The sequence below is a fragment of the Oncorhynchus nerka genome, linkage group LG28 (genome assembly GCF_034236695.1).
Source record: "Oncorhynchus nerka isolate Pitt River linkage group LG28, Oner_Uvic_2.0, whole genome shotgun sequence".
Taxonomy (NCBI): domain Eukaryota; kingdom Metazoa; phylum Chordata; class Actinopteri; order Salmoniformes; family Salmonidae; genus Oncorhynchus; species Oncorhynchus nerka.
The window spans coordinates 51,141,948-51,259,298 of NC_088423.1; the positions used below are offsets into that span (position 1 = coordinate 51,141,948).

A 117,351-nucleotide genomic window follows, 5' to 3' on the forward strand; every position below is an offset into this window, starting at 1 on the left:
TACTGCCATGGATATGAACATTCATTTCCTAGACAAGCATTTTACACTGCACACTGTACATACTGTATGGTACAATATCAGCCACTTGGTGGCACTCTGTTCATGAGATACACTGTTTAGTTTGGTGACGTTTGACATGCTAGGCTATATTTTAAAAAAAAATGTAATTACTTCTATATTTTATAATATATACACTATGAAATATCATGTGTTTATTGTCTGTTGCTTTGATGTTTAGTGTCGTTGTCAACCTGCACAGCACAACGCATTATTGTTCGCTTACATTTAAGTGTATTTCATACAGCAAGTACCATATGTAGCTTTACTGACAAGCCCAAGACAGACCCAATAGGCTACTCTTATGGTTGATTAATTTCTGACATTTGCACCTGTTGCTGAGTCACTATGCACAGTGGTCAGAAATACAATTGAACTTCACCAAACGTACAACCACCTCATACGCTGCACTTAATCAAATGCATTCATTTAATCTTACATGAATTTCCTATTTGACAATAATGTATTTAATGAAATGATCCATCAACATTCTAAGGATCATACATGTGTAAGAAGCCTGTAATGTAAGAGTTTTGAAGATATGCCATTATATGACAATGAGTCCTGAAGCCACCTCCCTCCCTTTGCCTGTCCTCGAGGAGGGAAATACGCATGTAGCCTATGAGCAAGGAGTGAGGTACAGTGCGTTGTCGGGGTGATTGGTGGGTGCTGTGTAGCTCACTGTCCTGACTATACATTGTAGCACATATCTCTTTGTCGTGTGTGGGAGCGATATTTGATAAACAACACTGGATTGCAACAAAGGTAAACGTTTGCCATTTTATTGTCTCTTACTTTATTTGCACGTCAGATACTGTAAATAGCCTACAAAAGCCAATTTGCATCATGCCCATGTTGGATAATTTCGCCCCCTTGGCAACAAATGCCCTGACAAATTTGTGTTTGATTCTGTGGCACGAGGGACTTGCGGTAATGTCTCGAGTGTTTGATTGTAATTCTAATATTAGCCTATTACCTACATTGGTGGGCTTTTATTGGATTCCAAGTGGGACCAAAATCGCCTGGGACTTTGTCTTCAGACGGCAGTACAGTCGTTGTGTTGAAGCTATACTGCAGTAAAGACACATCCATTTGATATCTGCAACCATACACACGACCGCTGCTCATCCTTGTGTCGCACTAGACTAGACACTAGTCTATAGTTTTGTAAAATTAAGTATTCCAAATCATGGAACGAAATAACGTAACGTTTATTATTGTCATGGAACGCTCTTTGCATGTTTTATCTGGTTACAAAAAGAAAAGGCCTACTGCACATTGAACAGCATCACTTGAACTCTTTCTTAGTTTCCTCTTAAATGGTTCAGAATATTGTAGCGGTTTTCATTATAGTAGAAACAACATATGGCAACATAGTATGTAGGTAAATACATGAATACCATCAGTGGTATGTATGGGCATAATGTAATGCATATTATGCGGCACTGATAGGTAACCCCATTTAACTTGATTTGTGGCTACTGTACAAAAGGTACCGTACAGTATAATGACATGTGGGTGGATGGATGGTTGTCTAATTACAAACTAGCATTCATCTCAAAATGTGAGTGTGAATAGGCTGTGTGAGCGAAGGAAAAAATGAGTCCGAGCTCTGAAATTCCCATTCTTATTATAATCTCTTGCATGCCCAATGTCCATTCTAGTACATTGCATTCCTCTGTACACTATATGCCAACCCGGTTCTCTCTGTAATTAGTCTGTATGTGTAAAAATGACACAATGAATAAGATACTGCTGTCTCAACCTTCCGTACTGTGCTCTACAGTTGGACGCAAATATGATTACTGCATAACCAACTCACTGTATGAGCTAAATAAGAAACAAACAATAATAGACCCACCATGGTCAGAGAACGACAACCTCTGGACAAATGCTATGGATTATGCTATTATTGATTGTCTGCACAAACACTCATGTCACGTATAGACATGAAAGCAACTGAATGACCCATAGGGTCTGAATGTACAATAGTTATGACACACTGAATGGTTACCTCCATGTTCAGACAGTTGTTTGACAAATCGGCCTCAGGGCTGGCTTCCTGATTAAGTGCATGTGACCTGAATGTAATTTATAGATTGGCAGGTAAGGGTGCTCTCGAGCGGCTAGATGTTCTTTACCATTCGGCCATCAGATTTGCCAACAATCCACGATTATTGAGAATTTCAATAAGCATTTCTCTACGGCTGGCCTTGCTTTCCATCTGGCTACCCCAACCCTGGCCAACAGCTCTGCACCCCACGCAGCAACTGGCCCAAGCCCCCCCCACACACACTTCTCCTTCACCCAAATCTAGACAGCTGATGTTCTGAAAGAGCTGCAAAATGTGGATCCCTACAAATCAGCTGGGCTAAACAATCTGGACCCTCTCTTCCTAAAATTATCCGCCACCAAGTCTTCGAAAGCCAAGTGAACAAACAGATCACCGACCATTTCGAATCCCACTGTACCTTCTCTGCTATGCAATCTGGTTTCCGAGATGGTCATGGGTGCACTTCAGCCACGCTCACGGTCCTAAACAATATCATAACCGCCATCAATAAAAGACAGTACTGTGCAACCGTCTTCATCAACCTGGCCAAGGCTTTCGACTCTGTCAAACAACATATTCTTATCGGCAGACTCGACAACCTTGGTGTCTCTAATGACTGCCTTGCCTGGTTCACTAACTACTTATCAGACAGAGTTCAGTGTGTAAAATAGGAGAGCCTGTTGTCCGGACCTCTGACAGTCTCTATGGGGGTGCCACAGGGTTCAATTCTCGGGCCGACTCTTTTCTGGTGGTGTCGCTCTTGCTGCGGGTGATTCTTTGATCCTCCTCTATGCAGACGTTCTGTATACATCTGGCCCTTCTTTGGACACTGTGTTAACAAACCTCCAAACAAGCTTCAACGCCAAACAACACTCCTTCCGTGGCCTCCAACTGCTCTTAAATGCTAGTGAAACGAAATGACGGTTCTGACTTAGAATATGTGGACAACTATTAATACCTAGGTATCTGGCTAGACTGTAAACTTTCCTTCCAGACTCACATTAAGCATCTCCAATCTAAAGTTAACTCTAGAATCGGCTTCCTATTTCGCAACAAAGCATCCTTCACTCATGCTGCCAACATACCCTCGTAAAACTGACTATCCTACCGATCCTTGACTTCGGTGATGTCATTTACAAAATAGCCTTCGACACTCTACTCAGCAAATTGGAAGCACCCACTGGTTGATGCTTATTTACCTCTAAAACCCTCTTAGGCCTGACACCCCTCTATTTGAGATATCTATTACAGCCCTCATCCTCCACATACAACACCCGTTCTGCCGGTCACATTCTGTTAAAGGTCCCCAAAGCAAACACATCCCTGGGTCGCTCGTCTTTTCAGTTCGCTGCAGCTAGCAACTGGAACGAGCTGCAATAAACACTCAAAATGGACAGTTTTATCTCTCCATTCAGAGACTATCATGGACACTCTTACTGACAGTTGTGGCTGCTTTGCGTGGTGTATTGTTGTCTCTACCTTCTTGCCCTTTGTGCTGTTGTCTGTGCCCAATAATGTTTGTACCATGTTTTGTGCCGCTACCATGTTGTACTGCTGCCATGTTGTGTTGCTACCATGTTGTTGTCATGTTGTGTTGCTACCATGCTGTGTTGTCATGTGTTGTTGTCTTAGGTCTCTCTTTATGTAGTGTTGTCTCTCTTGTTGTCATGTATGTTTTGTCCAATATTTCTATTTTATTTTCAATCCCAGACCCCGTCCCCGCATGAGGCCTTTTGCCTTTTGGTAGGCCGTCACTGTAAATAAGAATTTGTTCTTAACTAACTTGCCCTGTTAAATAAAGGTTAAAAAAACTACAAAAAAACACTTCCACATAAACAGGGTTGCCAGGTCTAGCTAAACTTTCTATAACAATGACCACTGAAAACCTGGCCTGAAAATTTGCCCACATTTTTTTCCACAGCAAGAGAAGAGTTGCCAAATTTATACAATAAACTAACGACATTAGAAGCACAGTTCGGTTTTCATCAAGATTATTATTATTGCGAACTATGACATGATGTAGTAAACACATTTGAATATGTTGCAAGAGAAAATATAATTTGCCCTTATTAAACTCGCCAGATCATTTTCTATCAATGGATGTTGATTTAACTCGTCTGACTACTATGATTAAGCAATAAGGCATGAGGGGGTATGGTATATAGTCTAAGGGCTGTCTTTTAGCATTACACAACGCAGAGTGCCTGGATACACCAATTCGCCGTGGTATATTGGCAATATACCACAAACCCTGGGGTGCCTTATTGCTATTATAAACTGGTTACCAACATAATTAGAACAGTAAAACGTTTTTTTTGTCATACCCATGGTATACGGTATGATATACCACTGCTTTCAGCCAATCAGCGTTCAGGGCTCAAACCCGGTTCATAATTGTAAATAAATCCCTTTTGAACATGTGCATAACTATAGATAAATCCACCAGGAGAGTTTGAGTGATGAAAGTTGGACAGAGGATCTTGAAATCTCTGCGCAAGAAACACTTGGACAAAAAAACGAATGCTAGGCTATTTTCTGGCAATTGTGCTGTTATTATGTGCCAGATGTTGAGAACATTTGCAAGATTTAATGGTCATTTCAGTAGGCATAGGCTACAGAATAAAATCTGGGTTTATGATTGTAATTCAACTTTGAATTACATGTCTTGCTTAGATAGTGCATTCAGAAAGTATTCAGAACCCTTGACATTTTCCACATTTTGTTACATTACAGCCTTATTCTAAAATGTATTAAATAAATAAAAATCCTCATCAATCTACACACAATACCCCATAAAGACAAAGGGGAAACAGTTTTACTGTAGATGCAGGTAGCCTATAGCCCCTGATAGGCCTACATCTTATTTAAGATAGGCTACAGTAGCCTAGGCAAGATATAGGCAAGATGTAAACTGAACGATTTAGCAGCTTGCTTCGTTCAAATATACTTACAAATGATTTCAACATGAATAGCTTAGCTTAGCAATTTTGAGGTAAGAAGTGCTTGTGTTTTCAAAAATCCCGCTGGAATAGGCTACCGAGGACGGGGTCGCAATTTCAATCACTGAATTAAACATTAATAATATGTATATGAACTGAATATTCTTGTCAACAACAGCCAGTGTTTATAAAAATAAATAAATACCTGTAGCCTAATCTGACTGACTGTTACCGTCAATCTAATGCGTGCAACTGATTGGCAATTTAAATAACTAAACATGGCCATTAATAATGGCAGAATAACACAAGGCTAAAACAACAATACACTGAAGTTATAGGCTATTTATTAAATCTGTTTGCCAGCTACAGGTAGGTTACACAAGTGGCACAAATGTATTTTCAATGACTCCAGTAATATAGTAATTTCAACATATTTATTGTAGCCTACAATGGCATATACATTTGATGGCCAACAGATGCAAATGTATCATTCTCCACATTTAATGTCAGTTTCATTGAGGACTTTTCCCCATAACAGAAGCACACAACTTCCATTTTAAATTTCCACTCCTGCATAATTACAAGTTAAATAGCCTACCTACAACTGGTAAAAAGTTGTCACAGCGTGGTGCGCATGCTGCTCTGTCTCTGCTCACTCACATGACTCAGCCAATAGTGGACTGAGCTGCATGCTTCTCTCTGAACACACACACCCCTCCAGCTCTCCCCACAACTCACTCACTCAGCAACAGCCTGACTCACTTAAATCAAATCAAACTTTATTTGCCAAATGCGCCGAATACAACAAGTGTAGACTTTACCGTGAAATGCTTACTTGCAAGCCCTTAACCAACAGTGCAGTTCAAGAAGAAGAAAATATTTACCAAGTAGGCTAAAATAAAAAGTAATAATACAAAGTAATACAATAAGAATAACAATTACGAGGCTATATACACGGAGCACCGGTACCGAGACAGTTTGCAGGGGTACAGGCTAGTTGAGGTAATCTGTACATGTCCGATAGCAGAGAATACAGAGAATACAGTCTATAACTTGGGTGACTGGAGTTTTATTGACAATTTTATGGGCTTTCCTCACTGCCTATTACATAGGTCCTGGATGGCAGGAAGCTTGGCCCCAGTGATGTACTGGGCTGTTCGCACTACCCTCTGTAGCGCCTTACGGTCAGGCAGTGACGCAACCGGTCAGGATGCTCTCGATGGTGCAGCTGTAGAACCTTTTGAGGATCTGGGGGCCCATGCCAAATCTTTTCAGTCTCCTGAGGGAGAGAAGGCTTTGTCATGCCCTCTTCACAACTGTCTTGATATGTTTGGACCATAATAGTTCGTTGTAGATGTGGATACCAAGCAACTTGAAACTCTCGACCCACTCAACTACAGTCCCGTCGATGTTAATGAGGGCCTGTTCGGACCACCTTTTCCCGTAGTCCACGATCAGCTCCTTTGTCTTGCTCATATTTAGGGAGAGGTTGTTGTCCTGGCACCACACTGCCAGTTCTCTGACCTCCTCCCTATAGGCCGTCTCATCGTTGTCGGTGACCACTGTTGTGTCGTCAGCAAACTTAATGATGCTGTTGGAGTCTTGAATGGCCACGCAGTCGTGGGTGAACAGGTAATACAGGAGGGGACTAAGTACACACCCCTGAGGGGCCCCAGTGTTAAGGATCCTCGTGGCAGACGTGTTGTTGCCTACTTTTACCACCTAGGGGCGGCACGTCAGGAAGTCCAGGATCCAGTTGCAGAGGGAGGTGTTTAGTCCCAGAGTACTTAGTTTAGTGATGAGCTTTGTGGGCACTATGGTGTTGAACGCTGAGCTATAGCCAATGAACAACATTCTCACATAGGTGTTCCTTTTGTCCAGGTGTGAAAGGGAGTGCGATTGAGATTGCATCATCTGTGGATCTGTTGGGGGCAGTATGCGAATTGGAGTGGGTCTAGGGTGTCCGGGAGGATGCTGTTGATGTGAGCCATGACCAGCCTTTCAAAGCACTTCATGGCTACTGACGTAAGTGCTATGGGGCGGTAATCATTTAGGCAGGTTACCTTCACTTCCTTGGGCACAGGGACTATGGTGGTCTGCTTGAAACATGTAGGTGTTGCAGACTCGATCAAGGAGAGATTGAAAATGTCAGTGAAGACACTTGACAGTTGGTCCGCGCATGCTTTGAATACATGCCCTGATAATCCGTCTGGCTCAGCGGCTTTGTGAATGTTGACCTGTTTAAAGGTTTTGTTTACATCAGCTACCGAGAGCGTGATCACACAGTCGTCTGGAACGGCTGGTGCTCTCATGCATGTTTCAGTGTTACTTGTCGCGAAGTGAGCATATAAATAATTTAGCTCGTCTGGTAGGTTTGTGTCACTGGGCAGCTCGTGGCTGTGCATCCCTTTGTAGTCTGTAGTAGTTTCAAAGCCCAGCCACATCCGACGAGCATCGGTGCCGGTGTAGTACGATTCAATCTTAGTCCTGTATTGATGCTTTGCCTGTTTGATAGTTTGTCAGAGGCAATAGCTGGATTTCTTATAGGCTTCTGGGTTGGAGTCCTGCTTCTTGAGAGCGGCAGCTCCACCCTTTAGCTCAGTGAGGATGTTGCCTGTAAACCATGGCTTCTGGTTGGGGTATGTGGCCCCCCAATGGTGGAACAAACTCCCTCACGACGCCAGGACAGCGGAGTCAATCACCACCTTCCGGAGACACCTGAAACCCCACCTCTTTCAGGAATACCTAGGATAGGATAAAGTAATCCTTCTCACCCCCCCCCTTAAAAGATTTAGATGCACTATTGTAAAGTGGCTGTTCCACTGGATGTCTTAAGGTGAACGCACCAATTTGTAAGTCGCTCTGGATAAGAGCGTCTGCTAAATGACTTAAATGTAAATGTAAATGTATGTACGTACAGTCACTGTGGGGACGACGTCATCGATGCACTTATTGATGAAGCCAGTGACTGTTGTGGGGTACTCCTCAATGCCATCAGAAGAATCCCGGAACATATTCCAGTCTGTGTTAGCAAAACAGTCCTGTAGCTTAGCATCTGCTTCATCTAACCACTTTCTTATTGACCAAGTCACTGCTTCCTGCTTTAGTTTTTGCTTGTAAACAGGAATTAGGAGGATGCAATTATGGTCAGATTTGCCAAATGGAAGGAGAGGGAGAGTTTTGTATGCGCCTCTGTGTGAGGAGTAAAGGTGGTCTAGAGTTTTTTCCCTCTGGTTGCACATTTAACATGCTGATTAGGTAAAACTGATTTGAGTTTCCTGCATTAAAGTCCCCGGCCTCTAGGAGCGCCGCCTCTGGATGAGCGTTTTCCTGTTTGCTTATGGCCATATATAGCTCATTGAGTGCTTTCTTAATACCAGCATCAGTCTGCAGTAGTACATAGACAGCTATGAAAAATATAGATGTGAACTCTCTTGGTAAATAGTGTAGTCTACAGCTTATCATGATATACTCTACCTCAGGCAAGCAAAACCTTCCTTAGATTTTGTGCACCAGCTGTTGTTTACAAATATGCATAGGCCGCCTCCCCTTGTCTTATCAGAGGCCGCTGTTCTATCCTGCCGAAAAGCTTAAAACCATCCAGCTGTATGTTAATCATGTCATCGTTCAGCCACGACTTGGTGTAACATCATATATTACAGATTTTAATGTACCGAAAACCCTTGTAAGGGGTGCGTAACTGGTGGCAGGGAAGTCAGACGCAGGAGAGCAGAACTGGGTAATAACCGGAGCATTTTAATTATCAAAACCAACGGCATCCAGAATAACAAAATATGGGTACAAAACCCGTCTCGCATCAGTCAAAATGTGCACAAGCACTTACAACAAACAATTTCACACACAGACAGGAGGAACAGAGGAGGAACAGAGGGTTACATACACAACAAGTAATGAGGGAAATGTAAACCAGGTGTGTGGGAAAACAAGACAAAACAAATGGAAAATGAAAGTTGGATCGGCAATGGCTAGAAGACCGGTGACGTCGCCCGCCGAACGCTGCCCGAACAACGAGAAGTTGTGACAACCCTTTGGAATTTTGTATGACATCAGTAGCCTAGTCAAGGAAGCATCATGCAAAAATATATTGGCACAAAAATTCAACCAACCAATTGGATGGTTTGACAATCTACTTCTGGTGGCCAAATTGACCTGCTGCCCAAATGTGATTGGATGGTGGCTCTACAGTTTAAGGTCTCTGACAGGGGATTCATTATTTTGTTACCGGATATAATTACCCGCTCAGCTGGCCATCCTCAGCATCATGGCTAATTTGGCCAGGTTGGCCTATGAGAAAAGCTAGCAGCTAACCAATTTAGACCAGTGGTTTAACACCAACCTTCTCCCTCCCCCTTTTCTCCATCTGCTCCCATTGGCCAAAGTGGATCGTGCTGCTTGAAGCTTTATGCTTTTCAAGGTCGGTGTGCACAAAGAGAAGCCCACCAATGCAAGCGAGTAAACAAGAAAGTGAATAGACAATTTATTGTTTGGGGATTGATTTCTAGTCACCCTCTCGCTGGCTCTGCAAGTGGTGATGGAAAAACAAGGAAAACAAACCATTGGGAAAGGGGGATACCTAGTCAACAATGTGTCTACCACATTTAACCCAACCCCTCTGAATCAGAGAGGTGCCTTAATCAACATCCACATCTTCGGCACCCGGGGAATAGTGGGTTAACTGCTTTGCTCAGAACGACAGATTTTGACCTTGTCAGCTCGGGGATTTGATCCAGCAACTTTTCAATTACTGGCCCAACGCTCTATCCGCTAGGCTACCTGCATTGTTGGTTGTCGTTTTGACAAAAACATCCAGTTTTGCTATGTGCCCCACTCAGCTTCATCCAGGCATGATAGAATACCCAACAAAAATGTTAAGGCAAGCATGTGTAGTGTGCTGTAGTGATAAAGCTGAGTGCCTGCTTATCCAAATAAATAAAGTTATCATTCTTGGAGCTGCCAGTTAATAGGCTATTAGTGCCCTTTAGTGCTTGTGTCAGGGTAAAGGGATAGATAGACATAGGGGTGGCACCCTTAAAATAGGCAGACATTGATACATTTTTAGAGATGTTGTTTTCATATGGGCCTACCTTGTCAAAGCACTTGAAATTACTGGATTATGACATTGCTGTTTTTAGGTATGTGTAGCTACTGTATCCTATGACAAAATGATCAAGTAGTCTGGTCACACAGCCACTCAGGGAGTTAATATGCAACACACTGAAGAGTAAGCTTGTATTCCATGTCCAAGTCAAAACATCCCCCTGAAATAAGGTGACATTTTCAACACTCTCTCAAGAAATAAACTGAACAGTCATCAACAGTCCCACAAACATGTTAAGGTTCTCCAATGTTTAAGCCAATAGGAACCCACCTCCTACACTTAAGGTGAGTCTTGTCCTCTGGCAGTGATAGTGTAGATGAGGTCTTCCAGTTACAGAATTACCAAATGAAATACTCTTATGTGTCAGTCAAATGGTATCTAATCTGTATTATCATGTCGTTCATTGTAGTGTTTTCTATGTTTAAGATTGATAATGCATTTTTGAGAGATAAAAAAATCCCACTTTCATATTTGTATTGTTTTATACATTTTGCCAGGTGGCTCACATTGTCTCATTGTTTATCCTCTCTCTTTCTGTGCTTCTCTGTGTATTCTCTACCAAGTGATCTTGGAGGAAAGTCTAGAGTTCTTGTGAAACAACCGTATCGTCCTTGGTAAACTGTCAGTTTAGTGACATTCTTATTACACTGGCTCTAAAAACTGAGCTGTCAGGTTGTGCCCTCTCTAAAAATGGCCATGTGAGACATTGTGTCCATGTGGTATGCCAGTGCCTTCCCTGTCAGTCCTTTTCGCGGCCATGCTAGCTTGCCGCAGCACCAGCAACAACTACCCTCCTACCTCAGAAGCCATAACCTTTCACTGGCCAGACCAACTCACTGGGTGGGTGTTTATCCTCTCCGAAAAGGATGACACCTAGCCCCACCGCTCAAACATACTGTAAAGCTGCCCTATTTTTCCCTATTCATCACACACATTTTAGTGGGTGCTTATTATTTTCAAATAGAGATTTACTCTCCTTCAGTGCTTACGTGGATTTCAGTTATTTTCATTGCTATTGTGTTTAACTTTATCCATATTTTCTCGTGTAATATATTATGTAGGATTAAAAGACTACTCCAGTCCAGTAGGTATGTATTGGACATATTTTCCCTCTCGACAATTAGAAACCCAGAAACACTAGAATATGTACAAGTTGCATACATTTCCTTTTAGGTTGCAGTTGTTTAAAACTAGCCCTTGAACATCCAATGGCTGTGGTGTGGAATGTGTAGAAGCCTCGGCTCACCGCCTGTGTGGATGCTGTTTATGGAAGAGAGGGGGACCTCTCAATTAGAGGGCTAAGCAGCTGCTCTGGAGCGGGCCTTTCTAGCCATGTTTGGAGCTGTTTGGTGAGATCCACACTGAGCGCTGGACAGCTTCTCTCCTCTCTGCCGTTTGTTGACAAAGCAAAAGTCAACTATATTATGTAACAACTCTCTGTCTTTCTCTATGTAGTACACCAGATCTCTTGGTGAGAGCTTTTGGAAATGAACACTAATCACATTTAAGGAAAACTCAGAAATATAGTAGGGATCCAGGGCTGTGTGAGGTGTATCATAGTTCAACTTGGTAGCGTTGACCTTTTGTTTATTTTTTAAAAAGCAAACAGAGAGCAGTTCTCAAACATGTGGAGACTAAAAGATTGCTACAGCACACAACAGCTGTTCTCAGTCACTGGCAGTGACATTGAGTTTACAGGAGTTATTTCATTACATCATTTTACTGCAAAAATATATAGTGGCAAGAAAAAGTATGTGAACCCTTTTGGAATTACCTGAATTTCTGATCTTCATCTAAGTCACAACAGACAAACACAGTGTGCCTAAACTAATAACACACAAATGATTTTTCTTGTCTATATTGAGTAGATAATTTAAACATTCACAGTGTAGTTTGTAAAAAGTATGTGAACCCCAAGGCTAATGACTTCTCCAAAAGCTAATTGGAGGCAGGAGTCAGCTAACCTGGAGTCCAATCAATGGGACGAGATTGGAGATGTTGGTTAGAGCTGCCTTGCCCTATAAAAAACACTCACAAAATTTGAGTTTGCTGTTCACAAGAAGCATTGCCTGATGTAAACCATGCCTCGAACAAAAGAGATCCCAGAAGACCTCAGATTAAGAATTGTTGACTTGAATAAAGTTGGAAAGTGTTACAAAAATATCTCTAAAGGCCTTGATGTTCGTCAGTCCACGGTCAGACATATTGTCTATAAATGGGGAAAGTTCAGCACTGTAGCTACTCTCCCTAGGTGTAACGGTTTTCTAATGGTGAAGGAGAGTCGGACCAAACTGCAGCGTGTAGATTTTGATCCATGTTTTAATAAACAAACGTAACACGAATCTAAATACAAATACTACAAAACAATAAACGAAACGAAAACCGAAACAGCCTATACTTGTGTAACCTACATAGACAGGAACAAGGACACTAAGGACAATCACCCACAATACAACCAAAGAATATGGCTGCCTAAATATGGTTCCCAATCAGAGACAACGATAACCACCTACCTCTGATTGAGAACCACTCCAGACAGCCATAGACTTTCCTAGAACACCCTACTAAGCTACAATCCCACTAACATACACACCAAAACCCCCAGACAAAACACACCACAATACAAAAACTCCATGCCACACCCTGGCCTGACCCAATACATGAAGAAAAACACAAAATACTTAGACCAGGGCGTGACACTAGGAGTGGCCGTAAGGAAAAGATGACTGCAAGAGCACAGCGCAGAATGCTCAATGAGGTTAAGAAGAATCCTAGAGTGTCAGCTAAAGACTTACAGAAATCTCTGGAACATGTTAAGTTTCTGTTGACGAGTCTACGATACGTAAAACACTAAACAAGAATGGTGTTCATGGGAGGGCCCCACGGAAGAAGCCACTGCTGTCCAAGAAAAACAACATTTTTGCAAAAGTGCACCTGGATTTTCCACAGTGCTACTAGCAGAATATTCTGTGGACAGATGAAACTAGAGTTGAGTTGTTTGCAAGGAACACACAACACTATGTGTGGAGAAAAAAGGGCACAGCAGACCAACATGAAAAACCTATCCAAACTGTAAAGTATGGTGGAGGGAGCATCATGGTTTGGGGCTGCTTTGCTGCCTCAGGACCTAGACAGCTTGCTATCATTGTCGGAAAAACAAATTGCCAAGTTTATCAAGACATTTTGCCGGAGAATGTAAGGCTGTCTGCCAATTGAAGCTTAACAGAAGTTGGGTGATGCAACAGGACAATGACCCAAAACACAGAAGTAAATCAACAACAGAATGGATTCAACAGAAGAAAATACGCCTTCTGGAGTGGCCCAGTTAGAGTCCTGACCTCAACCCAATTGACATGCTGTGGCATGACCTCAAGAGAGCGGTCCTAAGAATATTGCTGAACTGAAACATTTTTGTAAAGAGGAATGGTCCAAAATTCTTCCTGACCGTTGTGCAGGTCTGATCTGCAACTACAGAAAATGTTTGATTGAGGTTATTGCTGCCAAGGGAGGGTCAACCAGTTATTAAATACAAGGGTTCACATACTTTCCCCACCCTGCACTGTGAATGTTTACACGGTGTGTTCAATAAAGACATTAAAACGTATAATTGTTTGTGTGTTATTAGTTTAAACAGACTGTGTTTGTCTATTGTTGTGACTTAGATGAAGATCAGATCAAATTTTATGACCAATTTATGCAGAAACCCAGCTAATTCCAAAGGGTTCACATACTTCTTCTTGCCACAGTACATACTGTACTAGTATCACATTCCTCTCGACTGTTAATCACCATACAGTTTTACAGTTTAATGAGACCATAGTTGTTGATAATGAACTTAGTGAAATGACACAGTATGACTGACCAGTGTATCAGTAAGGGAGCTTGTGAGTCAAGCCCAAGGGTTGTCCAGTATCTAATTCCAAACATCTTGTAATGTCCAGTCTATGTTGCATGGACTGGATTTAGATGTGGGGCCAAATGTTTTGAAATTATCTGTTGCAGCTGTTGAGTGGGTGCCACATTCCCAGGTGGCATGCGATGACGGGTCCATCTGGGTACGCCTTGTGCTGAAAGCAACCAGACCCCCTTGTTGGTCTGGTTCAAGGTCAGAACTGGGCACCTAAAGCAGAGGGTGCAGGGGCCAGTCCGTATCACCTCACCCAGTTAGTCTCAGAAGACTGAGGAGAGAGAGAGATCTTAAAGAGGGACTGTCTGGAGTCTTGTAGGCTGTTGTGACTGTCTGAGAGAGCTACCTACTCAAGGCTGGTTGATCTGGTTTGCAAAGAATCTTGTTGGTAAGCTGTGATCTTAATGTGATGTATTTGCAGAGTTTGGTGTCTTTTGGAAATGCCTATTTTTAGGAGAGGGTTTTAAGGGAAGTGTGTGTACTTAAAGTGAGTGTTGAAAACACTCTAGAACATATCTAGTGATGGAAAAATTGAAGTGATGCAGAAGATGTGTTTTTCCTGTATGTCTTTTATAACCATAAGTATATATACACAGTGGCATGTACTCCTTTGGCAAACAATGTCCTCTTCTTAAATGGGAAATTCACCACAAGCAGTTGTGTTGGGCTCCTTAAATATTATAATAGGGATGAGTTTGTCACATGACATCTTCCAAGCATCTTATCTATCTACACAACTTGCTCCGGCTTTGAGATGATTCTTGGTTTTGAAAAAGGTTCTGCTGAAGGGTAGCTCTCAGTGCTGTGGAACCTCTGCTGATAATATTTACTGTATAATGAATAAGACTTTCTCTGTTAGTCCTGAATCACACCTTATGGAGAGTAATCTATCTTTTAAAAAACTTTGTTATCTTTAAAAAAATCTTTAAAAATCTTTTCAAAAAGCAATGTTGTTTTCTCCTTTGTTTTGATGGGTTTTCTTATTTCTTGTGCCCCTTTTACTATACTTGGATGTGTAGTGTCAGCATTTGTTGCTGGCATGCAAGCTTGTGTGGCCTTCCACTTCACGGCTGAGCCGTTGTTGCTTCTAGATGTTTCCACTTCACAATAACAGCACTTACAGTTGCCCCGGGCAGCTCTAGCAGGGCAGAAATGTGACAAACTGACTTGTTGGAAAGGTGGCATCCTATGACTGTGCCACGTTGAAAGTCACCGAGCTCTTCAGTATGGGCCATTCTACAGGCAATGTTTGTCTATGGAGATTGCATGGCTGTGTGCTCGATGTCATACACCTGTCAGCAATGGGTGTGGCTGAAAAGTCGAATCCACTAATATGAAGGGGTGTCCACATACTTATAAATTATTTATTCTATACAGTCATTTTCCCACATATTTATCAAGGGTGTAATTAACTTTAGACCCCACTGTATAAACATATGGAATGTAAATGTCAATTTGCAGTCCCTCCAGGATCCTGCGATTGCATATGCGAGACCCATATGCAGACACAGGAGGCAGATGGTTGAGCGCCGATATTTATTATAACACAAGGTGTAGGCAAAAGGCAGGTCGGGTACAGGCGAGAGTTCATAAACCAGGTCCGAGTCCAAACAGTACAAGGCGTTAGGCAGGCTCGAGGTCAGGGCAGGAAGAATGGTCAGGCAGGTGGGTTCGGTGTCAGGACAGGCAAGGGTCAAAACCAGGAAGACTAGGAAAAACAGAGATTGGGAAAAATAGAAGCTGGGAGATAAACGCTGGTTGACTTGGCAAACAAGATGAACTGGCACAGAGAGACAGAAAACACAGGGATAAATACACCGGGGATGATGAGCGACATCTGGAACGGAGACAAGCACAAGGACAGGTGAAACAGATCAGGGCATGACACAATCAAGACCTACTTTAACAAACCTTTTCCCTCATCAGCGCATTTTTGGGACAAATTGGACAAAATCATCTGCATATTGCCACGCAAAATGACAGAATTGCCGCAAATATCACAACAAATTTCAGCAAAATCCTGTAGGGACTGAAATTGTTTAACACAAGTAATGTAATGTAAATATGTAATCTAAATGATTGTGGTGGAAAAAGTACCCAATTGTCTTACTTGAGTAAAAGTAAAGATACCTTAACAGAAAATTCTCAAGTAAAAGTGAAAGTCACCCAGTAAAATACTACTTGAGGAAGAATATGATACTTTTTTGTAAATTTTCTGACATGCGAGCACTTATATATGGTAATTTTCAAGTTTTCATAAATTCTTAGGATGTTTGTCAATGACGTATCTTAAGACATTTGTGAACATTTTATAGCACTATAGAGTGGGAAAGCGGCCGTGCGTACAGACAATTAATAGACACTGCAGCAAATAAAACCTAATAAGAACATATTTCTCGTCCAGTCTAGACAGACCGGTGCGCCATAGCCAATCAGAGCTACTGTAGGCCTTCATGCAAATAAGCCATTTGCCACATGGGCCTGCCATCATTCACGTTGAACTAGAATGTGTGTTTACAGGCAGTAGCAACTGTTTACATGTTCTCTTTCGTGACTAACTGTTACTTTTTTTTTTCTTTGACACCGGTCATATTCAGTGGGTGTTGTACACGTTAGTAAATTCATCAGTTATTCTGCGCTCTGGCACACTCAGATGAGAGTGCTCTGAAATCAGAGTAGATAGCCAGAGTCAATTTACAAATGCAAGAGATATGCTAATTGGATAATAGTCGTTCAGCTAGCTTGCAAACCGATTCCATTTTTTTGCTTAGTAACCAAATGACACCTGCATCTAGCTGTAGCCATACAAAAAAAAAACGATATGAGGGGGAAAAGTCAGTCACTCCCCCACTCCTCTAATGACATAACATCCTCCCAGCAGCTAGCTAGCTAATGGTAGGCTCTGTGTTTTTAGCTTTCTAAATAAGAGCTACAGAAATAGACATGCTAGCCTATTAGCCACGTTATGACTGACTTGTGATCATTGTCCTTTCTAGATTGATTGTATTGACATTCCCAGTCTTAGTTACATTCATCCGTTTGGCCAAAATATTGAGTCATTGAAACTGAAATAGTGCATCCCGAATGGGTGAAGGCAGCAAACAATGTACCAGGCCAGCTATGATTTACAACCTGGTAGCAATAATTTTTGGACTACCAAGAAATCTATTTGTGAATTATATTAATCATGCATTGAACTGCATCCATGTCTTCTGCCAACAATGCCTTACTCTACATCATGGAATTTTAAGTCAAATATAACCTATTTTTAAAACCTCAAAGTTGGTTTTGTAGTAGCATAAACTGGGAATTTGACATTTTTTTACTGATATTATGATTGTCTGTTTGTTTCATATTTGCAAAGTAGATCAAATGTTGTCAATTCCACTTTAAATATCAAAAGTAAATGTAATTGCAAAAATATACTTTAATATATTTTTATATCAAAAGTATAAATTATTTCAAAATCCTTATATTAAGCAAACCAAACAACACATTATTCTTGTTTTTTAAAGTTACGGATAGCCAGGGGCACACTCAAACACTCAGACATAATTTACAAACAAAGCATTTTAGTGAGTCCGCCAGATTAGAGGCAGTAGGGATGACCAGGGATGTTCTCTTGTTTATTGCGTGAATTGGAACATTTTCCGGTCCTGCTAAGCATTCAATATGTAACGAGTCATTTTGGGTGTCAGGGAAAATGTAGAATGTAATAGAGTAAAAGTAAAAGTTGTCCAAAATATAAATAGTAAAGTAAAGTACAGATACCCCAAAAACTACTTTACAGTACTTAACAGCACTGCTAAATTATAATAAGCCACAACCTTGTGACGGGGTCTACTCCTGCAATTTTGTTTCGATTTCCTTCATTTTAGGCAAAAATACCGTAGAATGCCTGTAGCTACAGTTAACAGTGCTGTCACAATGCATATGATGTATGCACTTGTAGGCCAATTTGGAAACAGTATAATGTCTACATTACCCATAATGCAATCAGTCAATCTGCTGCCATGACATTATGTGATGTCCTAATTGATGTTATAAAGCAAAGCGTTTCAGAGAAGGAGTGCATAATGAATAATAATAATAATAATAATGACTAAGATTCTATGGACTGCACTGCCATTGAGAGTCTGTGAATACAGCCCCAGATGTTTGTGTTGCATCAGATGGTCTGGCCTGCACAATCACCCTACCTCAACCCAATTGAGACGGTTTGGGATGAGTTGGACTGCAGAGTGAAGGAAAAGCAGCCAACAAGTGCTCAGCATATGTGGGAACCCCTTCAAGGCTGTTGAAAAAGCATTCCAGGTGAAGCTGGTTGAGAGAATGCCAAGAGTGTGCAAAGCTGTCATCAAGGCAAAGGGTGGCAACTTTGAAGAATCTCAAATGGAACACTTTTTTTGGTTACTACATGATTCCATATGTGTTATTTCATAATTGTAATGACTTCACTATTAAAAATTAAGAAAAACTCTTGAATGAGTAGGTATGTCCAAACTTTTGACTGCCCATATTTAGTGACTTACTAAATAGTTTTTTTTAATAAACAGAGCTCTATGTTCATTCTCTCTCAAGAGGAAAGGGAAAGAGGGATATCTAGTCTGGGGAACAGTGGGTTAACTGCCTTGCTCAGGGGCAGAACAATATATTTGAACCTTGTCAGCTTGGGAATTCGATCGCAACTTTTCGGTTACTGGCCCAACGCACCTACCCGCTAAGCTACCTGCAAGAGGCGGTAGGAGTTAGATAAAAATAAAAATAAACATTTTTAGTAATTGGTAATGAAGTCCCTTTGGTGCAGGGAATTACATACCGCAATGAAAGTTACCTCATTATAGAATGGAAGTGGATTCATCAGATCTTCAGCAGAAATATCCATGCACTCTCACTGTCATTCATTCTTGTCAATTCGTCTGTTGTCAGGTTTCAGCCTCTTTCTCCCAACTCAACCCCCTCCCCCTGTTTAGCTAATGAATGACCAATGTCCAGAGGTCTTACTGATGTCACAGTGTGGCGGGAAACAGTTGTCAGGAAGCCACCTCATGGCCTCTTTAAGCTAATGACCTATATCAGACTTCTCATTAGATATCTGAGTGCAGAGTACTATCATTTATCATCTAAACAGACTGCCAAAATTAATTTGATTGGAAATTGGGTTTTGAATTTCTCAATTTAGTACAATATCTATTTGTTCTTCAGTGTGCATGTCACTGAGGCAAATTGACCTGTATTTGTTGAAGTTAAATAGGCTCTAAAATCATTTCAAATTGTCAAGATCTAGAGAATGTGCATTTAGGTAGAGATTCTCAGTACTGGAGGTTTACTTGAATACAGCTTATCGCAGTCTCCTGTTGATCTTGGCCTGAGCACTGCTGGCTGTCCCTGCACAGATGTGCTTAGACCTGTCTCTGTATTTCTCTCTCTCAATTCAATTCAAGGGGCTTTATTGGGGCTTTATTTATCTCCCTCACTCTCTCTCTCTCTTGCTGTCTCTCTCTTAAATCTTTCTCTCTCAATTCAATTTAAGGGCTTTATTGGCATGGGAAACATGTGTTAACATTGCCAAAGCAAGTGAGGTAGATAATATATAAAGTGAATATATAAAGTGAAATAAACAATAAAAATTAACAGTAAACTTTACACATACAGAAGTTTCAAAACAATAAAGACATTACAAATGTCATATTATATATATACAGTGTTTTAACAATATACAAATGGTTAAGGTATACAAGGGAAAATAAATTAGCATAAATATGGGTTGTATTTACAATGGTGTTTGTTCTTCACTGGTTGCCCTTTTCTCGTGGCAACAGGTCACAAATCTTGCTGCTGTGATGGCACACTGCGGAATTTCACCCAGTAGATATGGGAGTTTATCAAAATTGGATTTGTTTTCGAATTCTTTGTGGATCTGTGTAATCTGAGGGAAATATGTCTCTCTAATATGGTCATACATTGGGCAGGAGGTTAGGAAGTGCAGCTCAGTTTCCACCTCATTTTGTGGGCAGTGAGCACATAGCCTGTCTTCTCTTGAGAGCCATGTCTGCCTACGGCGGCCTTTCTCAATAGCAAGGCTATGCTCACTGAGTCTGTACATAGTCAAAGCTTTCCTTAATTTTGGGTCAGTCACAGTGGTCAGGTATTCTGCCGCTGTGTACTCTCTGTGTAGGGCCAAATAGCATTCTAGTTTGCGCTGTTTTTTTGTAAATTCTTTGCAATGTGTCAAGTAATTATCTTTTTGTTTTCTCATGATTTGGTTGGGTCTAATTGTGCTGATGTCCTGGGGCTCTGTAGGGTGTGTTTGTGTTTGTGAACAGAGCCCCCCTCTCTCTCTCTCTCTCTCTCTTGCTCTGTCTCTCTCTGTCTCTCTCTCTCAAATCTTTCTCTCTCTCTCTCTCAAATCTTTCTCTCTCTCTCTTGCTGTGTCTCTCTCTCAAATCTTTCTCTCTCTCTCTCTCTCTCTCTCTCTCTCTCTCTCTCTCTTGCTTTGTCTCTCTCTCAAATCTTTCTCTCTCTCTCTCTTGCTGTCTCTCTCTCAAATCTTTCTCTCTCTCTCTCTCTCTCTCTCTCTCTCTGTCTCTCTCTCAAATCTTTCTCTCTCTCTCTCTTGCTTTGTCTCTCTCTCAAATCTTTCTCTCTCTCTCTCTTGCTGTCTCTCTCTCTCTCTCTCTCTTGCTGTGTCTCTCTCTCAAATCTTTTTTTCTCTCTCTCTCTCTCTCTCTCTCTCTCTCTCTCTCTCGCTGTGTCTCTCTCTCAAATCTTTCTCTCTATCTCTCAAATCTTTCTCTCTCTCTTTCTGTGTCTCTCTCTCAAATCTTTCTCTCTCTCTCTCTCTCTCTCTCTTGCTGTGTGTCTCTCTCTCTCTCTTGCTGTGTCTCTCTCTCTCTCTCTCTCTCTCTCTCTCTCTCTTGCTGTGTCTCTCTCAAATCTCTCTCTCTCTCTTGCTGTGTCTCCCTCTCAAATCTCAGGCATCCCTCTTCCTAATAAGGACTAAAACGATCTCTGCACTGATGTGTTTACCTAGCGTAGTGTACACTGTTAGCTCTCACGTCTTCTCTTTTGTCTGCAAGGGAGATTTATGATTCAGTGTTTTAAAAGACTTACCCTAATTTCAGGAGGATGTCATCGAACTCCAACTGTGTGTGTGTGGCGGTGTGTGTTTGTGTACAGTGCGCGTGGGTTCGCGTTAGACGTTGACCGATTATGATTTTTCAACGCCGATACCGATTATTGGAGGACCAAAAACCTGATACCGATTAATCGGACGATATTTATTTATTTATTTATTTGTAATAATGACAATTACAACAATACTGAATGAACACTTATTTTAACTTAATATAATACATCAATAAAAATCTATTTAGCCTCAAATAAATAATGAAATATGTTCAATTTGGTTTAAATAATGCAAAAACAAAGTGTTGGAGAAGAAAGTAAAAGTGCAATATGTGCCATGTAAGAAAGCTAACGTTTAAGTTCCTTGCTCAGAACATGAGAACGTATGAAAGCTGGTGGTTCCTTCTTACTGCATTCGCGCAACAGGCAGGCTCCTCGTGGAGTGCAATGTGCAACACATTCTTATTTTCAATGACTGCCTAGGAACGGTGGGTTAACTGCCTCGTTCAGGGGCAGAACGACAGATTTTTATCTTGTCAGCTCGGGGGATTCAATCTTGCAACCTTACAGTTAACTAGTCCAACGCTCTCACCACCTGATTATATTGCACTCCACAAGGAGACTGCCTGTTACGCGAATGCAGTAATCCAAGGTAAGTTGCTAGCTAGCATTAAACTTATCTTATAAAAAACAATCAATCAATCAATCATAATCACTAGTTAACTACACATGGTTGATGATATTACTAGTTTATCTAGCGTGTCCTGCGTTGCATATAATCGATGCGGTGCGTATCGTTGCTCCAATGTGTACCTAACCATAAACATCAATGCCTTTCTTAAAATCAATACACAGAAGTATATATTTTTAAACCTGCATATTTAGCTAAAATAATTCCAGGTTAGCAGGCAATATTAGCCAGGTGAAATTGTGTCACTTCTCTTGCGTTCATTGCACGCAGAGTCAGTGTATATGCAACAGTTTGGGCCGCCTAATTTGCCAGAATTTTACGTAATTATAACATAACATTGAAGGTTGTGCAATGTAACAGGAATATTTAGACTTATGGATGCAACCCCTTAGATAAAATACGGAACGGTTCCGTCTTTCACTGAAAGAATAAAACGTCTTGTTTTCGAGATGATAATTTCCTGATTCGGCTATATTAATGACCTACGGCTCGTATTTCTGTGTGTTATTATTTTATAACTAAGTCTATGATTTGATAGAGCAGTCTGACTGAGCGATGGTAGGCACCAGCAGGCTCGTAAGCATTCATTCAAACAGCACTTTCGTGCGTTTTTCCAGCAGCTGTTTATGACTTCAAGCCTATCAACTCCCGAGATTAGGCTGGTGTAACCGATGTGAAATGGCTAGCTAGTTAGCGGGGTGCGCGCTAATAGCGTTTCAAACGTCACTCGCTCTGAGACTTGGAGTGGTTGTTCACCTTGCTCTGCATTGGTAACGCTGCTTCGAGGGTGGCTGTTGTCGTTGTGTTCCTGGTTCGAGCCCAGGTAGGAGCGAGGAGAGGGATGGAAGCTATACTGTTACACTGGCAATACTAAAGTGCCTATAAGAACATCCAATAGTCAAAGGTTAATGAAATACAAATGGTACAGAGGGAAATAGTCCTATAATTATTATAATAACTACAACCTAAAACTTCTTACCTGGGAATATTGAATACTCATGTTAAAAGGAACCACCAGCTTTCATATGTTCCTATGTTCTGAGCAAGGAACGTTAGCTTTCTTACATGGCACATATTGCACATTTCTAAAAAACTGTTTTTGCTTTGTCATTATGGGGTATTATGTGTAGATTGATGAGGAAAACCTTTCATTTAATACATTTTAGAGTAAGGCTATAACGTAACAAAATGTGGAAAAAAGTGAAGTGGTATGAATACTTTACGAATGCGTTGTATGTGTAGCCCATGTATCTAATGCTGTCTGGCCAAAAAGAGTGGCATGTCATACTCTTTTTTTCCAGACAGCATCAGATACATGGGCTACATTTAGTTAAACAGAGGGGCGCTGTTTGGATGCTTTCTCTGTTGCGATAGTTTCAGCCACTTGTGAATTGAAGGAAAGTTGGCAGGTGCACAGTGGACTGTTCGAATGCTGGAATTTTTTGGATGAACGTGCAAAGGTAACCTATTTTTTGAAGGCTGGCCTCTGCCTGTGGCCTCCAAATTACTAAATCTGCAGGTAATGACAGAAGAGAAGATGCATGTAGGCCTATCTAATCATAGACAAGTTGGCTAACAAATAGCCTACCAAATGTTGGAAATTATATGCAGAAAAATATCAGGAATAGAGGTAACAGTAGCCTGAGTAGGCAAAGATGACTGGCAAGGACCGTGACGCATGCGGACATCAGTGGACACTGCGGACATCAGTGGACACGTCAATTATAATGCGCTTTCCTCTGCCCTTTGACGCATGCCAAGATACTTACAACACCTGGATAGGTAGTTTTACGTATCAGCTAACCACATCATACAGTATGTTATAGCGATCTGTCAGATGCATGCAACTTCTGAGCAGGGTAACATGACCATAGAGTAGCTCAAACGTGCACAGGTAGCCTATTTTTTTAAGTGATTCGTTTGACAATCAGATGAAAACATCATGCCTGGCTGTGTTCATACCATATTTAAAGGTAATACATTTACAGCTAAATTACATGCCTTTACTATTATGCTCATAAATAAATTGTTCGTGCGCAAACAAGAGGTCCCACATCCCCTCTCAAAACAAGTATTTTCCACCGTCCCTGATTACTGTCAGTTTCGACTAATATCCCAGCCTATTCCTGCCTAGAAACAAACTGCTGCTCAAACTTCCTGGTCTCCCATGATGGCCCATAACAAAACGGACTACTATGCTGTAAATTAATGTATTTTGCTCAAATCTTCTTTCCTCTACAATAACTCTCCCTCTGACTTTCTTTTGTTCCAGGGCTGACCAACAGAGGGCAGTGTGAGATTTGAACAATCCTACAGTAAGTTTCATCCCCTTATTTTTCTCATATCTCTCATTATACTGCATAGCTCAGTTCTGTGGTCCCAGAAGGCTTTAGTGATGTTTAGGGTCTTCAATCCTACCTTTGATCACAATGCCTGTTCATTTGGTTGAGTGTAATGATCAAGCTCATTTTGATAATTGAAGCAGCATAATCACACCCGAAATATGCTTATCGTATGTTACACCACTAACCATACATTCTAGTCAATCAACTAAGCATTGAGAAACAAGCAAAAGCAATGAACAACAACAAAAGTGCTATTTTATGAGGGAGGGCTAACATACATATGTTCGAGTGGGCGGAGTTAGAGATGGCATGCATTTATGGCATTGACAGTTTTAGCGGAAGGGGACACACAAATGCTGTCTACTCATCTGAGGGAAAGTTACATGGTAAGATGCAAGATTTCATCACCATTCTGTATGTGATGTAGCCTACACATCATTTTATATAGTTAAACAACAATTGTCCGTAACATCTGCTACTGTACACTTGTAGCTCTGTTCTCTGTAGTCAAAAGTACAGTGGTCCACTGTCCTTTATGTTTCCAAAGGTCATTGTTACAGCGATCTGCCACTATCAGCACCTTTCTGCAATCTGTCTTCCAGCTCCACTTCACCTCGATGTTATTTGTCTCAAATTATGGGTGTTTTTTTCTTTCATGAGGATGATGTGTATGTAATACATGTCTACAATGTTAAGTATTGCAGTGCTCATCGGCCCCAAATTCCCTCAAATCTGTTGTATAATACAGAAAGACAGGGGTTTACTATTTGGCTTACCCCATACTTGGTGAGGTTCAGGTAAATACATTTGTTTACACCCAGGGATCGAATGGAGGGGGTGTGGTATCTCTCTTCTTAACAAAAAATACATAGTGCATCTCTCTTGTTAACCTTTTACTGCAGTGGGCTAAATCAGGGTCACACAGAGTGATTATTGGTAGTCTTAAACAAATCTACTTTGAAACAAAGTATACACCTCACGTATATGGTTATGGGCTTTAAAAAAGAAGACACCTGTACAGTACAATGGCAGATATCGAGTTGAAGTGTGTTATATTTTGAGTTCCCAATATTACACTTTTTGTATATACATCACAAAAGATTGAAGTGAAATATAACAAAACTGTTTGAGACAGAGACACCAGATTTTCGAAATAATATTTTTTTATTATGAAATTATGAAAAATATTAATAACATTCCACCCATGAGGCCAAAGAGGGCACTTTTGGTCATTGACTGCAGGAAAGGGCTACCTTGATTTTGACAATTAATACACTTAACACCCCTCCATGTCAGTGCAACTGTATACTATTCCCCCTGTTCACTTTTCACAATTTGTCCCCACCTGTACACTGTCTGTTGTTTTGGTAGTTCCTCCGGTCTCCTCAGGTCCTCGCTGTTTGTCTGCAGTCAGAATCACCCCTCTGACAAGCATGAAAGGCTCTCCTGACCTAATTCCGGCTGCAGGTGAACACACTCATTAACTCCTCCTCCACCCCTCCAACTCATTTATCTTTCATCAGACTGTACTCTAGGACACCTCTAACACACTGGATATGCCGAGGAGGATCCTTTCAATACTCACTTGCTAACGATGTGCATTCCCTTTAAACAACTGTAAGCTACTATATAGTGTCTCTTTTTCACTTTTATTTAACTAGGCAAGTCAGTTAAGAACAAATTCTTATTTACAATGACGGCCTACCCCGGCCAAACCCGGACGCCGCTGGGCCAATTGTGCATCGCCCTATGGGACTCCCAATCACGGCCAGGTTGCGATACAGCCTGGAATCGAACCAGGGTGTCTGTAGTGACACCACTAGCACTGAGATGCAGTGCCTTAGACCGCTGCGCCACCGTTGTACTAATTGGATATAATGACAGACTGATGGTGTTAGCATATAATTAATGATATGGATGTGGGGAGTATTAGTGTTGGTCTGGATTTGACATTTACATTCTATTTTTTATAATTTGGGGATTGAGGTAGCATGGATTCCCTCAGGACCTGAGGCAATAGAGCTGTGTGATTTGAAGCTTACTGAGAATAGATTCAAACAGACTGTAGAATTGTGAGGTTGCCTCACACATTTTGGCATTGAAGAATGAGTGACTATGGGCATCCAATGTAAGTCAATCTAGTGGTAACATCCTTGCGTGTACCTGTCTAATCTGTCTATAGAGCTGGACCCTACAAGGGTGTGTAAAGGGAAGGGGGTCGTGACTCTGAGGGCCACTCTGGTACACATAGACGACGAGGACTGCGTCAGTAAAGAATCCAACGTCGAAACAGCACCAAGTAAGTCCAACAGAATGCTACAGCTGCTCTCAAGTCTTAGATATTCCATCATATATGCATTATATCTAATATATCTGATGTTATGTTGAGTTTTCTATCTAATACAGAGTCGAGTGATACGCTAGCATCGCTCTGTGAAAGTGGTCAGGTTAGAGAGCTGATGTCTAGCTGGAGTAAAAGCTGATGAGACAAACTATTTAAAAGTGGAAGGAAATGTTCCCGTTAACAAAATAGCATATTGTAATATATTGATTATGTCATAGTATGAACCACTAACTTTAATGACTATTTAGTCATTTGTTTTCCATAGTGATCTTGATGGATATGGAGAAGAATGCACTGTATTCACAAGCTTTTCTGTTCATAGAAGTCTTAAAATGTTTTATATACTTCATGAAGTTCTGCTGGGCACACTTATACACATATTTCAGTATGTTTTGATATTAAAAGTGAGAACTTGACACATTTTAGTGTATTTATATTTGGTTGCCCAGCACAACACAGAATCATTGACCATGATTGCTCATATTTCCATGTGTTTCGTCAAAGACCTCTTTTGTTCGGACCTACCCACACTGCACTTTGGAACCAGGGCCTTGACTGTGGACTTGTTTGTTGCGTTCAGCATGTTAGAACTGGGCTGGGAGACTGGCCAAGGCTTTTGGGGAGATGCTTTATTTGCGAGCCTGAATATAAAGGCCATTGGAACAAACGGCCTTTACAGACCACTGAATAGGCGCCTTGTTCTGATAACAAAGTTCACAGATTGTGGGAGAATCATTATTTTATTTATCCATGGGGATATTAGCATCTATGTACGGGAAAAGCACTATGAGAAGCTTTTTGTCCCTGCAGGATTATCCAGTGATTTATTTAATTGAGGATTAATTGTTTCCTGTTTGTAGTTTGGTGTTAATCTCTGAAACAGGTTCATCGCCAAAAGACAAATATTGCCAAGAGTACAGTAGTTTGTGTATCTTTCAGTATTGTTAGGTTTCTGAGAGGATCGTCTTGCACTGCTATTCGCTGGCCAAAATTAGATTGTTTTGGGATAATTTCAGGTAGTTGGATCGGCCAGATCAATGGAGACAGCTCTCTAACAGGATTGGCTGAGGGATGCTTCCACAACATCACAGCTGATTTACCTACAGTCAACAGAACTCAACCCCAGGTATGTATTATCTAATCAGTGAATAAGATTTTGTTAATTTCCCCTATTTATGGGATAATACTGTAAATTGGATAATGCTATGCTTGTTTAATGTGATTAAAACCAGATTGATTTGTGATAGAAATAGCTATATATGGTGTATTTTTGCTGTTGCGAGTCAATTGAAGTTATTATTTCTTTGCAAAACCAGAATATATTAATATGCAACTTCTTGGCCGTTTACTTCGTTTATTGTTGTTATTCAAAACTTTTGTAAGAGAGGAACAGCATCACTTACAATTTCATTAATAAAGCTGAACAGCATCACTTACGTGTTTCATTCGCTTATTACCAGGGAAGTTCTCCTGTGAGCACAGAAGAACGGCAGTTTCTTGCCTTTGACATTCAGAACCATATTACTTCGACAAAGGCTCCCTCTGCCTACCCATCCACCACCAAAACGGTCAACCCAACCATAGTTCTGCTACAACACAACAGAGGTAAGCACCTCTGATTCTGGGTCATACTGTATGTGGGTTATGGGTGAAATTGCCATGCCAACAGTTGACCACACTGTGAAGTATGGACTCCATTGATCTGTTTAAATGGAAAGTTCTGACACTGAAAGCTTTTTTTTTAAATAACTCAAAAGTATGGAATATCAGATCAATCAGGTACAACAAGGCTTCAGTGTCCTTCACTTTGTGTGCCAATAGCAGTTTTGTTATCAATATCTGTTTCGTCGTCAGACATTGCTGCATTGTTTTTTTGTGCATTCATGTGTCTGGGATGCTTTTTGCAGTCGACACAGCATGCTGAATATGTTTGCCATCAGCCTCATGTCTGCCCAATGCGCCATCGTTTTATGCCCCTGCTCTGAGATATTGGATTTTTTTTTACCTCACGGATTGAGAGTACTCAATGATATCTAATTGATAAATGACTTTTATATATAATTTGGTATCTCAAACTAAGTATGTTCATTGCCGTGGTTTTTGTAGGTAATCTGTTCATAATCATGTTTCACCATTGAAATGACTGTATATCATTTGCATAGTATGCTTGTGGATTATATGGGGTAAACTGGTTGGCCACCATTTATGTAGACCTATAGTACAGTGCATCTACTCATCAAGGGAAACACATTTTGACTTGTAGTACCCAGCTTCTCTTCCCTTTGACACAGCAATGTTGGCTTTTTCAGACCACACCCCAGAGAGGGACAAATTGTCTGATCCAGGACCTGTAGTTGGGGCAGAGAGAGAACAGAGCCAATACCCAGATATGGACGGCAAGAGGATGAGGTTCTCACAATCCCCTGTCTTGGGCCCACTGAACCAGCCCAACCTGCCAGTACGGGTAAGAACACAAACCTATGTACAGGCCCAAAAACATTGTAATCTACTTTGTGCCTTTTTAAAATAATCTTCACAGGGCATTTTTAATTTGATGCTGAGGACATGGCCACATGAAGATGTTTAGGGATGGAGGGGGGGGGGGTTCTACCCGTGCTGCTGATGGCTATTTTGGTCCGCTCATACAGGAGTAAAAAAGGCCCAGTATAGTACTTTTGTGATATTTTTTTATATATTTTTTAAATTCTGATTTATCAGCACCTCTACTTCCTACAGCTATTGGAGTACAGTGTTGAAAATCAATATGCCTGACCGCCAATCGCCAATCCACTCTTACCCATATATTTGTCATAACCCCTGTTTATTTTTGAGATATGGCAAAAACCACGACTATGTTATTTTCAGAACACAGAGAAGTCCAAGGACTGGTACAAGAACATGTTTAAACAAATACACCGAATTCCAGGTAAGGGGATCATCATGAAAATCAAACTCACCGTTCCCGTGTGTGTTTGACTTGATATCAGTTGTTTCTGTCAAGCCGTTGTCTTTGTGAGTTCTGCGAGTGTGTTCATTGCTGTCACGCTGTGTGTGTTTTGTGTCTCCGTCGCCTCGCTCAGAACCTGTTGAGGAAAACCCATACCGCCCCACCTACATATTCCCTGAATTCTATGATCCTAGACAGATGAAAACCACAGGTACCCAATTGCAATCATGGCTCCACTTCCTGACTTTACTAATCATGTATAACTCCTTCTTTATAATGACCTTATTACTGCATTGACTCTCCTTTTGTTACTTACCGTTGCCTTGATAGAATTGAAAGTGGGTCAGTAAATTGAGCACTTGATTGCTTAGCGAAACTACGAGTGAGACTAATAGAAAACTACACTGCGAATTCACTTTAACTGTTTGATATTTAGCACGAATGCAAAGCATAACATTTTGCATGAACTAATCCATACACAATGGATTGGACGCTCTGCTCATGTTTTAAAATGTATATATTTATGTACAGACATTTCCTGGCAAGTCCCAAGTTCTTCCTAAACAAAATATGCAGTACTGTAGCTAGTTTTGAGCCACTAGATGGTGCTCAAGTGCATGGATTACAACAAACAAGCTCGACAGAGAGGCTTTGTATGTCCTGTCCAGGCAGTAGTAGACCACACGGCCTGTGTTCCATCTACAGTACATTGTTAGCCTTTTTACACTAGACTAGTTTAAATCGGTCTAGTCGGTGTAAAAACGCTCTACTTGTGTGCGTATGTGTATTCAGTTATTCTGCATTGACACACTGAAATAATAGTTATTTAGCTGTTTGTACTATTTAACAGTTGTCTGTTCGTACTATCTATCTAACAGTTGTCTGTTCGTACTATATATCTAACAGTTGTCTGTTCGTACTATATATCTAACAGTTGTCTGTTCGTACTATCTATCTAACAGTTGACAGTTGTTTTTAAATCATAACTGCCCTTGCATGCCGTTTTGTACAGTATGTACTGTGTATAGATCTACTTCCTTTCCCTTTGTTTCTGCTCATGTCTGCTTCCAGGCAAGCTGATATGTCTAGTTATTCACTGAATCGATCAATCAATTGGGCAAATAATCAAACAGTTCGAAGAAGGTTTGTACGAAATGTGTAGACTATTCTGAGATTTCCAAGAAGAGCATTACTTATTCATAAGGGTGTTAATCGATTGGATCCATTTTTAGAGAAGTAATGCTTCTTCCAAAGGGTTTTGACTGACACAACCTATGAAAAGGACTCTATTTACAGTGTATTTGAAGAGATATTATGTCTGAACTAATGGAATAAAGGACACACTGTACTGGGCAATTACAGAAGAGGAAGAGATACTTACTGTGCCCTTTGAAGAGCCGTACCGGGTCTTATAGCCTTAAATGTGATATAAGGTTCTGGCTATACCCTGCGTTAGAGCTGAAATACATACTGTATATATCAGCATAATGTATTTGAATTTGAGAATTCATTTTAATCATGATTAGATGTTTATAATAAAAAATATGGCCCCTCCAGGAAAGCTATTGTTGTGAATGCATGTTATTGCTATAACGTGCCTTTTCGATCTGTAACTCTGAACGTGCGTTAGGGCAGGGTTTCCCAATCTCGGTCCTATAATAAGCAGTTATTATAGTGTGGCACGGCTGCTATCAAAGTGACCTCTACTGGTTATACTGAGTGTCTACATATGTAGCACCACTATAACAAGCTAATTTAACAGACAATAGATTGGGTCACCCTTGATTAACGTCGCATAGCTTAGACCCTATACAAGTGGAACTGCCAGTGGATTGACCTTGTGTATGTTAATAAGTACATGTTTATAGTCGATAAATAATAACGTTTTTTTCTCTCTCTTTCAGATGATGGTCCCTCCCCCTACGGTTTTGTGGAAGATGGTGAGTTTCTTCAATTGTCATTCTCATAGATTGAGAAATTAATATGATATCTATATTGTGATCTCAATAGCATGATTTTGGGATTTTTACATTTACTGTACAATCAAATTGTACAGTAGACACTTTCATCACTGACAAGAGATTTCAGTTTATTTAAGTTTAAGCTAAACATTACAGGCTGCTTTCACAGCAGTGTCTGTTGTTCTTGTGTGTTTATTTTCAGTGAAAGGGGTCCCACGGTCAAAAAGTGCTGCTGAAGTTGACCATAGGTCGTCTATGCCTGTGCCAACCCGGTCCTCTTCCCTCAAACCTTCCAAAAGGTAAGTCCTTTTCTATTGCTGTTTCCCTTTAACATGGATAGTAGTATAGTGTATCTGCGAAGACCTTTTAACCCATTGAACTCACTCTTCATAATACATTCATTGCCTCTGCAGAGCAGTTCACAAGGGGATGCATTTTTGGTAGCACTTTTACGTGAGGGACTGTAATGAGATACAGTAAGAGGTATACGATTATATTCATGTTTGGTGTGATAGTGAATATTTAATGAGGTACAGTGTACACACACACCACGTACCATGTAACCGACACACTTCTGAACACATGCTTGTCAAAGATTCAAGAATTCAAATTTTGTGTTTATATTAGATGTTTTTTTTGTTGTTTTTTTTAGGAATTAGAAGTAGAGGAGTACAGAGCAGTACATCTGTTCCTCACCTCTGACATTGAATCGCGGTAACCGTGGTAACCTCCAGTTAGGTCCTCTCTGACCTCTACTACCTCAGGTGCTTGTTGTCATACTAGGTGTGACTAAACAGCCTCCTCACCTCTCCCCTTAATGTTAGCCCTGACAAAGAACATCCACTCTCCTAGGCGTGTGGAGGAATGAGTGATTAATTAATGAAGGAAGACAGGTGATAGAGGATAAACTGTTGCGCACGGAAGCTGAGGATGGCCTTCCTTGGTGTGTACATGTTTCCTCTAGTTACTGTACCTCTAGTTACTGTACCTCTAGTTACTGTACCTCTAGCGTCTGAACCTTCTGAGGGCCGCATTTGAGTTTTTTGACCGCTTGTGAATTACTCTCTGCTCTTTGAGAGTAATTACTCTCTGCTCTTTATACTTGTTTTTACAAGTATAACTTTTGATGAAATACCTGGATTTTCCCACTACAATAGGCTGTTTGATTCGTAACTAACGGGTGTAATAGAAAGCATGTGTTTCAAACTTACATAAAAATATTAAATGCAACACTAGGCCCAATTGTTTTAGTCTGCTTATTCCCAGTGGAATCATAGTGGAACCAAGGTGGAACCAAAGGAACCATTGTGGAATTCTATATCCTGAAGCAGATCAAATTGACTACACCTTGTGATGTATGCTCTCAGGAATTGCAGCTCGGGTCTTTGGTTCAGTCTACTTAGCTAGCATGACTTGATTCATGCCTTGACATGACTGTATATTTTATTATTTATATAAAAAATAATAAGACAGCTCTGATGGAGAGAGCGAGAACGAGAGAGAACGAGAGAGAACGACATGGAAAAAGAGATGGAGAGTGGGAGGGGCATGAGCTTTACTGTATGGGAAAACGCTGTCGATAATAGAGCTGTCATCCCAAAAACTAGCCCCAGCCGGTTGCCATGGAGACTGCTTGACTTGATAGGGATTTGCTCTCCCCTCCCTCCTGCAGGAACGAGTGGGAGCCCCCTGACAAAAAGGTAGACACCAGGAAGTACCGTGCCGAGCCCAAAAGCATCTTCGAGTACGAGCCGGGAAAATCATCGGTGCTGAAACTGGAGAGAAAGGTACGACAGCCGTGCCACGTGTGTGTTTCTGTGTTTGCCTCTGCAGTCTCTATACTACGCATGTTGTGTAAGCTGTTTCCCTCTAAGAGCTTAGGGTGGCTGCTTCACTAACTAGGGCAGCTCTAGTAGGCAACGCATGTATAGACTGAATTTCCATGTGTACAACATTCCTAAAGGGGGATCCTATTACAATGACAGATGACCTATCTGGCGGTGTGGAGGTATCACTTTCAAGCCATGGCCATTGTCTTGCAGTGTTTCAACCAACGGCTTGAATTGGCTTGAATTTGTTGGGAAAGGAGTCGGACAAATGCCTGTAAAAAATAAATAATGCAATGGATATTGTGACATCAGGCAATGTCCTTGTGGGGTCTCTTTTTTCATTACCTTTGACAATATGAATACCGGTAGGTAGATCATTGTCCCAATACAGTGTGCACTACCAGGTTTCAATTGAAATGATAGAATCAACTCCATCAAAGAGGAATTAAAGGCCCACTGTGATATTTACAGTCATTTTCAATGGCATGCAACCATTGATTCTTAAAGAGTATCACTTAGAAATGCCTCGTGAGATTCATTAAGGAGTAGGCCTTTAAATAAATGCTGCATATATTGTTTAAGCTGACAGTTGGTTCAGCTAGCAGCCTCTTTGTGTGGCTCATACAGAATAGAATAGAGTTGCATCTCCTCTACAGTAGAATAGTTATTTGATTATATCATAATGCAATCATTGTTTTTGTCTTTTATGGTAAGCTATTAAGGGTTATGATGCGGTTCTGCACCAATCCCAGTGGCACCATATACTGAACAGTAGAGAACAGGGCCTTGTTCATGCTGTCCATCGTTGTCAGACAGACACTGCATGTGACGTGACAGTCTCTGTAATTACAGACCATGGTCAGTGGCTCTGTGTCAGGTTCCTGGCAGCATTAGCGGCAGGCTACACGGTCTCTTACTTTCATTTAGCCTATTATACTGTAGCTGTAGTTGTGTCAATTCTTGTCTTTCTCATTGCCATTGTGGCTCAATGATTGATGTAAACAAATCAAAAATCAAATTGACATGCTAGTAGACTATTTATATTGACATTTAGAATAAGTAAAATAAGAATATTTCACAAATAAGAATACAAAAGCAGATGGGACCCATCAAAATATGTAGTGTTACACCTGCTTATCTTCTCGTACACGTATGCACACACTGCACACTACAGTTGAGTACAATTCAGGTGACTGCTTCATATTATTTGTTGAAGTCACATGTTATGTGCATTCTATGTCTTTATACATTCGAGAACAAGATCCTAATTAGAGAGAACAAGATCCTAAAGTATATGATCCTAATTCCAAAATGTCCTTTTTTTCACCTTGGATAATTCACCGGGCACATAAAGACAAATCTTTAGGAATTATTTCTGATTGTGAACTCTTGTTTAGAAATTCATTATGTCGGGAATGTTGTCTGGATCACCTCAAGAATGTGTCATAGCCTCATTGCCTGTGTCTGTAAACGATGTGCTGTCTGAACTGTCTTCTCTTTGTCTTTCTCCTCTTTTCCTTGTTGCCATGGCCCTGTAGACTCAGGACATAAGTCCAGAAGATGTACATTTAGAGAATGAGCCTTGGTATAGATTCTTTTCAGAGATGGATTTTGATGAAGCGGTAAGTGGTCACAGTCTTAAAGTGACGGTGTATTTAAACAATGCATGTGGTAATAACATCCATGTTTAAATGCCTAGACAAACTATGTCTGTCCGTAAGGACTACTCTAACAACTTTTGCAAAACATGAACCAAAACGTTATCCCCTCCTAAAATGTGCGTAATGGGGCCTTACCTTGAGTTATTGCCTGCTATTACTTTTCCCAGCACTAGGTAGTGAATCAACTCTAGATATAGCTTTATCATTGTATATACAACCCATTGTTATGTTTTTCTTTCTACTATCAGTCGGGAGTGGGTCTGTGGCAACGAAATGCAGTTAATTGTTTTGTTATGCTATCATTGCTAGTTATTTTAATTTGGCACGTTTTATTCATTGAATACCAACTCCATCTTTCCACTTCAATAACCCCTGGAAGTGTGCTGTCTTATATATTTTTTAAATCCCCTTCCATGCTGTGTATCTTGGTGACTGCTCTTCATCTGTGAGGCTTGCTGTGTTTGGATTGTAACTTAGCTATATCAACTATGCTGGCAGCTGAGCATTGTATGGCGAACTACAGTAGAAGTGTCTCCTGTCCGGTCATTGGATGATTTACATTTTTGAACATTGACCATATGTTAGGCTAATTATATACCCAATTTGGGTTAGGTGTCCTACTGCTACTGTCTATGATGATAAAGAATAATTGATGAATGCTACAGCTGTTGTCGCTGCAGTTGGCCATCTTTGCGTTTTGTCCCTTACAACAGGATCCTCAAGGCTATGCCAACACTGGCACCATGCCGCCTGTGCCATGTCATTAACTCAGCACCCATGTGGAACTCTTTTTGTTGTAGCATTTATGGGCACCCTGCAAATGAGGACACATAGCATACCCCAGCGGGACTGGGCAAGGTGATTCAACTGTGGGTAATAGTTTAGTTTCAAGACTGTTATACCCTTTTCACACATTCATGCTGACACGAACCGTATTGTGCTGGCTCAGATATTTTCCTTTCACGTGGTCATTTCCAGTAGAGTCTCTCTGACAACTATAGTAGATAAAACCAGGCCAGCACAATACAGCTTGGCTCTGCTTGGCTCAACCCGGTAGTGTGAAAAGAGTATTACAGTGCCCACACAATCATTACATGACAGGCCTTATTGAATCAAGGAGTGCTGTCTAGTCTGGTTTACAGTGCATTCGGAAAGTATTCAGACCTCTTGACCTTTCCTCCATTTTGTTACGTTACAGCCTTATTCTAAAAAAGTATTCTTGGGTATGACGCTACAAGCTTGGCACACCCATTCTTCTCTGCAGATCCACTCAAGCTCTGTCAGGTTGGATGGGGAGCGTCGCTGCACAGCTATTTTCAGGTCTCTCCAGGAATGTTCGATCGGGTTCATGTCTGGGCTCTGGCTTGGCTATTCGAGGACATTCAGAGACTTGTCCCGAAGCCACTCCTGCATTGTGTTGGCTGTGTGCTTAGGGTCGTTATCCTGTTGGGAGGTGAACCTTCACCCCAGTCTGAGGTCCTGAGCGCTCTAGAGCAGGTTTTCATCAAGGATCTCTCTGTACTTTGCACCATTCATCTTTCCCTCAATCCTACCTGGTCTCCCAGTCCCTGCCGCTGAAAAACATCCCCACAGCATGATGCTGCCACCATCATGCTTCTCTGGAGCTCTGTCAGCGTGACTAGCGGGTTCTTGGTCACCTCCCTTCTCCCCGATTGCTCAGTTTGGCTGGGCGGCCAGCTCTAGGAAGAGTCTTGGTGGTTACAAACTTCTTCCATTTAAGAATGATGGAGGCCACTGTGTTCTTTGATTCATTTTTTGGTACCCTTCTTGGTACCCTACCACACCTGTCTCGGAGCTCTACGGACAATTTCTTTGACCTCATGGCTTGGTTTTTGCTCTGACATGCACTGTCAACTGTGAGACCTTATATAGACAGGTGTGTGCCTTTCCAAATCATGTCCAATCAATTGAATTTACCACAGGTGGACTCCAATCAAGTTGTAGAAACATCTCGAGGACGATCAATGTAAACAGGATGCACCTGAGCTCAATTTCGAGTCTCATAGCAAAGCGTCTGAATACTTATGTAAATAAGGTATTTCTGTGTTTTATTTTTAATACATTTGCAAAAATGTCTAAAAACCTGTTTTCGCTTTGTTATTATGGGGTATTGTGTGTAGATTGATGAGGAAAACATTTAATTTAATACATTTTAGAATAAAGCTGTAACGTAACAAAATGTGGAAAAGGTCAAGGGGTCTCAATACTTTCTGAATGCACTGTATTTACTATAGTTTCTTTTCCAAGTGAGGGCATGTTGTCAAAGTTGAATACTAAGTTTGATATACAGTAGGCAGCTTGACAAATACCGCTAGGCTACGTGCCCTGGGCTCCAGTTGGCACCAGACAAGTATTCAGACTCACTGGCTGCCCACAAACAGATGTTCTGTCTCCTTGCCTTCTGCTTTGTAAGTCAGTCAGGGCCAACCTCCACAGCGGAGTCTGCCTGGAAACCACACCCTGGATCATATGATGCGGAACCACTGACTACATGAGATCATATTCTCACGTCAGCCGAACACAGGGCAGGCTTAAGAATCTCTCATCTTCCCAACTTTGTCTTTAAGTCAGTGTTATCCATGGAAAGTATTGTCTGACTCAGACTCCAGCAACTCCTGTCCTGCAACTCCTGGTTGGTTATATTAGGAATAGGAGGGGGTAGTACTGAAAACTTGGCCTCCGAGTAGGATGGTTTCCAGATGAGCTCAATTTGATGTCTGACTAACTCAAAGCTCCTGCTACACCTGGTATGTGTAGTATTTGACCCTCAAGGGTTGGGCTAGACATCCCGGCACATTGGGGTTTGATTGGCATATCTTTATCTCTTCTTGGTTATGGTGACTCTACAGGCTGCTTGTAACCTCTATGAGTTCTTAGTGCTCATGGGATGATGACTCCTTCTTAGAAGGTCTAGTGACTCTAGACTCCATGTATGTCCATGTAACACATGACGATCAACCTCAGGAGGAATCCTGAGTATTCTTTCACAGTACATACAGTACCAGTAAAAAAGTTTGTACACACCTACTCATTCAAAGTTTTTTCTTCATTTTTACTATTTTAATACATTGTACAATAATAGTGAAGACATCAAAACTATGAAATAACACATATAGAATCATGTTGGAACCAAAAAAGTGTTCAACAAATCAAAATATATTTTATATTTGAGATTCTTCAAAGTAGCCACCTTTTGCCTTGACAACAGCTTTGCACACTCTTGGCATTCTCTCAACAAGTGTGACTTATTAAAAGTTAATCTGTGTAATTTATTTCCTTCTTAATGCGTTTGAGCCAATCAGTTGTGTTGTTACAAGGTAGGGCTGGTATACAGCAGACAGCCCTATTTGGTAAAAGACCAAGTCCATATTTAGGCAAGAACAGCTCAAATAAGCAAAGAGAATTGACAGTCCGTCATTACTTTAAAACATGAAGGTTAGTCAATACAGAAAATGCCAAGAACTTTGAAAGTTTCTTTAAGTGCTGTCGCAAAAGCCTGATCAAACTGGCTCTCATGAGGACCGTCACAGGAAAGGAAGACCCAGAGTTACCTCTGCTGCAGAGGATAAGTTCATTAGAGTTACCAGCCTCAGAAATTGCAGCCCAGATAAATGCATCACAGAATTCAAGTAACAGACACATCTCAACATCAACTGTTCAGAGGAGACTGCGTGAATCAGGCCTTCATGGTAAATTGCCACAAAGAAACCACTACTAAAGTACACCAATAATAAGAAGAGACTTGCTTGGGCCAAGAAACACGAGCAATGGACATTAGACTGGTAGAAATCGGTGCTTTGGTCTGATGAGTCCAAATGTGCTATCTTTTGTTTTTCAACAGGACAATGACCCAACACACCTCCCGGCTGTGTAAGGGCTATTTGACCAAGAAGGAGAGTGATGGAGTGCTACATCAGATGACCTGGTCTCCACAATCACCCGACCTCAACCCAATTGAGATGGTTTGGGATGAGTTGGACCGCAGAGTGAAGGAAAAGCAGCCAACAAGTGCTCAGCATATGTGGGAACTCCTTCAAGACTGTTGGAAAAGCATTCCAGGTGAAGCTGTTTGAGATAATGCCAAGAGTGTGCAAAGCTGTCATCGAGGCAAAGGGTGACTACTTTGCCTCGATGACAAATCTCAAATATAACATATATTTTAACTTGTTTAACACTTTTTTGGTTACTACATGATTCCATATGTGTTATTTCATAGTTTTGATGTCTTATTCTACAATGTAGAAAGTAGTACAAATAAAGAAAAACCCTTGAATGAGTAGGTGTGTCCAACCTTTTGATTGGTTCTGTGTGTATATATATATATATATATATTTGTTTTGTTATTATTATTTTGCCTATGTCCAGGAGCTTAATGGTTTCTTGACAGCGTATCGATCTAACAATAGATAAAGCGGTTTTCTGACCTGTTATACTTGTAGTGCATTGTCTTATGACCACAATCCTTGTCGCTCCAAAATCATGGTCATAACCAGATCGATGCATTGACATTCTTGTTTAATCACTTCAACCATATTAATACTTCACAAAGGTCACGACTTGTGCACGAGCTCACAGTCAAAGGCCTCGAAATTCATATGATTACAGTCACATTCAATCACAGCTCCATGGACATACAAGGTGAAACGGAAACAAAATACCATACATATCTATGGTTAGGAAGAAAGTTTTGGCCTTCTGTGTCCCGACTGAGTGACTGCGTCAGTGACTAGTCTGTCTGGCGTACGCTGTCACTGAGAGGGCAGCTGCATGTGGGGTCATTAATACAGTGTCGGACTCTGACCACAGTCTCTGTACGGATTCATACACTGAATGGCTGGGCATCCCAAACGGCGGCCCTGGTCAAAAGTAGTGCACTATATAGGGACTAGGGTGCCATTTGGGACGCACACATTATGAACCTCTCCGTGACTTGAATGTTCGACCGGAAGTAACCCATAATCCCCTCAGCTCATTGTTTTCATATTTAACCTCAGTTATAGACTTAACCTTTATCTCTAAGTACTCGTGCTGAGGGGATAAAGATATAGCTATAACAGTAACAACATGCTAGGGGAGCAGATTTTTTATATTTTTTATAAGAACTTGTCTAAACAAATAAGCATTTACTTTTGGAAGGGAAAGGCTCTCATTACACTCATGATTCCTATTTTTGAATGTGAATAAACAAAGCACCCAGATCCCCAACCTGCAATGTTGGCCTATATATATCACCTTGCAGCAAAGTCATCACAGACACCTGTTTGGAAAATGTGCAAACATTGTTAACGCAGTGTTCCACTGACGGGTCAAGAGAGAGGAATTCACAGCACCTTCATCCGCCTAGATTCGTAAACAGCTTTAAATATTGTATGTGTCCCTTCATTTCCAGTGAAACCACACAATTGCACACAAAGAGACATCAGATGTCGGCAATATCTGTCTAAAGTCCTTGTTTGACTTCAGGGATCTTGGCATGCTAGTGACAATTGTTCATGCATGTGAACTTTCCATCGTTAGTAATATTATTTTGTACCCCACTTCATATGGAATGTTTAACATTGAAGGATAAATCATATTTTCCACCCCAGATATGAGTGAACCTTTGCATGACATCTTTTCAGCTTGTAATTGTTATTTCCCCTGACATACACTAAACACATATCCATACATGTAATGAAGATCGCTGGGAATCCTCAGGCTTGTAGATCTCTTGTAAATAATCAGAATGAGATCCCCCTTCCTTTAGTTCAGATAAGTCTCTCACTCCTATTTCATGATTGTTTTCCATCAGAGCAGTGTAGTGGCAGCTCAATTGCTCACAAGTACCAAGGGACACCATCCATTTCATCCCCTGTCGAGAAGGACCGGGAGATCCGTCAGCAGACCTGGGTTCAAATATTATTTATGGTCTTTCAAATACTTTTAGTGTTTACTTTAGCCTTCTTGTAGTGCCAGATGTGTGGGGTTTGCAGATTTGCAACTATTATATTGGCTCCATTACGCCAGGCAAGCTCAATCGAGCCCAGCTAAAGTATTTGAAATGATTTCCAAACGTTTTTGAACCCAGTTCTGTCAGACAGAGAGGGATAGGAAGACAAGAGAGTGAAAAGGCACAGATAATTCAGTGGCGGTGGCATGTTCTCGAAGAAGGGGTAAGGCGCCTGTGGAACATTTGGCTTTATAAATAGATTAGTCTATATACCTGCCAGGCTGAATTCTGATCTTATAAAGATAGGCATTCATTTTGAAAGGTTATTAATGATCCTCCTCCCCTGGCAACCAGAGGGAAGGCATGTTGTGGGAAATGAGCTTGTGCGGTATGCTACTGGTCTGGTATGGTCATCTGTTTGGGATGGGGCAGGGGTGGACATGTATGGTTGGGGGAGAGGTGCTTTTAGAAGGGCCAGGCTGGCGCTTGGGATTGTGTAATCTTATTTGCAAACAACACTTATGCTTTTATTCATAGCCTGCCTGTCATGTCTGTTATTTTTACACTCTGTGATGTCCGCTTGGAGAAAAGCAACAGAAACAGTGGTCTAAAATTAGCCCGCTCTAAACCATTCAAAGCACTAGCGGGTGCTGCCCCACCAGCGAATGGCTCTTCTGTGTTTTAGGAACCGCCCAGAATAACATCAAATTAGATAACTATGTGTTTTGTCAGCTCGCACGGCAAAGTACTATAAACAAACGTATTCACTCACCCTTTCCTTGTTTGTTTGTGTATGTCGGCCTGTGTTTATACTACATGGCATTGTGTCAGTTTTACTTCATTTGTGTGATATTGTCATGCCTCTGACTGTGTTTCTCAAGGCTTTTTATTGTGTTTTGGGATTGTTGTTATCAGCATCATACTGTGATGATATTTGTGTGTGTGTGTAATTTGGCCTGCTTGCACCACCAGCTGGTTAATTGTCCCCTGGTCTGGTCCAGTGGTAATGATAGTGACTCAATACCAGACAAAAGAGAGGCCCTATGTGAGGGACACCAGCTCATTGGCTGAGCCTAGTGACAGCCCCCTCCCCGCATGGGCGCCCCTGACCGATGCACGCCCACCCCCCTCCTCACTGCCGCTTGTTTTCTCCAACTTGCAAGCGTGCCAAAACACACGCTCGCTCCTCCATGTAAAAGCTTCCTTCAGCAGAGCTAACAATCCCAGGCTTTGGAGACACTTCAGACAGACACACGAGAAAGAGAGCCAGTCACCACAGCTAATGCTCCTGCTTCTATTCTAGTTGGAAGAGACCTTCCTGTGGATTTATCAATGACTTCTTTGTTTGGTCTGTTGCAGAGTGCCCCCTCTTTTAGCCCCCTGGAAACACCCGCCGAACTACAGCAGTAGTAAGTCCATGCTTTCTCTTACCTCTATGCTTCTGTCTTGTGCTTATCCATTCCAAAAATGTGTGTTTGTCTGTGTTTAGGGCATGTTTTTAGGAGTGTTGTCAGCAGGGGATTTTAAGCATTTTTAACACCCTGTGGAGATTTCCCCATTTTAGGGAAGGGGGGAGACTCCTGCTGCTTCCTGAGAGGGGGGGACAGCGAAAGAGAGAGGTTCCTATTAACGAGTGTAAAAGCTGCCAGTACAGTGTGTCCTCTGTCTGGAGAGGTTTGGGGAGGTAGTGGTGGGGGGGATATGGCTACTATATGGCGATTTATTTCAAGCTGAAAGCAAACAGCCCCAGAGTCAAACCTGGATGACATTTGTGAGTTGAGAGAGACAGGGAACTCCACTCTATTCCATCCTACAGCTACTTAATTGTATCCGTTATCTCCCCAGAGTGGGTGTGTGAAGCCATCCTGTATCTTTATAGCAAGAATAACTTTGGTATGAAAGTGGGTGTTCGATCAATAAGCAAACCAGCAGTGTTACGACTTTGATCTTTTTGGGGGTTTTTTGTCAGCAGAGATTTATTTGCACTCATTTTGTTTCAGGAATGAAACTTAAGGAAGTCTAGCCCTAGCCATGGCGAATTTCTTGTGGTCCCAATGGCAGAAAGTTCTCCCACCATTTCTGTTTGGAACTTTCCATCTCTCCCGAAACTTCTATTTGGATTTCATAGCATGATATTCCCAAACTCTTTTGAATAGTTGATTTTCTCAAGGATCTTTGACGTCGTTCAATTGTCGCCAGCTCATTGGATATTAAGTAACACGGGTTAATGATAATGCCATGCACTGTATTGGAATGAGTTCATTAACAGATACATCTGTCTGTGCACTTATTCTATTATGTCATAATGTTTATGAATGCTGCATCTTTTAACTTATTTCAATAGTCTAGATGGATTTCTGAAAGCATTAAATCAGTCTAAAGCCTTTTTCCCTTTTCTTTTTGTACATTTATTTGTAAAAAAAAATGTCTAAGAAATATGTTTAGTAACTTGTCGTATCATCTGCCACCAAGTTGTTATGGACATTTAAAATATGCTAAAACTGTTTCTGGTTAACATCCATTCACATTTGCACATTACTTTAATGTTTTTTCTACAAAATAATCAGACTGCTTCATTCATTACTCCAAACTGGTTTTGATTTGATAATGTTTATTAATGTTTATGATGCAAATATTGCATCACAGCAGTTTGTGTACAAATCCTATAATCTGTTTAAGAAATGTGTTTAAAATTGTAAACTCCTGGGATGAAGCCATAAGTCCCACAGGCTTTCCTCAAAGGGTTACGAGACACATGTTTAGGGGTGAGAGTTTACTGGGGTTTCTTTGAAATTAAACGCCTAGTCTACATTCAAGAACTTTCTAGTACACATTTACCTCATTGTTGTATACCACATTGCTTACTGTATACAGACGTAAACAAGGGACCAAAATATATATTTTTGGCTGAGTTCAAGATAGGCTAGCAACAGACATGTGTACAGACAGTATTCAATTGTTAGCATCTCAATCAAATGTGAATAGTCTATCAGGGGTAGGCTTATATTTCCAATATTGCCATTTACAAACAGGGTAAGCTACTATCAAACTATTCTTAGCCTTGCAATATTATCCATCGCTAATGATCAAACTCTCTTCCCCAATACGTTTGTATCACATTGATGCCTGCTGGTTAGATGCAATTGGGTAAGACCGTCTTCAGATAACAACTGAAGTAATGCAACTTATGCAACTGAAGCTAGGCTCCATAGCCTACTTGTGGGGCCACTGGCTCCCTCTCAGGCAATGGGATGTCTTATGACCTCTTCCCAGGGAACCATCAGAGATGGTTCCAAGGCGTTATACGGGGTACCTTATTTGAATACCTGCATGTACCCTATAAAGTACAGGTTTTTATTGAGTATGAATGCAGTAGCCCAAATGGCTGGTTATTCTGAGAACTATGAAAAAGGTTATTGTTGAGGGGGTTAAATAAACAAAAAAAAGGAGGCATGGATCTTCCTCTTAATGTTTTACTGCAGTGGGCTAAATCAGGGTCACACAGAGTGTTTCTTGGCCTTAAACATGGTCGTTTTAACATGGTTATGGGTAAATGTTTATTTTTATTTTTAAATAAGACACCTGTACCATGTCAGTATAGAGCTGAAATGTATTCAATTTTGAGTTTGCATCCCAATATAACAACCATTTGATATAGAAACACTGGATTCTGTCATTTTTTAAATAATGTTGATTAATTATGAACATAACATTTCACCCATTAGGCCACTAGAGGGTGCTTCTGGTCGTTCAACTGCAGGAACTACACTTAAACCAGGCATTATGTCAGAGGGCCAAACTCATTTGGGGAAAACCTGCTACTCTCCTCACGCCTCGCTGTACTTCACTTCTGGTCTCAAAGATGTCTATTGTGTCTGCAAATGTTTTTTTATTGTTAATTTACAGCACAGGAAAGTGGAATATCCTGCAATGGGAAAATAGACTACTGTTGTGTTACCCTGTAGAGATACTGTGTGTGGGTGGAGTAATTCACTGTGCTGAATTTACTCTGCTCAAATACTTTGTTTTCAGGCTTTGTTACATTTTTTCCACATGATTTACTACGTTACTGGGAATTGTTGTTAGTTTAAATGGCCTCCACTCATGCACGGCAGCATAAATATAACGACAGGGAGGCATCAAACCCTCTCCTGAGACAGTGGCATTTGAAGTAGAGTAACCCTAAAGAAAAGTACAGATGCATAGCAGAGTAACATGTAGGAACGTTCAGACAATAATATTTGAAATCTCTCCCATTGGCCTCCGTGGAGTACAAAGTTAAGGGCAGTGGGGTGCTGTTTTATTTTACGTCTAGGTCCGAGTCGTTACACTCCTCATGTTCCCCTAATAAAAATGAACAAGTAATCAACCGCAGAATGTGTAAGATAAGTCTAACCATACGGCAACTCACAAAATCTTTTCATAAAATGCATGTTACTCTTAATTGTTTTACTCAATTAAACTGCACTTAATTACCAACACTGGCATGTATTACAGCATGCTTTCTTCTAGCTAGCTGGCTGTGTGAACATATCGTCTTGTCCTAAATCAGGCTTTTCTGAGTCAAGCTGCTTTTTAGGTTGAATATTTTCTCCAATGTTTTGCTCCAGCTCCGGGTGTAAGGCCGGACACAGCGAGGTGGAGAAGGACGAAGGATCATCCAGCGGCGAGCCAGCGGCTCCAGAATGTGACCGCCATGTTTACAAGAGCGTCCTGGAGGGCGGCGACATTCCCCTGCAAGGTCTGCGGGCCATCAACAAGCGCCATGCCAGCACCTCCTCCAAAGGTAGGATTCCACTCCACACATGCAGCCAGTGAAGAGGGGGTACTGAACTGGCTTCACAGTGGGACTCTGAAAGGGGTTTCTACCACTCAGATGGAACCAAATGACTTATTGGGATGTTGGATTATAAAAGTATCTGTTAGGGATACATGTGTTTCCTTTTGACTTTGTGTTGAAATCCACATGTGTTTTTGCTTCAGCTTATCACACCAGAGGCCAATCATCTTTCAGCATAAATCTTTTCTCAGACGTTTATTCTTTAAATCATTGATATCATGGATGTTTCACCAAACTGTCCATATCCGCTTGGAAATCCATCGAGAGTTAGGCTGCTGAAGGTTTTCCTGCTAAATCAATGGAGACTATCAAGCTAACCTTGGGTTGTGCCCTCACCCTACAGTTATCTGCCTCTGCAGACCAGGCATTCGTTGGAGAGGCTTAGGGGCAGGGCTCCAGAGTGTTCTAAAGCCAGGGAGCAAAGGTCCAGGCGAGGGGACTTAATGGGGAGGAAAGGGGGGATAAACAGGGCTCTGGTTTTCTAGGCTGGGCCAGAGAGGGGTGAGATAAACAAGAGGGACACAGCAGGGTGGTTAGGCATGGGGAAGTCAGCTGTCAAAGGGAGGTCAGAGGATGGAATTCCTGCGCACATGACCAGGGGAGAGAAATGCAAGGGAGGGGAGAGGAAAGGAGGGAAGGGGAGGAGAAAGGAAGGGACAGATCGGGCACCGTGTGGCAATGTTGCCCCAATACATAACCAGAATTCCAACTGGCCAAGCAAGGCCTAGTCCTGAAGTCTAAAAGTAAGAGAATTAACCTTTGCGCCAGTCCGTTTAGAGTTTGTTTTTGTTTTTGCCAGATGCACAAATGTATTGTTTGTAGAGGTATTATTAGTTTATGTAAGCTGTCTGCGCTCCTCAATTAGTAATAAATATTTGTTCTCTACAGAATTATTTTAGATTGTCAGTAGCGTATCGTGAAACAAAGATACCAGATAACTTGACTGAAGTTCAAATCCCTATCCTATAAAAGTCTTGACTGAAGTCCCTTTTCCATAAAATGTGGAAACTGCTATAAAGGGAATTCTGCCCAGAGTCATCTTGAGCCAAAGTCAACTGACTAGCACGCTCTCTCATTATGGCCTACTAGAGACACACCACCTCAGCTCTGTGGACACTCCGTTACAGTACATTACAACAGAGCAAGATAAAGTGCAGAGAGAGCTTCATCATGTGGTCCTGCTTCATGCTCTCTAAAACAATAATGGCACACTTTGTTGTCGCAGAACTTTGCTTCCTGCAGGCCTTTCTAGTGGCTATAATTGTAACGTCCCCTTACAGTGCCTTGCAAAAGTATTCGCCTCCCTTGGCATTTTTCCTATTTTGTTGCATTACAACCTATAATTTTAACATTTATTTTTATTTGGATTTCATGTAATGGACATACACAAAATAGTCCAAATTGGTGAAGTGAAATTTAAAAAATAACTTGTTAAAGAAAAAATTGAAAGTGGTGCGATGAAGGACCTAAATAAGATCTGGTGCAACCAATTACCTTCATAAGTCACATAATTAGTTAATAATAAAGTCCACCTGTGTGCAATCTAAGTGTCACATGATCTGTCACATGATCTCAGTATATATACACCTGTTCTGAAAGGCCCCAGACTGCAACACCACTAAGCAAGGGGCACCACCAAGCAAGCGGCACCATGAAGACCAAGGAGCTCTCCAAACAGGTCAGGGACAAAGTTGTGGAGAAGTACAGATCAGGGCTGGATTATAAAAAATACCAGAAACTTTGAACATCCCACGGAGCACCATTAAATCCATTATTTAAAAAATGGAACGAATATGGCACCACAACAAACCTGCCAAGAGAGTGCCGCCCACCACAACTCACGGCCCAGGCAAGGAGGGCATTAATCATAGGCAACAAAGAGACCAAAGATAACCCTGAAGGAGCTGCAAAGCTCCACAGTGGAGATTAGAGTATCTGTCCATACGACTACTTTAAGCCGTACACTCCACAGAGCTGGGCTTTACAGAAGAGTGGCCAGAAAAAAAGACATTGCTGAAAGAAAAAAATAAGGTATGTGGGAGACTTCTTCCAAACATATGGAAGAAGGTGCTCTGGTTAGATGAAACTAAAATTGAGCTTTTTGGCCATCAAGGAAAACTCTATGGCTGGTGCAAACCCAACACTTCTCGTCACCCCGAGAACACCATCCCCACAGTGACGCATGGTGGTGTCAGAATCATGCTGTGGGTATGTTTTTCATTAACAGGGACTGGAAAACTGGTGGAAATTGAAGGAATGATGGATGGCGCTAAATACAGGGAAATTCCTGAGGGAAACATGTTTCAGTCTTCAAGAAATTTGAGACTGGGACTTCCAGCAGGACAATGACCCTAAGCATACTGCTAAAGTAATACTCAAGTTTTTTAAGAGGAAACATTTAAATGTCTTGGAATGGCCTAGTCAAAGCCCAGACGACAATCCAATTGAGCATCTGTGATATGACTTAAAGATTGCTGTACACCAGCGGAACACATCCAACTTGAAGGAGCTGGAGCAGTTTTGCCTTGAAGAATGGCAAAAATCCCAGTGGCTAGATGTGCCAAGCTTATAGAGACATACCCCAAGAGACTTGCATCTGAAATTGCTGCAAAAGTTGACTCTACAAAGTATTGACTTTGGGTTGGGGGATAGTTATGCAGGCTGAAGTTTTCTGTTTTTTTTGTCTTATTTCTTGTTTGTTTCACAATAAAAACATATTTTGCATCGTCAAATTGGTAGGCATGTTGGGTAAATCAAATGATACAACCGGTCCAAAAATCTATTTTATTTCCATTTTGTAAGGCAACAAAATAGGACAAATTGCCAAGGGGGTGAATACTTTCGCAAGCCACCCTATAATGACATATTCATGGAAATAACATTAGTTTTCAACTTATACAGTGAGGAGTTGCTTAAACAGGATACTGATGGTAGATGTGACTGAGCCAAAAAATACAGCCGCATTAGCATAATGTAAATGAGCATTTACTGCTGTAGGCAACATCCCTGTAGAGTTGCTATCACAACAGCTGGTGGCGGTTGTGTGTCATCATTCCCTACTGGGTTGTGTCATTCTTTACTGTGGTAGGACTAGCACATACAGTATGTGGCATTACTAGCACATCTCTTACTCAGAGGTGAGAGTCAAACATGACTACTCATCCCAGCAGGTGTGTCTTCCAGAATATTATGTTGTAGTCGCTCACAGGGGCGTGTATGACCTTGCTGTTTTGACAGTTCTATTTGAGACTGTGCTGTGATGGACCCTGGTGTTGGAAGGGCTTTCTGGGTTAGCTGCAAAAAGTTAAGGGAATTCCAAATCCTCAATGCTGAGGCCTAGTTCGTAAGTAGTGCGTAGATGGGCAACGGTGGCTTATAGAGTAGTTTGTGTTTCTTATGAACTCTGATGAGCTCTTTTATTGCATCATTTTAGTTTATACTGATATCAAAGCTACTGTGAAAATGTAATCTGAAAATGTCATCTGTTATTTAATTTGATGTTCAAACAGCAAGCTTACCAACATTACATCACATAGCATTTCATGCATGACATACTGCCCTGCTCTTTGCCCTTTCTGTTGTTTCACTTCTTTTATGTTACTGCTTTACGATCACTAATCATTTAATTATGAATAATTGTGATTGAATTAACATATCAGCTCCAGTGAAAATGACAAGACACTTAACGTGCATTTCCAGCACTATTCAGAATCAACATGTTCACTTCTCCACTTAAAGCGAAGCGTTTAACAAGTGGCATTACTAATAGTACAACAAAGTCATTTGTTACTTGATGTGAAATGCATCACGTTCTTTTCTCCCTCATCAACTTTTGATGGACGTTGTCTTTACTTTAGAAATGTGTTGACCCTGTGTTATTTTCAGTGTGTGTGGATTTGTGACCATTAACCTAATATGATGTTTATTCTGTTGTCCTGCATGCTTGCCAGTGGATTATCAAGGTGGGAATGGCTATATAATTTCACCATGCTCTTCTGTAAATAGTCGATCAGTTCTTGCCAGTAATGCCCTAGGTTACCAGTGTAAGAATAAGAAGCCCTTATCTGCTGCCAAAGCCTGCATACCCCAAATCCTCCCCTCTAAGTTCAAACCTAAGCTGATACCCCCTAGTGTTGACAGCCAGGACAGGAGGACTGCGCCTGCCAGGCACCCAAAGGCACACAGCTGTGAGGATATATACACAGGGAGCACAGGCGCAGAGGCCCAGGAGAGCGGACTAAACTCAAACACCCACAAAAACTCTAATGGTCTCCCCCTTGACTCTGAGGCTGGTTTAAATAATGGCAGCCCTGCGACTAGAAGGAGCACATCTGAGTTCTCCACCCTGTACCGGAACATGCACAGCATCCAGAGGCCATCCTGCTCAGTGGGCTCCAGCCCCCACGGGAGTGTCCGTAGCCTGACCTCCCTGTTCGAGAAGGTGGGGGTCAATGGAACTGATGGGGAGGGGGATGAGGCAGGGGAGAACATTCCCGGGCGGGACGCCGTGTCGTCGCGGGTGTCAGAGTTTGAGCTGATCATCCAGCGCTCCAGCCCGTCTCCCACACGCTCCTCCTCCATGCCAACACTACCCACAGGCCAGAGCCTCACCCACAACCACAGCCCCGCCGACCTCTTCATGGCGTCCGCTGTCTCGGCTGAGTCGCTGCTGGTCACTGTCCCAGGGCACACTGGGCAGACAGAGGGCTGCCCTCTCGAGGACACAGACAGCAAGGCAGCCCGAGACAAGGCGTTTCTGTCAGGCAGCGAGATGGTGGGATCCTCTGAGTACAGTGACACACTGAGAGCCGAGTCCCTCTCTGGGACTGAGTCAGAGACAGAGCAGCACGGCCCCACAGAGAAAGCCCCAGTACCAACAGAGAAACCCCCAAAGGTCACTATCTCCAGAACCTCAAACAGTCCCCCGGCACCAGTCACCCCGTCCGCTTCCCCACACAACCACCACCTCCACAACCACCACCACCATAAACCCAGCAGCAAGTGCAAAGGCTCCTGCCCTGCCTCCTATACCCGCTTCACCACTATCCGGCGGCACGAGAGGCAGCAGCAAGCTACGGCCCAGCAGGACAAACTGTCTACCCAGGAGAAAATAAAGAACTCCTCCTCTCTCCCCTCGAACCTCTTCCTCATGGGCCCTGCACCGTTCAGGGTGAAGAGGCCTCTCCGGTCTCACCAGGCCAAAAAGACTCTCTCAGCCACTAAGGTGATGGCAGGTCAAACGTCACAGACAAATGTCTATGATCCCAGGCCCCTCATTCCACCGCGCCTCTCTTCCTTGGAGTTGCTGGAGAAGCTGGGCAACGGGGAAGGTGCACCGTCCGACAGTGACAACAACCTGACTAATAGGGGAGTCTTGGACGCCAATGGGAATCTTCTGCAGCCGCTAGCAGCTCACCGCAGAGGTGGCTATCTCCTCTCCATATTTTCACCTGAGTGTCCCTTCTCCCACACACCCGTGCCGATCTCTATGGCCACTCATTGTGTTTTTTTTTTCTCCAAGCTTTTCTTCTTTGCATTCTATCTGTATTTTTCACACCTTCCATATTTTTTTGTCTGTGTGGTGTGTCACAGTAACAATGCAGTGTTTGGTTAAATTGTCTTGCCTGACAAACATTATTTTCCATAAACCCATCGCAAAACACTTGTAACTTTAGTGCATTCTGACCACTTTTGGTAATGTATTTATTCAGTGACAGGTCTTAAGGAGTTATACATAGCTACATAAACACGTCCGAGGCCTACATGACACTTCTCTGAATTGTGTTAAAGTAGATTGGCTAAAAGGGATTCATTTAGATAAAAATGTATTGATCTTCATGTAAAATGCCATGTAATGTTGATGCAGGCTATTGTTATGGCAATGCATATGGCATACAGTATACACCCTCAAGTAATGCGTTACCATATCTTTTACAAGGCTATGTGCTTTCGCTTTTTGTCAGCTTTGGCATAAGCAAATGTGCTGTGTCAGGCGTCTGTTTTCGTCTGTCATCCTCCATTTTATCATTCTGACAAGACTGGAATTTCAAGTAGAGAGACTATGTGCTTCCCTCTTATTTCCTTATAGCTGGTATTGGTACTTCCTGTATATATTCTGTGTAATAATACATGGATTTATGTCTCAGAGGTTGGTAATTATAGGGGTTTTTCTTATGGTGTTTGGTTTGAGGAATGGTGAAATGTCTATTGCTAATGGCTGCCTGGGAAGCAAGATGAGTTTAGGGATACAGTTAGTGATAACTGGGATGAAGTAATTAAACATGTCAGTGTGGAAATCAGATGACTCATTGGTGATGGGTGATATGCATTTACATTGTACATCAACCATATCATAAGTCACTTTTTTTGTTGTTGATCTGAATGTTTTGTACAGTATTTTGTTTTCTCTATAGCCATCCACCTCTAGTATTTTTTTCATAAAAACAGGCTAAATAAAGCTGTGTCATACTGTGTTTATTGTTTTTGTGCATGTGGGAATATATTTTTTCCCTTCAGTGTGTGTATCTTTCCTTTGTCATACTGCAACAGACACCTTTTCTTGGAGCATGTCTAGTTCTATATTTTACAGTGTTCCCTTGCATTGTCAAAATACGTTTTACAGCTCTTATTGTAATAGTGGTATTGCAATGGGGTTTAGAGCCATTTCTTCTTTTGTTTATTGAAATATTATAGATATTGAAAGCAGCACTATTGATGAACTCTGTTATGGGAAAATGTTGAATGCCTTTGGAGAATTTCAGGACATAATTGATTGATTTATTTTTGTATTAGATTCAGAGTCCTTGACCCAAGGAGACCTTGGTGACGGCCTGGATGAGGTGGTCAGGAGACGCCATGGAGATAAAGAGGTAATGTTTCTTTACTGTTTGTTTTATGGTTTGTTTATTGTTTCTGCAACATTTCTTTTGTCGTCCTCTCTCAACAAAATCTGATAAATATTACTAAAAACTGTTCAGCGTATACTAAAACTGTGAAATATTTCCCCCAATATTCAAATAGCTTTACCTATCATTTCCATCCTCCATCTTGGAGTGTCCGTGGTCCTTAGAACTATTAATGTGGCATTCAAAAACAAGTCAAATGCTAAATAAATGACAGATAATGGTATGTTTCCTGGCAGAAAATTTTGGAAGAGCAACGGCGGCTGAAGAGGGAGCAGGAGGAGGCTGACACAGCATCGAGGCGACACACGGGAATCGTTCCCACCCACCACCAGTTCATCACTAACGAACGTTTCGGAGACCTGCTCAACATCAACATCAATGACGCAGACAAGAGGAAATCCGGATCAGAGGTACAATACAGTGCCATCCTTCTCATTGTAAAAAATGACAGCTATTTTGGTGTGTGTGTGTGCAGTGGCGGATCTAGCTTGTATGGCGAACCCCACCTTCAGCCCCACCGCAAAAAAACACACATTCTGCACTAACTGTTTTATTCAGACATTTGGAACAACTCAAATAAATAATCATGACATTTAAAAACATTTACAAAAAGCAAGACTCAAATATCAAAAAGAAGTAACAAAGACAAATAGAAACAAATTTGTGTCGATTTGGCACTCGAGCATCAATACATTACCGATCCCCCAACACTGTCAACCAAGAGTCAAGACTAAACCAATTCACCTTGGTGGTGTGCAGACTGGTTTTATATTATTCTGAATGACTTCGCACAAACCAGAAAGAAATGCAACAATATGTCTGTGAAACTATATATTCACACTATTATGAATTAATTGTGGTTTATTTGGTAACATTTCGTACAGTACTAATGCAATTAGTAAAATCCAAGTTAGAGGTGCGCTATTTGATAGACTCCCCCGCTCCCCCTACCTCGGGCTTCCAGTGGAGAGACCTGAGGTCTACCTACCCCAGCCCCCCTCCCATCTTGTACTTCTGAGTGGGAGACCTTCCCAGGCAGCAGCCTGCCTAGCTCACAAACTAGAATCAGGGCACCCACTCCGACATGGTTAATTGACCCACAGTCCCACATGGTGACATGATATCATTGAAATGATGTGCAAATGAGCGATAGAAAACCAATCTCGCAAATGTCACCATTCCGATGTTTTATTTTGTGCGGGCGCCCCGTGCCGCCCCCGGCAAGATACCGCCCTGGGAGGCTGCCCATGTCGCCTATACCTAAATCCACCAGTGTGTGTACTGTACTGTGTGTGTGTGTGTACTGTACTGTGTGTGAGGGGAGGAGAGACAGTCGGGTTCCTGCTTTCACAGATGGTTTTGTCAGCTGTGACCAGACTTCAAAGGGTTGAAGCAAACGTTGTACATTTGAGTCAGATGTTACGGTGATTAGGGCATTAGTAACTCTGGCTTGAATCATTGTTCTGCCTTTTTACTGCTTATTACATTCAACATGGGTCAACACCCATGATGACTATAACCAGGGGTGTCATGCACCCCAAAATTATTTTTAAAACACCTGAAACAGCTTTTTCCTGCAATCTAGAGCCATAATCGTTATGCTTAATTCTATGTAAAAAAATATATATATTTTTCTGCATATCTAAGCATACATCATGAGCTGTCTATATAATCCTGACTCGTGGTCATTTTTTTAAGTATACCAGCCTTGCTAGCAGGCATGCCAGCTAAGATAATTAGACAAGCTATACTGAACAAAAGATATAAACGCAACATACAACAATTTCAACGATTTTACTGAGTTAGTTCATATAAGGAAATCAGTCATTTGAAATAAATAAATTAGGCCCTAGGATTTCACATGACTAGGCAGGTGCCAGCCATAGGTGTGCCTGGGAGGGCATGGGCCCAAGCCCACCCACTGAGGAGCCAGGCCTAGCTAATCAGAATAAGTTTTTCCCCACAAAAGGGCGAAATTGCACGCTCCCTCCCTCAACTTGAGACATCTGTAGCATTGTGTTGTGTGACAAAATTGCTCATTTTAGAGTGGCCTTCTATTGTCCCCAGCACAAGGTGCACCTGTGTCATGCTGTTTAATCAGTTTATTCATATGCCACACCTGTTAGGTGCCTGGATTAGCTTGGCAAAGGAGAAAGGCTCTCGAACAGGGATGTAAACTTATTTCTGCACAACGTTTGAGAGAAATAAGCTTTTTGTGCGTATGGAAGATTTCTGGGATCTTTTATTTCAGCTCATGAACTATGGGACCAACACTTTACATGTTGCATTTATATTTTTGTTCAGTATAGCTTCTTTAACTTGATTGATAGCCTGAAATGGATTCTTGGTAGGTAGCTACAGTGCCTTCAGAAAGTATTCACAACCCTTGACTTTTTCCACATCTTCTTGTGTTACTGCCTGATTTTAAAATGGATTCAATTGAACAATAACTAATAAACTCATTCATAAAAAATGAAAAGCTGAAATGTCTTGAGCCAATAAGTATTCAACCCATTTGTAATGGCAAGCCTAAATAAGTTCAGTTAAAATGTGAGTTAAAATGTGCTTAACAAGTCGCATAATAAGTTGCATGGACTCACTCTTTGCAATAATAGTACTTAACAACATTTTTGAATGACTACCTCAATCTCTCTACTCCACACACACAATTATCTGTAAGGTCCCTCAGTCGAGGAGTGAATTGCAAACACAGATTCAACCACAAAAACCAGGGAGGTTTTCCAATGCTTCGCAAAGAAGGGCACCTATAGGTAGATGGGTAAAAATAGAAAGAGCAGACATTGGCATATCCATTTGAGCACTGTATCAATACACCCAGTCACTACAAAGATACAGGCGTCCTTCCAAAACTAACTCAGTTGCTGGAAAGGAAATCGCTCAGGGAAATCGGAAATCGCTCAGGGATTTCACCACGAGGCCAATGGGTGACTTTAAGAGAGTTTAATGGCTGTGCTAGGAGAAAACTGAGGATGGATCAACATGGTAGTTACTCCACAATACTAACCTAATTGACAGAGTGAAAAGAAGGAAGCAGGTACAGAATAAAATGATTCCAAATCATGCGTCCTGTCTGCAAACAAGGCATTAAAGTAATTACTGCAAAAAATGTGGCGAAGCAATTCACTTTTTGTCCTGAATACAAAGTGTATGTTTGGGTTAAATCCAATACAACACATTACTGAGTACCACTCTCTGTATTTTCAACCATAGTGGTGGCTGCATCATGTTATGGGAATGTTTGTAATCGTTAAGGACTGGGAACAGAATGGAGCTAAGCACAGGCAAAATCCTACAGGAAAACCTGGTTCATTCCACTTTTTCTGTTTTTGTCATTTGTTTTCTGCATTGTTGGGAAGGGCCCGTAAGTAAGCATTTCACTGTTAGTCTACACCTGTTGTTTACGAAGCATTTTGATTTGATTTGAGTCTGCTTTCCACCAGACACTGTGAGGTGAATTCACCTTTCAGCAGAACAATAACCTAAAACACAAGGCCAAATCTACACAGGAGTTGCTTACCAAGAATACAGTGAATGTTCCTGAGTGGCCGAGTTACAGTTTTTGACAACAAAAAAATGACAAATCCATTTTAATCCCACTGTAACAATAAAATGTGGAAAAAGTCAAGGGGTGTGAATACTTTCTGAAGGCACTGTAATTATGAAGTTGGGAGATTGGGAACCTATCTGGGCTAGCTAAAGCCAACTACCTAAAATTGCTAGGTGGGTAGTAGTAATACAGAGAAATAACAACAACCCCAAATATTTTGGGGTAGTTGGAATTTTTTAAACCTTACAAATCTGAGGGGCATGTGCCCCTGTGCCCCCTATGAGCATGACTCCTCTGACTACAACGATTTAAATGTACTTACATCATGATTTGACCTTGCTTGCCTGAATATGGATGAATGAAGCTATTGGGATAGTAGTTGTAGCTATAAACACATTCCAAGGTTCAACATAACGCTTTGTACAGGTTAGCACAATATAGGTTCTACAGTTTTTTTTCACCCATTATGTTTGTGATTTATCGTTTCAACATACCTTTTTACAATACCATACACTTCCAATTATGATTTTTTTAAACCTTTTATTTAACCTTTTATTCAGTTGAGAACAAATTCTTATTTACAATGATGGCCTACTCCGGCCAAACCCGGACAACAAAGAGTATGCTCTCTACTCTACTCTATTTTCAGGGACCAGCTAAATAAATCTGCCCAAAATACTGTATATCATCATGATCCTAGCCTTTCACTCTGTTTTCCCTGACACACACACATTTGCTGCATTTTGATCGGTCTGCCTGCTCTTTTGGCATCTGTTTGACTGCAGTCCACAGTAGCTCAGTATTTACCACCACCGTACAGAATCAGTCACATGAGTCGTTTCATTCCTGTCATTGCTAGAATATTCTCAGTGGATCAGGGACACTGAAAGGGCACAACTAACAACCAGATGAGCTCAGAAGTTAAATTTAGCACTCAAAAACATTTAAGCATTTGAACTAACTACCGACCAGTACAAATTACTGGACTCTGGATTATATGTTTATGTTTTTATACATTCGGGAATCATATTATGTTATTGTTAGTTTGTAGTGCTTTGTATGCTTTGGAGAAGAACACAAATGTTTATTGCAGCCTGACATGTACAAGAGATCTTTTTCATGTGCCTCGACTTTTATGAATAAATAATGTCTTACTACAGGGTATAAAGATATACTGTAACCACCAGCAGTAATTCACGTGCACATAAATTAAAAGAGAGTTTTGTGTGAACCTGGCATGCAAGGCCAGCCTGAACTGAATAACCAATGTTCAGTACATGCCACAGGGCATGGGAGTCCAGGCTGCTTTATCCATCCTTATCCTTAAAACAGTCCCTGCTTTGTTTGTTTTACAGAGAACTCCAGCCCTGGCCCGGTTTGACTTCAGAGCGGAGACTCTAAAGTGGGTAGAACGCATTGACGCATATCTCATGAGTGACTTCAAGAACATGCACAAAATATGTTAAGCTGCAGCAAAATATAAGCCTTGGTGTGTTGTAATCATCATGTTACTGTACCATATAAGCATTAGTGTGACTGGCTGGCTGGCTGGCTGGCTGGCTGGCGGTTTATATTCATCTCCACTCTCACATAGCAATTTCCATGTGGGTAGACCTCATTCTGAGTCTCATAGTGAAATGTTTCATGTGGTCGATATGTGGTCATATTTCTGCCTTTGTCATATTGCTCATATGCCTTTTGACATAATGCTCCTATTTTTAATTTGGCATATTGTTGAATCCAATAGCTAACATATATGTTTGCTGTTGCTCTCTTTTTCAGGGAGTTACCATTTCAAAAGGGAGACATTGTGTACATCATTCGACAGGTGGATAATAATTGGTTTGAAGGGGAGCATCACGGCAGAGTCGGCATCTTCCCGCGGAGTTATGTTGAGGTACAAACCGTTACAATATTGTAACTGAAAATGAACTCTGACCTTTTTGTTACAAAATGGAACTCACTACAGTACAGTACAGACTGATGTGCCAAATTGACCAGTCATTGCAGTGTTATTATGACACAAGTCAATTCTTCAGGGTTATATGACACCAGTCAGTTGAAAAGTTCAACAGTGGAAGAGGCCCAGTATTGGTATTCACTGGAGTCGTGTTCAGTAGGAAGAAACTGTTTTGAAACAGGGAGGTGCCACCTTGTCCATTGGAAAAGCACAGATATTTGTTTCCTGTTGCAAAATGTTGTACTACAGTGTGCCCTCGTGAATGTGACACTGTTACAGTACCTATCATTGACTTTGACTGATTGCCTCCTGAACTTGACACTAGATCCTAGCATTGACATTGACCGATTTGTATTTTGGGCTTTGCGTGTATGTTTTCTCCAGCTCCTTCCCCCTACAGAGAAGGCCCAGCCAAAGAAGAGTGCCCCAGTGCAGGTGCTGGAGTATGGAGAGGCCATTGCACGCTTCAACTTTACAGGGGACACGGTGGTGGAGATGTCATTCAGAAAGGTAAAAATAACTAGGTGTTAAGGGTTTTGAGGTTCGTAGCAGCTGTAACATTTGTTCCTCTTTTTACGTAATACAGATGGAAATCACAAGTATTGCAACATAGTACCATCATAGTTTCAGGATACAGAAAAATACAGTATGCTTATCAGAAATCTTGTGTGAGCTGATGGTGTTTAGTTTGTGCTTGCTTTAATGTTTTACTATGTTATCTTATATAATGGTTTGTTATATCATGCATCTAAATGTGCGATTATACAGTATGAGCTAACGGGATGCCAATGTATGTCTACAGGGAGAGAGGATCATCCTGATTCGCAGGGTTGATGAGAACTGGTACGAGGGCAAAGTCTCTGGCACCAATCGCCAGGGTATATTCCCAGTCACCTACATAGAGGTGCACAAACGACCCAGAGTAAAGAATGGATTGGATTACCCAGACCCCCCCGTTGGCCAATCACCTCACCGCAGCCTCAATGCTTCCCCTCAGGTAATGACACGCTCCACACACACACACACACACTCTCTGGTATAGCTGTCTGGTCCAGGAATACAACAATCCTGTACACTCCAAGTTTGCCTCAGTTTTTTTTGTTTACTTTTGTGGCCTAGTATTGCTATTTATTTTAACTTTATTATTTGTGTTTTGTTTATTCATACTCATGTGTAATGTTTAATCTTTCCGTTTCTGTCCCTCGTCCTCCCCTCTCTCTGGATGGTCATTTTGGTCTATAAGCTGAACCGTGTCCGTAACAACCGGCTCACCACATCCCCCCTGCCCCTCCCCCGCTCCCCCCGCCGCTCTGTGTCCCCCGAGGTCCATGCCATCTCCTCTGAGTGGATCTCCCTGACCATAGGGGGTGCCAGCCCCCCACTGCCCCCACCCCTCCTCTACCCCGCTCTCCTCTGTGTCTTACCGCTGGGGCGAGTACCTGCCCCCATCCAAGTCTGCCAGCCCCGTGCCCCCCATCTGCGGCAGCCCCTATTGCATCTCCCCCATGGCCTCCCCCTCCGCCTCCCCCCTGCCCCCGCCCTACCCGCCCCCGCCCTGGCTCGGCCACCCCTTTCCTCACCTTCACCCCGCCCCAGGGGGAGGACTTCCTGCTTTCCCCTCCCTCTCCTCGTCTGTCCCGCAGCCTGAGCCCCTGTGGAGGGGCGGGCCTGGAGAGCTGGTTGACAGGGGCCAGCCCCTTGAGCATCCTGGAGAGGGAGTTGATGGAGGGGGAGGGGGCAGAGGGAGACAGGGGCACTGGCCGCGAAGCCCTGGGCAGCTGGCGAAATAGCCCTGCAGAGGTATCTGATCAACTGCATGGTGTGCAGTGTTGCATCTCGGGCTCACTGTGGTTAGAACTGGAGTTCTTCCCTCCATGAGCCACAATAATAGGATGTTTCCGTTGTTGCTGCCTCTAGATAGATAATTGTGCAATAGATAGTGAATGACAACTAACTGTAATATTGACCTAAAGTTGACCTTCCTCCAATGCAGTCAGCAAAGCTTACACGACTCATGTGTCATATTTTGGTCTGCATGTTTTTTTTGTTTGTGTGTGCGCTACTAACATGCACATGTTTGAGTATTAAATTCATATTCATATTCATATTTATCTCAGGTGTTTGGAATGAAAACCATGTGACCGTGCATGATTTTTGTATTTTTTATGTGTTGAATGATTCAGAGGGGTTGCAGATTCTTGACCCCCACAATTATACCATCATATTGGAAAATATTGTCATAGAGAAGCCAATTACTATTTGAGACTGGTTTGTGAACATTCTGAAACAAATGTATGAATGTTTTTATAGAAAATAACTTTTGTTTGAGAGATACTGTATGTCTATGGATTTTTCTAACAGTGTAAATTGACTTCCACTACGATTGTGTTTACAGCACGCTGTTGGAAATGAATTGCATCTTCCAGAAATCACCCACTGGGTACACACTGGTTGAATCAACGTTGTTTCCATGTAATTTCAATGAAATGACATGGAACCAACGTAGAATAGATGTTGAATTGACATCTCTGCCCAGTGGGGAACTCCTATTTGTGAGCCATAGAGTCTAATGTGTATGTTCCTCTTACAGCTGCTGAAGAATGATAGTGACTACCATGGAAGAACCTCCAGAAGCCCTGTCATGTTGTTTGACATCCAGGACAACAACATGAATGCTAACTCATTCACGGTAAGGTGCTGATTTGCCTTTTTTTGGGCGACGATAATGTTTGAAAATGAATATGTCTGGTATTTCTGGATAAGAAATATGTGGCGGGGATTTATTTATCATGATCTATGATGATCGCTTGCTTTAACTCGTCACTGTTAATTTAACTGAACTTCGTCCCTTAACTAATCGTTTATCCTAAACCCCATCTCAGCTTTAGACTGTTACTTTGAGTTTCTGTGAAGAACAAGTCAATAAGATGAATATGACAGCATTCTTGCATGACCTTGCTGTCATCTTTTCCTCCCCACTAATTGTGCATATCATATTTTGAATAGTATCAGACGTGAACTAATAGTTAATTGTGACTGTGTTCATTCTATATGCCACTCACTCTAGTGTCTTGCTCTTCCATGCTTACCCCTCGGCCGGACTCCACCACCATCTCTTCTGGTGTTTCACGACTTTCCTGGTTTTTCCTGGTTTCTAACGGATCCCTCCCTTTCTGCCTTGCTACTCACTGGACCTCCTACCTTCCTTCTTCCTGTGCACCCTCTAACTCCCTGCCCTGCCCCTCTACCCAACTCCTTCATCTCTCCTTCTGGGCTGACTGGGAATTCTCTCTCTGACTGACTTCTGACCTGACCACTGTCGCTAGGAGGCGGTGTGTAATGAGATCATGAATATAGCCGAGACCTCGGTGAGGTACTGCAGCACCCTCTCCCCCACCCCAATGACTCTGTCCTCCACAGACTCCTGCCCCCCCTTCACCCCAGTAAACAATCTCTCATCATTTCCCAGCAACCCCAGTCCCACAGCAGCAGCCCGGAGCCAAGCCGTCTCAGCTGTGGAATGTGAGTATGGCCGTCTGACGTCTGTCCCTACGTCTAGTCTGAGCTCTGGATACTCTGGTTTCTGTTTTACTGTTGTACTCTGACTTAAGGCCCCAGTTCAACCGAGTCATGTTCATTAGGGCATGCCACAGAAAAGATTTTAAAATGCTTTGCAAAGAGAAAACTAAAATGAGTCCCAGTAGTCGTTCCCTGTTTCAGTTGGTTTTAAACCATTTGGTGCCTACTGAACACTACCCTGGTCTTGTAAATACGTCTCATATTTCGTTTTTGATACTATGTCTCTCAAGTCCTTTTGTGGTTGAAGTTCTAACTTCATGTAATGTTATCCTACAGTTTCCAGGCTTTGTACAGTTATGTGCCACAGAATGAAGATGAGCTGGAGCTGCAGGAGGGAGATCTTGTCAGTGTCATGGAGAAGTGCGATGATGGCTGGTTTGTTGGTATGTGCCTGGGGGCTCAGGATGGATTCCCCAAAGATATGGTCATAGTCACATTCATCCATATAGGGTTACAGCAGAGTGACAGCAGAGTGACAGCAGAGGGTAAAACTGCCATGTGGGTAGTTTCTCAGAAATGTGCATATAGAGGAGGTTCAAACTCATCGGGCTCTATTTTCTCAAACCTAACACAATGGTCAATCTTAGCGCTGGCAGTAGCGCTATAGGTTTTGGGGTGTGTCAAAAATATTTGAGCTATTTTCACAACCGAAATGAGTGGAGCAGTAGCAAGCGGTAGCTGGGTCTTGATGAATAAAGAAGTTGTGGGTGCATAGCGACTTGACACCTCACTGGCCAATCAGAACGTGCTCAATGGCTAAATATGTGGTCACTTTAAGTTGTGTATTTACGGTCTTCTATGTATTGCGTTGTCATCAACTCCTAGTTAGTTAAATAGCCTCCCCCATATTTGCTAAATACGTTAAATATGTTTGCAGTCCACATTGTTCTAATTGCGTTGCTTCAATATGGAAATACATTGTTTTGTAGGGGCTGTAGGGGATAGGCCTACTGTAAATTGGACATGGACATGCCAAACGTAATCAATAAGCAATATTAAATTCACTAGGCTATTGATGAGGCCTAAAAAGACAGTGTATAATTCTAATAAAAATGGGGCTGTCTAAATAGTTACAGGCACCAAAATTACTCCCCGTGGGCTTATAATACAGACAAGGCAACTTAGACAATGGGGGGTTTTAGGCACATCCAAACTTTTCACAGGAACTGGACAAAGATTGAATATAAAGAGAAAGGGGGAATGTCCACTCTCACTGTTAATCTGCTCCCAAATGTAATGTTTTATAAACGTCATGGAGCCCATCTTACTGATCATACTTGCACTTCTCCAGAAATAGCCATGTACATTCTCAACATAAACCCATTGTCGCTGAATCTTTATAATAAGTTTGGTTTTTAATCAAATGAAATGAAAAGCAATTCATCTGTTTTGGTTTTTTTTTCTACAACAACAATATTTCTAAATAGGATCGGGTTAGAAGCATGATGTCATAAATCGCATCTCTTGTTCCATGAACATAAAGCAAACCAACCAACCACAGGAGGTTGGTGGCACCTGAATTGGGGAGGACGGGTAATGGCCGGAGCGGAAAAGGTGGAACGGTGTCAAATTCATTAATTACATGTTTCCACGTGTTTGATGCCATTAAATTCGCTCAGTTCCAGCCATTATTATGAGCCATCCTCCCCTGAGGCGTGGATGTTTGTCCTATACATTGAATATTGTTTATTAAATAGTATACAGTAACCCTTCAATAAGGCTAGTTATAACAAACATTTAGCCAATCTAGTATTTTTTTTGGGGGGGGGAGGTTCAAATATTTATCTACACACATTGCATTTGCATTTCAAAAATGCACTGCATGTTCGAGCCATGGACAAATTAATATTGCCCAACCATTATAATAAGATTAGCCTACCATTGCCGTTGATATAGCCTGTTAGTGGCTTTGCCACGTGGAAGGTAAACAAATGAACAGGCAAATAGCCTGGGCTACAAGCAGATTCTGCACCAAGCACAGCGATTGGAATTCCTGCGATTGGACAGTTAGGTCCAAGAGATGAAAGTGTAAGATACTATTTTTTAACAAAATTATAAAGGAAAAACAATAAAAAGTCTATTGTAAATGACATGATGTTTCTAAACAGACTTCCTACAGTCACTGGCACCTTTCATTCGATGGGTATCTCACATAGGCCTATTGAGTCCTAACTTTTCACAGAAGCTGCATGGACAAAAATAATGTCCAATATGAAGAAATACGGTAATGGCAGTTGACTCTTTTGCTGCTGGAAGATATTTTAATAAAACATTGGTTATAGGCTACTGATTAGGCTACTGTGTGCCTCCGCTGACAAAATCGATGCCATAACCAATTGGATTACTGCTAAACCAGATTTTAGTGAGTCTTAAATATCACACGTAGCGCTACTTGAAATTGGCACGGTTTTAATCACACATCAAATATTTCCACCCCTTCCACCTCAGCGCAAGCGAGCTGAGATATATAGCAAAGCGCTGGTTTTTAACAACTCGGGAATTGCCAATGAGCATGCGTTTGGCCTAAAAAATAGAGCCCGTAGAGTTGAAAACGTATGTGTTTATGTACTCAATAGTAGTGGTTGCTATTATGTCACATAAGTGGAGGCACATTTGATTGCAAAGACTAACAAATGTTGTTGTTGTTTTGTTCTCAGGTACCTCGAAGAGGACAAAACAGTTTGGCACGTTTCCAGGAAATTACGTAAAAGAGGTCAACTTATAACCTGTCAACAAACATTTATAGTGTGAGGAGAACCTAGCTCTAACCCTTGGTTGCCTGTTGAGTGTTGGGAAGTTATTACTATTACTCTTGACTGTTTAAATGAGGACAGTTATTTAGTCAAGTGAATACGTTTGTCTAATGTAAGTGATCAGTTTGGTCTGAGGTATGTTAAGGTGCATGAGGTGACAATAGGAGAAAGCTAGCTGTTGACACTCTGCCCAATCGTCAGTGTGGTGTACACATACCCTAACCACGTCCTGCACAGTACATGGCTGGATTTATCATATGATATTCTAACAATGGAATTGTTAGTAAAACAATTAAATGTCACACACACTGCAGCATACACTGAGTGTACAAAACATTAGGAACACCTTCCTAATATTGAGTTGCACCCCCCTTTACCCTCAAAACAGCCTCAAAGTGTCAAAAGCGTTCCACAGGAATGCTGGCCCATGTTGACTCCAATGCTTCCCACAAGTGTGTCAAGTTGGCTGGATGTCTATTGGGTGGTGGACTATGCTTGATACACACAGGAAACTGTTGAGCTTGAAAAACCCACCATTGTTGCAGTTCTTGACACACTCAAACCGGTGCGACTGGCACCTGCTACCATACCCCGTTCAAAGGCACTTAAATCTTTTGTCTTGCCCATTCACCCCCTGAATAGCACACATACACAATCCATGTCTCAACTGTCTCAAGGCTTAAAAATCTTTCTTTAACCTGTCTCATCCCCTTCACCTACACTGATTTAAAGTGGATTCAACAAGTGACATAAGGGATCATAGGTTTTACCTGGATTCACCTGGTCAGTCTGTCATGGAAAGAGCAGGTTTTCCTAATGTTTTGTACACGGTATATTCTTATACAGTAGGTATAGTACTTGCGGTGTGTCCTTGTGATTTGTTAACTACTATACAAAGTATTTTTGAAGCACATGAATGTCTATCTATATGAGGGGGCAGTAGCAGAGCAGTTTATGGATCAAGAGAGCGGTTCTTACAACCTCCATGATGGATCAGGAGGGCTCAAATGTGTAGTTGCTGCACTAGAGAAATAGGAGCTGTTATTCATCAGCTACCTTCCAGGACCTATGTTGGGGAAAGTTGTTTTATTTAACGTTGAATGCAGATATATTTGAAGGTTGACATGACTTGCTTAGCTGTCTAGAATACCATTTTTTTTTCTAGGAAAACCCATGTAGTGTTTGGTTGGACATACCATGAAGGTACCAGCCTGTATGTGATGGCACATACTTGGACCGTGTCCAACAGACCATATTCCTTGGGTTTAAATTTCAAAAATCCATTGACCTGACAGCGAACTTAAAGCAACAAATTTATAGGCCTGCTATATTGTGTATCATCGTGGAATGGCTTGATTTTGTTAGCTCAGGAGGCACTAAAAGTTAGAAAGCTATGTTTGTGACAATGTTAGGCTTGTAGTCTTTATAAAAAATAGCAGAACACTCTTACCTCGGTGTAGTCCAAAAGCTTCCAATGCCATTTTAGTATTGCCTCTGGTTTCTATTCAAGGTCTGTACTATAATTCGAGCACGTTCATCTGCATGATAGAAATCCCAATGATCAAACATATTAGCTAAGCTTTCTGTCAGATGAAGTAAAGAATGCAATCAGGAAGACTGGCTGTGCTATGTATGTACCTGATGAAGATAGCTCGTGTGTGTGTATGAGCTAATGGGTGAGTGTGCGTGATCTTCTGTGATTCCTGTGAGGTAGCTGGTGGCAGACAGCTGCCTAAACTAGACTGGCTCCAGTGGAACCACAGGACAGGCGTGGTATGCCACTTTTTCTAAGCACTTAACTGTATCAATAGCTAGGTTTCCATCCAATTGGCGATAGATTTGAATGTGAATATTCGACAATCCGCATAAAAACAATATGCACATTTTCCCACCAGGGATGTGGTTGAATCAAATGGACTTGTTGTGGAAAAAAGGCTCTGCGTGATGACGTAGTGCACATAAATATAACTTTTTGCGGTCAAATTCCCATGCCCCAAAAAAAGTGAAATGTGTTTCCATCGCATTTTCAATGCTACTGATGGTTTTGTCACAAGAATGTTGTGTTATATAGAGAATATGCCCACTCTGATCTTGGCACGTGCGCTTTTAGCCAACAGTTCACAGATAGAGTGCGGGTAAGCTAGCCTACATTATGTGATTATTTGAATTGTCAAACAGCAGCCAAGCATCAATTAACATGTCACTAGAATATTTATTGGAATGGAGCATTAAGCTCATCTCCTTGCACTTTCACCACCCTGTGAAGTTTATGATAACTTATTCAATCTATAGCTTAATAAACTGCATGTTTTCCCGAGTTGTAGTGGGACGACCACACAACATATCACATGACTCCCAAGTTAACTTCAATATGATATTATATCAATATTTTCTTATTAAAGGTATTTCCACCACCATTTCTTGCATAATTCATTTGACTGACAACAACAACAACAAAAACATTGGAAAGTTTAGCGACAAATTATTTTTTATTTTATCCGACATGTCATTTTCTTCGCATTAAAAAGGTTAGTGCCATCATTATTTTGAGGTCTAGGCACAACAAGATAAACATGACTAATTATCTTTGAGCTGGACTACTCCCTTGAGGAAGATTGCTTTGAAATCGGATATCGAAGCAGTCTTCCTGTGAGGACAGAGGTCCCCAATTTCAAAGCTTCATCAGATTTGTAAACTGGTAAAAAGGCATGCACCATGTCAGAATACTGTATATTCTGAAAACTTGGTAGATTGAAAAAAGGATGCCTTATGTTGTGGCAGCTCTACTTTCTTCTCTCTTAACTTAGTCATGTCAAATTCTTCCTCTTTATGACTAACTGCTATGTGTTCTTCAGTGGAATCCTAAAATGTCATGAGTGACAGTCTAGGTTCACTAGGCAGTATAATTGAAATTATATATCAGTAAGACTATCAACATCTAACTAGTATTATTACCTTTTTTTACTGTAGTAATACTAATCTAGTTCCTGAAGTGATACTGATTAAGATTATTTATATATGTTACATATCTTTATTTATCCACTTGATGAAGTTCGCTACAGTAGTGCAGTGATGATTAGCATTGACCAAATTGGGACATGGTCTGGAGTTATTAAGTGGCTACCCCCTATCATGTTACCTTGTGAGATATTTATTCTACAATGAAGTACAGCTCTGCCTGTTTACTCATTTGTCTGTTGTACTTGAAAGGAATAGAAAGCTTCATTCTGTCAAGCTGTTACAATGTTTGTCATTGACGTGAGACGATACAACACTCAAACATCCAACATCGTTTATCCCAAGCTTTTTTTACATCCAACATGGATGAGAATAGTCTTGTGTGACAGTTGTTCTTACCAAACCAGTTACATTGTGCTGAGTTTTGTCTCTAAATCGTTCATATGACTATCAAGAAGTATTTTGCGGCAACAGTGAAGCATAGATGAGGTGTTCTACTCACCGGCGGTAACTGTGGAAGGACGGGCTGTGGTAATGGCTGGAACGGAATCAATGGAGTCGTATCGAACACATCAAACATGGTTCTCATGTGTTTAATACCAGTCCATTTACTCCATTCCAACCATTATTATGAGCCGTCATCCCCTCAGCAGCCTAATGTGGTCCGACTGTATGGCCATTCATGTGTTTGTAAGTAGTGTTTCTTACATTTCCCCTTGGTCTGCGGTACATAACTGCCATAACTTGTGTTTCTGAAGGATAACCTGAGTGGTGGTTGTATTATGACTCCGCTGTGAGCTGTTTACCACATAGAGATACAGTATAACACAATGTGTTCTATTTAATTACGTGGTTCCCCCATGCTAGCACTTGCACTATAGATATTACCCTTCTCCAACACAGACATCCGAAGTCAAAACAAAGCTTATAAGATCCAGGGACAATTTAATAAGGAAAGGTCTGTTCCGTGTCAAACTGGCTGTATGATAGACTTTGGCAACAAGCAATCGCTCTTCTTGTGCTATCGTATGATAGCCTTTACAAGTCAGTGTAGAATGTTGATGTGATAATGTGCTCCATGAAACATCGCAGGATGTATGAATGTATGATTGTGGAGTACTGTATACACACATTATGTAAAAAGGATCCGTGCTTTCAGCTTGAATTAACATGTAAACCATTAAAACAGCCTGGCACAATAAGGATTGTAAATATGTATAATAAAGAAGTATGGAATCCAAGTGATGGGAAAAGTCACATAAAGCTCTATCAGTTGTTCCAGCTTATTTACCTGAATGATTTTTTTTTGGGGGGGGGGGGGGGGGGCAAAGCACAGAGTGAAGAGTTATTTAGCACAGACAGTTTGATGCATATGAAGTAACATTACGCTGCCATTTTGTGAGGATCGTAATGCCTTATTTCAAATACAAATTGTGCCTAATTTTCATTTGCTTTTATTGATGATCACAGAAATGTATCCATATGTCATATTTAAGGATATTACTATTGTTTATACCATTAGATTTAGTCCTTGATGGGAGAATATATGTACTAGGTACCACTACTGTACCAGTACTTTGACTAAAGTGTGACACTGCTTCAAAGATATTATTAATGATCAAGGCACTTAACCCTCATTTGCTCCAGCGGTGCCGTACTACTATGGTTGACCCTGTAAAACAACACATTTCACTGCACCCATCCGGTGTGTGACAATACTATATATATATTTTGTTTTCTTTAGTTTGCCAAGATGCACAACCTGCAACAGGTTTTGTTTGTTTGCTTTTTTCATTTTCTTTTTGCAGTGCTGTTTCTGTGTCAATATTAAAATGAAGACAACACTATTTACTGCTGTGATTTCGGTATTATGCAATATTTAATAAACTATATAAAGCATCCTGAAGTACCATGTGTCTAATGTCCTTTAATAGGTATAACTTTGAAACAACTGAAGGGTTTAAAAAAAAAAAAACTGTTTTACAGTTATTTGTATTTAATGTTGTTTGACTAAGCTTATTCTGATAATTTTCTCAAAAGCCCATACTGAACACAACAGACTCACAGACGCAGGTATACTCCAGAGAACCTGAGATGTCATGGATAACGCTGATTATATAATCAGTGCTAGATAGGAGACAGCACAAACTCATTTTGCCGCGGGGGCCGCATTCGGTCTTCCACAAGGTCCGAAGGGCCGCACTGAAATGTTTTTTATATTTCCTCGCTGTCACAATTTGGAAACTGTAGAGCTCTATCCATCGTTTATGGAATTTTCAATACTCCCCGACTGTCTATATTTATTTTTGGGGGATGATTATTAGCGAGCTGGACACAGTCAAGAAACTGTTTAAATGTAGGTCCATTATCATTCCTACAACGGTTTAGTTTGAGTCATTCTAATAAAGTATATTGAATATATTGGACCCCTTAGTGGGCCGGATCCGATCTGTGGGCCGTATGTTTCACATAAATGATCATGGAAAAGTAAACCATTTTGGCTACAGTGAGTCCGACACCACCAACAACATCCCAATTGAACCTCTGATTTGAAAGTGATCAATACAGTTCAAACGATTTATATTGCTTTGTTAGGCCTACTCGATCATGCACTGAGAGGCCCTGATACAGTAGGCCAAGTAGGACAGTTTCTGTGTAGGGCCTACATTCATTTGCTTGTCTCCTATCTTACTACTATATAGTCCAATATGTGAACATGTAAACTTTTTCATTAAATCATGAAACGTGTTACACTTGCACAGTTTGGGGCCCATTTTCAAATATGGAGCCATCGCAAAAGAAACTACACATTTTCCACCATTACCAAATAATGTATTTTGCATCATATCTCCTGAACCAAACATGATAACATAGAAAATGTCATGTCTACGTTTTGATGGTCAATGATTACAACGGTGCCATGTAGGATGACACAACAGTGGTAGGCTTGATTACCAACAACGATGAGACGGCCTACGGGGAGGAGGTGAGGGCCCTCGGAGTGTGGTGTCAGGAAAATAACCTCACACTCAACGTCAACAAAACTAAGGAGATGATTGTGGACTTCAGGAAACAGCAGAGGGAACACCCCCCTATCCACATTGATGGAACAGTAGTGGAGAGGGTAGTAAGTTTTAAGTTCCTCGGCGTACACATCACAGACAAACTGAATTGGTCCACCCACACAGACAGCATCGTGAAGAAGGCGCAGCAGCGCCTCTTCAACCTCAGGAGGCTGAAGAAATTCGGCTTGTCACCAAAAGCACTCACAAACTTCTACAGATGCACAATCGAGAGCATCCTGTCGGGCTGTATCACCGCCTGGTACGGCAACTGCTCCGCTCACAACCGTAAGGCTCTCCAGAGGGTAGTGAGGTCTACACAACGCATCACCGGGGGCAAACTACCTGCCCTCCAGGACACCTACACCACCCGATGTCACAGGAAGGCCATAAAGATCATCAAGGACAACAACCACCCGAGCCACTGCCTGTTCACCCCGCTATCGTCCAGAAGGCGAGGTCAGTACAGGTGCATCAAAGCTGGGACCGAGAGACTGAAAAACAGCTTCTATCTCAAGGCCATCCGACTGTTAAACAGCCACCACTAACATTGAGTGGCTGCTGCCAACACACTGACTCAACTCCAGACACTTTAATCATGGGAATTGATGGGAAATGATGTATCACTAGCCACTTTAAATAATGCTACCTAATATAATGTTTACATACCCTACATTATTCATCTCATATGTATATACTGTACTCTATATCATCTACTGCATCTTTATGTAATACATGTATCACTAGCCACTTTAACTATGCCACTTTGTTTACATACTCATCTCATATGTATATACTGCACTCAATACCATCTACTGTACCTTGCCTATGCCGCTCTGTACCATCACTCATTCATATATCTTTATGTACATATTCTTACAGCTGGGGAGAATACAGTGACAAGAAAAAGTATGTGAACCCTTTGGAATTACCTGGATTTCTGCATAAATTGGTCATCAAATTTGATCTGATCTTCATCTAAGTCGCAACAATAGACAAACATAGTGTGCTTAAACTAATAACACACACAGTGTATTTTTCCTGTCTATTCTGAATACATTTTTAAACATTCACAGTGTAGGTTGGAAAAAGTATGTGAACCCCTAGGCCCTTCTCCAAAAAGTACTTCTCCAAAAGCTAATTGGAGTTTGGAGTCAGCTAACCTGGAGTCCAATCAATGGGACGAGATTGGAGATGTTGGTTAGAGCTGCCTTGCCCTATAAAAAACTCACAAAATTTGAGTTTGCTATTCACAAGAAGCATTGCCTGATGTAAACCATGCCTCGAACAAAAGAGATCTCAGAAGACCTAAGATTAAGAATTGTTGACTTGCACAAAGTTGGTAAGGGTTACAAAAATATCTCTAAAAGCCTTGATGTTCATCAGTCCACGGTCAGACAAATTGTCTATAAATGGAGAAAGTTCAGCACTGTTGCTACTCTCCCTAGGAGTGGCTGTCCTGCAAAGATGACTGCAAGAGCACAGGGCAATGAGGTTAAGAAGAATCCTAGTGTCAGCTAAAGACTTACAGAAATCTCTGGAACATGCTAACATCTCTGTTGACGAGTCTACTATATATAAAGCACTAAACCAGATGTTCAACAAATACGCAGTTTATTTATCAGTTTACATTTGCTTCAGCATTGTCAATATTGAGTTAATAAGGGCTCAGTAAACTACTTACTTCAGTTGATTGAATAGTATATGGTATAATGTCATAAGGTGAATGCACCAATCTGTAAGTCGCTCTGGATAAGAGTGTCTGCTAAATGACTTAAATGTAAATGTAAACAAGAATGGTGTTCATGGGAGGACACCATGGAAGAAGCCACTGCTGTCCAAAAAAAACAGTGCTGCACGTCTGAAGTTTGAAAAAGTGCACCTGGATGTTCCACATCTCTGCTGGCAAAATATTCTGTGGACAGATGAAACTACAGTTGAGTTGTTTGGAAGGAACACACAACACTATGTGTGGAGAAAAAAAGGCACAGCACACCAACATAAAAACCTCATCCCAACTGTAAAGTATGGTGGAGGGAGCATCATGGTTTGGGGCTGCTTTGCTGCCTCAGGCCCTGGACAGCTTGCTATCATTGACAGAAAAATTAATTCCCAAGTTTATCAAGACATTTTGCAGGAGAATGTTAGGTTATCTGTCCGCCAATTGAATCTCAACAGAAGTTGGGTGATGCAACAGGACAACGACCCAAAACACAGAAGTAAATCAACAACAGAATGGCTTCAATAGAAGAAAATACGCCTTCTGGAGTGGCCCAGTCAGAGTCCTGACCTCAACCCGATTGAGATGCTGTGGCATGACCTCCAGAGAGCAGTTCACACCAGACATCCCAATAATATTGCTGAACTGAAACAGTTTTGTAAATAGGAATGGTCCAAAATTCCTCCTGACCGTTGTGCAGGTCTGATCCGCAACTACAGAAAATGTTTGGTTGAGGTTATTGCTACCAAAGGAGGGTCAACCAGTTATTAAATACAAGGGTTCACATACTTTTCCAACCATGCACTGTGAATGTTTACACGGTGTGTTCAATAAAGACATGAAAACATACAATTGTTTGTGTGTTATTCGTTTAAGCCGACTGTGTTTGTCTATTGTTGTGACCTAGATGAAGATCAGATCAAATTGTATGACCAATTTATGCAGAAATCCAGGTATTTCCAAAGGGTGCACATACTTTTTCTTGCCACTGTGCTACTGGGTTTGTGGTTTTGGTCATGATCCATTCGATGGTAATAAGGAAGAAGATAGGAAAGTGACCTGTGTCTCACTGCAGACTGAACAAGGACACACTTAGAGAGTGTACTACCAAAGAGAATATACATGAAGAGGTTCAGAAACTGCTTCTCCAATAGCAATCCCTGATCTCGCTTGTAGGCAATAAACACGCAATCAGGTCTCATGCCTTGATCACACCCACAGCATCATTGCGCAAAATAGTACGCAACATCATCTGGATGTGTATGCAACAAAGTTCAATATTCACCTTCTGCTACCATTTCTTTCAAGACCTCTATGTATACAGTTTGGCGCATACGTTCGATAAATCCAACGTATGCACCACACAGAACGCCCTGCAACTGCCTCTGCAACGCAATGCTGCAAGGCAAATGCAGCGTTCAATTGGAAATGAATGTACTTATGGTGTACCAAAATGCGTAACAGTCCTGTCCTGCCGGACTGCGCATGTGCAGGCCGTCAAATAAAAGGCACTCCTTTGATATAAAGTTGTTTTTGACGTAAATGAAAGTGTCAGTTTGTCAATTTCACGAGGTTGTAGTAATGACATGTTTAGCTGCTTGCGACATTGGCTTGAATCTAGGTTGTGCCTTTAATGGCCTAAACTCAACAAAGGGAACTCACCAAAGGCGAGGAGTGTGTGTGATTTATTTTAGAATGCATTGTTTTGAAATATAATGACCCAGACCCAATCGAAGCCGGGCAGGCGGATTGTCCACTGACGCCTGGCTTGATTAAAACATGTCTCTATTTATGCATTTTATTGATGGTGCTGTAGTCACACAAAACAATAAAATGTTTTCTTTAGCTCATTTGAATTGGAAGAGGTAGCTAAGGGTTAAATTAGACCAATTCATCCATTTATGGAAACACAACATCTGCAAAGACGATTGGAGATATGGACTATCGCGCTTGCATACAGTCACTGCTCTGCCTGTCATGTCCTTTCCACCCGCCTCGCTTTGCTTGCGGAGTTTTTCACTTAAAACTTATTCGGGATCAGTGTCCCTTCCACGGCATGGCTAAGCCAACATAGACTAATGCGATTAGCATGAGGTTGTAAGTAACAAGAACATTTCCCAGGACATAGACACATCTGGTATTGACAGAAAGCTTAAGTTCTTGTTAATCTAACTGTACTGTCCAATTTACAGTAGCTATTACAGTGAAAGAATACCATGCTATTGTTTGAGGAGAGTGCACAATTTTGAACATGAAAAGTTATTAACAAACAAATTAGGCACATTTGGGCAGTCTTGATACAACATTTTGAACAGAAATGGAATGGTTCATTGGATCAGTCTAAAACTTTACGTACACACTGATGCCATCTAGTGTCCAAAATCTAAATTGCACCTGGGCTGGAATAATACATTATGGCCTTTCTCTTGCATTTCAAATATGATGGCGCAAAACAAATACAAAATAACGGTTGTTTTTTTCTTTGTATTATCTTTTACCAGATCTATTGTGTTATATTCTACCACATTCCTTTCCATAAACTTCAAAGTGTTTTCTTTCAAATGGTACCAAGGTTTCAGGGCCTGAGCCACAGGCAGTTAGATTTGGGTATCTCATTTTAAGCGAAATTAGAAAAGAAAAGGACTAATCCTTATTTAAGGAAGACATTTTCACTTCTCCCATTGACTCCCCAAACCCTGTTGACTCCCCAAACCTAGTTCAGTCTGCTTTCCAACAGACACTGGGAGACAAATTCACCTTTCAGCAGGACAATGTATAATATTTATCTAATCAAGATATATTAGTGTTTTATATCCCATTAATTAAAAAAGATATACTTTTTCTTTCACTTTGACATTACATTTTGTGTAGATCATTGACACAAAATTACAATTAAATCAATTATAATCCCACTTTGTAACACAACAAAATGTTGAAAAAGTCAAGAGTGTGAACACTTTTTGAAAACACTGTATGTGCCCATGAAATCTCCAATTCCCTGGCCCCAAACAATTTCAAAGGCCTTCCTGTGTTAAATGAATTTACAGTGTCACACAGTATCCACATTCACAACCAGAGGCAAGACGACAGCAGTAGACAACTGTATAGCTCACTATGCTACATAAATAATATATTGTGTGCGTTGTCAGAAACATCGGTTCACCATTATATAATAATCTAAACGGTTTATGATGTTTTACATGGCACTGTTGTAATCACTGACCATCAAAACATAGGTGTAGACATCACCTTTTCTGTGTTATCACGGTTGGTTCTACAGATATAACCGAATAGACATTGCCCGGTTATGGCGGATTAGCAAAATGGCCAACACAGAAGCCTGGAGTTGTTTTTGATGTTGTGCATGGCATCACTGTAATTTTTGGCCATCAAAAAATAGGGGTAGGCATCTTTTCTGAGTTTTCATGTTTGGTTCATGAGATATGATGCAACAAACATTATTTGATATGGCGGAATGGAGAATGGCCACCATGGCCGCAAGGAGGTATTTTTTGCGATAGCGCCATATCTGAAAATGTTCAGGATCCCAAACTGTACAGTGGCGCATTACCATACAGGATTTACCCCTGTTTTATCCAAAAGGCTCGCAATCGTGTGTCACTAGGCCATGGCTCCGGCGGACCTGCTCTCACTTGGTGCCAAAGCTAGGCCACTGGTACTTTTCATCTTGCATTTACTGTACATAACAATTGCTAACTGTGAACTTTACACCTTCTGAAAAAGCAACTGTTTTTAATATGCAGAAGTTGTTGATTCTGCTCTTACAAGTCCTCACTGTCAGCCCTAGCTATGGAAACCACTTCTTCTTATATGATATAATGGCAGTCCGCAAACCAATGTTAAAGGTGCATGCCGCCACCTACTGTGCTGGAGTGTGTGGTCAATCACGGTTTACAACATTTCTAAATCCTCTTACCTAACTCAGTACTTCTAAGAAAATATAAAATACCCCTACTAACTTCTAATAGACCCTCCTCCATCCCCATAAATCCCTTCCAAACCCCCCCAACTTCAATGACCCTACACTTCAATCATTCCTTCTTTTCAACATACTTACAACAATATAACACATGTTCCACCGTTTCATCGACCATACACTCCAGACACCAACCATTCACATGCTTTCCAACCAGATGTAATGACTAGTTCAATGTACAATGTTCTAAATGCAATCGAGCAAACACCACCTCTGCCTTCCTAAACTGACCTTTGAAGCTTGGTCCACCGACCTTCTTTGGAGGGCATATAAAATCAAATCAAATTGTATTGGTCACATACACATATTTAGCAGATGTTATTGTGTGTGTAGTGAAATGCTTGTGTTCCTAGCTCCAACAGTGCAATTCACAACAAATCTAAAAGTAAAATAATGGAATAAATAAATAAAAGAAAGAAATAACATAATGGAAAATATTGGAATTAAGAAGATGTCGCCGGAGAGGATGGCTGCCGTTTCATGAGCTCTTAACCAACCGTGCTATTTTGTTTGTTTTTTCGCATTTTTTGTATCTTATTTTGTACATAATGTTGCTGCTACTGTCTCTTATGACCGAAAAGAACTTCTGAAAATCAGAACAGCAATTACTCAACTTAGACTGTACAAAGATTTTGTCTTTAATGAGTCGGACGAGAAGGATTTATTCCGGACACCAGAACAGGCCCTCATCCCCGTCATCCCCGAAGAGATGGAAAAGATATCACGGAAAGAGATCGGGGTACCTTGTAAGGATCCACCGACGAGTGGTTAATCTGCCCTTGCCATCCGTACTACTGGCCAACGTGCAATCGCTGGGAAATAAATTGGATGAGCTAAAAGCATGTATATCACACCAACGGGGCATAAAAAACTGTAATATCTTATGTTTCACAGAGCCGTGGTTGAACGACGACATGAATAACATACAGCTGGCGGGTTATACACTGCATCGGCAGGATAGAACAGCAAGGAAGTCTTGAGGTTTTGTTTGCCTGCGGTAGAGTATCTCATGATAAGCAGTAGACCACACTATTTACCAAGAGAGTTTTCAGCTCTATTTTTCGTAGCTGTCTACATACCACCACAGACCGAAGCTGGCACTAAGACCGCACTCAATGAGCTGTATACCACCATAAGCAAACAGGGAAATGCTCATCCAGAGGCGGCGCTCCTAGTGGCCGAGGACTTTAATGCAGGGTAACTTAAATCCGTTTTACCTCATTTCTATCAGCATGTTAAATGTGCACCTTTACTTCACACACATAGATGCATACAAAGCTCTCTCTCGAACTCCATTTGGCAAATCTGACCATAATTCTATCCTCCTGATTACTGCTTACAAGCAAAAACTAAAGCAGGAAGCACCAGTGATCAATAAGAAAGTGGTCAGATGAAGCAGATGCTAAGCTACAGGACTCTTTATCTAGCACTATCTAGAATATATTTCGGGATTCTTCCGATGGCATTGAGGAGTGCACCACATCAGTCACTGGCTCCATCAATAAGTGCATTGATGACGTCGTCCCCACAGTGACTGTACGTACATACCCCAACCAGAAGCCCTGGATTACAGGCAACATCCGCACTGAGCTAAAGGGTAGAGCTGCCGCTTTCAAGGAGCGGGACTCTAACCCGGAAGCTTATAAGAAATCCCACTGTGCCCTCCGACGAACCATCAAACAGGCAAAGCGTCAATACAGGGCTAAAATCTCATCATACTACACCGGCTCCCACGCTCGTTGGATGTGGCAGGGCTTGCAAACTATTACAGACTACAAAGGGAAGCAAAGCCGAGAGATGCCCAGTGACACGAGCCTACCAGACGAGCTAAATTACTTCTATGCTCGCAGGGCCAGACAGATTACCAGGACGTGTACTCCGAGCATGTGCTGACCAACTGGCAAGTGTCTTCACTGACATTTTCAACCTCTCCCTGTCTGTAAAACCAACATATTTCAAACAGACCACCACAGTCCCTGTGCCCAAGAACAGTAAGGTAACCTGCATAAATGACGACCGACCCGTAGCACTCAAGTCTGTAGCCATGAAGTACTTTGAAAGGCTGGTCATGGCTCACATCATCACCATTATCCCAGAAACCATAGACCCACTCCAATTTGCATACCGCCCCAACAGATCCACAGATGATGCAATCCCAAATGCACTCCAAACTGCCCTTTCACACCTGGACAAAAGGAACACTTATGTGAGAATGCTATTCATTGACTACAGCTCAGCATTCAACACCATAGTGCCCTCAAAGCTCATCACTAAGCTAAGGACCCTGGGACTAAACACCTCCCTCTGCAACTGGATCCTGGACTTCCTGACAGGCCGCCCCAGGTGGTAAGGGGAGGTAACACATCCGCCACGCTGATCCTTAACACGGGGGTCCCTCAGGGTTGCGTGCTCAGTCCCCTCCTGTACTCCCCGTTCACTCATGAATGCACGGCCAGGCACGACTCCCACACCATCATTAAGTTTGCCGATGACACAACAGTTGTAGGCCTGATCACCAACAACGACAAGACAGCATATAGGGAAGATGCTGGCCGTGTGGTGCCAGGACAACAACCTCTCCCTCAATGTGATCAAGACAAAGGAGATGATTGTGAACTACAGGAAAAGGAGGACTGAGCGAGCCCCCATTCTCATCGACGGGGCTGTAGTGGAGCAGGTTGAGAGCTTCAAGTTCCTTGGTGTCCACATCACCAACAACAAACTAACATGGTCCAAGCACACCAAGACAGTCGTGAAGATGTCACGACAAAACCTATTCTGCCTCAGGAGACTGAAAAGATTTGGCATGGGTCCTCAGATCCTCAAAAGGTTCTACAGCTGCACCATCGAGAGCATTCCGACTGGTTGCATCACTGCCCGGTATGGCAACTGCTCGGCCTCTGACCGCAAGGCACTACAGAGGGTAGTGTGTACGGCCCAGTACATCACTGGGGCCAAGCGTCCTGCCATCCAGGACCTCTATACCAGGTGGTGTAACAGGAAGTGCCTAAAAATTGTCAAAGACTCCAGCCACCCTAGTCATAGACTGTTCTCTCTGCTACCTCATGGCAAGCGGTACCAGAGCGACAAATCTAGGTCAAAGAGGCTTCTAAACAGCTTCTACCCCCAAGCCATAAGACTATTGTTCATCTAATCAAATGGCTACCCAGACTACTTGCATTGCCCCCCTCTTTTACGCTGCTGCTATTCTCTGTTATTATCTATGCTTAAGTCCCTTTAATAACTCACATGTATATATTACCTCAATCACCTCGACTAACCGGTGCCTTTTCCTACTCTGTACCGGTACCCCCTGTATATAACCTCGCTATTGTTATTTTCCTGCTGCTCTTTAATTATTTGTTACTTTATTTCTTATTTTTTTGTATTTTTCTTAAAACTTCATTGTTGATTAAGGGCTTGTAAGTAAGCATTTACCTGTTGTATTTGGCGCATATGACAAATAACATTTTATTTTATTTTAATATATAAATATTAGGACGAGTAATATCGGAGTGGCATTGACTAAAATACAGTAGAGTAGAATACAGTATCCATATGAAATGAGTAAAGCAGTATGTAAACATTATTAAAGTTACTAGTGTTCCATTATTAAAGTGACTAGTGATTCCATGTCTATGTATATAGGGCAGCAGCTTCTAAGGTGCAGGCTTGAGTAACAGGGTGGTAGCGGGCTAGTGATGGCTATTTAACAGTTTGATGGCCTTGAGAAAGAAGCTGTTTTTCAGTCTCTTTGTCCCAGCTTTGATGCACCTGTACTGACCTCACCTTCTGGGTGAAATCGGGTTAAACAGGCCTTGACTTGGGTGGTTGAGTCCTTGATAATTTTTGGGGCTTCCTGTGACATCGGATGCTGTAGATGTCCAGGAGGGCAGGCAGTGTCCCCCCCCGGTGATGCGTTGGGCAGACCGCACCACCCTCTGGAGAGTCCTGCGGTTGTAGGCGGTGCAGTTGCCGTACCAGGCTGGGATACAGCCCGACAGGATGCTTTCAATTGTGCAGCTGTAAAAGCTTGTGAGGGTCTTAGGGGCCAAGCCAAATTTCTTCAGCCTCCTGAGGTTGAAGAGGCACTGTTGCGCCTTTTTCACCACACTGTCTGTGTGGGTGGACCATTTCAGATCGTCAGTGATGTGTACGCCGAGGAACTTGGAGCTTTCCACCTTGTCCACTGCGGTCCCATCAATGTGGATAGGGGTGTGCTCCCTCTGCTTTTTCCTGAAGTCCACAATCAGCACCTTTGTTTTGTTGAAGTTGAGGATAAGGTTATTTTCCTGGCACCACTCCGCCAGGGCCCTCACCTCCGCTCTGTGTAGGCTCTCATCATTGTTGGTAATCAGGGCTACTATGGCTGTGTCATCTGCAAACTTGATGATTGAGTGTGGCCACGCAGTCATGGGTGAACAGGGAGTACAGGAGGGGGCTGAGTATGCAGCCTTGTGGGGCCCCTGTGTTGAGGATCAGTGAAGTGGGGGTGTTGTTTCATAACTTCATCACCTGGGGGTGATTCGTCAGGAAGTCCAGGACCCAGTTGCACAGGGCAGGGTTCAGGCCCAGGGGCCCGAGCTTGTTGATAAGCTTGGAGGGTACTATGGTGTTGAAGGCTGAGCTGTACTCAATGAACAGCATTCTTACATAGGTATTCCTCTTGTCCAGGTGGGATAGGGCAGTGTGCAGTGCAATGTCAATTGCATCGTCTGTGGATCTATTGGGACAGTAAGGAAATTTAAGTGGGTCTATGGTGTCAGGTAAGGTAGACTCTGAAAGCACTTCAAGATGACAGAAGTGAGAGCTATGGGGCGATAAATGCCGGCCCTTGTGCTCAGTCTCATCTCTTCTGCCACACATCTATCAAACTGGCTCTGATCTTACATTTGGCCTCCCATCTACCCCTATGGAAACCACAGGTTGGTGGCACCTTAATTGTGGAGAACGGGCTCGTGGCAATGGCAGGAGCGGGAATGGGTGGAATGGTGTCCAATACATGTTTGAAAATCCATACTAACCCACTGTATACTACATACAGTTGAAGTCGGAAGTTTACAAACTCTGAAGTTGGAGTCATTAAAACTAATTTTTCAACCACTCCAAAAATGTCTTGTTAACAAACTATAGTTTTGGCAAGTCGGTTAGGACATCTACCTTGTGCATGACACAAATCATTTTTCCAACAATCGTTTGCAATTGTTTCACTTATAATTCACTGTATCACAATTCCAGTAGGTCAGAAGTTTACATACACTAAGTTGACTGTGCATTTAAACAGCTTGGAAAAATCCAGAAAATTGTCATGGCTTTAGAAGCTTCTGATAGGCTAATTGACATCATTTGAGTCAATTGGAGGTGTACCTGTGGCTGTATTTCAAGGCCTACCTTCAAACTCAGTGCCTCATTGCTTGACATCATGGGAAAATCAAAAGAAATCAGTCAAGACCTCAGAAAACCAATTGTAGACCTCCAGAAGTCTGGTTCATCCTTGGGAGCAATGTACAAATGCCTGAAGGTATCACGTTCATTTTTACAAACAGTAGTAAGCAAGTAAAAAACACCATGCAGCCGTCATACCGCTCAGGAAGGAGACGCGTTCTGTCTCCTAGAGAGGAATGTACTTTGGTGCGAAAAATGCAAATCAAAGGACCATGTGAAGATAATGGAGGAAACGGGTACAAAAGTATCTATATCCACAGTAAAACAAGTCCTTTATCGACATAGCCTCGAAGGTCGCTCAGCAAGGAAGAAGCCACTGCTCCAAAATCGGCATAAAAAAAGCCAGTCTACAGTTTGCAACTGCACATGGGGACAAAGATGTTTTTTTGTTGTTGAATTTTACCCCCTTTTTCGTGGTATCCAATTGTTACTAGTTACTATCTTGTCTCATTGCTACAACTCCCGTCCAGGCTCAGGAGAGACGAAGGTCAAAGGTCCTCCGAAACATAACCGAACCAAGCTGCACTGCTTCTTAGCACAGGGCGCATCCAACACGGAAGCCAGCTGCACCAATGTGTCGGAGGAAACACCGTGCACCTGGCGACCTGGTTGGCGTGCACTGCTCCCGCCCGCCACAGGAGTCGCTGGTGCGCGATGAGGCAAGGATATCCCTACCGGCCAAAGCAATAAATATGTATCCCGTCGTCGGACTTCGCCTGCATATTTTCCGCCATTTTCTTCATATCTGAAAAGTTATGAAGTCAGGCCCATTTTCTGAAGAATTGCATTTAGGGCCCTAAAAGCACAGAAATAGCGTCTACTGCATGAATACTTCGTATTTTGGTGAATTTAGTACGCCACCCGGGAAGTTTTGGCATACTAACTATATTCATACCATGACCAATAAGCATACTATATGCTCAATTCTTGTCACAAATAGTACTTTTAGCGCGAGTATGACTATTCGAACCAGCTACGGTTTTCATGCGTTTGATGCCATTACATTTTCTCCGTTCCCGCAATCCTCAAATATCCCTAATATAACAGTGAACCAGTGTAACACCTAAGTCAAAAAACAGCAATTGTACCAAGTTCCATGCTTTCATAAAAAAGTTAACATATCACCTTAAATTTGGCAGGTATTACCTGGACTATATAATGATGTTCTCACATTGTTGATGACTTACAATGTAACAGTCTAGAATAGGCCAACACTCACGGGGACATGTTTCAGTTTGTCGGCAGTAGCCTACTAAGTGGAGCGAATGGCAGGAATTCAAATTATGGGAGTGGCACATCCCACATCCTGTGATATGGCTCAAACATAAATGGTAAAGTTGCATATAGTGGGACGACGTTATCGTGCATCCTTGAACAAATTTAGGAGATCCGCACTTATCAGCCTGGAAACTTCCAAAACGATTCGCTCAGCTTTTCCACAGTAACCGCTCCTTTCATTCTAGCTACAAAGTAGCCTCCTCGAAGTGTGTTCATTTTGATAACACATATCATATCTGACAGGCTGTAACATAATTATTATTTTATAAGTCGGTTTCGGCCAGTTTGTAAGTAGGTTATGCCTCTACAAGTTGTCGTGCAAGGTCCTGGACCTTGGGGATTCCGTCTAGTTGGTGGGAAAGATTTTGAACAACCCTTGACTATCTCGCGGGTAAGTGTTTCAGAGAATCTGTCACTTTTGTTACAATGTAACTGCATCTGACCTTGTCCGGTGGCGCATATACATACATTTTGCGGTTAAATTCTCATGTACCGGAAAAAAAAATCTAATTTGAAGGTGTTTCCATCACATTTAACTCTACTGATGTTTTTTTCCCACATGTTTTTGTTATTGAATCATATAGTGGGTGTTTTGCCAAGTGCGTTCTAGCCAACAGTGTTGTCTGCTGGTTAGAGCTCACGAATAGCCTACATTTATTGATTTGACCTTTATTTAACTAGGCAAGTCAGTTAAAGAACAAATTCTTATTTTCAATGACGGCCTAGGAACAGTTGGTTAACTGCCTGTTCAGGGGCAGAACGACAGATTTGTACCTTGTCAGCTCGGGGGTTTGAACTTGCAACCATCCGGTTACTATGTTTGTGGATGAATGAAATGTGGTATCAGTCTACTCCATGACACCCACAGAACATAACTTTAAAGAGTTTACACAAATATTAGCGTTGTAGCTCTTACTTTGACTGTGGGAAATTACCTCACTGTCCAGCCTGTTGTGCATATTGGCATTCATATTGCAATGTACAGCCTTAACCTATGGATTGTCTACTCTGACACCCACAGAAAAACTGAAGTGCAAGACATCACATCCCTTGAGACTGCAGTGTTTCTCCTAGATTTTCATAGCACTGAACTGCTCTGTCTTCCCCAACCTAAATCATATTTGGGTGGCAGGTAGTCTAGCAGTTAAGGTTGCTGGTTCAAATCCCTGGGCAGACTAGGTGACACATCTGCCACTGTGCCATTGAGCAAGGCACTTAATCCTAATTGATCCTGTAAATCACTCTGTCTGATAAATGACTAAAATGTCAATATTTGTTCTCAACGCTGGGCACATATGGTTGTCTCAGAAGTACATATTGAGGAAACACTGGCAAAGTGTATTGAGGGTTTAAGTATAAAGGACCCTTTGAAGTGTTGTAGATGTAACCAAATGAATGACAGCTATGCAAACTCTTATCTTTGACCACAAACAATATGGTTAGGTGTGTTCAAGTTTGGGGAGCAACTGATGACATGTAATCTGATTACAAAAAAGTATGATTTAATTGTTAATTTACCAGCAAAACATATTGTAATCAGATTATTGATACTTTTGAACATTTTTGATTATTTATTGGATTACTTCTGAATTCTGAAAGAATTTAGCAGAAAAATACATTATGACACCTATTTTGTCAATGACATTCAATTCAGTATTGAAAAAATAGCACAAATGTAATTTTTTTCTACCTGAGCAAGCAAGTCTGGCAACAAATCAGTCCACTATGATGACTCACAGGTTGACGTTTATTGGGATGAGTTTTGTTCTTGAGGCAGAACTAGGCGATTTCCACCAGATAGGTCAGTTGGAAAGTCAAAATTGGCTAAATAAAAAAAGCTTTTTGGTATCATTCTAAGGTTAGGCATTAGGGTTAGCAGTGGGGTTAGGTTTAAAAGCAGATTTTATGAATTTGTGGCTGTGTCAGCTAGTGACCACTGCAGAGCTGCCTCCAGAACAAGATTCATGACGAAAAACGCCAAAACCAAACACGTTTGATGGATTATTTTTGTCGTCTTCAAATGCCTCTTATAGGAAAAGTAATGCAAACGTTTGGGTAATACTAAAGTAACATTTATGATTAGTATTTTGGACAGGAAACTAGTAACGGATTACATTTAGAAAATAACCTAACCTACCAAATCATGGGTGTGTTTGTGAAACAGATTCTTGCTATTTCTTAAATTTCTCAAAGACATCCTTTTGAATTCTTAGTCACCATGATACTTATCATGTGTTACAAATTATTTCTGACAACTGCACCCATGTTTACCACATAACAACCTGCCATGGGACAAAGGATCCTTGTCCTCCTGAAATGTCATAGATTAATCCCAGAATACTCCGTTCCAAATTTGATAAGTATGTTGATGCTGATGATTATGATGTACTGTATGTTTCAGGTCACTCATGGCAGTAGGGCTGCACAGGCCAATCTGTGTATCGGGGATCAGATCCTGGCCATAGATGGAGAGCCCACTGAGAACATGTCTCACCTGCAGGCACAGAACAAGGTCAAGGGCTGCTTAGAGGAAATGGTCCTTTCTATTGACAGGTAGGGAGTTGCATGGACATGTTGCAGTTTTCCATAGACTCAGATGGGTTTAAAAAGCACTGAGTCATGGTCCAACTCAGCAAAAGTACAGAATATTTTACACCTGATGTAGTTATATGTAAGGGATACAGATTTGTGTGGTTCAAATTGTTAAAGGGGGAGGGAGGGTCCACCTTGGATTTGTTTAGGTCTGAGCTTAACTATTGATGTACCAACTTCATGTATGTGTTTTAAGCAATAAGGCATGAGAACCCGGGGATTATCGTGTGATATCTAATGCCTAAGGGCTGTTCTTAAACCTAAGGCAAAAGTGGGAAACAGCCTTTAGGAAATCAAATCACATTTTATTGGTCACATACACATGATTAGCAGATGTTATTTCTGGTGTAGTGAAATGCTTGGGCTTCTAGCTCCGACAGTGCAGTAATATCTAACAAGTAATGAATCTAACAAATTACACAACATATAGCCAATACACACAAATCTAAGTAGGAATGAATTAAGACGAGATACAGATATGGATGAGCGATGTCAGAGCGGAATACAGTATATACATATGAGATGAGTAATACCAGATATGTAAGCATTATTAAAGTGACTAGTGTTCCAATCCTTAAAGTGGCCAGTGATTTCTAGTCTATGCCTATAGGCAGCAGCCTCTAATGTGCTAGTGATGGCTGTTTAACAGTCTGATGGCCTTGTGATAGAAGCTGTTTTTCAGTCTCTCTCACCCAGCTTTGATGCAGCTGTACGGACATCACATTCTGGATGATAGCAGGGTGAACAGGCAGTGGCTCGGGTGGTTGATGTCCTTGATAATCTTTTTGGCCTTCCTGTGACATTGGGTGCTGTAGGTGTCCTGGAGGGCGGGCGGGGGGGTGTTACCTGAAGTCCACAATCATCTCGTTTTGTTGATGAGTGAGAGGTTGTTTTCCAGGCACCACACTCCCAGATCCCTCGCCTCATCCCTGTAGGCTGTCTCATCATCGTTGGTAGTCAACTCTACTACTGTTGTCATCTGTAAACTTGATGATTGAGTTGGAGGCATGCTTGGCCACGGAGTCATGGGTGAACAGGGAGTACAGGAGGGGGCTGAGCACGCAGCCTTGTTGGGGCCCCAGTGTTGAGGGTCAGTAGAGTGGAGGTGATGTTTCCTACGTTCACCACCTGGTGGCGGCCCGTCAGGAAGTCCAGGACCCAGTTACACAGGGTGGGATTCAGTCCCAGGGCCTCGAGCTTAATCATGAGCTTGGAGGGTACTAAGGTGTTGAATGCGGAGTTATAGTCAATAAACAGCATTCTTACATAGGTATTTCTCTTGTCCAGATGGGATAGAGCAGTGTGCAGATTGATGGCGATTGCATCGTCTGTGGATATATTGGGGCGGTAAGCAAATTGAAGTGGGTCTAGGGTGGCAGGTAAGGTAGAGGTGATATGATCCTTGACTAGTCTCAAAGCACTTCATGATGACAGTGGTGAGTGCTACGGGGCGATTGTCATTAAATTCAGTTACCTCTGCCTTCTTGGGGACAGGAACAATAGTGGTCGTCTTGAAGCATGTGGGGACAGCAGACTGGGATAAGGAGAGATTGAATATGCCTACTAAACTACACTGTTTATATTCTGCCATATTCCCAGTCACCTTGCCATGGTTAAATGCGGTGTTTCGCTCTTTCAGTTTTGGCGTGAATGCTACCACCTATCCACGGTTTCTGGTTAAGGTAGGTTTTAATTGTCACAGTGGGTAGTACATCTCCTATACACTTCCTTATTAACTCAGTCACTGTATCCGTGTATGCGTCTAGATTATTTTCGCAAGCTACCCCGGAACATATCCCAGTCCACGTGATCAAAACAATCCTGAAGTGTGGATTCCGATAGGTCCGACCAGCGTTGAATAGTTCTTAGCACGGGTACTTCCTGTTTGAGTTTCTGCCTAATGGGAAGGGATGAGCAAGATGAAGTCGTGATGATATTTGCCGAAAGGAGGGTGTGGGAAGGCCTTGTAAGCATTCGGGAAGTGCTTACAAGAGTCTTAGCAGCACAAGTAGTACAGTCGATCTGTTGATAGAACTTTGGCAGCCTAGTCCTCAAATTTGCTTAGTTAAAATCCCCAGCTACAATAAATGCAGCCTCCTGATATGTGGTTTCCAGTTTGCATAAAGTCCAGTAAAGATCTTTTTAGGGCCGTCGTGGTATCGGCTTGGGGGGGGGTGTAAAACGGCTGTGGCAATGACGGAGGAGGATTCTCTTGGGCGATAATATGGTCAGCATTTGATTGTGAGGTGTTCTAGGTTGGGTGAAGAATAGAACTTGAGTTCCTAGAATTGCACCATGAGTCGTTAATCATGAAACACGCCCTTCTGTTTCCCGGAGAGATATTTATCCCTGTCTGCGAGATGTACAGAGAATCCTGCTGGCTTTACTGACTCTGACAGAGTATCCCGAGAGAGCCATGTTTTCATGAAACAAAGTATCTTACAGGCCCTGATGTGTCTCTGGAATGAAATTCCTGCTCTAAGCTCATCAACTTTGTTATCCAAAGACTGAACATTAGCTAATAATGTACTCGGAAGCGGTAGGTGGTGTGCGCGCCCCCTAAGTCGAACCAGCAGGCCACCTCGAGTGCCTCTCCTCCGCTGGCTTTTTTTTGGGGGGGGGGGGGGTTGGCCTCCGGAATAAGTGAAATTGCTCTGGGAAGAGTGAACAAAGTATCTGCTCCAGGGAAGTCGTATTCCTTGCAGTAATGCTGGTAGTTCTGGTGAGTTACCGCTTCTCTAATATCCAATAGTTCTTCCCGGCTGTATGTAATGACACAACATTTCCTGAGCTAATAATGTAAAAAATAGTACATAAAAAAAGAAAATACTGCAAAGATTCCTAGATGCTAGTTGCGATGCTGCCATCTTCATTAGCGCATTTTGGAGTTAATTATCGTGAATAACTAACGGCTATCAACCAAACTTAGTTTTATAACATGGCATAATTCTGTTGTGAAGTGCTGCTTTCTCAAAATAGTTATTTAGAAATGGTTGTTGTCCCATCAACACGTTTGAGGACTGCTCCGTACGTACTCATTTTTCTTATATTTTGGATATCTCTATTCATTGCAAGTCTGAGTATTGTTTATTGCAAGTCTGAATACTGTGTTTGACTGTCTTTTTAGATCTGAATCTAAAATGTGGTCACCGCTCTCTTCTGAGGAAGGAAAGACCAACTCTTACAAGATGAATCTTGCATCTAAGCCGCAGGTACGTCTGCCTTACATCCTACCTCACTCAAAGATAGCATTAGGAAATTAGGCATTAAGTTGACTTATGGGTATGTCCCTGTCATTGTTTACTTCTCAACAGATTATTTCCTAGGAGACCATAGTTTTATCAGCCAAGTTCTGATGCAAGACTCAGTTCCTGCTGTACTGAATGGAAAATTGAGACAAGTGTGAATTAATGTAGGAAGCATGTGCTTTGTCAGTCCTCCACAGCTTTCAGGGATGTCACAAACCTAGTGCATTTTGATCACAGAATACATTAAAAAAAATGTTTTATGCATTCAAGCTGTTTTAAATGGGGTGAGCTTCCAGAATGTAATGGCCCATGTAATGGCCCACTTTATTTCTCTCTTTATTGACAACCCAGCCACACACCCCTGAGATGTGAGAGTAACGATGTGTGAGTGAATTAGCAAAACATGGCAAATAAAGCACTGGTGTGCTACAAAGCTTTCGGGTAACTCGCCCCTCTAAATAATTTCATTGGATAAGCAGTGTGATGCATTTATTTGTTGTGTGGAGCCACTGCCAGTGTGCCAAATTGCCAGTTTTTTCTTTTATGTCTTTGTGAAAATATGCATGGAGCATGAGCTAGATTTGAAGGTATTTTGTTTTCACTGACTGCGTACGGTAATGGTGTGCTTGCATGTCACCATATTTTGTCTCGGGCGGCCCCTTGTTTACCACTATTATGATATTAAGGGGTTACCCAAAATAACCTTTTGACAATGCTATTCTTTACCTCTAATATCCACAAATTAGTCAAGTAACTGTCATACTATTTTTATCAAGGCATGTGTGTGAGCGATGGCATTGAAAGTTGAGTTATATTTAGAATATACTATTTTTTTCCCCAGTACGTGTTACTTTCTGTATCCCTGGCTACAACTTGCAGGAGGTGAAACGCATAGGTTCCGCCCACAACAGGAGCGCCCTGCCATTCGCTGGGTTCGGCCCCAAGGTGGTAACCAATCAGTACAACAACCCTGCCGGTCTGTACTCCTCAGAGAATATCAAGGACTTCAACGCGACTGTGGATGGCGTGAAAACCATCGGCACTGCTGCTAATGAGCCCAGCACCGTGTAAGGATCTATCCCAGCTGGTTATGATAACGTCTTTTGTATTTGTCGCATGCTTCGTAAACAATTGGTGTAGACTAACAGTGAAATGCTTACGTATGGGCTCTTTCCAACAATGCAGAGAGAAAAAAAAAGAACACCAGCAATAAATACACAATGAGTAAAGATAACTTGGCTATATACACAGGGTACCAGTACAGAGTCAATGTGCAGGGATACAAGGTAGATATGTAGGTAGGGATAAAGTGACTAGGCAACTGGATGGATAATAAACCGTAACGGCAACATATGTGATGAGTCAAAAGAGATTAGTGCGAAAAGGGTCAATGCTGATATTTCAGGGAGCTATTGGTTTTACCCGCTGGGTATTGTTTTTCAAGTGACATGTGTCTTACTGTCGCAGAATGTGCTGCATTTTCACGTGTTAAATGCTTACGGAATGTGTTACAGTAAGTCAAACTGAACTTCAGCTGTTGCTCAAGGAAACATAGCGATGTGTGAGGCCCCATCGCCATCATCATTTGTTTGTCCTTGATTTGACTATGCTTGTGTACTATTGGACTCATTGTATTGATTGTGGTAATTTGTTTTTCAGCTCAGATCCGTCCGGTATTCTGCCACCAATAGTGGCAGACTCTGAGGTCTACAAAATTCTGCAGGAAAACCAAGAGGCTGATGAGCCTCCTCGACAGTCAGCTTCATTCAAAGTGCTGCAGGATATTTTGTAGTCAGGTACTTATTCACACACACATGCAGCTGATATTTTACACTGAGTGTCCAAAACATTAAGGACACCTGCTCTTTCCATGACAGACTGACCAGGTGAATCCAGTTGTAAGCTATGATCCCTTATTGATGTCACTTAAATCCACCAATCAGTGTAGATGAAGGGGAGAAGACGGGTTAAATAAGGATTTTTAAGCCTTGAAACACTGGATAGTTTGTGCCATTCAGAGAGGGTGAAGGGGCAAAACAAAATATTTAAGTGCCTTTCAAACAAGGTATGGTAGTAAGTGCCAGGCGCACCGGTTTGCTTCAAGAATTGCAACGCTGGTGGATTTTTCACACCGTTTCGGTGTGTATCAAGCATGGTCCACCACCCACAGGACATCCAGCCAACTTGACACAACTGTGGGATGCATTGGAGTCAACATGGTCCAGCATCCCAGTGTAATGCTTTCGATGCCTTGTAGAGTCCATGCCCAAACAAATTGAGGCTGTTCTGAGGGAAAAGAGGGTTGCAACTGAATATTAAGGTGTCCTTAATGTTTTATATACACAGTGTATACAGTACATTTGGAAAGTATTCAGACTCCTTGACTTTTTCCACATTTGATTACGTTACAGCCTTATTCTAAAATGGTTTAAATAGTCCCCCCCCCCCAATCAATCATTGCACAATACCCCATAATGACAAACAAAATAACTGAAATCATATTTACATAAGTATTCAGACCCTTTACTCAGTAAAGCACCTTTGGCAGCGAATACAGCCTCAAGTCTTCTTGGGTATGACGCTACAAGCTTGTCACACCTGTATTTGGAGAGTATCTCCCATTTTCTCTGCAGATCCTCTCAAACTCTGTCAGGTTGGATGGGGAGCGCCGCTACAAAGCTATTTTCAGGTCTTTCCAGAGATGTTTGATCTCGTTCAAGTCCAGGCTCTGGCTGGGCCACTCAAGGACATTCAGAGACTTGTCCTGAAGCCACTCTTGCATTGTATTGGCTGTGTGCTTAGGGTTGTTGTCCTGTTGGAATGTGAACCTTGCCCCAATCTGAGGTCCTGAGCACTTTGGAGGAGGTTTTCAAGGATCTGTTATTATTTTGCTCTGTTTATCCCCATAGCATGATGCTGCTACCACCATGCTGCACCGTAGGCATAGTATTGGCCAGGTGATGAGCGGTGCCTGGTTTCCTCCAGATGTGACGCTTGGTATTCAGGCCAAAGGGTTCAATCTTGGTTTCATCAGACCAGAGAATCTTCTTTCTTAAAAGAGCCTTTGTCATATTTTACAGGGTTTTCCAAATATTTAATGGCAGTGTTGTGGCTTAACAAAACATGATAACGTGTGTCTTCTCTTGATTGCAGATCTTGATAAGACCTCTGGTTTTAAGAGTGTGAAAGCGCCTGCCACAAAAATTGGTTCAACAGTGAGACATGCAGACAAGTTACCAATCTGTGACAAATGTGGATCAGGGATTGTGTAAGTATAACGTATGATTAGTCAAACAATCGTGATCTCATGATAATGTTGTAAACTTTTCATTTTGCTCACAGTGATTTGACGAGGAGTTCAAAGATCAGCACTCCTACTCTAAGATGCCTTTTGAACACAGGCCCTGGGCTCTACTTTCGGCTGGCGTGAAGCCCGCATAATTGTCAAACACGGGCTCCTTTGCAATTTCGTCCTGTTAAAGCCGGCGCTCTTCTAGTTTCAAACGCTACCGCCAGGATTGGTAATTTACCTGTTACATACCTGCTTGCGCTGTGGTGGGCATATCTGAGGTGTGTCCTTAAAAACGTGCGCCAAAGTGCCAATTTCAGTATGCACTGGTGGGATATTTCAGACCAACTGAAAGCTGATCTTAGCGGTAACGCAATTAGTTATTGCATGGATGTTGACAGCGGAAGCACGGCCTATCCAGCAGTGATGCATAATGCACATGGAACGAGAGATTTAGTGCCCGTAAACCTCGTATTTAGAAACATGACTTGTTTAGTCTCCATTTCATTGGATTAAAAAACAAGCAAAGCCTCCTCTCTTCTCAAGAAGGGCTGTTGCCCAATGCATTCGCCAAGACGGTTGATAATGGGTTTGGCTTGTGAGACCCCTTTGAAATAAATCTTAATCATCAAAGCTTTATTAAAAGCTCAAGTTTGGCAGCAACAAAACAGTGAGTGGACATCTTCGGTGACTCTCGAATTTAGATACATTTGTTATTTTCCTGTAGGTAAGGGTGGTAGGCTACACTTACCCTACTTTAATGAAGGCTAGTTCAAGCCAATTTCAATGTTGACTGTCAACACCAAGCAAACACTGGATTATTTTTTAAATTGTTTTATTACTGTTGCGATCACTCGTTAATGTAGCCTATGCTATTTATTAAACTGTAGTATCATCCGCCGTGGACTAGGACAAGACTATTCCATGCCCCCAGCAGAATTGGAGTTGATGACCGTGTAAAGACTGTCAATAACCTACCGAACTTGAGATGAACACATGCAGTATTAAGCCATGGAGTGCCTTGATAGGCCAGTGAGTGGCCAGGCCCTTGTCACATCTACAACTTGTTTATTTATCAAAACCCAGCACTTTCACTCTAGCGCCAGCTATTGCGCTTCCAATACCGGCTGTGAAATAAAATACCGGCTGCTAAAATATTTCTGACACACCCCCGAACCTATATCGCTACCACCAGTACTTAGACCGACAGTGATTAGATTTACCATTGTGTTAGGTTTGTTAAAATAGAGCTCCCTGTCGTGTAGGCTGCGTTTACACAGGCAGCAAATTCCGATTTATTGGCATATTTGATTTTTTTTTTCTCCCCCAAACGTGTAAACAGCAAAAACCACATGGAATCTGATCTTTTGCGTTGTGATTTATTCCACATTCATATGTGGTTCTTAAACCTGATGCAATTCCAACATTTCAATCTGAATGCTCAGATCTGATTTTTTTGTTGTTGCTCTGAAGTGGCTTTTTTGCACATGACCTGCCATTAATAGGGATACCCCCCTTTTTTCAATTTTTGCCTAAAATTACATACCCAAATATAACTGTCTGTAGCTCAAACCCTGAAGCAAGGATATGCATATTCTTGGTGACATTTGAAAGGAAATACTTTGAAGTGGAAATGTGAATTGAATGTAATCAAATCAAATTTATTTGTCACATACACATGGTTAGCAGATGTTAATGCGAGTGTAGCAAAATGCTTGTGCTTCTAGTTCCGACAATGCAGTAATAACCAACGAGTAATCTAACCTAACAATTCCAAAACTACTACCTTATACACACAAGTGTAAAGGGGATAAAGAATATGTACATAAAGATATATGAATGAGTGATTGTACAGAACGGCGTAGGGAAGATGCAGTAGATGGTATCGAGTACAGTATATACATATGAGATGAGTAATGTAGGGTTTGTAAACATTATATTACGTAGCATTGTGTAAAGTGGCTAGTGATATATTTTACATCAATTTCCATCAGTTCCCATTATTAAAGTGGCTTGAGTTGAGTCAGTGTGTTGGCAGCAGCCACTCAATGTTAGTGGTGGCTGTTTAACAGTCTGATGGCCTTGAGATAGAAGCTGTTTTTCAGTCTCTCTGTCCTTGCTTTGATGCACCTGTATTGACCTCGCCTTCTGGATGATAGCGGGGTGAACAGGCAGTGGCTCGGGTGGTTGTTGTCCTTGATGATCTTTATGGCCTTCCTGTGACATCGGGTGCTAGAGGGCAGGTAGTTTGCCCCCGGTGATGCGTTGTGCAGACCTCACTACCCTCTGGAGAGCCTCACGGTTGTGGGCGGAGCAGTTGCCGTACCAGGATGTGATACAGCCCGACAGGATGCTCTCGATTGTGCATCTGTAGAAGTTTGTGAGTGCTTTTGGTGACAAGCCAAATTTCTTCAGCCTCCTGAGGTTGAAGAGGCGCTGCTGTGCCTTCTTCACGATGCTGTCTGTGTGGATGGAGCAATTCAGTTTGTCCGTGATGTGTACGCCGAGGAACTTAAAACTTACTAACCTCTCCACTACTGTCCCATTGATGTGGATAGGGGGGTGCTCCCTCTGCTGTTTCCTGAAGTCCACAATCATCTCCTTTGTTTTGTTGAGTGTGAGGTTATTTTCCTGACACCACACTCCGAGGGCCCTCACCTCCTCCCTGTAGGCCGTCTCGTCGTTGTTGGTAATCAAGCCTACCACTATAGTGTCGTCCGCAAACTTGATGATTGAGTTGGAGGCGTGCATGGCCACGCAGTCGTGGGTGAACAGGGAGTACAGGAGAGCGTCGTCTGTGGACCTATTTGGGCGGTAAGCAAATTTGAGTGGGTCTAGGGTGTCAGGTAGGGTGGAGGTGATATGACTAGTCTCTCAAAGCACTTCATGATGACGGAAGTGAGTGCTACGGGGCGGTAGTTGTTTAGCTCAGTTACCTTAGCTTTCTTGGGAACAGGGACAATGGTGGCCCTCTTGAAGCATGTGGGAACAGCAGACTGGGATAAGGATTGATTGAATATGTCCGTATACACACCAGCCAGCTGCTCTGCGCATGCTCTGAGGACGCGGCTGGGGATGCCGTCTGGGCCTGTAGCCTTGCGAGGGTTTACACGTTTAAAAGTTTTACTCACATCGGCTGCAGTGAAGGAGAGTCTGCATGTTTTGGTTGCGGGCCGTGTCAGTGGCACTGATTTGTCCTCAAAGCGGGCAAAAAAGTTATTTAGTCGGTCTTGGAGCAAGACATCCTGGTCCGTGACGGGGCTGGAATTCTTTTTGTAATCCGTGATTGATTGTAGACCCTGCCACGTACCTCTTGTGTCTGAGCCGTTGAATTGTGACTGCTTTGTCTCTATACTGACGCTTAAGCTTGTTTGATTGCCTTGTGGAGGGAATAGCTATACTGTTTGTATTCGGTCATGTTTCCGGTCACCTTGATCTGGTTAAAAGCAGTGGTTTGCGCTTTCAGTTTCACGCGAACGCTGCCATCAATCCACAGTGTCTGGTTTGGCAATGTTTTAATCGTTGCTATGGGAACGACATTGTCAATGCACTTTCTAATGAACTCGCTCACCGACTCAGCGTATTTGTCAATGTTGTTGTTGGAAGCAATGTGGAACATATCCCAATCCACGTGATCGAAGCAGTCTTGAAGCGTGGAATCAGATTGATCGGACCAGTGTTGAACATACCTGAGCGCGGGAGCTTCTTGTTTTAGTTTCTGTCTGTAGGCAGGGAGCAACAAAATGGAGTCGTGGTCAGCTTTTCCGAAAGGAGGGCGGGTGAGGGCCTTATATGCGTCGCGAAAGTTAGAATAGCAATGATCCAAGGTTTTACCAGCCCTGGTTGCTCAATCGATATGCTGATACAATTTAGGGAGTCTTGTTTTCAGATTAGCCTTGTTAAAATCCCCAGCTACAATGAATGCAGCCTCAGGATATGTGGTTTCCAGTTTGCAAAGAGTCAAATAAAGTTCGTTCAGGGCCATCGATGTGTTTGCTTGGGGGAGAATATATACGGCTGTGATTATAATCGGAGAGAATTCCCTTAGTAGATAATGTGGTCGACATTGTGAGGAATTCTAAGTTAGGTGAACAGAAGGACTTGAGTTCCTGTATGTTGTTGTGATCACACCACGTCTCGTTAATCATAAGGCATACGCCCCCGCCCCTCTTCTTACCAGAAAGATGTTTGTTTCTGTCGTCGCGATGTGTGAAGAAACCAGCTGGCTGCACCGATTCCTTTAGCGTCTCTTGAGTGAGCCATGTTTCCGTGAAGCAAAGAACGTTAGTCTCTGATGTCTCTCTGAAATGATACCCTTGCTCGGATTTCATCAACCTTGTTGTTAAGAGACTGGACATTGGCGAGTAGTATGCTAGGGAGTGGTGCGCGATGTGCCCGTCTCCGGAGCCTGACCAGAAGACCGCTTCGTTTGTCTCTTTTACGACGTCGTTGTTTTTGGTCGCAGGCTGGGATCCATTCCTTTGGCCTGGGTGGAAGGCAGAACACAGGATCCGCTTCGCGAAAGTCATATTCCTGGTTGTACTGATGGGGAGTTGACATTGCTCTTATATTCAAGTAGTTCTTCCCGACTGAATGTATAATGAAACCTAAGATTACCTGGGGTACCAATGTAAGAAATAACACGTAAAAAAACAATACTGCATAGTTTCCTAGGAACGCGACGCGAGGAGGCCATCTCTGTCGGCGCCGGAAGTAGAATGTAGGATAATATAACACAGTAGATCTGGTAGAAGAAAATACAAAGGAAAAATAAAAAACATATTTTTTTCCTACCACCATCTTTGAAATGCAACAGAACTGTCCCACTTCCAGCCATCACTCTGGTTGTAATTCTGCTTGTGTCCACAAGATGGCAGCAGCGTATGTGCAAAGTTTCAGACGGATAACTTGAAGTATGAGCGAACTACATGACATTTAGTGTGAAGTCACCCAGGTATATTTGGGCAAATCATGGAGACATTTGCATCCATATTACGTTTTTCTGCAAGAATATCGTCAAATCTGTATACTTGGACTTTTCAGTATTAATAGCCATATTATAAGTTCAACATTTGCCAAACAACGTTTTCATAACTAATTTTTGTCTAAAAGGAAAAGGCTTGCTGTTGCACAAGGTTAGCAGCTACATTTTGCAACAGGTACAGGGTTTACTCCCATAAAGCCCAGCTCATTGACTAACTAGCTAGCTTTGTTTGGCCCCGATTGGTGCTTATTTTACAAAGTTAGAGTCAATCAAGTGAAGACCGCCCGCGTCATCGGCGTGCCATGAAGGCTATGCTCTCTGACCAAATTTGGTGTCCTATAGGATATACTATACCCATAATGATATAGTGAGGTCTGGTTACGTTCTAGAATCTCTGAGGAATACATACGAATGTGATTTGACTGGTTGAAACATATGACAGCCCCCTAAAATGAAATATCATTTTATTTTTTCACTACTGGTAATTGTCTCCTCCTTGTGGTTTCTTCTAGAATGTCCCTTCAGGAGTGTTTCTTCTAGAATGTCCCTTCAGGAGTGTTTTGTCATATGTCAATTCAATTGGCTGATATAGAGCCATGCTGTGAGCATGCTGCCAACAGCTGTGTACTTGAGGGGTTGTTAACTCTTGGTTATGAAGTGTTAATTTAAGAGATGCTTAAATGGTGCTATAGGACATGCCTTCTGTGTGACCTTCAAGGTGGATTGGGTGGCAAGATTTAGGTGTTTTGTCCATCATGATCCAAGAAGGTGGAATGGTTTTAGTCACTGTGGTAGGGAAAAACTGCATCTCTGTTTCAATTTGCCTTACTATTTTGAGGTAAAAAAGGACATGCTTCTATGAACATGTTAATGTCTTTTAGACCATTTGTGTGTCTTACATTTAGATATAACACCGAACCCAAACTGGCTGTGCGCGTCGTGCATACATTTATTTTGTCCTCCCACACCAAAAGCGATCACGACACGCAGGTTAACATATCAAAACCAACTCTGAACCAATTACTTTAATTTGGGGACAGGTTGAAAAGCATTAAACATGTAGTCAATTTAGCTAGCTAGCCTGTTTGGGATAGGGGGTGGTATTTTCACATCCAGTTGAAAAGCGTGCCCAAAGTAAACTGCCTGCTACTCAGGCCCAGAAGCTAGGATATGCATATAATTAGTAGATTTGGATATAAAACACTAAAGTTCTAAAACTGTTAAAATGATGTCTGAGTATAACAGAACTTATTTGGCAGACAAAACCCTGAGGACAAACCATCCATGAATCATTTTTTTTGAGGTGACTGTGTTTTCAATTTGTTTTCTATGGGAATCTAGATTTCTGAGGCATCTGGTTGCAGTTCCTAGAGCTTCCACTAGATGTCAACAGTCTTTAGAAATTGGTTGATGTTTTTCTTTTGAGTAATGAAGAAGTAGGGCTGTTCAGAATGAGTGTCGAGTTTGGGGCACGTTTGACCTAGCACTCACTCCACTTTCATTTTATCCGCTATTGAACACTGTTTATTCCATCTTAAATTCTATCGATTTTATTTACATTTTAAAATACCTACAGTTGTATTAGGAAAGTTGTTTGAAATGTTTGGACCAAGATTACAGATAATTTATTAGATAACATGTAGTCATGTTGGGCGAGTTGATGAGATGGCACGTGAGCACCTGCTTCTATAAACCAATGAGGAGATGGGAGATGCAGGACTTGCAGCGTCTTTTGGGTCATGAACAGAACTGACTTCTATATTAGCCCTTGACAACGCAGACGCTCGTTGGCGCGCACTAGCAGTGTGGGTGCAATAATTGAATATAGATTTCTAAATGTATTTTGCGACGCGAGCGGTGTAGTCAGCCTGTTACACTTCATACCCTCTTCAGAATGTGTACCTCCTTATTAGCTATGCTAAGGACTTGCATGGGCATTAACTGCATTAAAACTGGGTGGTTCGAGCCCTGAATGCTGATTGGCTGACAGCCGTGGTATATCAGACCGTATACCACGGGTATGACATTGCTTTTTGCTGCTCTAATTACCTTGGTAACCAGTTTATAATAGCAATAAGGCACCTCAGGGGTTGTGCTATATGGCCAATATACCACAACTAAGGGCTGTATCCAGGCACTCCGTGTTGCGTCTTGCCTAAGAACTGTCCTTAGCTGTGGTATATTGGCCATATACCACACCCTCTCGTGCCTTATGGCTTAATTATAAGACTTTGTTACATGGGGTATTATGCTGCCTTCTCATAATGCTTTATGAAAGTTAGATATTTAGGAGCGTCTACGTCATACTTTTATAGTGCATGCTCATGAAGCATTATAACTGCGTAAATAATGCATTATGAAGAGGATTATCTGCTTTGACCACAGGTGGTGGTAACTCCAAAACAAGTTTTCTGGATTTTTTTTTTTAACCTAACCATTTAGTATGTGATCTCTTCTTTCCCATACACAGGGGGATGGTAGTCAAGTTACGGGACAAGTTCCGTCACCCCGAGTGCTACACCTGCTCAGATTGCGACCTCAACCTGAAACAGAAGGGACATTTTTTCGTGGAGGACCAGATCTACTGTGAGAAACACGCACGTGAGCGAGTGACTCCACCCGAAGGCTATGATGTGGTCACTGTCTTTCCCAAGTAGATCTGCTCATTGAACACTGCCTCAAACTGCACATGACCTATTAGTGTCTCCAAGATGCCATGAAAACCATCCCAAGACATTCCAGCATTTTAAAGATGGCGCATTTAAGCATTAAGGCATGAGGGGGTGTGGTATATGGCCAATATACCATGGCTAAGAGCTGGTCTTGGGCACGACGCAACGTGGCCATATTGGACATATACCACATACCCTCGTGCCTTATTGCTATTATAAACGGGTTACCAATGTAATTAGAGCAGTAAAAATAAATATTTTGTCATATGGTCTGATATACCACAGATGTCAGCCAATCAGCATTCATGGCTCAAACCACCTAGACTGTAAAATGCTATATTGTAAAATGCTATTTTTTATTATGCCTGGACACTGTTACTTCCAGCCATGCAATGTTAATGACGTTTGCTATTCGTCAAATAATAATTTGCACATGTTATACATTTAGGAACCAAAAATATGAATTGGTGTGGCATACATTGTTTAGTATGAATTCAAGGAATCCAAAACATTTGCATTTTAATCAGTTGGTTAATACAGTAGGTTTTCGCAAACAGGCTGTGACCAAGGATATTTCAAGGAACATACAGTAGCTACTGACTGTTCTTGGATTTGACTCATTCATAGTGGTTTGATCCAGGCTTCTGGTAGCTGTGCTTCTGGGTGGATTTTCTGAATCATAAACAAAACTGTTAATGTTTTGAGCGCCATCTTTTCATAGTGAAAATGCTGCATTGGTCTTCCAAATTACTTTGCACCTATCAATGTAATGTTATTATGACTGAATAAATATTTTTTCTCAATACGTGACCATTTGTTTAGTTCATCAAGTGTGCTTAAATGTTGGGTTTTTAGAGCTAACTTTTCATTATTGGTCAAATATTAGCTTATTTGATATGTACACTGCTCATCTTAATTTCAACAATATTTTTGGGACAATTTATTTATAAAGCCCCCAAAAAAGCTACATTTAGAACTACTTGTTTCTGTTTTTATTACATTACCTAAAACTTGATGACTTTTATTATGAAAACACACATTGCATTGATAACAGTAACAGATTGGCCACTTGGTTAAGTCACTTATAACATCAGGTTACAGGACATTCATTCTATCATGTACGCGTGGTGATAGTCACAACAGGTTTGTGCCTTTGTCTCGTGGGTTTTATAACAAACAATAATGATGGATGGGATACAGGAATTAGTTCAACCATTTATCTGAACGCGCTCATCTCAACACCTACAACCCCCATGATGCCCTGCGGCATAACCTCAATACACCACATATCCCATCCTACTTCAACACCCACACCAGTAGATCTCCACTTTTTCGAGCTGAAAGACGATGGCCAGAGCTTACCCATGATGTTGCACAACGATTTTAAGTCGAGTCATTGTTTTAGTTAAAGTATGATATATTTGGACTTGAAGTTACATCTGAACTGTCCACTTCATGCAAATCCGTGTGAATGTGGTGTCTTTTCCTATGATATGATATGTAATTTTTAAAGAATGTACACATTTTCAACCCAGATTTTATTTCAGGGCTGGATTTTATTTGAATGTTATCACCCCTCAGCATGGTATTGTTTATTAATGCACAAATATCATACCCCCAAGACATGGTAACCTCTCACCACTACAATAACAGTAGAGGTTAGCATTTTTTGGGGTGTGTGATATTTCAAATTTTCTCACTCATTATTCACGATTCATTCAGGATTATCTGTAATCATGGAGGTATCCACATTAATGTAGAAGTGTTTAGAAACATTTTATTCTTATTTACAATAAAAGTGACTCCAGAATGACACAATACATTATTTACCAGTCATTCCTTTGGGCACAAAAGAATCTGAAACACAACCAAAACAAACAGCAAATGCAACCAACAAATTTGTAGTGTCAAAAGCTTGATATAGTCATTGTGTGCTATGAATATGGGATCAAATACTTAACTTTTTCCTACTCTAATACACATAAGCAAATTTGGTCCAATAAAATGGGGGAGATGGATCTATGTACAAAAATTTCTATAATTTCTAAACCGTTTACCCGATAGTTCACCCGAAATGGATGGAAAACACCCTCAAATGAAAGCTGACCGTCTGAACTTTAACCTCATAGTCATTGTATAATTTAAAATCCAAAATGCTGGAGTACAAAACCAAAACAACAACAAAAAATGTAATTGTCCCAATACTTTTGGAGCTCACTGTAAGTGATCTCACGTGGCGTTTCGGAAACTTTAAAAAAGCAACTTTATATAGGAGTTGTGCCCGTTGTCATAGAGATAGATAGAGGACTCATCATGGATATAACCCGTTTTAGCATGGAAGTTGCCATTGAGGGCTTCCACCATTTTAAAGTAGCCAACTGGGTGGGGGTTCCTATGAGTTGGAAGCAATCAGCCAAAAAAGAAAAAGAAAATGGGCTACTTTAAAATGGAGATAGCCTTAATGGCGCTGCCCATGGTACAGATACAAAGATGAGTCCTCTATGTATCTCCAGAACCAGCCATAGAGCCAGCTGGCTAATCTTTTGAATACTGTGTAGTTAAAAAAAAAGGTGAAGTGGCGATCCGAATCGACTAAACACTTCCCCAAGCTTGGCAACCTCAGGCCACTGGTTATGAGCATCCATGACCAGGAGAAATATTATTTCTTCAAATGGACCTGCGAAGTTGACGTGTATGAGTTTACCATGCCTCCTCAGGCCAAACTCACAGATAAAGGGATGTTGAGGTACGTTGCGAATCTTCTGACACGAGGAACAGGCGGAATGATTACTCTCCTCCCCCACAGCAGACAACTGGACTGTACTGACAGCTCAGTTATACTTGAAAGGTAAGGTTTCAGTTCCAGAGCATCCCATGCGGCTCTGCTCTACCTTTGATGATGATGTCCATCTCTTCACATAACACTGGGTCATTTCCGGTGTTTCTCCGCACTTGTGTTGAAGTGACTGGTGCGTTTTCTATTTGGAGTGACTCTGGTTTGACCACAGGTGGTGGTAACTCCATCTGCCTTACAGTGCAGTTCTGACTTGAGTACTTGATGTCGTAGGTGTGTGCTGACAACAACAAAGCTCACCTTTGCATTCTGTTTGCAGAAAGTGGCAGAATCCCAGTACACGGTCCAAAGATCCTTGTCAGCAGAAGGTGATCTGTAAGAAGGGTGAACTCCCATACAGATACTTGTGAAACTTACGTATTCCAAAAAGTATGCCTGGGGCTTCTCGTTCTATTCGTGCGTATTTACTTTCTGCTTTGTTCAATTTCCTCGAAGTGAAAGCTATCTATGTCCTTACACCAGCTTACCCTGATGTCCCGCTTTGCCATAGCAGAAGCATATGCCTTGATTTCCCTGTCTCTGATTTTCAGTTGCAAATCTGTGCACTTTTCCTGATGAACTCAACTGCTGAGCCTCTTTAGTAGCTAGTTCTATGGACACACTGACTTCAATGGCTTTTGCCAAGGTCAGATTACTTTGTCAATAGTCTCTTTTGTGTAGCTTCACTCCGTAGCACACATACAGTTGAAGTCGGATGTTTACATACACTTAGGTTGGAGTCATTAAAACTAGTTTTTTAACCACTCCAAAAATGTCTTGTTAACAAACTGTAGTTTTGGCAAGTCGGTTAGTACATCTACTTTGTGCATGACACAAGTAATTTTTCCAACAATTGTTTACAGACAGATTATTTAATTTATAATTCCCTGTATCACAATTCCGGTGGGTCAGAAATGTATATACACTAAGTTAACTGTGCCTTTAAACAGCTTGGAATATTGCAGAAAATTATGTAATGGCTTTAGAAACTTCTGATAGGCTAATTGACATCATTTGAGTCCATTGGAGGTGTACCTGTGGATGTATTTCAAGGCCTATCTTCAATCTCAGTGCCTCTTTGCTTGACGTCATGGGAAAATCAAATGAAATCAGCCAAGACCTCAGGAAAAAGATTGTAGACCTCCACAAGTCTGGTTCATCCTTGGGAGCAATTTCCAAACGCCTGAAGGTACCACGCTCATCTGTACAAACAATAGTATGCAAGTATAAACACGATGATACTACTCAAGAAGGAGACACCTTCTGTCTCCTAGAGATGATCGTACTTTGGTGCGAAAAATGCAAATCAATCCCAGAACAACAGCAAAGGACTTTGTGAAGATGCTGGAGGAAACCGGTACAAAAGTATCTATATCCACAGTAAAACGAGTCCTATATAAACATAACCTGAAAGGCCGCTCGGCAAGGAAGAAGCCACTGCTCCAAAACCATCATAAAAAAAGCCAGACTACGGTTTGCAACTGCACATGGGGACAAAGATCGTACTTTTTGGAGAAATGTCCTCTGATCTGATGAAACAAAAATAGAACTGTTTGGCCATAATGACCATCATTATGTTTGGAGGGAAAAGGGGGGTTTTGCAAGCCGAATAACACCATCCCAACCGTGAAGCACAGGGTGGCAGCATAATGTTGTGGGGGTGCTTTGCTGCAGGAGGGACTGGTGCACTTCACAAAATAGATGGCATCATGAGGCATGAAAATTATGTAGATATATTGAAGCAACATCTCAAGACATCAGTCAGGAAGTTAAAGCTTGGTCGCAAATGGGTCTTCCAAATGGACAATGATCCCAAGCATACTTCCAAAGTTGTGGCAAAATGGCTTAAGGACATCAAAGTCAAGGTATTGGAGTGGCCATCACAAAGCCCTGACCTCTATCCCATAGACAATTTGTGGGCGAAACTGAAAAAGCATGTGCGAGCAAGGAGGCCTACATACCTGACTCAGTTACACCAGCTCTGTCAGGAGGAATGGGACAAAATTCACCCAACTTATTGTGGGTAGGTTGTGGAAGGCTACCCGAAACGTTTGAACCATGTTAAACAATTTACAGGCAATGCTACCAAATACTAATTGAGTGTATGTGAACTTCTGACCCACTGGGAATGTAATGAAAGAAATAAAAGCTGAAATAAATCATTCTCTCTACTATTATTCTGACATTTCAAATTCTTAAAATAAAGTGGTGATCCTAACTGACCTAAGACAGGGAATTTTTACTAGGGATTAAATGTCAGGAATTGTGAAAAACTGATTTTAATGTATTTGGCTAAGGTGTATGTAAACTTCCGGCTTCAACTGTACTAGTGTGTCTCTAATGGTGTCATTTAGAACATTATTAAACTCACAGTGCTCTGATAGTTTCTTTAACGCAGGAGCAAACATTGTCACTGATTCTCCCTCTTCCTGATTTCTTCTGTGGAACCTTTTAGCAATAACTAATGGTTGTGGTGAAATGGTTGTGTTCCTTTCAGTATTTCCACAATATCCACAGTAAATTGTGTAGTAAATCATATGTCTTTGGACCCATTACACAAAAACATTTAAGCACAATTTTGTCCTCATCAATGTCATTTGCAAGAACAAAAATATTCAAGCCATTCTGTATATGTGCTCCACTGCTCAATACCTTTGTCAACTGTTCAATGTTTCCAAAATATTACAGCAATTTTTTTTGTTTCTCAAGAGGCTCCTGATTGTCATTCACTTTAATATAGTCCTCAACCACGGCAATATTTTCCTCAGTCATGTGAACTTAATTCACTGATGTTTTATCTTCAAGTTCACTCATTTAGTAGTTTTTAATTCCACCGTTCATCTTCACAGTTGATTACGTCCTTTCCTTTACTCACTGTATATTCCTCCCTTTTCAATCATTTTGTTTTCCCGCTCCAGCGTTCATCTCTAAACCTTTTCTGCTGAGGCTAACCCTCTCTCTTAGCTAGCTCGACTATGCACTTGCTTCTGCTAGCAATACACTGTGCTAACATTAGCCTAGACTAAAACCACAGAAAATAACAGTTTTAAACATGTCAAAACCGACTTCCTCCAGACAGAATAGTTCCTGTAGGTTCAGACTTAGTAGTCACCAATCTTATGTTATATCTCGTGAGTTTCATAACCACGTCTTTATAAGACTTCAATAATGATGAGATGGGAATTAGTTCAACCATTTATCTAAACATGTTCATCTCAACACATGATGCTCTGTGGCACAACCCCAATACACCCCCGTTTTGATATTGTGCTCACCGTTGTTTCTAAAAGCAAGGGAGCAACATGTCTTGCTGTGCCCTCTTCAGGTGCCCAAAGAGCATAAAGATAAAGACCATGCAGGATAGAGACAAGAAGATGATTGGATGGCCAAAAAGGATGGGAGGAAGAGGCTGACTGAGGAGAAGTTGTGGGCCCATCGAGACCAAGTGAGAGACCTATTGTCAGAAGTGTCTAGGGGTACCAGGGGTTTGGCCCTGTAGGGATGAGGGCAGGGTGGTGGAGGAGACACCCAGAGACCCCATAATAAACATTGATGAAAGACACAACTATTATACATGGAACTTTAGATAAACTTCTCCTTAATGCAACCGCTGTGTCAGATTTCAAAAAACTATACGGAAAAAGCATACCATTCAATAATTTGAGTATGGCGCTCAGAGACCAAACAGCCAAAGAAATATCCTCCATGCTGGGTAGTCAACATTAGTCAGAAATAGCATTGTAAATATGAACTTACCTTTGATGATCTTCATGAATGTTTGTTTTGTTCGATAATGTCCATCATTTATGTCCAAATTCCTCCTTGTTGTTAGCGCGTTCAGTCCAGTAATCCAAATTCATTCAAGCAGCCGAAAAGTCGAAAAGTTCCGTTACAGTCTGTAAAAACATGTCAAACGATGTATAGAATCAATCTTTAGGATGTTTTTAACATAAATCTTCAATAATGTTGCAACCGGAGATTTCCATTGTCTGTAGAAATACAATGGAAAGCAAACTAACTTTCACGTGACCTCGCATGTTCAGCTCGTGGGACTCAGGCAGACCTCTGACTCATTCCCCTTTCATTTAGCCCCACTTCACAGTAGAATCATCAAACAAGGTTCTAGAGACTGTTGACATCTAGTGGAAGCTTTAGGAAGTGCAACATGACCAATATCCCACTGTATCTTCAATAGGGGCTGAGTTGAAAAACTACAAGCCTCAGATTTCCCACTTCCTGTTTGGATTTTTTCTCAGGGTTTTGTCTGCCATATGAGTTCTGTTATACTCACAGACATCATTCAAAGAATTTTAAAAACGTCAGAGTATTTTCTATCCAAATATACTAATAATATGCATATATTAGCAACTGGGACTGAGGCACAGGCAGTTTACTCTGGGCACCTCTGGGCGTCTTATTCATCAAAGCTACTCAATACTGCCCCCAGCCATAAGAAGTTTTAACATTACAACATGAAATCCATGTCTTAAACATAGCTACGTTTCGGGAAATGGTAAAGAAAATGTGTAATCTTCTTGACGCATTAAAGCTACTTACCATACAGATCAGGAAGTCAGCTAATTTCCACTCCATTTATATGCAAATCCGTTTGATTCATACACTGGCTTGTCTGGCTGTCATGTTTAATTTTAACCTGCCCTTTCCTCACTGAAATAATGAAATAGTAGTGGTACTCTATTATTTAAAAAAAAAAAATTATATCTCGCAGAGCTCATTGGTACACCCTTGTGGTTGAATATATATGGATCTATTCTAGGTCCTAGGATACAACAATGAATAATGTAGACCAAATAAATAGCATCAAGGGATACCTTACAATTTACAATAATGAACACCTTGTGAAACAGCTGTGAAAACCAACCTGGCAATATTTAAGATTTTAATACAAAACTTTGATCGGTTTTGGTACAGTTCATTTATTTTCACAGATTTGTTTGTGCACTCACATGGCAATCAGACTAAAATACTGAATTATGGTGTGTGGAATATAGAGGTGGTGGTTGCTGTGTGAGTGGGAGGTTCTGGCTGACACTTGTTTTCGACAGACAGCCAGTCTCAGAAGGGGGACTTGAAGAGGAGACTGCAAAGTCCAGTTACTGCTGCTCTCTTTGTTCTGAGTGTTTGCAGTGCTAGTTTTTTTTAGCTCATCTGTGTGTCTCACATATTATGTGCCCGGTATGATATAGCAAGAAAACATTCTGAACAGATAATGACAACAACAGTAGCTGTAGATGATGTCATGAAAAGTTGGAGGGTGATTGGTGATGGAGGACATCAGGTGGATCCACTTCTGGGTGTTGGGCAGAACCCCTAGGTCCTGGAGAACAGGAGCAGAGTTAAAGGGAACAGGGTAGGAGACAGAGACGCAAACAAGCAAACACACTTTACTGTGAGAAAGTTTGATGGATTAGTGCAGTGTTATAAATGGGAGATGTGTACTTTTCAACCCTTTTGGAAGGTATAGCCTACCTCAAGCTGGTCCCCCTCTGACTCAGAGCACAGAGAATCAGGCTGATCTGAACTCACTGGTTCTGGAGGACGGGTTACCTCCTGGGGGGACTCGGACAGTCAATGGTCCAAAAGTCATTTGGAGAGGAAAATTGAAGAGGTACATTTTTATAACCTTAGCGTAACTCTCATTTCTTGCTTCCTCAAATGTCAACCAAAGCTTAACTTACTTTGTCTACTGGGCTTCACTGATGTGTAAGGCCTCAGAGCTTCCAGTGGTCGACTGTCCGACTGCTCCAACTGTAGAAGATTGTGGGCTTCCACCGAAGTAACCCTAGGAAGACAAAGAGAAAATATCAGTGTTAGGGAAACTAAAACTAGCTTCAAGGTATTTTGTATGCAAATAGTTATTATCTGAGATTTTTTATATTCACTTTAACAGATGGTGACCCCAGCTAGGAGCGAAAGAGCAGCGAGGTTTCCCAGGTCTCGCCTTCCTTTCGTCCTCCTTCCAAACCAAGTACATTTCCCGGATGCCGTAGCACTTGATCCCCTTCTTGATTCTCCTCTGGTGGCTCTCCTTCTGTGTCTCCTGCTCCCTGTCCATGTTGAGTCTCACCTTGATTGATAACAGGAATACATGCAATTATATTTCATATTGCAAACACATTTCTTACATATCTATTGGCGGGCCAGAAAATAAATTAACAGCGGAAAATCATTTTTAAAAACCTCCACATCCTTATCAGTCCATGCCTGAAGGTAGTACTCCAAGACGTTCTGATCTGGTTCGACAACTTCCACCACATCAGGTGGGGTTTCAGTGATCTGAAAGTACGTTATACAAAAACAACAACCCTAAGTCAATCAAAAATTTGAAAGACTACAGTATATGCAATAATTGTATATACAATTGCATTGTATATACAAAAAATAAATGAAACAAACCATTGGTGGAAGAATATAACCTATAACATCCGTACCTTGTTCCAGTGTTCATGACGTCGGTCACTCAAGGAGAACTGTGGGTGTTGAATATGTCCACCATCGCCTTGGCGGTGGCCTCTAGTCTCGTCCTTGATGGGTATCATACAAAACGAAAATCTATTTTTTTGTTCCAAGCCCCCTTTTTAATGGGTTTCAGAAGGGAATTGAAAGTTAAGCACGTACTCTTCCTTTACTGACCTTAATGGGTATTGCTTCCACCCACTTGGTAAAGTGATCGGTCGCCGTCAGACACCAGCTGTTGCCGTTCCTGGATTTCGTGAAGGGTCCGAGGAGGTCTACCCCTAACTTTTAAAGTGTTAGAGAGACGGTTAATTTATTCTTACCCGTATCTGTGTCATACAGTATGCAGGTTTTCATAATTGTAAGGATACTGACACACACATTCTATAATATTGAACCCTGCTGTGGTCAAATAAAGAAACCATTACAAAACAACTTATCAGGGCATAATTTGAATTGGGACACTTACTGATCATGTTCCATAGTGAAACAACTTTGATGGGCTTCAACTCCGACTTCACAGTCTTCGCCATCTCAAACTTCTGTCAGGCTAGACAGGGTACTGACCTTTAAGCAAAAACGGACTAATTGAAACATTGTGTGCTCTCTGATATGACATTCATTGAAATCATAATAATTTCAGATATAATAGAATGTGATTGATAAACAAAAGGTTAATTCACTTGCCCAGCTGTCCACCTCCTTGACAACTCCCCGTCAGAACAACTCCCCCGTGTCTGTCTGGCGAAGACACCTCGTTAAGGGCATTTTGAATTACCATAATTGCTTACACCTATCCATTTGATTAATCAGGTTTAACTTATAGCTAGACACCTCAATATGACAGCTTGCAACTAGCTAGCGTTAGCTGGAAAATGATTGTTGAAAAATGGTTGTCCAGTTACCTAATTGAAGTTAACTGCTTAATGTTACCCTGAATTGTGAATTTCTCTGAATGTTGCGCCTCTTGTCGAGATCAGTTATGTCTTTGTCGTGGAAATTCTTACACAGGGACACTCGAAGTCAATCTTAAATGAATCATTGTTTATTGTCAGCTCGCTGGAGTGTTTCTAACCAACTCAATGCACCATAGTACACATGTCAATCAGGAGCTCTCTTTGGGCAGTCCCAGCAGTTGTCTTATATACGAAGATACACAGACAAGTTATATTTGCATGATTTGGCATAATTAATTAATCATTATCATTTTGTTTCATCCATGTGACAGACCAATACCTCACAATCCTCACAGGGCTTCTTTCTCTCTAAGCTGAGACCTTGAAACTGAGATATATTTTGTTTGTTCTCAAAACAAGGTCTGGGCGTACTGCTACTGATAAGTGAGGATTTGTACAGTCAGCCACTTGCATGAACAAATAAATGGGTTATTAGAACAGCACATGAATAGAATACAGAAATTAGTTAAAAGAAACGCACAAACATTACAATTCCATTACATCTTCATAGTACTTCGCCTGGTTGAAAAGAAAATCTCAGAGGGATGCCATTGAAGTGCAAGCTACATACAAACAGAAAGCTGCAATAACAGTCACTGTAGCTTGCTTGCTAGCTAACATTAGCTAAATAAAACTCTGGCTAACTACTGTGCTGGCTAGCTGACTAGGCAGGCTGTGTTATATAACTAAGTACAGTAGCTAGCAACATCAATGTAACAACAGCTTCAATTATTTATTCCTATTTAACAATATGTACTCATATAAAGACAAATACATGGTAAAGAAATTGTTCTCTTTCCAGTCTTTTTGGTCCTCTGAAGCAGCATGTAGTCAGCAGGTTGTCACCATCAGAAACACCGTCCTTGTTGAGAAATTCTGAGGTAATAATTTTTCGCAGACTGAGCGAGCCTTTTGGCAAACTCCAAGTGGGCTGTGCCTTTTACTGAGAAGTGGCTTCCATCTGGCCACTCTACCATGAAGTCCTGATTGGTGGGGTGCTGCAGAGATAGTTGTCCTTCGGGAAGGTTCCACCATCTCCAGCTTTTCCAGAGTGACCATCAGGTTCGTGGTCACCTCCCTGACCAAAAGACCCTTCTCCCAAGATTGCTCAGTTTGGACTGCGGCCAGCTCTAGGAAGAGTCTTGGTGGTTCCAAACTTCTTCCATTTAAGAATGATGGAGGCCACTGTGTTCTTGGGGACCTTCAATGCTGCAGAAATGTGTTGGTACCTTTCCCCAGATCTGAGCCTTGACACAATCCTGTCTCGGAGCTCTACGACAATTCCTTTGACCTCATGGCTTGGTTTTTGCTCTGACATGCACTGTCAACTGGACCTTATATAGGCAGGTGTGTGTCTTTCCAAGTTATGTCCAATCAATTGAATATACCCCAGGTGGACTCCAATCAAGTTGTAGAAACATCTCACGGATTAACCATGGAAACAGGATGCACCTGATCTCAATTTCGAGTCTCATAGGAAAGGGTCTGAATACTTATGTAAATAAGCTATTTTTGTTTTTTATTTTTAAAAACCTGTTTTTGCTTTGTCATTATCGGGTGTTGTGTGTAGATTGAGGAAAGAAACATGATTTAATCAATTTTAGAATAAGGCTGTAACGTAACAAAATGTAGAAAAAGTCAAGCGGCCTGAATAGTTTCTAAATGCACTGTGTATATGTAGTATATTATGAATAACATATATACAAGACAATATCCAAAGATAAACGTTTATTATCAATATCATGAATTGGGAATCCTATTTATCGGTCTAATGGTAACTACTTCCAAAAGAACCAATCAAACATGGATGAATGATAGTATACCTAGCTTCACATTGAAATTATGGTGTCCTTTGGGCAAATCAGATGTCAATGTACTCTACATAAACCCAACTTCACTCTGAATTTACTGTTACATACAGCTTATGTAAGAAAAGTTAGTTACGTTCAACCGTTTAACGTTATTTAGGTTGTCTACACAAATGAGTATGGAAGCTAATCACCATCTACATGTGTTGACAAGACAGCTCATCTGAAACAAACATAGCTTGTTTCCAAAGCTTAGCAAGGTACATAGAGGTAGGCATCTGGATGAAGTGTATTACCCCTCATATGTCAGTAGGAGGTGGTGGCTTCACATTTGATTTAAATGTACCTTTTTATTTAGGTAGATGGCATGATGTTGATATAAACATACCATTTTACTTTCAACATTGAAACAATGTCAAATCAAATGTGTCTTATCACACAAATATAAATTCTACATCATTTCCACCACCCCAATGTTTAAATTAGGATGAGCTTTTTGTTTATGCTCCGCCCCAAGTTCCAGTCCGTATTAGATAGAACATTAGTATTAGATGGAACATTATGCCTGCCTGTGCGGAAAACAACCTGTGGTTACTTAGGTTACCTCATTGGCTCACAGCAAAAACTTTACCTTTTTAAAACACAATTATCTTGTTACAAAACTACATTTAAGAAAAGTACAACATTTAAATATATATACATATCTTTATTAAATATATTTCCTTTATTATTTTCCCCTAACCCTACCACCCCTCCCCTAATTGGAGTAAACTAATAAACAACAACACTTAGGCTTCTACTTCCAGCTTATACATACTATATACATTTTACGGACACAATGTATTTTACAATAGTTATATTTTGTTTGTTTTTAATCGCACCCTTCAGCTATAGGCCTATAGGGCTTACATGCATTATAAGGTATTTCTGTCCAGATTCATTTCTAGGCTACAACCAATTTACCTCTGCTAAGTGCAAGAGAGACTAACAATAACAAGTACAAAAATATTGGTAATTTAAGTGCTAATCAAATATATATCATTACAATTAAATCAAGCTTTAAAATTTAAATTATTAAAATTAAAGATGAAATCAAGCTTTGGTTTGATTAGATGCCATTGCCTTTCAACGATCATTGATTGTGAGCTAAAATTGTGAGCTAAAATGCAAAAGGAAAAGCGAATCCAGCTTCCTCCTTGTAAAAACCGTTTGACTCATCCCAATATTGTTTATTATGTTCTCGATGGTTGAAATCCACCCACGTGTCCGCTGAATTCCCATGCCAAGTGGTCGATGTGGATGTTGAATCGCACTCAGGTGAGCTCACACTTGTTGGACTCCCCATATGTTCCATGCAAACCTGTGATACGGGTAAGTACGCCTCATGGTGGTGGAGAAGGTAGTCAGGAATTTCACCGAAGTGATCAGCCATGCGCAAAGTCTCAGTCAGTGCCCAAATGTAGTTGTGCGCAAGACGCAACGTTTCAATCTTGGTCAGTTGAGCATCGTCCGGCAGAGCAGGAAGGATGCTTCTCAGAACATCCAATGCGGAGTTAAGACGGTGCATGCGATGCCTTTCCCTGTTGTTTGCTTTCGTCCTACGATTTACCTTCTGTCTGGGAAGTTTTAACCCCGTTTTTGATTTCATTCGATTTTTGTATTTTTCCCCATGATGTGTCAATTTTTTTCTGTAATTACTGATATTGAACACAGTGAATTCTTCCTCTGGCTTGCCCTCTGGAGAACTTACGTCAGCCGTCACTGCTTCTTTAGTTAGGCACCGCTTAACAGAGTCGTACAGCAATTTGGGTGACATTCTGCAAAATAAAATCATTATATGGCATTGAAACGAGATCATGAAAATAACGAGATTAGGCCTATAATTAAATTATTACTCAAATAAATTGAAGTGTTTATCAACAAAATCCCAAATCCACAAATCCCCTTTACAAACATACATGGAGGAAAAATGTATATGTGCCCTGATGTACAACATCACTTACCTATGACAGATACAGCTTGGGTTGAGTGGGAAGGAGTCGCGTGTCTTTTGGCTTCACTTTGTTGATGCACTGCCTGGCTGTATTAATTTGTGACAGGCGTCCGTTCTCTCATCTCAGGGTTCTTCTGTACCTTCTGTAGGCTATATAAGTGCTGCGGACAATGGAGAGTTGATGCGCAACTCTGCCATTTTATGTCCCCTTTATCTTATCTGTCTCTATAGAGTGCGCCTGGATCAACAGCAGCTGCCAAGTGCATAATTTGCCAAGTACCCTAAATTGGCAAGTTTGCCAAGTAGACTAATTTGCATTGCTTGGAAATGTATAAAGCATTTCCCTAATGATACATCTAAAAATGAGTTTAAGCAGCTATTTTAAACGTTTTCGGGTGGTTCTTAATCTAAAACCAGTAAATACTGTTAGATAGTACTGCACTGTTGGAGCTAGGAACACGAGCATTTCGCTACACCCACAATAACATCTGCTAAATATGTGTATGTGACCAATACAATTTGATTTGATTTGAAATTATTTATGTTACAATAAAGTGATACATTTAATTGCTCCACTTGGACACAAACTGATGGTATGTGTTATTCCTCCCAATACGCACACGACCAAAGCAAAATAAGAGTATTCCCTCTGCTATGCCATCGTTAATTTCGAGTTTCAGCACATTTTCGTGATTTTATTTGTGAGTGTAGAACAGAATTGCTATTCAAATATCATCCACCAACCCGTATCATTTCATTCAGTTTGGATAAATTGGACACAGATGGGTAGCCTACATTGGCCTATATATGGTGATTTATTCATAATGATTTGTTTGATTAATATACAGCACAACCGTTCTCAAATTTTCACTGTAATTTCTTGTATAATTCCCCAAAAATCTCAAATATCATTAAAACTTCACATTTGATCAGTGGGTTTGCTTGGAGACACTGTAGGGGCCGTGCGCCAAACTATTTGGCACTTTAGTTGAACCGTGACAAACAACAGCTTTCCTCTAGCAGTTATTGTTTATTTTTCGAACAATTTGGCGCTTACAAAAATGACAAAAAAATGCACATTCACAATAATCTATATGATACGGCATGTGTGCCCACAAATAATTAATCTACAAATGTGCTTTCGAATATTTACATTTTGAAGGAGATTGCGCTTGGACAGGTGTTGTGCTGCGCGACATTACGCGGAGGCTCACGTCACAAACAATTATTGAAGGAGTGAAACGTTTGGTCTGTGGTGACAAGACAAAGGTTCTATCTCTTTGTCTAGTCCATAAAAGCTGTGTGTATGCTTTAACGTGGTAGTGATTCTGTGCGCTTTGACATCGCCAAAAAACTGTATCACCTGAAAATCAAGAGCGCATTCTATTTTTATAAAATAAAATTCATTTAAAAATTAAAACATACTTCAATTGTATCTTCATTGTCAAGATATATGTTCCCCATTCTGTGAATGATATAGAGAAAGCGTTTGGTAGCCCTGTAAGACAAACAGTATAATGCTATCATTTTAGATTGCCTACAAGTGAACACAAAAGCAAACCTTAACTTTCTATCTAAATATGTATTTTGGGAGCACTCTGATAACCATATGCTTTCAATAAAATGGACAAATATGCCAAGTAGATAGGAGATGTTGCCTTGCTGTTATAAAAGGCACAAAAAGTCCAAAGTAAACTAAATATTACCGCTTTACAAATAATCATTGATGCCAAATCCATATTCGGATACAATGGACAGGTGTGAGCTGTCAGTCTTCCCCCTTGATTTTTTATCAGTGTTGTGTAGTGTCTTGCTTGTTATGCAAAGTATAGGCAAACATAGACAGCCCAGTTGCTGTGGAAATGGGAGATATCGGGAAAGAGTTGGTACGAAAGTGATTTAACAATATTTAACAATAAACTAAGCTAGCTCGAGAGCAGGTGATACCTGCCCCAGTCTCGTGATTAACACTTCGACTACTTCACTTTACATCTGTTGTAATTATTTATTAAACGAAATCTATTTATTATTATTTTAGCAAACAGAAGTACCAGGTGGGGCTTTATTTTCGTCTTAAGCTTTTGTTTGAAGGACCTTTGGAGAGGGCAATCAAAGTCTAAAAACTCGCTGACCAGATTGTTGCCATCCATTTGGTACAAACTCGCGGCGAACCAATTGAATTTGTCCCCTCTTGTTCAGACACGAAAAGAGGCTGCATATAGAGAAAAAAGAGAAACATCCCTAAGAAAGAAAAACAACTTAAAAAAACATTTAATTACAACCCGGAGGCCATATGTACACCTTTTTGTGTATATTCTAACAATGTCTCTCCTTTAGAAAGTAGTATGTGCGCCTTTGGAGACGCGTGCGCTTTTGGAGAGGTGTGCGCATCTTGACCAGAATGACCCTGAGCACACTTATCGCAAGAAGTAATTCGGTTTTGATGTGCTTTGGAGATTTATTTTCACATGCTATTTAATGTGTTCCAATACCTATAGCTTTTGATGTCAATACACCAATTATAGAGGAATAGCAAACCGACTTGAACACGTTCTTTGTGGTCTCAGGGTCAAATGAATACAGTTATTTTGTCTGCTTGTACAGGTTTGAGGCCCTGCGGTTTGAAATCTAAATGGAATAGTGTTTTGACGAATACTGATCGATCTTTATCATGGGGTTTTGTCCATAGTCGATGGACAAAAACATACAATGTAAAAAAAAACAACGACGATTCTGTTAGACTTTCCATACAACAAAAGTGTTCCATTACAGTAAATTTGATATTTTATCCTATACAAAATATTCTTACCTGTTGTCCTTATTGGAGTCCTACAGTGGAATTAATAACACTATTTTTAATACTGAGCTGTAATAATAGTCTCTCTATTCTATTTACAGTACCAGTCAAAAGTTTGGACACACCTACTTATTCAAATGTTTTTCTTTATTTGGAGTATTTTCTACATTGTAGAATAATAGTGAAGACATCAAAACTATGAACTAACACATGTGGAATTTTGTAGTAACCAAAAAAGTGTTAAACAAATCAATTCTTCAAAGTAGCCACCCTGTGCCTTGATGGAAGCTTTGCAAGACTCTTGGTATTCTCTCAACCAGCTTCACCTGGAATGCTTTTCCAGCAGTCTTGAAGGAGTTCCCACATATGCTGAGCACTTGTCGGCTGCTTTTGCTTCACTCTGCGGTCCAACTCATCCCAAACCATCTCAATTGGGTTGAGGTCAGGTGATTGTGGAGGCCAGGTCATCTGATGCACCACTCCATCACTCTCCTTCAAATACTGTTGCCCTTACACAGCCTGGAGGTGTGTTAGGTCATTGTCCTGTTGAAAAACAAAAAAATAGGCCCACTAAGCGCAAACCAGATGGGATGACGTATCGCTGTAGAATGCTGTGGTAGCCATGCTGGCTAAGTGTGCCTTGAATTCTAAATAAATCAAAGACAGTGTCACCAGCAAAGCACAGCCACACCTTCACACCTCTTCC

General features: G+C 41.4%; 2 protein-coding genes across 2 annotated transcripts; both read left to right on the forward strand.

Moving 5' to 3' along the window:
• The first annotated feature begins 14,268 nt into the window (after window positions 1–14,268).
• On the forward strand, window positions 14,269–69,395 carry LOC115113386 (sorbin and SH3 domain-containing protein 1). Its single transcript, XM_029640956.2, is given in 29 exon segments — window positions 14,269–14,463; window positions 24,167–24,209; window positions 25,611–25,706; window positions 26,422–26,538; window positions 27,600–27,709; window positions 28,044–28,188; window positions 28,893–29,047; window positions 29,449–29,509; window positions 29,664–29,741; window positions 31,435–31,470; window positions 31,694–31,790; window positions 33,164–33,278; window positions 34,859–34,942; window positions 42,291–42,340; window positions 45,542–45,717; window positions 52,564–52,640; window positions 52,913–53,086; window positions 57,600–57,646; window positions 58,027–58,141; window positions 58,589–58,714; window positions 59,007–59,201; window positions 59,448–59,584; window positions 59,586–59,751; window positions 59,753–60,004; window positions 60,795–60,893; window positions 61,531–61,597; window positions 61,600–61,726; window positions 62,060–62,166; window positions 64,441–69,395. Coding segments are annotated over 27 exon segments (3,015 nt in total). The 5' UTR covers window positions 14,269–14,463; window positions 24,167–24,209; window positions 25,611–25,672; the 3' UTR covers window positions 64,509–69,395.
• Window positions 69,396–82,953: 13,558 nt separating this feature from the next.
• LOC115113387 (PDZ and LIM domain protein 1-like) lies at window positions 82,954–100,584 on the forward strand. The gene is made up of 7 exons (XM_029640958.2): window positions 82,954–83,387; window positions 85,398–85,549; window positions 88,716–88,800; window positions 89,716–89,903; window positions 90,496–90,632; window positions 91,990–92,104; window positions 99,580–100,584. The coding sequence occupies exons 1-5, from the start codon at window positions 83,295–83,297 to the stop codon at window positions 90,626–90,628; spliced, it is 651 nt and encodes a 216-aa protein (XP_029496818.2). The 5' UTR covers window positions 82,954–83,294; the 3' UTR covers window positions 90,629–90,632; window positions 91,990–92,104; window positions 99,580–100,584.
• Window positions 100,585–117,351: the final 16,767 nt, after the last annotated feature.

Coding starts and splice junctions, on each gene's coding strand:
- LOC115113387 (XM_029640958.2), top strand. CDS start 83,295: ATGCCTCTACAAGTTGTCGTGCAAGGTCCTGGACCTTGGGGATTCCGT. Junction 83,388..85,397: donor AACCCTTGACTATCTCGCGG/GTAAGTGTTTCA, acceptor TGTATGTTTCAG/GTCACTCATGGCAGTAGGGC. Junction 88,801..89,715: donor ATCTTGCATCTAAGCCGCAG/GTACGTCTGCCT, acceptor TACAACTTGCAG/GAGGTGAAACGCATAGGTTC.